This window comes from Balaenoptera ricei, chromosome X (assembly GCF_028023285.1).
Source record: "Balaenoptera ricei isolate mBalRic1 chromosome X, mBalRic1.hap2, whole genome shotgun sequence".
Lineage (NCBI taxonomy): Eukaryota > Metazoa > Chordata > Mammalia > Artiodactyla > Balaenopteridae > Balaenoptera > Balaenoptera ricei.
Genome location: NC_082660.1, coordinates 119,395,906 through 119,540,084, shown reverse-complemented (window position 1 = coordinate 119,540,084; position 144,179 = coordinate 119,395,906). Strand labels below are relative to the sequence as shown.

The 144,179-nt window shown below is 39.7% G+C and overlaps 2 protein-coding genes, 1 long non-coding RNA gene and 1 other non-coding gene across 11 annotated transcripts; 1 reads left to right on the top strand and 3 right to left on the bottom strand.

Moving 5' to 3' along the window:
- The first annotated feature begins 11,700 nt into the window (after positions 1-11,700).
- LOC132356941 (uncharacterized) lies at positions 11,701-13,346 on the top strand. The gene is made up of 2 exons (XR_009500147.1): positions 11,701-12,005; positions 12,748-13,346. It is a non-coding gene; the product is annotated as an uncharacterized LOC132356941 (long non-coding RNA).
- A 24,701-nt stretch (positions 13,347-38,047) lies between these two features.
- HPRT1 (hypoxanthine phosphoribosyltransferase 1) lies at positions 38,048-71,200 on the bottom strand. The gene is made up of 9 exons (XM_059911988.1): positions 71,015-71,200; positions 60,374-60,480; positions 58,774-58,957; positions 48,360-48,425; positions 45,022-45,039; positions 42,861-42,943; positions 39,480-39,526; positions 39,255-39,331; positions 38,048-38,738 (listed from the first exon to the last, which is right to left on the bottom strand). Exons 1-9 carry the CDS (start codon positions 71,039-71,041, stop codon positions 38,691-38,693), a joined length of 657 nt encoding a protein of 218 aa, XP_059767971.1. The 5' UTR covers positions 71,042-71,200; the 3' UTR covers positions 38,048-38,690.
- Positions 71,201-89,151: 17,951 nt separating this feature from the next.
- Positions 89,152-141,013, bottom strand: PHF6 (PHD finger protein 6). 8 transcript variants are annotated; one of them, XM_059911364.1, is made up of 12 exons: positions 140,854-141,013; positions 136,723-136,906; positions 136,385-136,486; positions 124,365-124,498; positions 124,047-124,090; positions 105,026-105,195; positions 104,712-104,855; positions 103,240-103,344; positions 102,370-102,477; positions 100,613-100,746; positions 92,518-92,647; positions 89,152-89,685 (listed from the first exon to the last, which is right to left on the bottom strand). In XM_059911364.1, the coding sequence occupies exons 2-11, from the start codon at positions 136,858-136,860 to the stop codon at positions 92,518-92,520; spliced, it is 1,209 nt and encodes a 402-aa protein (XP_059767347.1). In that variant the 5' UTR covers positions 136,861-136,906; positions 140,854-141,013; the 3' UTR covers positions 89,152-89,685. The 8 variants fall into 8 exon arrangements, with proteins under 8 accessions (XP_059767347.1, XP_059767345.1, XP_059767346.1 ...); XM_059911362.1 differs by lacking the exon at positions 89,152-89,685 and adding an exon at positions 89,693-92,188; XM_059911363.1 differs by lacking the exon at positions 89,152-89,685 and adding an exon at positions 89,693-91,507.
- LOC132358086 (U6 spliceosomal RNA) lies at positions 123,804-123,910 on the bottom strand. Its single transcript, XR_009500439.1, has one exon. It is a non-coding gene; the product is annotated as a U6 spliceosomal RNA (small nuclear RNA).
- Positions 141,014-144,179: the final 3,166 nt, after the last annotated feature.

The following is a 144,179-nucleotide window of genomic DNA, read 5'->3' as shown; positions in this document are numbered from 1 at the left end:
TTACCATTCCCCCCTTTGAAGGCACTTATATTCTACAGTTACCAGGAGGAATATTTAAATGACTCAAGTTATTTTCAATGTTATTTTAACTTTGTCACACACACCCTATTATATAAACACCATGCTAATGTAAATTATTCACCTTTTAAAGTTACTTCAAAATTTTTGACTTTTAGCCAAATACCTATTTCTTTCTATCAAGAATTCTTTTGAGTTGTAAGTCTACAACTTAAATACACACACATCTTTAAAAGTTTATTTTCCAAGTGATGCCCATAGGATATTTATTCTGTTTTCTAAAGTGCATTTACATGACAACTTACTGAAAGAACGCCAGTGTGAGGAGAGGAGAGACAAGTCCTAAAGCCGTAGTGAGACTGGTTTCTTTGGGGTTAGAGAAACCCCAGTCCTCCCCACTACCAAGGGTAGGTCAAGTTGGAACATATTGACCCAAAAGTAAGCCTCAGTGTCATTCTACACCAACTCCCTGTAATAATTTATAGTTTGCAATCAAACTAAAATAATCTCTTCAAAAATCTGGCTTTTATGATCCAAACTACAAATTAATGCTCGTGTTCATTTCATATTTCATCTGCTTAATTTCTGCCCCACTAAGGTACATAGAGAAATCACACTCTTCTGACTATATTCAGAGGCACCTAAGCTCTAAATATGTTGGGATATTTGGGTTACAGCAACTACAGCGAATATTTAAGTTGCCCAAGTTGCTTTCAATGTCGTTTTAACTTCTTGAAAATATTTAATGACAATTTTTTTAAACTGCCCATGAAAAATAACATTCTCCAGTTTGAAGCTCTGCCACCACCCCAAAACGGTTACCCTCAGTCCAGAAGATGTGTATTTCCATTCCTCTGTTCCATCAAATCAGCGCATGATGTTAAATTTCTGGATTCTTTCCATGAACTTTTTGCCTGATATTTACCGGTACTTTAAAACATATTTGTTATGAGTAATGTCACAGGAAATTGATTATCCTTAAAGGCCAGTCAAGTCCGAGTCAGGGGGATATTTTCTGCCTACTTCCATGCCCCCCATAATCTATTTGTCCTAGAGTGGATGGACCTTATTTGTCCAGCTCAATCTCCAACTAAGTCCCCAATAGACAGCCTCTGTCTAGCTGAGTCTATCTCCTTTTAACTCTTCTCTATCTCCAGGTCTCTGAACACACTGCTTCCCCCATTCCATCCAAATTTCACCTTCCCTTCAAGGACCAGCTTGAAACTTAAAAGTATAAAATGATGGTGGTAGTTTTTCAGAGGAAGGTTTCTAGTACTGAGCAGCTAATTTAAAAGTAAATTAATTCCATATCATTAAAGGGGATGCATTTCAAATGTCAATCCCAGACCAACTTGTTAAGCCACCATGTTGGCTTTGGGTTAGACAACCCTGGGCACCAAGGGCACCAAAGGGCACCTAAGCCAACTGATGAGGATATTGGCCATAAGCTTCACCACCAACACAACTTGACATTCTCCTCACTCCCTCCATTTCCTCCTTTCCCTTCTCAGGTATGCATTTATTCGACAAATATGTATTGGACACCCACTGTTACAAGTAATTGTGCGAAGCACTGAGAAGATATCCATAGACGGGCATGTCCCTACCCTCTAGGAGCTTACTGTCTGCTAGGAAGAGACTCAGAATGGCCAGCTTTATTAATGTGCTGTGGCAGGGCAGGCCAGAGGCAGTTAACTCCAACCTGAGGTCATCTCAGAAGGCTTCAGGGAGGAGACGGCATTTGGACTGGGCCTTGAGGGGTGAGGAAATGAGAAGAACAAACATCTCCTGCGTGGAAGCATGAAGAAGAAGGTGTGGCTGGAGGAGCGGATCGGAGCCGGGTTGGAGAGGGTTACACTTTTCATTGTGTGATGTTACACTTTTCATCGTGTGATTTTTGTGCCAAGGATTAATATGATAAGAACTGTGTTTTTAGAGCAGAACTTAGGGGACCACAGCAAGAGGGGCCAAACTCAGCTGGGAGATGAGGGGGAGCCTGAGAAGGTTACCTTGGTGACCTAGTGGTGGCAAATTAAGAGTTTGAATTAGAAGATGGATAGTAGGAATGGGGGGAAGGACTTGGTTTTCTTTTTCTTCTTTCACCTTCTTTCTTTCTCTCTTTTGTCCTTGCCCACCCTCTCTGTCTCCCTCCTGTTTCCTTGCCTGAGGCCTAGGCATTCCCTGGGGACACCGAGCTAAGGAAGCTGCTGAGCCCTGGGTTTTGGGCAAATGCTAAAATGGAAAACTGGGTCCAGATCTCCAGCTCCGTTTCCTGCCAAAGGATGGGGGTCACCCTGGTCATTAACTACTGCAGAATCCCACCTGATTTCAAACCCCAAAATTATTTTAAGAGACAGGAGGTAAAAGAAACGACATCTTCTACGAGTCCTAGAAACTCTACCTGTTAAATCTTATTTTTTAAAATGCAAACAGTTATGTTATGGAGACAAGAAGGAGAGCAGCAAGTGAGTTATGGATATTTTGGTGTTAACAGCTTTAATGTTAACGCTTCAATTATACATATTGACTTTCCCTCCTTTCCTTTTTCAACAAAGCACTTCATGGCTTGGAAAACACATCTTGGTTTTAAACAAAGATAGCACCCCTTAGCAACCTTCAGTTTCCTGTTCCCTCCTCCTGTCTCTACCCAGCAAGATATTATTTGCCCCCAGGAGCGTTTTCCCTTTGCGTAGCAAGATCCTAAAAGTGATGTCATTCTGAGCTGGCAGAGTTCTGTGCTTTTTACAGCACCTCCTTGGTGCTGGCCACTTTGGGGCTTTTTTTTTTTTTTAATTTTTTGATATAAAAGGAGCAACCAACTGTCCAAATGCACTTCAGCCTCCCTGAATACAGTTACATTTGATGTGTTGACATTATTCTATACTGGGTTTTTGTTTTTATTTCTTCTTTCTTCTGTATAATTAGGTAATAAGGCTCAAGGAAAGTGCTAGAAGTGTAAGGTTAGAAATTGATGATCATAATGGTTATGGTGAAAGCAAGTGACCAAATCTCGTACACAGGAGATGGGCTTTCCGTCCCCATGCCCCTGTCATTACACTGTGCTGTCAGTTCACACTGGTGCAAAGGAGAGTCATGCTCACTTATAGGATGAGAACCGTGTAGGGCCAGCACGGTGTAGAGACTGAAGTCACCCTATGCCCCTTCATTGTGGCCTTCCTATGTGCAACGATCCAATCATTTCTGTCATCTGAGAGATTCTTTGATTTCATGGGCAAAAATCCAGGAACAATTAAGACAATAATAGTGCACACCCAACAAGAAAAACATGCCGTGTTTAAAGAAGAAATCCCAACAGCATTGAAGGCAGTGATTCTGTGTCTTTGAAAGGAGACTTGGAAATCAAAAGCAACAGCCATCAAGGACTTACTAAGCTCCTCTTTGGCAGAAAGGAAAAATTTACTAATTCATTCTACTTTTTCCTGGTGAGATCATGGGGGTGGGAGAAGTTAAGATTTGACGTTTTTTCCCAAAGTTCTAAGTTTTGCAAAGAACTATTTTTATCGTAACTAATTTCATAAAGTAAAATAAAAATTACCAAAGGGCACTACCTTTTTTGTTTAATCGGACAGTAGGGCAAGTATTAGTCTATTATTACTGCTCACTACTAGCCTTTGCTTGAACCCTGAAAAAAAAAAAAAAGCTTTTACAAATAACACAGTAGAAGCTGCATAACACAATTCCAGTTGTTTTCTTTCTGTTAAATCTGTAACTCTATCCTGATTTTATCTCTCTGAAGACTTCTGGATATTTACAACGTAAGGAAAGTCTTGTTTCCCTAACTCTAGGCCTTTGTGAAAAACATAATCATAAAAGACGTTTCTAGTTAAAATGAAAATGCTAAGTTCTAGAAATTTTGTTTACAATGTAAAAAAGAATTTTCAATTCAACTCCTTTTCCTAGTATCTAGTTCCAAAGATTTATTCGCAATTGCTTTTCAGAAAACACTTTCCAAAAATTATTCCAAATACAGTACCTCGTTATGGGTAACTTCCTTGCTGAATATCTCCAGTCTAGGGCTAATTTATTTTTCTCAGCTGCGCCTTCAGAGCCTTCAAAGCTTTTGCTACACTCTCCTCCCACGTCTGACTATAATTATTTCTTATCAAGGTAATTTCTGAATGTTTCATGGAGGAAAAAAATATGTGCTATTTTCCTGAAAATACCCGCTTTGAAACAGAACTTCAGAAATGACAAAAACAGTGAATGGTGTCCACTTCATTTGGGGTTCCCCGGTTGCCCAGGGAGACGTTAGCTCCCTGGCACCAGGGCTGGTGGGCTGTGGCCCGGTTCTAATGCCAGGCTGAGTTTCTAAGCTCTTCTTAGGGCAATTGCTGTTTTGTCAGGTTGGGAAGGGCCTACTAAAAGGAGAAGCCATTTGCAGAATCAGGGTTTGCTTCAGAAGTCCTAAGAAAACCTAAGGAAATCCTTGAGACATCATATTTGAAAAATATTTGAAGACTGTTCACTTGAGTAAATACTTAGCCTGCCCGTCCTCACTTTCTGCGGCCTGTAGCCATATTACTCACCCTCAAAGCATTCATCAATATTCAACTGGCTCTCTAATTCGCTGATGTAGCAAAAAGAGTTTAATAAAGGAAGCTGTTGCATTTTTTTTTCTTTAGAGGACGTGCCACAGACTCGACTTTTATCTTATAGTACTGGAATCTTCTGCCCTTCTGCTAATCCAGGGAGGGAAATGCACGCTTGCGCGCAGCTAGATCAACCCAAGCAAATTTACCCACGAAGCCGAGCTTTAAAAGCCCAGAAAAGTCTTTCACCCCAAGGACACTGGAGCTTTATAAATGATCTATCTGAGGATTTAGAAGCTTGTTCCGTCACGTCTGACAGCCTGACAAACTTTCAGCCCTGTCCACGAAGCGTTTTGAAGACTTTCAGAGGGAAATTGTCATTTAGAAATAACTTTTTACCGCCCACGGAAGCCGTACAAGTCACTGCAGCCTTAAAACCTTTCCTGAAAATCAAATCTTGGTCTGTAAAATCTTTCTGGTTAATTTTTTAAAACATTTTTGCACACCCTGGAAGACTCTACTCTCCCTCCCCCCACCTCTAAAAAAAAGAAAGAAAGAAAGAAGAAAAAAGAAAGGAAGAAAGAAAGAGAGAAGGAAAGAAAGAAAAGAAAGAAAGAACAGAAAGAAAGAGAAAACAGCCACAGAGGCCAGCGACAGGCCGCGCAGCACTTGCAGCGCCTTGGGTCTGCGAGATCGCCCTTGCAAAGAAATTAAGAGTTTCCATCAGCGCTCCAGAAACATCACAGTGAAATGCATGCGAGAGTTAAGTAGCTCAAGAAACTCGAGCGCCGAGCACGGCGGAATCCATGGTTTTCTTTTTGTATACTGATTTCGTGTGTGTGTGTTGCTATTTTCTTTCGGCACCTGATTTTTTTTTTTTCCAGTGCCGCGCGCGATTCCCCACCACCCCGCGCGCAGGGCGCAGGGGACAGGCCGCGACAGCCTCGGCCTCCCTCGGGGAGCTCGGGGAACCCGGGCGGCGGCGGCAACGTCAGGCGCGCGGCTCCGCTTCCCGCGGCCCGTTGGTTTCCTCACCCGTCAGCGGCGCGGGCGGCCCTGCAGCGCTGAGCCGAGCTATTCGGAGTCGGACCCGGGGTGGCTGAGAGCCGCCCGCGGAGCCCCCTGCCCCGGCCGGCGCGCTCGGCAGCTCCTCCGCCTCGCCGTGCGCCTGGCAGCCCACCTGCCCCGAGACCCCCGGGGCCTCTTCGGGCCTGCGTCCCGTGCCCGGGGCTCTGGCCGCTGCCGGCCCGCACTACCCATTGCCCTTCCCGTCCAGAACCCGTTCGGTCTGAGCCCTGCGTGCTCGCAGATTTGTCCCACCCGGGACAGGGAGAGAGAAAGAAGTCGCGCTCATTTTCTTAGACAGCGTTCAGGCGCTGTTTTTTTAAGGGGGGGGGGGTTTCTCACAAAATTTTTATTATGAAATTTTGCCAATAGACAGGAAAGTTGAAAGAACAGCACAACGAACGTCCGTTTACCCCCCACCTGGATGTAACAACACACTGCAACACTGCAACACTTGCTTCCTCTCTCTGGCACAGTGTGTGCCTGTGTTAGCTGTATCATTTGAAAACTGCAGACGCGGTGACATTTCACCTCGCCACTCCAGCCTGCATCTTCTGAGAATAAGGGCATCCTCCTACTTACCTTCAATACCATTCTCACACCTAAGAAAATGAACTCTCCGTCCCTAACAGCCTGTAGCATTCCCAGTAAGGGCTCGTTTCCCTCCTGTTGCCCCGGTCAGTCTTAAAATCAGTTTCCCTTCTTGGACTGGGACGTGTGCAGACAGTTGTTCCCTCCCTCCGCGCTCTGTCCCCCCAGCGGACGGCCTGCACGTACGGGGCCTGCCCCGGGGCCTCTCTCCCTGAGGGCTTGGCAGGGTGGAGAGGGCAGGGGAGTCCCGACGAGGCTGGCCTCAAACGCGTGGGAAGAGCGCTAAGCTCCTGCGGTCCGAGGCCCCCCTTTTCCTCCCCCAACCAAATCAGGCACCCCCAGCAAGCACCGCGCCAGGGGCTTTGCGCAGCCCCCTTGCTCCCTCCGGGCAGCTCAGAGGGCACCGCGGGGGGACCGGTGGGCGCGGGGTGGCGTCCGTCCTACGCGTCTGGGTGCGCTCTGCGCTACCCTGTGCCCGTGGCTTTGCCATTTCCCATTTTCTCTTTTTTTCTCCCTGAACCCCCGCTCTTCGGCTCTGTACCGGCTATACTGGGCGCCCTGTGCCCTTTTTGGCCCTTCCCGGCTGCGGGCCAAGGTCGTGGCGTCGAGCGCCTGCACCCCCTCAACCCCCACCGCTCCCCGCTCCCCCGCTCCCCCTTTCCCTCCCCCTTTCCGCCCCCGGGCCGGGAGCGGCGCGGGGAAGGGGGGGCGTGGGCACCACGTGGCCACGCCCCCGGAGCCGGCTTTTTCTAGAGCAGCTGCAGGAGGCTCTCCGCCGGCCGCCCAGCTCGCCTCCCCGGGTGCGCACGGCTCCGGACCCAGGCTCCGCTCCGCCTCCGCCACGCCGCTCCCCGAGCTTCGGCTGCAGCCAGCGCGGGAGCGCGCCCTCCGTGCCGCCACCCCGATCCCCGGCTCCCGGCTCCCGGCTCCCGGCTCTCCGCGCCCGGCTCTCGGTCCCTGTGGCTCGGTGCCCGGCCCCTCACGCCCCGCGCCCTCGCCGTCCCCCAAGCCCTTGCTCTGCTCCCCGCCCGGGCCCCGCTCTCTCGCTGTCTGTCTCACCCCTCCGCACCCGCACATTCCCCCCTCTGTCTTTTGCTTGCTTGCTCGTTCGCTAGCTCTCAGACGCGGCGAAGCAGCTTCGCAGGAAAATCCCAGAAACCTTTGCAAAAAGCTGACAATGAAATTTAAGAAGTTCTTCGATTTCGGCGCCATTTTCGAGTGGATCGAGAGGTGACATGCGATTTTTTTAAAAAGGGACTTGTTGGCTGGCGTTTCTACCTATAATAACGTTGGTTACGAAAGACTGAAAAAAAATCTGGTGACAATGCTGGAAAAGTTCTGTATCGCTTTGGGGTTGTGAAGCACGTTTGGGGGCCGGGGTGCGGGCGAACAGACACATGAGTGCGGCCGGGAGAATTCTTAGGAAACGGGCTGAAAAAAGCTAACATGGAGGGGCGGGAAGAGAAAATCGAGTAAGGGGCAGTGACCGCCTGTCAGCCTCGCCAGGGTCGGGATCGACTGGTTTTGACAGACTGTAAATGGACTTTTCGTGGCTCTTAATTTGCAAGCAGTAAAATATGTCTTGGAAATAAATGTGTGATTAATTTTGCATTGTCTTTTCCCAGTTAAAACTTTCAAGGTTATTTAGTTTTCCCTGTAGGAAACTTGACATTGGGAAAGTTGGCACGAATGCGCCAAGGGAAGGTACATCGTGTCTGTGGTGGGGGGAAGAAGGCATCTGCAAAATTAAGACAAAACGTTGTAAAATATGAACAGAGGAAGAGGCGTATTCTTTGGCTCTTAAATGATCTGGCCAAACACAGTTCAGTTCGGAAGGAGGGGTGTGGGGCTATGGGCAACTCAAAAGTATCGATTCTTTGTCTATTGTATCAGCAACTGACTCTCTTCTGGAGTGACAAGACGCCTCTTTGTAATCTCTTTTCGTAAGTAAATTTCAATCTAAGGGGAAATCCATAAACTAGGGGAGCAAGGTGGCTTTTTAGGAATGTAAATCGTTGTACTGTCACTGGGAGAAAAAAAAGGGGTTAAGTGAAAGGTACAAGTGAATTGATTCCAGTGAGTTTGCAGAGCAATCTGGAAGGGACCTTCGCCTTTGACACCGTTGCTATTTCGAATGAACTTTTGTTTTTCTAAGTAGTCAATAAGGAAATGTTGAATTAGTGATGACTTTAACATCTGATGTGATGGTTCACATATTTGTGTGGAACATAAATATTTAATTGGGAGAAGGTTGTGGAGTTTTAAAGTATAACTGTACGTTTGCTAAACATGTTTTTGTTTTTGTTTTTTTCTTTTTAAGGGCAACCAAGGACGTTTATCTCCATTAATACCAAAAGTCAAAGTTGTTTGTGAATAGCATAGCCAAAACAAGATGAAATTTAGAGACACTTAAATGTATGTGCCAACTTAGGGAGCGGGGTTATTATTAATAAATTAGTTTACGGTGACACAAGTAGTGCATTTGGTAACACTGGATCTCAGTCTGGTGTTATGAATTTTGTACTTAGTCTCATTTTATTAACTAATAAACAGGACACAGCGTCCATTATACTGGTTTTGAAAAACCGATGTAACTTTTAAATGAACCGAACACTTAGCAGACGTGGATACTTTGAGTGTCTATTACTTGTATTGAAACGTATTTTAACCTTCAAAACCATTAGAGTTTTGTACTGGTTTTGTTGTTTTAACTTTTAGGTTTGTGATTGAGGGTTACAGGGTAGTAGTTTCTTCTATGCTTAATTGACTGTTTCCTTTAAACAGTATGGGGGAGGATGCATGTAACTTATTACTAATGTGTGTCCATTTTAAAAAGGAAAAAGTGGTATCTAATGAGTTAATCATTAAGGAGTATGCACAGTGCCGGCCATTTCAGGACGTGAAAGAGTTTCTGTGGAACTGCTTGAGACAAGAAGGAGTGATTTGACATCAAGTATTGAAACTTTTTGATTTATGTTTTGATAGGTGACATTGAAAGGTATAAAATATTTATAAATACGTTTGAGTAATCAGTTTCATATGTAAACATCCAGATATTTCATCTCGGGACAGTTATCTCTCATTCTTTAATACCTTTAAAAAGAACTCAAAGCAGGGTGTTTGCTGTAATAATGAAACACTGGCGAGTTAAAGAGGACGTCTGATGCTTCTGTGGATGGATCTATATTTCCCAGCTATCATATATGTTAAAATTAGCTGAAGCTGCCAGAGACATTTTGGTGATCTTCTTTAAGTCAATAAATGAAAAGTTATTTTTTTAGTGGGGACACTGAGTGAGACATTTATAATATACATCAGGAAGAAGTTTCACTAAGACTTTGAAGCTGGCAAGAGTGAGCCAGATGTTGCCAAACTGCCTCAGTTTATTTTCTTACTATTCTTACCTTCAGAGGTAAGATTCTTTCCCACCCTAATTCCTCTGTCTCAGCCCTTGACTTTTCACCGCTACACTTTTCCAAGATTCATCCTCTGGGGGGAAAAAAATTGAGAGTCACGTTTTTCACTACACCTGCCGATCCTGGAAATCAAATGGCGAAGTTCTAAAAAGTACGTCGACTTGGACTGACATTTTGCTTTATTCCTCGCCGTTGGACGGGGCGGGACCAGGCTTCCTTTCAGTCACCTTGTCTTTCTCCATCTGCAGGTACCCCAGAGCGATCCCCCTTCGTTGACTCCGAGGGGATGCAGCAGCAATTCATGTTTTGAAGTGCTTTAAACGGTTCAAAACGTGAGGCGCTGCTATACCCCCTCGCGAGGAAGTGGGAAGGTGGGGTTCTGCTGGACGTGCGTTCCCGCGGGGCACCTGCTCCCCAGGCCAGCTCTGGAGCAGGTAGGTGGGCGGGGGCTTGCGTCTCTCTTCCTCTTCCCTCTGCCCCCTTTCCCCGCCCACGAGGCCCCGCCAGAGTCCGGGGAGGGCGCAACTGCATGCCAGGGGCTGGGGGTGGTCGGGGCCGTGCGCAGGCTATGCGAGCCGAGGAGGGACGCGGCGCCCCGCACTCAGCCGTGCCCTAGCAGCGGGAACAGTACTGCAGTGGGCGATCGGTGCTCTGGAGTATTGTTTCTGCTGCCCGGGCAAGGCTGGGACTCCTGCACGGGCCCACCCACTAGGTAAGTCCTAGTCCAGCGCCCGCCGTGTCCGCCCCAGCAGCGAGACCCGGGAGAGGCGCGTTTTTCCTCCGTCCAACCTTTGCCCGCCTTTGAATGTGTAAATAGGTGTGAAAAAGATACTGCATTTTAGCACTCCTTTCCCTGCCCGGATAAAATTTAAACGATCGGAAAAAAATTCCTCGTGATTAGCTAAAATACCACCCACAGGACAAAAAAACGAAGAAAGACTACCTTCAAGACCCAACAACTAAATGTGGGGGGGGGGCGGTTATTGGAAAAGGAGTAGGGGGGACGCCGGAAGGTGACCCGCTGCAAGCAGTCCCCAGGCCGCTCTGCGGCTCCTGGTAAATGGCTCGCGTCCTGCATGTGGAAAGGACGTTGGAGTCCAGAAAAGATGAACGTTTCTGGCCCCTTCTCGACACCCTCTCCACCCTTCTTCCTGTCTGTGTTGCGGGGAGCTTCTGTCGAGATCGGGCGAGGCCCGGGGCCTGGTCCGCCGGTGAATCCCAGGCGGCGTGGAAGGGCGCTGACCTGCCCGATCTGAGGCCTGCAGGGAGCGCGGGGACCCGAGGGGGTGGCTGTGGAATGAGGCTCTGCGTTTCAAGCTGCTGCTTGCCCTATCTCCCAAAATCTGGTCCCAGAATTCTACCCTGGACGCGCCGCCCCAAGGCCACCTTGGTCGCCCGGGGGCCTCCCATAAGGGATTGCCCCGCTGGCAGGGCACTAGCTTGACAGCTCCTGAGAAAATGGCAGCACCTGAGCTGTCGACTCAGGGGCTCTTCGTGCCCCCCAGGACTCTGGACGCTATTGCTAATGACCTCGACAGCCACCTCCATCCCTCCCTGGGGGCCCCGAGTCTACACTAGGAGCTTGACAGCGGGCCTGGAAAAGAGAGGGCTCACTCTGGCTGAGGCCGCACTTCGCCTGTAAAAATCACTTTAGGATTTTGGTTTGATCCGGCGCACGGGCAGGTCAAGGACTATTGGCAAAGACAGAGGGAGGTGTGGAAACTTTCCCACGCTTTCCGTCATCCTGAAGGAAACCAAGCACACGAAAACCCCTCTTGTCTGGACGGGCTGCCGGGAACTGGTCTTCCCGGGGGCCGGGAGTGGGGCCCCCGGAGGAGGTCGGCTTTGGGGAGCCCGGGGTTCCAGGCAGCCCGGAGCCGGGGCTCAGGCTCCCGCCGCCCCCACGCGCACTCTCCCAGACTCCCTTGCGCCACGGCGGACGCGGGCGGGTCGGGGCCCTTCCGGCCGCCGCCGACCCTCGGGTTCCCGGGGCGCCGCCACCCGGCTGCCTGGGGCCAGGCCGGCTCCGCGCGGCCGCCGCCGCCGCCGCCGCCGCCCCGCCCCACCCCGGCCGCGATCCCCGGACCGGGAAGCCCGAGAGTTGGCTCCCGGCCGGCCCAGGGCCCCGCAGGCCCGCAATCCCGAGGCCTGAACGGCGAACAGGTTCCCGCACCCGCCTGGCTTAGTGCTTCGGGTTGGGGAGGCACCTCGAGGCTGCCCCCCTGCCTCTCACCAGCTCCCTTTTCTCCCTTTCTCCCCCCTCGGGACGGGTCCCCTCGAGCCAGAAGGAAGCCCGGCAGCAGCCGGCGCCCACCCTCCGGGAGGACCACGCCCGCGCCCGCCGGCTCCCTCCAGCGGGACGCAGGTGAGAGACCGCGAGGGGCGGAGGGCGGGAGCCGCGATCCTGATTGGGGGCGTTGCCTTCCAGATGCGCTGTGGCACTTTGCCCCGGGCCCCCAAGAGGCATCGAGATTGAGGGCGTCCACGGGGCCCTCAGACTGCGTGGTGCCCTTTTTCTGACTTAAAGCAGTCATCTTTCACCATTATTCACACGGTCGAAGTTGCAGTTTGCCTAGATTTTCCTCCAAGGAGAGAAATGTGAATAAAGCAATATTTTAGCCAAACATTTCCGTGTCAATTAAGAAGATGGCAATTCGTTCCAGACTATAAATTCTCTGTAACAACTCTCTAAGGTATTCGTTCAAATTGTTTTTCAGCATTGCTAAATGTGCATCATAATGTGTGGGAGACTTGTGTAAGATGAATCCATTTATAGTCGACCGATCAATTGATCCGATGTTACCACCTTCAAGGAGGCACCTTTCCATTGTTTCCTCATCTTTTCCCAGCACATGTTATTTGTTAGGAAGCTGCGTGCACACGGCATTGTATTAAGTTTATTAGACAGGCGTGGCCCATAAACTAGGAAACGTTTAGTCAAGCTCTAAATTTAAAATTCCACATTTCTGTAAGTTGTGGGACAAGATACATAGGTTACTTTTATAAGCTAGAATTGAACATAGTTTAAAAATATTTTAAGCACAGGGATATTTTTTGAAGGCATCCAGCATTTCCAGTTAGCAGTACTGACTTTTTTTTTTTCCCAGCAAAGGAACACTACATGAACACTCTCGGCCCGGATCTGGACACAGAAGACTCCTGTTTCAAGAAAATACAGTCATCTCTCAAATCCTGTAATTTATATGCATTCTAAACTCACTAGGTATTGAAAACCACCCAAGTGTCCCACAACATGGGGTAAAATATAATCAATCACTCAGTGTAATACTATACATCCTTTAAAAATGTTATTGGAAAGTGTTTTATGATCAGTAAGTCAAAATAACTCTCTCCCACCGTTTCTTTCTCCTGCTGCTCCCTGATACCCACGCTTCTTTGTTCCATTTGGCACTTAAACTTGTTTTTCCTGCCAAATGAGTCAGTCATGATGGGAACGTCAATTGATTTGAACAGATGTGTGTCAATGTTACTTGGGAAACTAGATGCCAATAACCAGGGCCACAAAAAAAGGCAGTGGTTGCAACTCTGTAAAAATTTACGCGTGCATACAGACAATGACTAAAGTGGAACCCCAAACAGGAAAACAGTTGGATACACTCCAGTGCTTGGAGATTGAATGATTGTGTGCTGCTTTTGATTTTCACTAATACGAGTAACTGTCCAATTAAAAAAGACCTACTAAGGACTCTGCAGTGCAAATTATTTTGCTGATTGTTTTAAAAACACCATACCTATCAAATCATCAAGGCAGATGGGGCAGCAGGGGACTGGGTTTGTTCCCCCAATCCGGGACCATTAGGCTCAGGGCAACACTTGGAGAAAAAGTCATCCTACACGGGTGGGAGTTAACTTCTAGGCAGCTTTCCTGAGGGACGGCACAAGATGAAAATAGAAATAGGTCCAAAAAGCATTTTTTGGAAGATCAATGAAAGTTTATTAATAGGAATTAAAGACTAGAGTCGGGGCTATATCCAAGTTGGCATAAATTTTTAGAGATCTATTTTCCCATCAGCCTACAGTGTAACTTATCCTCATAACCCTAAAACTTGATACATGCCTTTGTATTTAGAATAATTACATTACTCTTAAAGGAAAAACTATCTATGCACCAATTATAGCAAATGTGTATCTCCCTGCCACTCTACACCCCAGTCATTCTACCCATTAGTTACTGCTCAATAAATGAACAAAGATCTGTCAGCGCTTTCATAATATCTTACCTATCTGCAGCCTTTACCTCCCTCCCCCGCTCCAGGAGTGATCTCTTTGGCAAGTTCAAAAAGACGTAGACCCCTGTGGGGTTTGTAAATTGAGCCATTAGGGAGGAGCCCTGAGAAGACTTCCATTTCCGGCGTTGCTTGGCTTTGGAGCACTCTCCTTACACCAGTGAGCTCTAGAATCTGAGCAGCGGGTGGGAGTTTGGGCGGTGGCCCTGGCTTGGCCGCTGCTGTTAGTCTGGGAGCTGAGAACAGAGCAGTGTCCTGTAGTCTTGAAGACTTTGAAGCGTGATTCTCCCAAAGCAGCTCCCTCACCTGTCCCCTAACCCCACCCTGACCTGCTCTCCAGACTCGACTGTTGCCCCAAGACCAGACTTTTTAAAGTCCCGGCCACAAAACCCGCAATAGTCAGAAACATAATAATCCCAACATCTTGCCTTTTTTTCAGACGTGCGTTTACATGCTTTGCCAAATGCTTTCATATTTTCTTTTTGCAACAACCCTGAGAGATAAATAGGATAAGACGTCAACAAAGCAATTGCCAACAAGAAAACGGGCGTCTGGAGGTTGCGGATTTGTCCGAGGCTAGTCTGGGGCCTCTTCCTCCAGACCTCGTGCTGTGCCGCTTCTGTCATTACCTGTTAATCGGAACCGAGCACACAGTAGTGACTAGAGCAGGAAATGGAGTTGAATTTTGTTTGGTTAGAAAAATTAGAGGTGAAACTCATTAGTCATATGATGAGCTTTTGCCTACACCCTGGACACTTCCTGGGTGAGGCCCAAGACTGGCCCCAGGATGACTAAATAGTGACAGTAAATAACGCAGCTGTATACACGTAGGTGTGCACAAACCAAGAAAAGTGTTATTTAAAATCATTTAAAATCTCTGACCCGTATCTGATACTTTCTAAAGATTCAACCAAATTAGTCTTAAGGAAACAGATGGACTGTCCAACCATAGGGGTTAACTTAATTTAGTCACTCACTCAATGGAAACTTTTTCATCAGCCATTACAAATAATAATTTTAAAGACTACGTCGAAACCTGGAAAATGCTTATGATACCATGTTTTACAAACCAGGGACATAAAATCATGTGGACACCACAGTTGACAAGCGGGTCTATATAGGAGCAGAAACTGGAAAGAACTTCAAAGCAAACGTACTTGTTGCTTAAGGTGGTGGGATTCGAGCTGAAGTTCTTTCTCTGCTTTTACAATGTGTTTTTCGTTATGCCATATTTTTTGTTACGTTGTCAAACATAATTCTCTGAAAAGTCTTTAGGGGTCACGGGCGATGCAGCAATTTTGGGTCAAGGATGCACAGACCTCAGACGTCTCGGGGATCATCATGTCACGAGATACCACTGTGCACTTGTGACAGATTGATAACTGAAAGGTCTGGGAGCCGCTCATCTTCACAGCAATACAACTGGTAAGTATGACAAGACCCATCGATGAAAAGATCGAAAAGTGGGCCCTAAGCAAGGAAGAAAGAGGTTGCTGTCGTGGAAGGAGGGGGACGAGTTGTACTTTAATAGTTTAATGAGGGGGGTCAGACTTTGTGTCTTTAACTGTTATTTTAAGTTCTTTGTAATGAATTGAAATTCATTTAAGGCATAAGATTTTATATGCATGCTAGAATGTTAAAGAATTTATGCTCAAGCACACAACTGGAAAAACATGAACCATAAGCACTGAGTCGATATCAGTGGTCAAAAAAAGGCATAACAACTCCATGAACAAAAAGTCACAAAAAAAGAATACATTAAAGATGCTCATTTCAGTATTTTTGGGTTTTTTTGGCCACGCCACACAGCCTGTGGGATCTTAGTTCCCCGACCAGGGATCGAACCTGTGCCCCCTGCATTGGAAGTGTGGAGTCTTAACCACTCGACCACCAGAGAAGTCACTCATTTGACTATTTTTAAGGGTAGAAATTAGAAACATCCTGATGACCAATAACAAAGATCGGGTAAATAAAATATGGTGTCTCTAATATGTGACAAGAGAATATGCTCCGGCTGAAGCATTTAGCGATAAAAGAAATGAGCAGATTTTTTTGCACTGTTCCCATCCATGCAATCTGAGTATACAGGGAGCATTCTGCATGCAGTTTTGTTTCAATATACAGATAAAAGGCTGAGAGGAAATATGTCAAAACCTTAACAGTGGTTATCTCTGAGTTGTGGTATAAAAAGTGATCAAAGAAAGATGCTAAACTATTTTTGCGATGTGTTCCTAATATGTAATCTAAATGTATTGGGAACATTTTGCATTCATAGTTTTGTATCAATAATATGGAAAGAAGCTAGGAGGACGGATACCAAAAGTCTATCAAAGAAAGATGCTAAACTATTTTTGCGATGTGTTCCTAATATGCAGTATAAATATATTGGGAGCATTTTGCATGCATGGTTTTGTATCAATATACAGATAAAAAAGGCTGGTGGGAATAAACCAGAACTTGTATAATGGTTATCTGTGGGTTATGACATCATAAAGTGATAACAGTAAGATACAAAATTATTTTTGCAATATGTTCCTGAATATGTAATATAAGTGTATTGGGAACATTTTGCATCCATAGTTTTGTATCAATATTTAGAGAAAAGGCTAGGAAGAAATATAGCAAAATTTAATAGTAGTTATTTTGGGGTTCTAGTATTATAGATGATATCTGTCTTTCTCTTTATACTTTTATGTATTTTCCAAGTAATACTTGTATAAACAACAAGATGCATTACTTTTATAGCGATAATAAAACTTATTTTATGTTTTTAAAGAGTTTGTACTTATTTTTTTAAAAAAAGCATGGTCCCCTGACCCGGGGATGGGGAAAGTCTAACTATTTGGGTAGCAACGGGCCTAGAATACATTTTCCAACCTGTCTGGGCAAAACCTACACAGCTTTGGTTGGCTCCGTGGTGCAAATGTATGTTATCATTTACTCTTGGCAAAGGAAAGAGAAAGTATAATTTAAAAATATAACCATGACAGAGGAATAATAGTACTATTGCTAAACAGACTGCTATCTCCTGTCTAATCAAAGTAACACTTCAAGAAGTATAGAAAGTTGAAACAGGCTGCTTTTCCTCCAGGAGCAATTGAGGTCGCGGGACTTGGATTGCCGCCCAGGGCTTCAAGACACGTTGGCCAGTTTGGGACATGCCTGAGTCAGGAAAACACCTTACAGAAAGTCTAATTCCACTTAGCTAACTTTTTGCAGATGCAGATAAACCCCCTGCATTTCCCACAACTCTGCTACACTCCATAGCAACGCTGGTGGTGGAAAACACACGCGCCACTCGGATTTAAGCTTTCCCTGTTCCCTTAAGAGAGACAGAGGCATTTGGAGACACACTAGGCCATTGCACTGATTTGAACAGAGACACTACCTCAGAAGAGGACGAGGGTTCCCCCCCCCCCACCGATCCTTTTAGAAGCACTCTGGGGAAGCTGTTTTCCCCCCAAAGAATCATTCACACCCTGTAGAAAGTCCATATTATTAAACATAACTTTTGAAATATATCCGTCATGTTCCTTAAAGCAGAAGCTGCAGTTGTGAGGCAAAAATAGACTTTGAGAACGTTCTTCCAGTTTCCTGGTGCCATGCCCCTTTTCTGCTTAAGGACAAATAATCATACAACCAAACGTGTCCTTTTGCAAAAATGGGCGTGCGCCTCTTTAATCTTTCATACGCATTTTCCTCTGCCGCATTCTAGCAATCTGAGCACGTTTTCGGGGTGCCTAGCTCTGGGCTACTTACTTGTGGGGAGAGGAGAGGACGGGAGAGAAGCAGGAGAAGGTGATGCTGGTCCACAACACCCCTGAACACACCAATCCTGTCCTCTGTCTGCTACTGGGTACAGAGCTGGGGCTTTGACCTTCTTCTGAGCCAGGGCAGACCATACAGAAAATCTGCTTTGCTCAGCTGAATTATCCAGCATCTTCCTTTCGCCTAGGCTAGAGCAAGAGCATGGAACAGGGGGAGGGTGTGGGAGGGCGCCCTTCCTCAATGGAAGCCTTGCTGTCCAGCTGAGGGGGCGGGGAGGCGGAGAAGGCGAGAGACAGAGAGACAACCCTTAACCTAAGCACCGACCATAAACTCATTTCATTTACCGGAGAAAAACAGCTCCAGCCCAAGAGGGGCTGGGGGGCAGGGCAGGGGCTGCCGCAGAAGGAGCTGGGAGCTTCCCTTTGCTAACAGGGTCAGTGCAATCCCTCATTTTACAGAAGAGGAAACCGAGTTGCTGAGAGAGAGGAAATAACTTGTAGAGAGGTCGCGCAGAGAATTGGTGGCGACGTTAGAACTTGAACCTTGATCTTCAGGGCTCTTTCCACTGTAATACACCGCATCTAAAGGACAGAGAGAGCGAACCAGGAAGCCGCTAGAAAGGATATGGGGCTTGATGAGCACCTGTGAAGGTGGACGGGGCCAGAAGAGGCAGAGAGGCAGGCGAGGACATTCTAGGTGGGGGACAATGGCCTGGTACAGGCAGGGATGGATGTGCTGTGGCAATACGGGGGTCAGGAGGTAGGTCTGGAGGAAATTGCTGAGGTCAAGTATAGCTTCTCAACGTGGGCTCTGCAGACCCTAGAGGAGATAAAACAGTGTCCCACAGAATACATATGGCACAACTTCCTAGAGGACAAATTTGATTCAATAGTGGGTCATTTAAAGCACTGTTTTTCTAAGACAAGCACAGAGTCAAAAAGATAAAACTGAGATCTCAAAGTCATTTCAAGTTTGTTGCAGGCCCCTGTGGGCTGCCCCATGACTCCCACCCCAGTCTCATTCGGAGGGAGGATTTATGCACTCGTCTCTAGACAGTTGGCTGTTTGTTTTTCCTACCCATACGAGGGTCCTCGACTTCTGATAACAGCTGCCCTGCTCTTCCCTTTGGTGGTTGCTGCTCCGCAGCCAGTCACATGATTATGGAAGAGCTGCCCATCACAGGAAATTGCTAGAGCCTCATGTCAGGCACATGGCCCAGGTCAGGCCAATCCCATAGTATCCCATGCCCCTTTCCACATGGATTACGCTCGAAAAAGCTCATGTGACCCAAGCCTAACCAATGAGAATACTTCTCTGATTTGGGGGCTGGGGGTTTAATCCTGAAATAGAGAGTCTCTCTTGCAGTTTCTAAGCTTGGGGCTGTATGTGGCTATGCCCTCACCCACCCTGGTCTTCCATGTCCATCACCGGGAGGAAGTCCATCTTCAGCAGGAGAGAATGAGAACAGCATGCACATAGAAACACTTAGAAACACAGGAGGAAGGGGGTGGGCAGTGGGAGGGGAGGGAGGAAAATGACCTAACTTAAGTTCCTGATTCAAGGTCCGGAGCACGTATGGTCTGTTGCTTTTTTGTTAAGCAGGTTTCATTTGATTCATTCAACAAATACTTACTGAGAACCTTCTAGGTGCCAGGCACCATCCTAGGGTCTGGACATAGAGTGTTAAACAATGCTCTCGTGGAGTTTACATTCTAGATTGAGTTGTGCTTCTGTCACTTGCAACTGAAACAGTGCTGCCTGCCAGATCGTGGAAGAATGTACACGCTAAGGATAAGGACCAGAGAGAGAGAGAATCTATACTATAAACAAGGGAGTCTGAAATTTCTTGAGCAGAGAACTCACGTGATCTTTCACAGAAGTCTAAATTTGAGGCAGGCCAGGTTGGAAGTGGTGACTATGAAAAGGCTGGAATGGCTGGGACTTCAATCTGCTCCATTTTTGAAATACTCTCATGAAAAGGATGTCACGGTTCCTGGGATGAAACACAACTTAGAAGGAAAATAAAGTGCTTCTGGGAAGTGCTCCAGGCCCAGCTCTTCTGGCGCTCCCACCGCTCCCCACCCCCATTGGTTGTGTGCTTCAGCCTTCCCTGGGCCGCTCCATTTTCCATTTACGTGGGGTACAGATGCCACTGACTGGAACATGGTAGCTGAAGGGAAGGCCCATAGGAGCTCCCGTCTAGGCTGCCCTCTCCCTGCCCCAACGCACCCACTTAAGACCCATCCCAAGTGCTTCCTTCTCCAGAAGACTCCCTTGACTGCACCCACCCATGTAGAACCTCCTTTGAGCTTCAGCCACTCTCATGTCCAGGCACTTTGCTCATAGCAGAGGTGGCTTTTTTTCAGGTGAGACTCCTGCAATTCAGTAGGAAGCTGCATGAAGACCAGAACCAGACTCGCCTTCACCACCTCCCCTATGGAGACTAAACCTGTGCCCGATGCTGCAGAGGGGGTGTTCCACCCCAGTTGGTTGATGGGGCTGATTGTAGAGATGGCTCAGGGGTACAATGAGCAGAAGTCCTTCTCCTGGGACAGCCCTGGTTTCGGCCTATTTTATTGCCATAATTATCAGCAGCGTCCTCTCACTTTCAAAAGTATCTCGTGATAAAACACATTGTCACCTACTCATCTGGAGAGTAGTGAAGGGGATACTATCACAGCCAAGTTGAAAGAGCTCCTGATATAAGACAAAAATATTTATAAAATCAAAACCGCATTATATTGCAAATCTGTGCTCTGTCACTTGGAACTGAACACGCTCCTTGCAGAGCTCTGGAGAGTCTTGCCTGCTTGGCTGCATCTGGTTCCCACACTCGCTTAAACACATGAAGCATTAAAGCCATAGTTCAGCCTGTCACAAGATTCAGGTATTGCCTCCATTTATTTCATGCCATGGTATGTAAAATAGCACTGTTACGCCCCACAAAGACTGGAAAGGCTCCCGAGCTCAGTCCAGAACCAGAAAGAGTTCAAAGGCAATCATGAACACACGGGAAGTCCAGCAGATGGGGCAAACTGCTGCTTGATGATTCTTTTCAGCTCTTAGCTTGTGAAAGTCTGCCTCCCAGGGGCAGCCAGAAGAGAAAAAACCAGCCTCATCCCATCACCCTCCCATCTTCCTCTCTACCTCTGTCTCCCCAGAGTTACGGCATCATCCTGCCACTGCTCCAGTTGGGAAGTTCCATCTGCTTACCATACTCACGGTCTTCAGAGCGGAGTGCCTACGGGACAAGCATTTCTCCCTTTGGTGGATAAAAGAGGGCTACAAATTCCTTTTTTTCTTTTGAAACGTTTTATTTTATATTGGAGTATATTTGATTAACAGTGTTGTGTTAGTTTCCAACAAGGGCCACAAATTCTTTGACATTACTCCCACTGGGATATGGGGTCTACGTGCTCTCCCCTCACATCTGGGCTGGCCTCAGTGCCTTGCTGCACAGTGTGGCAGAAGTGGCCTTGCAGCGTCCACCTGGGTCTCTCGGAGCCTTGTACTTCCACGTACAAGTCCAGCTGCTCTGAGGATGTGGTGCTGGAGAAACCATGTGAAGAGATGCCGTGGACTCCAATAAGGAGAGAAAGAGATGCCCAGGCAGCCCCTAACTGTTCCAGCCCCCAGCGGTTTGGATCATTCCAGCTGAGTCCCTGGATATCACAAGTCATCCCTGCCAAATTGCAGATTCCTGAGCAAAATCAATGATTGTTGTTGTCTTAAGACACTACATTTTGGGGTGGTTTGTTATGTAGCAATCCATAAGCAGGGTACTCCCTCTTGCCAGTATTGATTTATCACTTCTTGGAGCATAAGTCTGATGCGCTATTAAGCTCTAGGACCAAAAGTGAGGATGGGGAAGGACCAAGGGGTGAAGGGAACCCTGTACTTCTGCACTCCTAGTTCTGTAATGTGAGAGCAAGACTGGGGGTAGGTGAGAGAATTGTTAGACAGTAAAGGGGATTTTTTAAAATTTAGTATTACGTGATTATTTTTAGTTTCCTTTTGTTTATGGCAAGTGGAAATGGTTTTGTGTTTACCATAGTGAAATCAAATTATACTTAAAAAAATAAATGTATGTCACACCCATTAGGATGACTACTGTGGAAAAAAAACCAGAAAATAACAAGTGTTGGCAAGGACATGGAGAAATTGGAACACTTGTGCATTTCTTGTAAAATGGTATAGCAGCTGTAGAAAACCACATGGCAGTTCCTCAAAAAATTATACATAAAGTTACCATGTGATCCGGCAAACCCATTTCTGCATATATACACAAAAGAATTGAAAGCAGAGATTCAAATAGATATGTATACACCAGTCAGTGTTCATAGCAGCATTATTCACAATAGCCAAAAGGTGGAAATAACCCAAATATCCATCTACAGATGCATGGATAAAGAAAATGTGATATATCCATACAATGGAATATCATTCAGCCTTAAAAAGGAAGGAATTTCTGATACATGCCACAACATGGATGAACCTTGAAGACATTATGCTAAGTGAAATACGCCAGACACAAAAGGGCAAATATTGTATGATTCCATTTATATGAGTTATATGCTTTTATGAGTAGTCAGACTCACAGAGACATTAATTCTGGTAGCTAGCTGCATTCTTCAAGGACCCGGCAGCAGAATGATCCACCGCTGAGTCATCCCAGTTTTATTGCCAGGGGCCCAGCAGCGGGGGAGCCCCTCTGGCTCAGCAGCTCCCCAGAGGGTGCTTCCAGCCCTCCAGTAAGAGACCAGACTCTTAGAGGTCAGAAGAGTTAACCACAGGGCATAGGTACTGCTGGGACATCCTGCAGGCATGCAGGGCTTCCCACCTTCCCCAAGGACGGGGAGCGCACGCACACTCTCGGGCAACGACTCTGGAGGACCACCCCTCCCTGCGGCCTCGGGGGTGGACCCGTGCGCGCTACCCGGACCTGGGTTGGGGTCGGAGTCTGGGGGAGAAAGGTCAGGCCTCCCGGCTCCACCCAGGGCCAACCACCTCGACCCAAGGCTGACCAGCTACCGCCCAAGGGTCTTTAAACCTCCGCTCCGGATGCGCTTAGGTACTTGGACGGGGGACGCGCGACTGGAGAGCCGGGGAGCGGAAAGGTCTGTCCGCGACCACCCTCGGGACACTAACCTCGGCGCGGCGCTGCCAACCTGTGAGCGCGCATCCATGTGGAGGGGCAACCTGGCACATGTGGGGCGTCTTGGCCCAAGTGGGTTGAGGAAGGCATCGATCTGGGGGTGGGGGTGAATTCTAGAAGATCTGCTGTTGCTAACACTTGACACAGCTGAGGATGCGAGCTATTCGCCAAAGCAAAATGGAAAGGATTAACTGAAAGTCTAAATGAACGAGAACTCCACCACCTTCGCCCCAACCTCCCTTCCCCACTGAGCTTCCAGAATCCTGGCAACCTGGCTTATGACCCCAGGTAGGAGGTGGGATTTTACTCTATGTAGTAGACACCTCTGGTGCCTCTTGTCCCTTCTGCTTAGGCCACCTCTGATTTCACCTGCACAAGTGCACCATTTTGTACAAGATCAGACTGACCTCATGCTGGTAGCGGCTGACCTTCAGGGAGCATTAGGTCTCTTTTTGCTTTCAGTTTCAAGGCCTTCTCTGATGCTGTATGTGCTATGGTCTGAATGTTTGTGTCTCCACCCCAGAAAATGTATATGTTGAAACCTAACCCTTAAGGTGATGGTATTAGGAGGTGGGGCCTGATTAGGTCAGGGTGGGAGGTGATTAGGTCCTGAGGGTGGAGCCGTCCTCAGGAATGGGAGTAGTGCCCTCATGAAAGAGGCTGGAGAAAGATCCCTTGCCCCCTCTGCCAGCAGAGGACATAGTGAAAAGAGGCCAATCTACGAATCGGGAGGCGGGCACCATGATCCTGCACTTCCCAGCCCCCAGACTGTGAGCGATGCATGTCCCTTGTTGATAAGCCCCTCAGTCTGTTGAAGAGCAGGAGAAATGATCTGGTATCCTGAAAAGCTGTAGCCTAGGAGTAAGGATGACTTGGAAATAAACCAGCTCTCACACGCATTGCAGCCTGCCTTCCATTCATCCGAGTAACCCGTCCCCACAAACCACACACCTTGAAATTGGATTAAGTGTATTCCAGATAGCTAGCAGTCCCAGGCACCTGGGGAAAACAAATCTTCTTTAAAGGAATATAACGATATCCTAGGCTTCAAATTATATCTTTAATTTGAAATCTAATGCCCAACACATAATCAAACACATAAAGATTTAAGACACTATGAGCAAGAACCAGTAGAAATGACAGCCAATAGAAAGCAGAAGAACTCCCAATACCAGAATTTTCAAGCTTGATTGTAAAACAGTGATGCATATTTTGTTCAAAGGGAAAACGCCAAGCGTCACAATTGTGGTAGGAAACTGAAAACCATAAAACAAGTCAGAGCAGATTTTAAAAGAAGAAGAAGAAGGAGAAGGAGAAGAAGCTAAGCAAAAAAAAAAAATGTCATGATCATTAGGATAAAAAAATACTATGCACTTATGACTGTGTTTGGATACGTCCTAGTTTTCCCTAATTTCCACATTTTTTTAAATGAATTTTTATTGTAGTATAGTTGCTTTACAATGTTGTGTTAGTTTCGGCTGTACAGCAAAGTGAATCAGTTATACGTATACATATATCCCCTCTTTTTGGATTTCCTTCCCACTTATGTCACACAGTGCATTAAGTAGAGTTCCCTGTGCTATATAGCAGGGGTCCCTAACCCTGGGGCCGAGGACTGGCAGGAACGTGTCCTGTTAGAAACCAGGCCGCACAGCAGGAGGTGAGCGGCCCAGCAGGAGGTGGGCGGCAGCGGGGGTGGGGGTGGGGGGAGCGAGCGAAGCTTCATCTGTATTTGCAGCTGCTTCCCATCGCTCGCATTACCACCTGAGCTCCACCTCCCGTCAGCATTATGGTGAGTTGTATAATTATTTCATTATATATTGCAATGTAATAATAATAGAAATAAAGTGCACAATAAATGTAATGTGCTTGCAGGGAGATCAGCTCGGTGCTTGGTGACCACCTAGAGGGGTGGGATAGGGAGGGTGGGAGGCAGACGCAAGAGGGAGGGGATACGGGGATATATGTATACGTATAGCTGATTCACTTTGCTGTACAGCAGAAACTAACACAACATTGTAAAGCAATTATACTCCAATGAAGATGTTAAAAAAATGTAATGTTCTTGAATCAGCCTGAAACCATTCCCCCCGCCCACCCTTCCCCCACCCCCCCGCCCCGGTTCATGGAAAAATTGTCTTCCACAAAACCGGTCCCTGGTGCCAAAAAGGTTGGGGACCACTGCTATACGGTATGTTCTCATTAGTTATCTATTTTATACATAGTATCAATAGTGTATATGTGTCAATCCCAGTCTCCCAATTCCTCCCACCCCACCCCCCCAATTTCCACATTTTAAAAAATCAGCATTAAAAACTATAGGAGCACAGATTGAGGTTTTCTTCTTGATGTAATCAGAATGATTGAAAAATAATTGAAAAGAGGAAAAAAGTCAGAGCATTAGCTTCATTTAAAAATTATTTTCTTCTTCCTCTATTTTAGCTACAATAAAAATAGTTTCATTTTTCCTAATTATATACATTCAGATATACACATAAAAGTTCAAAAACCAAACAAACAACCTGACTTAAAAATGGGCAAAGGGCTTGAATAGACATTTCTCCAAAGAAGATATACAAATAGCTAATAAGCAGATGAAAAGATGCTCAACATCACTAATCATTAGGGAAACGCAAATGAAAACCACAATGCGATGCTACGTCATACCCATGAGGATGGCCATTATCAAGAAAACAGACAATAATAAGTGTTGGCGAGGATGTGGAAAGATTGGAACCCTTGTGCATTGTTGGTGGGAATGTAAAATGGTGGAGTTACTGTGTAAAGCAGTATGGCAATTCTTCAAAAAAGTTAACAGAATATCTAGTAAACAGCAATTCCACTTCTGAATATATACCCAAAAGAATTGAAAGCAAACACAAACAGATATTTGTATACCCATGTTCATAGCAGCCTTATTCACAATAGCCAAAAGGTAAAAGCAAACCCAAGTGTACTAATTTGCTAGGGCTGCCATAACAAAATACTACAGACTGGGTAACCTAAATAACAGAAATTAATTTTCTCAGTTTTGGAGGCTGGAAGTCTAAGATCAAGCTGCCAACAGGGTTGGTTTCTCCTGAGACCTCTCTCCTTGGCTTATAGATGGCTGCCTTCTTGCTGTGTCCTCACATAGCCTTTTTGCATTCTTGGTATCTTGGACTAGGGCCCCATCCTTATGACTTCATTAACTTCATTACCCCTTCCAAGTCCTATCTCAAATACAGTCACATTAGGGATTATGAATTTTGGGGGGACACAGTTCAGTCCATGACACCAAATGTCCATCAGTGGATAAATGGATAAACAAAAGGTTATATATACATGCAATGGAATATTATTCAGCCTTAAAAAGGAAATTCTGACACATGCTACATGGATGAACCTTGCAGGCATTATGCTAACAGAAATAAGCCAATCACAAAAGGACAAATACTGTACGATTCCACTTATATGAACTATCTAGAGGAGTCAAATTCATAGAGACAGAAAGTAAAATGCTGGCTGCCAGGGGCTGGGGGGAGGAGAGACTGGGGAATTATTGTTTAATGGGTACAGAGTTTCAGTTCTGGAAGATGAAAAAGTTCTGGAGATGGATGTTAATGGTTGCACAACAATGTGAATGTGCTTCATGCCACTGAATTCTACACTTAAAAATGGTTAACACGGTACATTTTAGGTTGTGTATATATTACCACAATAAAAAAAAAAGTGCAAGAACTTCCCTGAGATAATAATCATTAAAACTTGGGGAACTCATCTTTTCATGCATCTTTCTCTACACTTATGTATATACATATTATGTGTTTTTTGTCCTTGTAGAAATCCTATTATTTAAGTTCAAAATATTATTATCGTAAGAGATTTCAAATGTAAAGTATAGAGAATCATAATGCAGCTGCCCATGTGCCCACCACTCAGTTTTAATAAATTTTAGTATTTTCCCATTCTTTCTTGAGACCTTTTATAAAATTCTTTTATCATGTAATATTCAGTACCTACAATATTATGTGTGTAATGTGCATATAAAATTAAAATGCACACTTGAGAACCCACTACAATACCCAATCTCAGAACTAGGCCCTGTGGATACCTTTGAATCCACCTGTGTCCATCCCCATGTCATCCCCCCATCCCCCTGCCTCTTCCTACCTGCGTCTCCCCCCACCACCCACCCCCAAGAAACACTATCCTGACTTTTGTATTTATTATTCCCTGCTTAAATAGCTTGTCACATATGTATACAGCTCTATTCTGGCCACCTCTTGCTGCCTGAAAAACTATCTCAGAATTCAGTGACTTAAAGCAGCAAGCATTTAATTGTATCTCATGATTCTATGGGTCAGGAATTCAGGCAGGGTTCAGCTAGGAGATTCTTTATTTCACAGAGCGGATGGGCTGGGCTGGAAGGTCCACATGGGCTCCGCATAAATTTGGAGGCTTGGCGGGGATGGATGGGTAAAAGGCTGGGTTCAGCTGGGACTGTTTACTGGAGCCTAGCCTCCTGAATGACTGACTCTGGGTAGTCAGACTTCTCCTAGGGTAGCTCAGGACTTTCAGTGTTCCAAGCAAGCCAAACAAAGCTATAAGACTTCTTATGTAAGTCAGAAAGAGAAAAACAAATACAGTATGCTAACACATATATATGGAATCTAAGGGGAAAAAAATGGTTCTGAAGAACCTAGTGGTAAGACGGGAATAAAGACACAGACCAACTAGAGAATGGACTTGAGGATATGGGGAGGGGGAAGGGTAAGCTGTGACAAAGTGAGAGAGTGGCATGGACATATATAGACTACCAAACGTAAAATAGATAGCTAGTGGGAAGCAGCCGCATAGCACAGGGAGATCAGCTCGGTGCTTTGTGATCACCTAGAGGGCTGGGATAGGGACGGTGGGAGGGAGGGAGATGCAAGAGGAAAGAGATATGGGAACATATGTATATGTATAACTGATTCACTTTGTTATAAAGCAGAAACTAACACACCATTGTAAAGCAATTATACTCCAATAAAGATGTTAAAAAAAAAAAGACTTCTTATGACTTTTTGTAGAAGTCTGGAATGTCACTTCTGCTGTAGTCTACTGCTCAAGCAAGTCTCCAAGGCCAGCCCAGATTCAAGGGGAGGGGAATTTTCTCTGCCTCTTAATGGGAGGACTAGAAAAGAATTTTTGGCCATCTTTATTTTATCACAATAGCCCCTAAACAGTATGTTTTTAGTATTTTTAATGCCAGATGGTGGCAGGGACCCTGTACATGTGGAGCATTCCACAGCAAATGTCACCTTCTCAATTAGGCTTATCCTGATATCTTGTTTTACCTCCTTTCTTTTTTTTTTTGCCTTGATTTATTTTATTTATTTATTTTTTATACAGCAGGTTCTTATTAGTTATCTATTTTATACATATTAGTGTATATATGTCAATCCCAATCTCCCTTTTATTATGGAAAATTTCAAACGTATAAAAAGGTACGGTAGGATCATGAACTCCACACAGACCGATCACCCAGCTTCAGTGATTATGCGCTCATGGCCAATCTTGCTGCCATACCCCACCTATTTCCCCCGACTCCAATCAAGCCATTTCCATCCCTGAATAATTGAATATGTATTTCTAAAAGACAGGACTCTTTTTTAAACACATAACCACAATATATTATTCCATATTTTAAAAACCACAATTCCTTGATATCAATGTATATTCAAATCTGTTCAAATTTCCAATTGTCTCATAAGTATCGTAAACGTGTGTGTATTTTAAAGTTTGTTTACTTGAATTGGGATCCAAATAAGGTCCATACATCACTATTGATTGATATATATATATATATTTTTTTAACAGTCTTTTTCTTTTTTCTTGGCTGCGCTGCACGGCTTGTGGGATCTTAGTTCCCCGACCAGGGATTGAACCCGAGCCCTTGGCAGTGAAAGCACCGAGTCCTAACCACTTGACCACCAGGGAATTCCCTGGTTGATATTTCTTTTTTTTTTTTTAATAAATTTATTTATTTAATTTATTTATTTTTGGCTGCATTGGGTCTTCGTTGCTGCGCGCGGGCTTTCTCTAGTTGCGGCGAACAGGGGCTACTCTTCGTTGCAGTGCGTGGGCTTCTCACTGCAGTGGCTTCTCTTGTTGCGGAGCACAGGCTCTAGGCTCTCTAGTTGTGGTGTGCGGGCTCTGTAGTTGTGGCACACGGGCTTAGTTGCTCTGCGGCATGTGGGATCTTCCCGGACCAATGATCGAACCCGTGTCCCCTGCGTTGGCAGGCGGATTCTTAACCACTGCGCCACCAGGGAAGTCTCCCTGATTAATATTTCTTTAAGTCTCTTTATCTATAGATTTCTCCTTCATGTCTTTTTTCTTTGCAACGTATTTGTTAAAGAAACCAGGTTGTTTATCCTGTAGACAAACAACTGATAGCATCTTAGACTGAATGAAACACAGGAATATTTTTGGCTTATCAAACCTAGAAACTTTTCCACGTTCTCCAATTTTTCACTTAACAAGCACAATACTCCACTTTCTTGGCACTTGAGACCATAGAGGTTTTGGTTGCCTCCCCAGCACCAATTTCAGACTTCTTCCTGTTTCATTGAATCTTGATCTTGTTCAACATATTCCAAGGGAAATGAACTGTAATCTTAGCTCTAAAAGTGGGCTTGATTGGGCAAAAGGCAATCCCACCCCCAATTTCCAGTTACTGGTTAAGAAATGGGACATTTGAGCCCATTCTGGCTAGTGAGACTTGAGAGATTTTTCACCACTTTTAAGAGAGTTGCACAGAAAGCCTTTCTTGAGGAAGCCTGCACTCAGATGACTGTTGGCAGCCCCTCTCCTGACCACAAGAAGGCCCGGACTTAGGATGAAGCTGGCACTACGGACAGCAGAGTAGACCAATGGAAACCCCATGGGTTCTTGGCATCCTAGTGGAGCAGTGGATCAAACTGGTCAGGCCTGAGCTACCTCTGGACTTCCCAGTTACGTAGCCAATAAACTTTATTGTTTAAGCCAGTTTGATCTAGGCAATATGACTGGAAGCCTAGAACATGCTAACTGATACAAAAGCCATTAAGATGACTCCAATCTGGCTTCCTCTCTGCTGCAACCAAAATAGACTACTCACCATTTCCCACACTCCCCTGCAATTTTTTTCCCTATGCCTCTGCCCAAGTAGACGTTTTGGCTGAAACCTTTTCCCCCAGCCTTCTTTCCGCTATATCTACCTGTCCAAACCTTTCCCATTCTCCCAAGTCCCATTTCAAATATCGCTTCTCCCTGAAGCTTCCCCCAGAATGCCCTCCTGCCTCCCCCTCCCCGTTCTGAGTTTCTTCTTTGAATTTCCTCGCATCAGGTGTGCCCCCTCTTCTAGCACTGAATGAAGACTTGCCTTGCATTAGAATTGCTTGTACACTTGATCCCTCTCCCCTACTAGACTTTAAGCCCCTCAAGGGCGGGGACAATTTGCATTCATCTCTATCCCCAAAGCACCTAGCACAGAGCCTGAGACACAGGAAGGCCCCATAATAATCTACACTCTACACTAAGTCCCCTACATACGAACCTTCAAGTTGCAAACTTTCAAAGATGCGGACATGCATTCGCATGTCCAATCACGTAAGTTAGTTCACGTGTCTGGTGTACATTGTCACATACGTGTATCCTTTACAAGTGGTTGTGCTTTTGTGTACTTTACTGTACTGTACTGTATAGAGTACAATAGTACAGTGTCTTTATTTCAAGCCCAGGATGTCTGGAGCAAGCATAAAAGCAGCGGTGATGTAGCTGGTACTGCCAAGAGGCGCCAGCTGTTGTACTGAACTACTGTACTTTTCAAGGTACTGTAAGATTTAAAATGTTTTTTAAATTTTTTGTTTGTTTTTTATGTATTATTTGTATGAAAAGCATTATAAACCTATTACAGTACAGTACCATATAGCCGATTGTGTTAGTTGGGTACCTAGGCTAACTTTGTTGGACTTATGAACAAATTGGACTTACGAACACGCTCTCGGAACAGAACTTATTCGTCTGTAGGGGACTTACTGTAGTGAGTTGAACAGCAACAATGCCGAATGTGGTTGCTCCTTTAACCTATGTGACCCCAGACAGTTGTTCTCTATGAAGGCTTAGTGACCTTTTAAAGAAATTATGTCTCCAAATTCACAAGTAACATATGTAAACACATTTTGAAAAAGGGGAGGGCAGATTCAACTGAAGGCAGCATCTTCCCCTAAGTTCCAACCAAAGGCCAGGTGGCCCCTTGTGGACCTTGTTTAACCACACCTGACCAACTAGAGCAAGGGTTGCAATCATTAACAGAATGTCTTCAGAAAGGTGACTTCGGAAGTGCTGAGCTTCAGGAAGACCCACACTGAGGAGGGACCAGACAATTTTAAGAAAGGGGTGGTTTGGAGACCTCCCTGGTGATCCAGTGGTTAAGACTCCATGCTTCCAATGCAGGGGGTGCAGGTTCGATCCCTGGTCAGGGAGATAAGATCCCACAAGCCGTGTGGCATGGCCAAAAAGAAAGAAATAAAAATTTTAAAAAAGAAAGAAAGAAAGAAAGGGGTGGTTTGAACACCAGCCCTGGTGTCAGACAGATCCCTCTTTCAGTACTGATTATGTTCCACATATGTCACCTTGGACAAGTTCCTTCCACTCTCTGGGGGCTCAGCTCCCTCATCTAAGAAAATGGGGGGAATAAGAGTGCCTACTACCTCAGCGGGTTGTTGTGAACAGGAATGAAGCAATGCGTGCAAAGTGCCTACATGCAGTAAGCGCTCGGTAAACATGTAACTGCCATTAACAACAAGCAGGATGACCCTCACAGGGTGGGAGGGAAAAGCAGTGGAAAGTAGGGGTAACGGGGACAGGACAGCAGGAACGAGGAGGGAACAACCTCTCTCTGAGCAGACTTTTTTGTATAGCCCTGACTCTCATTATGTTTCGCCATAATAAGTAATTATAACTAGGATATGGGAGCCAGGGGCCTACATGAAATATAAACACTAACAAATGAATCAAATTGCTCTACAGGTGAATAACACAAAGTCATTTTGGAAAACAGCATTTTGATTGGATACTGTAAGGCTTACGACAAAGATCTGTCCACAAATACTGGACTCTAGTTAATAAATCTGTTACAGACATATGTAACTACTTTATGATACTAGGGTCGAACAAACTAGTGAATCAAGCCACATTCTCACTGTCAAAGAAAAAAAGTTTACGAATAAGGAAAAGGGGAAGGCTAGGGTGATTCCTGTGGTGGGGATGAGAATGGAGACAATAGCTTTATGAAAATAAACATACCGATGTCTCCACTCTCATCCATACCACAGAATTCATTCTAGCCCAGATACAGAAGTAGATATAGATGTGTGTGTACATGGGTTAGTATGCATGCTTATATTTCCTAGCTCTGTCCACTGGGAGGACCTAGAAGCAAGGACACCCCAACAGTCATAAGCACACCTGGCACTCAGATCTTTGTTTCTAACGCCATTGTCCAATAAAGGAATCAGGGCTCCTTGAAGTAATGGCTGATTCCAGACCGCGGCAGGGAAAACCCAAGGTGAACCCCGTAATGTCCTATGGTGCCAGGAAATAGGAAAGTGCTTGAAAAGGGGTGGGGCTAATGGGAAGGTGCATGGCAAATGTTCTGGGGGAAACATGTGCAATATAAATGAACCTGTGATTTATGTTCAAAGCTCTCAAATACTGTCATAATGAAAGAAAAAAAAATGTTAGGAAAAGAAGTTCTACTGAAAAGCTACCAAGTTTGAAAGTCACTTCAGTCATGAATCATAATGGGGAAGCTCGTTATGAAGTACACTCACGCTGTATAAAGAGAAAACTTGAAACTTAATTTGACAGTTTTTATCGGTAATGCTTGAAGTTACAAATAATAATGAAAAAACAATTAAAAAATCATTACTCTTTCAAGTGAAGTATCTATAAAATTCACATTTCAAAATGGCAAAGAGCACACACAACCCTTCATGCCAGAAAGTTATTCTGTCTGAAGCTGCCCACAGGATCATAAAATAAGCCAGCAGAAAAACTTGAAGATCACATTAGAGGAACTCTGTAATCATCTTTGAAAATGCTTCCCAGTGCCAGAGGAAGTCAGTTTACATTCTTAAAGATCAGTTATGATCTCAAAAAAGCTCTTTAATGTACAAGTCATTTGGAATTATTACCTTCAATGAGCTTAATATTTTCCTCTATGCTCTCGGTGTATTAGTTTCCACATAAGAGGTAGGCGCCAAGGTTAAGTGCCAAAGAACTAAGAGCCAGGTTCTGGAATAAGATTGCCTAGGTTCGAATTCCTCATCTGCCACTTCTTGCTGTGTGATCCTGGGCAAATTATGCAACCTCTCCGGGCTTGCATTTCTTCATATGTAAAATTGGGATGATTAAAACAACCCACTCCACCTCATAGGGGTTATCATAAGGATTCAGAAGTGCTTAGTATGGTTCCATTGCATATGGTGATAATTCAATTAATGATTAATAATAAATAGGGTTTTGGGGTTTTTTGTTTGTTTGTTTTGCTCAACCTGAGAATAAGTCTTGCTTCCCATTCTAGGTAATTCAGATATAATTTTTAAATATTTTATTTGCTTTTTAACGTTCTATCATTTATTCAACAAATACTTATCGAGCACTGTAATTTGCCAGGCATTCTTGTAGGTGTCTGGGATATAGCAGTGAACAAGACTGTCCCAGTCCTGTCCTCATGGAGCTGATGGTCTACTAGGGGGAGACAGCTGATAAGTAGAGAAATAAAGGTGCTTGTCAGGGAACAGCTCTGCCATGCACGTCCCCACATAGGCCATGAGGACAAGGTCAACTGCAGTCTGACCCAAGTCTCAGACGAACGCCCTGTGACCCTCCCAGGAACATGGTAAACAGCCATGTGAGGAGCCGTCGGGAGGCCACTGGTCACCCACCTCCCGATCTTGTGGGGGCTGCCATGAGGCAGTTTCTGGTCCGCCTCCTTGGTTTGCAAAAGGCGTGGGGCTTCCAACCTTGCCGCCCCACTGAGGGTACAGCTGCGGGCTATACAGTCACTTAGTTGGAGTACGGAGCCGACTCCTCCAAGACAGAGCAATCCACCACTTGTGTCATCTGTCTTCCCTGTTTTGGTATCATCCTGTGGGACTGGGGATGCAACAAGTGGACAAAATGCTGATCTTGCCTATGCTGCTAAGTAATAAACTCTCTGCATCAGCCTTGGGCTTTGTTTCCTCTGCACCTGAATCGATGGCAGAGTTGCGAGTCCAACCTAGCAGCTGTGGCAGTAGTTGCCATTTAGGAACTGCCTGACCACTTGACAGAGCTAAGGACAACAAGGAAACTATAACAGAGGTAATGTAATGGAGAGTGACTTTGAGGCTATTAGGGAGACCAGGGAAGTGTTCACCAAGGTGATACGTGAGCCAGACCGGCTGATCTGGGGGAACCGAGTGATAGGCGGAAGGAACACCACGTGTGAAGTGAACTGAGACAGGAGGCAGAGGATAAATGAAGTTAGACCAGCAGGCAGAGGCTAGTTTACACATGGGCTTGCAGGCCTGAGGACAGCTTGAGTTTTCAAGTGTTACGGAGGCAAGTGATATACAGTTGACCCTTGAACAACACGGGGGTCAGGGGAGTAGTCAAAAATCTGTGTAGAACTTGTTAGTTCCAAGTGCGCAGATTCAACCCACGGCAGAGCATGTAGCGCCGTGGGTATTTATTGTAATATTCAATACATCTGTGTATAAGTGGCCCGCGCAGGTCAACATCATGTTATTCAAGGGCCAACTGTAATCTGATTTATATTTTTTTTAAAGATCATCATGCAGAGAAAGAAAATAAAAACAAAACACACACACAAGAATGAAAAAAAGATGACCCAAACTGCAGTGCAGGGTCTGAGCGAGAGGGGCGAGCACGGAAGTAGGGCGCAGCGGCGTCCGAGCGCTCTGGCGAAGGGTGCTTGTCATGCAGCGAGGTGGGGAAGAGTAGATTATCCACCCTTGTAGGAGTTTGGCTTTTACTCGGAAACTGGGAGCCACAAGAGGGATTTGAGCCCAAGAGTGACTCAACCTAATATTTTAATTAGGATCACTTAGGCTGCTGCGTTGAGAGACTGTGTGTGTGTCGGTCAGGGGGAAGGGGGACAAGAATGGAAGCTGCTATGGCCATAATCCAGGGAAGAAATGATGACCCATCTGTCCACGGCAGCCTTCCCTCCACGAATTTGACAACTGAACCTGAGACTGTCTCCTCTGTGAAATGTGCTTACAATAGATAAAAATAATGTATATAAAGCACTGTAGCACAGCATCTGACACATATTAAACCTATTAAATAGTAGGTATTATACTGGCTTTGCCAGTTTTATTCCTAAATCCTCTGCACCCACTTTCAGAACAGCTCTTAGAGGTTCTTGTGCCTTTAAAAACGCAAATAAAACCTTATCACTATCTACTTAAAAACACTGAAGTGCCTTCCGTCTGTGGAATGCAGAAAATCCACCCTCCTGGTCACCGCCTACCAGGTAGGTGGTCCATGGTCTGGCCCTGGCCTTCCTCTCCAGTCTCAGGGCCTGCCCCTCTCCTTGCTCGCAGACACTCTGGCCTTCCTTCTCTCCCTCCAACACCTCAGATGGCTTGTCACCATCTCAGTGCCTTTTGCATTTGCTGTTCCTACCATGAGAACTTTCTACTCCAATGCTTCATGCGGCTGGTTTCTCTCCCATTCAATCGCAGTTCAACCATGACCTTCCCTGGCCGCCTTATCTAACATATGGCACCCACCCCTCATCCCCCAGTCCCCGGCACATTGCTGTTTTAGGTCCTTTACAACCTGCCACTATTGGAAATTATTTTGTTTACTGCCCCTTTCCCCAACTAGAATGAAATCTTCACGAAACCAGGAACCTTGCCCATCTTCCCCAGCACCTAGCACAGAGCGGATGCTCAGTGTATTTCTAGGATCTCAAATGCAGGGAAGGACATTAATTGATTAACTTTCCAAGCTAAAGAATTAAGGCAGTAGCCCAGGTTATCTATAAACCTTTTATACATGGAATTAAAATGGGGACCTAACTATATTTACAGGTATAATACATACAATATTCTAAGCATTCACAAAATGGGAACATATGAAGGGTTTGACACATGAATTTTCCAGGTTGCTAAGGTTTGCTTCTTCTTTAAGCACCAACATTCCCCTGGATGGTAATACTCCTAAAACAGGGTCCATGTTGCCCTAGCTCCTAAAATCAAGCAAATGAAATTTCATTTTCCTTTCCTTATGAACATCCCTATTGTAAGGGGTTGTAATGAAAGAGCAGCCCTGAGGGATTACTGGAGTGTGACGTTTATGACCATTTGCGCCAATCCTCAATGACTACACGGCCCCAGAAGGCTACAGCTTTTTTCTTTTGAATACTTTTCCTCTACCTTGACAGACTGCTATCCTACAAATTACTGCTATTCCTGTCAGTATCTCCCCTCCCCTCCCTTATAAACGGACTATATCTGATCTGTTGAAAATTGGTTAAAGAAATAAAATTGTTAGAACTGTATGCCCCAAAAGCAGGTTAAGTCAAGTCTGTCTGCACAATATTCTTAAAAGTGTGTGAGCTTCAGCAGGCCTTTCCTTCCTGGCTGTTACCTGGGTTTCTTGCTGGGTCTGTCAACCAGCTAAAACAGAACCACAAACTAAAGAGTCTGCACAAGTCAGAAGGGGAAACAGTTCAGCTTCTTCATGATATTGTACCAACAATCAGACCGATCTTGGTTTAATCCCTGACACTTACTAGCCATGCACCTATCTTCTCGAAACATTCATTTTTCTCAGCAGCGACTTATGTTTATGGAGCACTTGCTAAGCCCCAGGCCGCTGTCGTGTTGCACCCGTACTTTCCCATATAATGAATCCTTACAGGAAGCCTGTGAAGGAGACAGCATTATCCCCATGAATCAGTTGAGAAAACAGGTTCCAAAGTTAAGTAACTCAATGTCACATAGCTAATAAGCAATGGTCAGGACAGTCTAACCCAGAACTCTTAGCTATTCATTCATTCAACAGCCACCATCTGAGCTGCTACTATCTTTGAGGCACTAGGTATACACCTCAGTGAACAAGACAGATAGAAATTCCTGCCCTCCTTTATTTTATACATAGTAGTTTGAACCTCTTAATCTCCTCCCCTTATCATGCCCCTCCTCCCTTCCCTCTATACTACAATGAAATGAAGAAATTCTTGCCCTCCTTATATGGAGCGTACATTCTAGAGGACATGAGAGGAAGAGACAAACAGTGAGCAACAAATACAAATGTAAATTATACTGCATGTTATTAGATTATACCACTCAAAATTGCCAACTGCCAACTATATTGACCTACAAAAATGGTAATTTCATACGGTTCGACCTAAGAGAAGGTGGCAAGTGCAACTGAAAAGAGGAGGGTGAGGAGGGTCCGCAGTCGGAGGCAGGGCGCAGTGGTGAGTAGGGCGGCCCCGGAGAGCCCAGTGAGGTGGCGTGCTGAGGACACTACACGCACACGGGGTAACGCCCACCTCGGCCTCAGAGGTCACGAAGATCAAATGAGATAACAAAAGTGAAAACTTTTTGTAAACTAGGAAGTTCTAGGACTATAACAAATTATTATTTAGTATCATTTAAAGTTCCCTGTTCTGCTGCTGGGAATTACAGCAAACTTTTTAAGGCATAAATATAGCTGGATGGCCTGCAAGGTTACTAGTTCATACCTTACCTGGAGCAGAGAAGCAAGGAAGAGTTTTGGCTTAAAACTTTTCTTCCTGCTCCCAGAAAACAAAAGGTTTTGTTGTTGTTCTTTAGTCGATAGAGTATTCTCTACCCAAAGAAGGTAACAGTGTATGTATGAAAAACTGCTGAACTGCAAGTGAGGTTGCGATCGAAGCAATTTAACAGAATTCCAAGAGAGAGCCATGTTATTTTAGCATCGGAAAATGTAACAAACTATATACCACGTGTCTAAAATCTGAGGTCTCTGAAGTAGGTAAGAATCTCACTAGCTCCACCAACCCATTCTACCAGATAATCATTATTTGCTGTGCTTGGTAAAGATTACAATTAAACTAGCTACTAAAATTTAACAGACAAGGAGAAGGTAACCAACAGAAAACTACACTAGGTTAATTTGTAGAGAAATAACAGGTATGCATAGTTTCTTTTAAAGAGACAGCCTTTATTTTAAGGATTTTTACATTGAAGACTTCAAAAAGTGGTAGGTTTTTAGAACTTATTTACCTGTATTTAAAAGGAACTGTTGACAAAGATTCGCCAGAAATAATCTGAACAAGCGGGAAAATACAGTTAATACTACTGAAACCTACTAAAATAACTCCAGGACATATGGTTTATCCAACATAACGATACCTCTAAATGCTGTCACTGATATGAAACTGACTGCTTCTTTTCTAAACACACAGTGGTATAACTAACAATATTCAATCACTTCTGTTCTTTCCTGAATATATAAAAATTAAAATACCAATTAGAAAACTAATATATTCTCCTCTTTCAATGTTTCTTACAGATACAATTTCAATATTTTCATTCAATAGTGGTGTGGTTTAAGAGATTTTTCATTCACAAGTCAAACAACAATCCACCCAAAGGGAACTGATAGTCTATAGGCTCATAGTGCAAATAAAGAGTTCGGGAATGCAGCAACTGACCTTTCTAAAATACAAAACGGATAAAATTCTTAGAAGATACATGCAATAAGCTCTACTAAGCAGCTGGCCACAGAACTAGAACATCTGATAATTTTCCTGGTGACTTCAATGGGACTCCAGATGTTTCCAAACTCAACTTGAACTCTCATCTTAGGCTTTGTATTTTGCTTTTCCAGTTTCGCTAATGACACAAACATGCTATAAAATAAAAATCCAGAGATTCACATTAGAAAAGTATACTGTGAAGTGAAAGGCGAGAACAGTACTTGGCATGTCTTCTATGAACAGTATTCTGCTGCAGGGGTTTTTACAAAACAAACGGCCTTCCTCATCTTCCTCACCCGCGTTCACAAACGCGTTCTTGGCACTCCTGCTTCCAGAGGAGGTGGTGGGTATTTGAAGGAGAGTGAATTAAAAGACTTAAACTAGTTCATTTCTCGCTTACTTATGAGCACATCTATCATCTGAAATAATAATGGGACAGTTACTGTATATTAAACCTGTTCAACTGTTTAGCCAGCAAGAAGTGTTACCCTAGCCTGGCCAAGTTCCAGCTTTAAGGACGTCTGTACTTGACTACAGCTTTATGTGACTAATGGGAACCATCAGTCTGTTCAAATTATGAGGTGCTGGAAAGAGAAAACAATTCTTCCCTTTTATAAATTTTTATATGGGTTCTGAAAAATGAGAATGAGGAAAAGAAGCATTACTTACATTCAAATCCCTGAAGTATTCATTATAGTCAAGGGCATATCCTACAACAAACTTGTCTGGAATTTCAAATCCAACAACTAAAAAGAATCACATCATTTAGATACAGAAAACATCACTTCCAAATCTAATACGTGCAAACATTCTCTAAAGTGACTCTAAGCCATTTCATATAAAACTTGTTGGGTTAAAGCTGGTTAAATGATTGACAAAAAGTATTTCACTTACAGTCTGGTCTATATCCAACACTTCGCGGGGTCCTTTTCACCAGCAAGCTGTTAATTATAAGATGTGACATGTGACACACGGAGACACTGCAGGGCATTACAAAAGAGAACATTCACGTTCTGCAGCACGGTTTCATGTGCAGTTTACAATACTATGTATGGTCAGTCTTAACAAACCCAAAGAAACACTATGAAATGGAGAGAGCTAAATCACAGGGCTCCCTGGGCAGGGGTAGCAATGAGTTCACACTACAGATGAGGCCCTTGACTGATCTTCACCTGGAACACGATGGACTGTTCTGAGAGCTGCCCCCTGACTACCCACACGCCCATCAAAGGGCAGCTACTTGGGGAGGATGAACAGGTGGGGAATGCCAACGAGCAAAGATGACAAGTAAAGGCTTTCAGTCCAAAATCCCTGGAAAACAATCCCTAAGCCACAAATGGTGTGGGAGAGGTGAGCATCACCTTTCAAGACTTTTAGTAAATAGCTTACAAAGAGGAATATTAGCCTAAAGAAGAACTAGCACGCTAAAGGAGCTAGTATTTGTTTTTGAGAGCAGAAGCTGCAGGTAGGATGCGTCAACTCTAACGAAAGCTAATTTCATAATCCAAGTGCTGCCTGCTGAAATTTTTCAGCCATTAAAAAACCTGTAATGGTGCTCTGAAAGCCTTTACAAATGATAAGGGCAGTCCCAATAAAACTTAAGATTTCATAACTTCCTAGATAAGTATATTAAAAGGGCTGGAAAGGACCTAAAGTGATTCTCAACCTTAGCTGCACATTGGAATCACGTGGGAACCTTAAAAAATATATAACAAAACTCAGATACCCAGGCCATACCCCTCACTAATTACATCAGAATCGCTGGGGATGGGACACAGATGTAGGTGATGTTTTGTTTTTTAAACTCTCAGATGATACCAGTGTGCAGCCCGAGTTGAGAGCACTGGCCTAAGCCTTAGCCCCCAAGGGCCCGTAGTCCAGGCAAGTCCCTTGAGATTCTCCTTCCAGTAATTAGAGGACACACTTGGACTCGGGTTCCATTTAGAAAGAAAATAACAAACCAATCACAGCAAAACCCCCTCCATCTACCTGAACTCATTCAGGAAAAATCCAAAAACGGTATCATTAAACTCAGTGCAAGCTGTACTAAGAGTTCAGGGGAACTCGGCACCTCATATTCCTATAGATCTCAATGAATTATTTTAAAATAATTGCAGATTCATAGGAAGTAGCCAAAAAAAAAGCACAGGGAGTGCCCATGCGCCCTCTCTCCGGTTTCCTCCAGTGAACATGTCACATAACTGTAGTAGATTACCACAACCAGGACATGGACGTTGGTGGACCGACCTTATCCGAATTTCATCAGCTTTCTGTGCTCATGTTTATGTGTGTAATTCTACGCAATCGTATCACACGTGTGGATTCGTGTAACCACCACCACAATCAGGATACAGAACTTTCCATCACGCACGGCTTTCTCTTGCTACCTCTTTATTTATAGCCACAGCCACCCACCACCCCCTAACCCCTGGCAACCACTAATCTGTTCTCCACTTCTATCATTCTGTCACTTTAAGAAGGTTGTATAAATGGGATCATACAGTATTTACCCTTTTGAGGTTGGCTTTTATTGGCACCGTTCCTTTGAGGCTCCTCCAGGTCGTGTGCATCAGCAGTTTGTTCCTTTTTAGTGCTGAGTAGGATTCCATGGTAGGGTGGACCACAGTTTGTTTAACCAGTCACCTACCAAAGGACATTTTGGCTCTTTCCAGTTTGGGGCTATTGCAAATGAAGCTGCCATGAACATTCACACACGGGTTTTTGCGCGGATGTAAGTTCTCATTTCTCTGGGAGAAATGCCCGGAGTGCAGCTGCTGGAGTTGTATGGCAGTTACAGGTTTAGTTTCGTAAGAAACTGCCAAACTGTTTTCCAAAGTGGCTGCAGCATTTGACATGCCTGTCAGTTAATGGTTTTTAATTTTTAATTTAACTTTTAAGTTAAAAAGCTTTCTAGTCATTCTTAACCCTGCTTTGTACTTAATCTTTTTAGGTATAAAGCACAGATACACATACACTACATAAATAGCTACACAATATATCTGTGATATTAAATTTAATGGCAAGGAAGAGATTAGGAAAAGAAGGTTGAGAAACAACCCACTTGGGCCACAGCCCCATCACTAATGACCCTCCACACCTCCAGCTACAGGAAATATCTCTCTCATGAGGCAGTCTATCTCAGTTTCACAGCATATTCCAGGAAAGAGGCACACAAGAATATCTGGAGGAGTATATGCCACAGTAGGTTGACATTTAAAACCCTGAAAGCATGTAGAGAAATAAGCAAGTGCACTGATTGGTCTGCAGGAAACTGCTTAGTGCCCTAGAATGCATCATTTCTACACTCTCATCATGCCTGTCCCAAATCCATTTAAAGTAAAACCTCACTGATGATACACTGGCACCAGCTATCAGAAAAGCCCCAAAGGACAAACTGCTGACACACGACTCAGTAGAAGGCTTACTCTGATTCAAAGATGCTTGACAAATACTTTGATCCTTTAAAAGGGGTTTATAAAAACCAGTTAATCGTTTAGGAAAAAAAAGTTAGATCACTATCTGACCCCTACATAAAAATTGCAGATTGGTCAAAAATTTTAAAAAAAAGAAAAAAAAAACCCAAAACACCCAGGGACGTCACCTGACAAAAAAAATAGTAAGGCATGAACTCTGAGCCAGGTTGCCTGGGTTCAAATTTTACCTCTATAGTGATCCAGCTCTGTGCCTCTGGATAATTCCCTATGCCTTGGTATCCCCATCTGTGAAGTGGGAATAATAGTCTACCTCTGAGATGTTGGGGAGTGAAACTATAATTAGGGATAAACACAAGTAGAACTAATAAGTCAAACAGCATAGGTAGGACCAGGAAGTGAGGTTGGCTTAGAAGAAAGGAAGCAGGCATTGTACATTTTCAATGTGGCTACAAAACAAGATGCAGCACACGGGACCACTACATCACTCAATTCCAGGAGCTCAGGATCTCCAGGGCCCACTCCTTCCTACCACCTCCTAACCCGTCTTTGGGATCCTTGGTCTCAGTTTTGCAAAGAGGCCCCAAACCCTCTGCCATGCTACCCAGGACAAGTTTGATATCATTATTAGATTGGTGAAAAACTAAATATTAATAACATTGGGCAATAAGGCGACTGCACTGAAAGGCTTTAACACATGACAAATTATTTACAAAGGACACTTACTGAGTCTTATTTGAGATTATATTACTTTTTGAAGATAAGAAAATTTACCCTTACAAAGAAGCAATTAATCTTTTTACAAATGAAGAAAGTATCCTATGTCAAAATGTTATATACATACCTTGCAACCTTGACCATCTTTGGATTATGCTGCTTGACCAAGGAAAGCAAGGTTTGCATGGTTTTGCCAGTGTCAATTATATCCTTTAAAAAAAGAAAAGACATTTAAATGGTAAATAAAACCATCGTACCTTTAAATTCAGTCATTATATAAACACAAAAAAACAAAATCCCATATATAACTGGAATAATGCCATTTTTTTTTTTCGGTGCAGTGATTCTCACCACAATTCATACTGAGATATTCTGGAATCTGTAAGTCATCTGGCTCTCAGCAAGCAGTACGAATGCCAGTCCTCAGGGCTGGATTTTATAGGCACCAAGAGATCAATGACAGCTAATTTAAATATATATATGCAAGTATGTACACACATATTTTATTAGAGAGTTGTGGTGCTGCCCTTCATTATAAAAGATATTAGATTTTTTTTATAAACTCAAGATCAGGATGCTCCAACTCTCGGATGCAGGTGGTTGAGAGACCACACCAAGAAACACTGCTTTATACCATCTTAAAAGTATCCAAAGTATTAAAGTTTTACCATGTAGAATTACTTTACATGAAAGTGAATCTTAGCTATTTAGTCAAAAGTAGGACATTATTCAAAACAAACCTATCTCTAATTGGGAAAACATTTCTTAAACCATAACCCTAATGCTCTTCAATGAAAATATTCTCTACAGATGGTATAAAGCAGCGTTCACAAAGTGGGGCTGTAAGTCATCAGAAACATCAGGGCTGGGGATTTGTGAAAAATGCAGATTTCTGGGCTGTGGTAGACAGAATTCTGATGGCCCCCAGGACTCCTGCCCCCTGGTGTACACACTCAGAATAATCCCCCACTCCCTGAGTGTGAGTGGGACTTGCGAAATGATGGGGTTGTCAGTAGGTTGTGTTACACAAGACAGCTGTAGCAGCCTGGAGAGAGATTCTGCTGGTTTTGAAGAAGTCAGCTGTCAATGAGAGGGCCATGTGCTAGGACATGAGGACAGCCTAGCAAGAAAACGCGGCCCTCAGTCCTGCAACCACAGGAACTCAGTTCTGCCAACAACCTGAATGAATTTGGAAGAGTACTATAAGTCACAGGTGAGATAGGAACCCCAGCCTTGATTCAGCCTGATGAGACCTGGGGCAGAGGACCCAGCTACCCTGTATTCGAGTTCTGACCCCTGAAAACTGAGATAATCAGCGTGTGTTGTTTTAAGCTGCTCAGTCTGTGGTAATTTGTTAGGCGGCAATACCCCAGACAAAATGAAGCAATCTGAAGTGGAATTAGTGAATCTGCATTTTAAAAAAAGCAACCAGTTCCCAGGGATACTCATGTACACAAACCCTGTGAAAAGAGTGTTATTCGTTTATTTTTTAATCTATAAGCTAAAGTTTCTAAAAACCTTGGTAACAACAAAAAATGAATCCGGGGTTACTGTTGCTCTTAAGCCTTACACCATCTTACATAAAAGAGTAAGAACTCATTCTATTGGTGGGAATATAAAGTACTTTGATGAGTAATTTGGCAACAGTAGTAAAACTGAAAATGTACAAATTCTAAAACCCAGTCATTCCACTTCTAAGTGCCTGTATCCAGAGGGAACTCACACACGTGCACACAGGACAACGCAAAAGGATGCTCTTAGCAGCCCTGTTGTAGTAAGAAAAATTGGAAGCAAACTCCCTATTTGTAGGGCAATAAATAGGTTGATTTGTACATTGAAATGCTATGAAGGATTTTAAGGTGAACTAACTCTGTATGTTTCAACATGAATAACCTCAAAACCAATTTTGAGTGAGAATAACAAGCTGCAAGAGAGAATATATACAGTGTAGCACTAGATAAATTATCAAAAAATATATTTTGTATATGGTTATATACATGCAATAGAAGCATAAAAAGCATGGATGGGAATGATATGTGTAACTTTAAAAGGAACAAAAAAATTTCAAGCCAAAAAGAGAGGGGTAAGAAATATATCAAAATGTTTCCACTATCCAGTAAAAGTAAATTACTAAATATTTCTTAGAAAAAAAACAATCTCACTCCCTTATAACACAAGCCCACCATTAAAACTGATGAAAAGGAATTTCTTTCCCTGGGTTACCTTTAGGACTGTGCATACCAAGTTAGAAAATCATAAACACTATATTAAAAGTATGTAAAACTTACTTCAACAATCAAGACATTCTGGAAGAAAAAGAGAAATGAAAATCAGTACAATGAATCAGACAGTGTTTCCAATTATAATTCAAGTCACATCATAACAAACTCTAAGGATTTATCCAAATTCTTGCTTTAAGCTACTTTACTATATCGAACCCTGATTTAAACAAATGGGCCATCTGTTGGGATTTGGAACTCTTTAATATAAAATTTTCACTGCAATGGAATTTTTAAAAATAAAATTTGACCCATATGTTCATTTTTTAAGAGTTTTCATTACTTAAACAGAGGTCTAATCTTGGGCAAGTCACGAAATTTCTCTGGGCCTCAGTTTCCCATGTGGAAAATGAGGGACTTCAACTAATACGTGTATTCCAACTCTAACATTCAAAACTATAATTTGTACAATAACTCCAAAATCATGCATTTAACTTATCATATGGAATCCAATTCAAAATGCATTTTCTCAGTAGGCTGAAATTGATCTGCATTTTCTGGATGTGTTCATATTCTTGGACTAAACTAAAAGATACCAGTGCTTCCTCCCACCATAAACCCTTAACCCAATTTCTACGTCTCAGAATTTTATAGCTGTTAGAACCCTTAGAGAAAATACTGTCTAACAATTACCTCCGAGGTAGAGAAGAGTCCTATATCTATTCTTGGGAATGAGGTAGCATTTCACATACTGGTTACAAGAAGATTCGTGTTATATTGCTTATTTGTAGTTCTCATTTCTCTATCACATACCTACAAGCATCAGAATTTTAATGTTCTATATACTCTTCTAAGTCAGTGGTTATCAAGGTAGGGCACACAAGATCCACTGGGTTGAAAGAAAGAAATATTAGAACTTTTTTTAAACCTCACCTTATGTAATCTATAATTTTATAACTGCATGCATTTTATAATATACATTATATTACTACCATAGTTCATATGCAATTTACTCCTTTCCTCATATCACAACTAATTTCTCTCTTTTCAAAAGATATTGTAACCTAAATCTTTAGGAAAACTGAATATACAGTTGATGCTTGAACAACAAGGGGACTAGGGACACTGACCCTTCACACAGTTGAAAATCCACATATAACTTTACAGTCGGCCCTCCATATCCACAGTTTCTCCGTATTCACAGATTCAACCAGCCACAGATCGTGTAGTAGTGTAGTAAGGATTTATTGAAAAAAATTTGCATATAAGTGGACCCACATAGCTCAAACCCATGTTGTTCAAGGGCCAACTGTAATCAATTAATGGACCAATAATTGTTTCACCACCTACCATGTGGTTCTTTCTCAGCATTTTCTCTAGCCCAGCTAGCACATCTGAAGGACAACATTTTCCCATCAGTAACTTTGGCTCACTGATGCAGCAATTTGCACCATGGGATGGAATTACAGTTTGAAAAGAGCATTGAATTATGAGACAGAGAAACTGGATTCTAGGCTTGCCTCTAATACTAAGTAGCTGCAAAACCTTGTCTAAATCATAATCAAAGACTTTTAGTACTATGAGGCTGAGAGATTAAATATTTGCCACACAAAATTGCAGTACCCAGAGTATGATGTCATTACTGTTTAAAAAATAAAAGAATGAGAATTGCTACCGCTACTGAGAGCTTATTTTACATCAAATAGCTACATCCTTACTTAATAAATGAAAAAAATGAGGCTCAGAGGTCAAATGACTTGCCTAAAGCCATAAAAATAGTCAAGTGGTAGAGGATAGACTTGAAGAGGGGTTTTCAGGGTCCAAAGCCCATATTCTCAACCATAAGTGGAAAAAGGGGGAAAACTATTCATATATATATGTATCTGCACACACACGGTATCCGCCAGAGATAAACTGAAATAGAAAGTCTAAATAACCCATAATCTTACCACCAAGAAACAACTTCACCCAACTTCTGCGTCTTGTTTTTTTCCCACAATAAATGTGCTTACTGTGACTATCATGAAAAGAAAGTTATTTTAGAAGCAGAGACCTTTTAAGATCACAGAGCTATGTAGTGGGACAGAGCCATTAGGTGGGAAAGGCAAGGTCAAATGGAATCACAGAAAGCTTTGAAGGCTAGGTCCCTTCCAGCACTAAAAACTGATTATAGGAGTAAGGGCTTCAAATGACTTCTAAATATGGACAAAGCACGCTGAAAGGGAAGGAGGATAGGTCTGGCAGGAAGGGAAAAGAGTCAACAGATTATAATTTCTCCTTTGAAGTTTTCAAAAGATGTTGAGGAAGACAACATTAGTTTGGCATGACCCTGATATGGGACCACAGAATTTGACACAAGTGTTGCATGTTAAAGTTGCCTTACAGATAACTCAGTGAAGTAAGCTATAAACATTAAAATCTAAAAACCAGAGGAAGGAAAGAGCTTTGGAGCCAGATAGACCTGGATTTATATTCAAGCTCTACCACTTAACTGGCAGTGTGACTTTGGACAAGTCCTTCAACCTTGCTGAGTCTTAGTCTCCTGATCTGTAAAATGGGGATGATAATATCTACCTCACGAGGAGTCTTGTGAAGCTTTTATGAGATTATGCCTTTATATTTGGCACTGTGTTTATAAGCAAAAAAGTAACTGGCAGCTGAAAAAAAATAGCATTCCATCATTTATCACTGGTTACTCAAAAATCATTTCAGTGTATCTGAAGAATAATATTGTAAATATTCAAGTATTTTAATAGCTCTATTATCTCAGCAAAATGTCTATGCTGGAAGAATTTTGATGTATTTTAAACTCTTTTTTGGGATTCCTTAAAATAACAGTATGTTTGAACATACTAAGTGTTCTAACTACCAGAAACTGTTTTAAGAGCTCTACATGCATTATATCACTCAATCCCCTTAACTCACTGAGATGACTGCCAGTAGCATCATATGGGAGACGAGAGGTTAAATAACCTGTCCAAGGTCACATAGCTAGGAGGTACTGAGCCAGGCTTTGAATCAAAGCTCTCCAGCTCTAGAACCCATACTTTCAGTCACTACATTATACTGTTTCTCTATCTTTTAAGAAACTATGTGCTGTCTATTTTTAAAAAGAAGACTGTCCTTTCCCCCATATATTCTTTTGAAGGATCCCAAATTAGATCCCCACAGAAGCATACCAGCAGTACTTGGCAACACAGACTTGATGTTTAATGTTGGATTTTGCTGCCTCTTTGCTATATGACCTAGAGAAAGATACCTAACTTAGGTTGTTTCCAAGGGTTAAATAACCCTTGTTTGAGTGCATAAATAACTATCTAAACTGCCTCTTGGTGATGGATTGAAAGCACAGTGTTACTAATTGACTCGGTATGGAATGTTCTTTTCTTCCCCTTCAAGATACATACCTTTCCAGTTAAAGTTGAGAGATCATCTCCACCAATTACTTTTATGTCACCTGTTGACTGGTCATTCTAGTTAAAAAAAAAAAGATAAATATATATGTATATCTTTCCATGTATACACACACATTTCAAATTATCAAATGGGAACTAGAAGATTTAAGAAGTTAGCTATCTAACGTCATAGCATTATGATTTTCTAAATGATACAAACTGTAAGAATTATGTTTCTAGAAATGAATGACTAGGTAACTTTCAACTAGAGATTAGTAAAAATTAAGAAGTTCTAATTGGCCATTACTGATTTGATGCTTCGAAGAGTCCTAAAAATGGGGTACACCCATTTTCCAGTGGGCAGTGTTACAGAGGCTGCCCATCTTCAGTCTCAGTAATTTCTGAACCACGAAAGAGGTTATTAGCATGACAGGTGTCTGGTTCTGGCCCTCGACCATTCCCATGAGTCAATCAAGTTGTAGGGTCTCATCTATATCACACTCGACTCCAAAGATATTTCCCTCAAAAGTCTAGCTCAGGCCCAGGTCATCTTCAGCACAGTCTGGGAAATCAGGTCTGATCAGTAGTCCTTTAAAGCATACCTCTTAGGCTCCCAGTTTTATGCTATCACAGAATCTAGTAGAAACCCTTAAAAGAGTTTCAAAAGGGAATGCTCCACACCCACTGTAGTTGGTGGTGATAATGATCATAATTTGGCTGTGCTGGATTCAAGACAGAAAACTGGAGTGAAAGAGCAGGTGAATGAAACAGCTTAGACTTGCCCTACCAGAGAGCAAACCATACCAAAGCTGTGGCAATTACAATGGTGCTGTACCAGCACAATAATAGACAAAGAGATCAAGGAACAGAATAGAGCCCAGAAACAGACCCAGAAATATATGAGGATTTAGTATATGATAAAGATGGTATTTCAAGTCAGTAAGAAAAAGATGAATTATTCAATAAATGGTGTTTCATCAACTAGTAATCCATTTGGGAAAAAAATAAAGTATGATCCCTACCTCACAGCATACACAAAAATAAATTCCAGATGGATTAAAATCTAAACGTAAAAAATAAAGCCATAAGCAGACCAGAAGAAAACGTAGAATATTTTCACATTCTCAGAAAGGTAAAAACTTAGGCATGACACGAACCCAAACTGAAAGAAAAGATCTGTAACGAGTATTTCTATTATACACTGGGCTCCAACAATAAGAATCCAATAGAGAAATGGAGAATGAACACGAACAGGTAATTCACAGAAAAGAATGTCATAACATATAAAATGATATCTGAGAAACAAATACTCAAACAACATGATTCTCCTGTTCACCCATTCACACTGGCAAAACTTAAGCCTGATGATATATATTTTGGCAAGAGTGACAGGAAACAAGCACTCTTGTTGTTGGTGAGAGTATAAATCAGTACACTGTCCTTTGAAAAAGATATAGCCATACCTATTAAAATTGTAAACACGCATGCCATTTGCCCCAGCAATCCCACTTCCAGGAATCAAAGCTACAAAAACACAAGTGTGCAAAGGTACATACAAGGATGTTCATTGTATCAACTGTTATAAAAAACAAAAATTGGAGACAACCAGCATGTCTATTAACAGGGAACTGTTTAAATTAAGTTCATCCACACAATGTAATACTGTGGAGCTATTAAAAAGAATCTGATAATCTATACACACTGACATGAACAATGGTAACTAAAAACACCAAGTTACAGAGCAATGTGTTGCCTACGAAACCATTTCTGTTCAGCATTTTTAAAAAGCTTATAACCGCAATTACCTCTGAGTAGTGAGAAGGGATAAGAAGACTTTCTACTTTTATATACAGGCATTCCTCAGATATTTCGGGTTTGGTTGCAGATCATCATGATAAAGTGAGTGTCACAATACAGCAAGTCACACGAATTTTTTGGTTTCCCAGTGGACATAAAAGTTATGTTTGCACTGTCCTGTAGTCTATTAAGTGTGCAATAGCATTATGTCTAAAAACACAATGTACAATACCTTAATTTAAAAATACTTTATTGCTAAAAAATGCTATTGTTTATATGTGTAATCTAAAAAAATGGTACAAACGAACCTACTTACAAAACAGAAACAGAGTTACAGATGTAGAAAACAAACATGGTTACCAGGGGGAAAGGGGCGGGGATAAATTGGGAGATTGGGATTGACATACACACACTATATATAAAATAGATAACTAATAAGGACCTACTGTGTGGCACAAAGAACTCTACTCAATATTCTGTAATGGCCTATATGGGAAAAGAATCTAAAAAAGAGTGGATATATGTATATGTATGACTGATTCTCTTTGTTGTACAGCAAAAACTAACGCAACATTGTAAATCAACTATACTCCAATAAAAATTAATTGAAAAATAAAATCAAATAGTGACATCAAATACTGTGGAGGATGCAGAGAAAGTGGATCACTTATACTTTGTTTATGTGAATGTAGAATGGTACAGCCACTCTGGAAAACACTTCAGCAGTTTCTTTAAAAATAAAACATGAAACTATGGTAAAACCCCACCCCACCCCAAATAAATAAATAAATAGATAAAAAATAAAAATGCTAACCATCATGTGAGCCTTCAGCGAGTCTTAATCTTTTTGTAATGGTAACATCAAAGATCACTAATCACAGATCACCATAACAAATATAATAATAATGAAAAAGTTTGACCTATTGCGAGAATTACCAAAATGTGACACAGAGACACAAAGAGAGCAAGTGCTGCTGGAAAAATGGCATCAATAGACTTGCTTGACACAAAACTGCCACAAACCTTCAATTTATAAAAAATGCAGTATCTGCAAAGCACAATAAAGTGAAGTGCAACAGGGACTCCCCTGGTGGTCCAGTGGTTAAGAATCCATCTTGCAATGCAGAGGACACCAGTTCGATCCCTGGTTGGGGAGCTAAGATCCCACATGCCGCAGGGCAACTAAGCCCGTGTGCCACAACTACAGAGCCCATGCACTGCGAAAGATCCTGCATGCCACAACTAAGACCCAACACAGCCAAAAAATAAATATTAAAAAAAAATTATTTAAAAAAAAGTGAAGCGCAATAAAACGAGGTGTGCCTGTACTTCTATTTTTGTCATACACTTCTATATATGTGTCCGTATTTTATGGAGTGTTATTTTTGAAAAACACAAATGGGCCAACAGTATACAGTGTTGCAAACTAAACGTAAGATACATAAGTATGACTACCAATATCAAAAAACTCTTGCATATTACTTCTCATCTTAAGGAAATTTCGGACACCTCTTATTCTAACTAACTTAAAACCTAGAGTTTCAAAGACAGAGAACTAATAGCAAAAAAAAACAAAAACAAAAAACTGCATGAAACCTGAAGCTTTCAATGAGAGCGAATCACAGTAGTAAACGATTTACACAGTAAAGCAAGTTAAATAGCGACATCTTCTGTATAAATTTGGTATTACAGTCGACTTCAATTGACCCTTTTCTACAGAGAAAAGGAGTAAAGATCTGAGAACTGAAAAGTATGGAAAAAACCCTGCGCTCCAAAGGCGATGGTGACAGGGTAGGAGACAAGAGAACTCCAAGCACGCAAGACACTGCTGCTGCACTAGATCTAAATCTCCATATTTCTGTTCGCCCCAAGGGTTTTAGCTTCGAGGCTCCTTTTTCTGGAAACACAGCCACCTTTTAAACGAAGGGTAATACAGAAGATTCATTTAAGAAAAATGTTACAGTCCACTGTGCTAGAATACAGGTATAAGTGCCCAAATTGCATACAAATGGCACCCATGAATCAATTACCCCACCAGAGGATTTTCCCTTGCTCCCTCCCTTCCTGTCTATGACAAGCTTCCCACTGTATCCCTGCTGCATTTCATTACTGAGTGACTCTTATGTGCTTCATCTTTAAGGAGATGATGGGACTGGCATGGCAGAGCCCAATCTGTCCTTAACTCAGAATGTCACTGTCAACTACATAAAATCCCCAGAGAAGCTCTTTGGGTCTACCAAATACATACCCTCAGTGTCCGTGTTTCCATTTTATCTACCTTTTCTCGAGTCTACGTGAAAAAAAGAGAAGGGAAATAGGAAGGAACTTTCTTATTTGTCTATCCCTAAAAATTTTGCAAACCTCCAGGTAGCAACAAGAACTGAAGCTTGGTATAGGAAAAGAAGAGAGAAAGCTGTGTGAAAACACGTGAATGAGTGGGCTGCAAAAGAACGGCTTGGAACAAACAGGTTGAGACCATAAGAGAATGCAGAGAGGTTAATCACGGAAACCGGGCTCCCAAGGGGGTGAGACTAGGAGTATCACTGAGGTAGGAAGTCCAGCCTGAGCACTTAGTGGCTTAGCAATATGTGGCTTCCTTTTTGCAGTGAACTTCAGATCATTCCTTAGGACCCTAGAATGGAGTTATGGGGAAACAACTGTTCCTTCTACATCCAGCTAGGTCCCAAGTCCACCACACTCAATCATATTTTCTCTTCACATCATAATTTCAACCATCCTCTGTGTCCTTTAACTGTTTTCCTGTACCCTGATCAAATATCAACAAAAGTGAGAATATTAGAATCATAAACGTTTAGAGGTAGACTGCAACTCAGATGAAAAACGGCAGATATCCAATTTTCTAAAAATATATGCAGAACATAATAAGTCTGGAAGGATATACGCCCAGGTAATAAGTCAATTTATTTACCTGTTATTTTAAACTTAAAACGTTGCTTTAAAGGAAAAAGAAGCTATTATCAGTTTTAAAAATGATGCTGATGAAGCAGGGCCCTTATAGATCATCTAATCCTGCACTATCCAATATAATAACCACTAACCACATTATTTAAAATTAAATAAAACTAAAAATTCAGGGACTTCCCTGGGGGTCCAGTGGTTACGAATCCGCGCTTCCACTGCAGAGGGCATGGGTTCAATCCCTGGTCGGGAAACTAAGATTCAACATGCCACGCAGTGTGGCAAAAAAAAAAAAAAAAAAAAAAAACAAAACCAGATCCTCTGTTGCACGAGATATATTTCACAGCCTCACAGTCACATGTGGCTAGTGGCTCTGTACTAGACAACACAGACACAGAACATTTCCATCATCACAGAAAGTTCTGTTGGTCAGCATTGCTCTAAACACATCAAAGATCTCATTTAGTACAACAGGGTACCAGAAAAGATTGAAATGTTAGTGCTGATATTTAATATCTGGTATTTTCAAGTACACTGTTTTCAAACCTTCAGAAGTTATTGCATCCTGTCTTCTTGCTTTTCATTCCATGTCTGGTTTGGGACTAGGATCTGATAAACATGTTCAAAAGAATCACTCTTCATGGCCTAAAAGACAGTACCTTGCATACAACAGGTAGTAATATGTTTGCTGAGTGAATTAATCAATTTCCTTAATTTTTAAAACTTTATTTATTTATGTATGTATGTATGTATGTATGTATGTATGTATGTATGGCTGTGTTGGGTCTTCGTTGCTGCACGCGGGCTTTCTCTAGTTGCGGCGAGCGGGGGCTACTCTTCGTTGCAGTGCATGGGCCTCTCATTGCAGTGGCTTCTCTTGTTGCGGAGCACGGGCTCTAGGCGTGCGGGCTTCAGTAGTTGTGGCACGCAGGCTTAGTAGTTGTGGCTCACGGGCTCTAGAGTGCAGGCTCAGTAGTTGTGGCCCATGGGCTTAGCTGCTCCACGGCATGTGGGATCTTTCCAGACCAGGGCTCGAACCCGTGCCTCCTGAATTGGCAGGCGGATCCTTAACCACTGCGCTGCCAGGGAAGTCCCTCCTTAATTTTTTTAAAAAATAGAAGTTGTGGGGCTTCCCTGGTGGCGCAGTGGTTGAGAGTCTGCCTGCCAATGCAGGGGACACGGGTTCGAGCCCTGGTCTGGGAAGATCCCACATGCCGCAGAGCAGCTAGGCCCGTGAGCCACGACTACTGAGCCTGCGCGTCTGGAGCCCGTGCTCCGCAACAAGAGAGGCCGCGACAGTGAGAGGCCCGCACACCGCGATGAAGAGTGGACCCCGTTCGCTGGAACTGGAGAAAGCCCTCGCACAGAAACGAAGTCCCAACACACCCAAAAATAAATAAATAAATTAATTAAAAGGAAAGGAGGGGGGAAATTGATAAATGAAGATTAGTGTTACTATACGTATACAAATACATATTATATACATGTATCAAAAAAAAAATAGACGTTGTGGTTTCATGGGGCCAAACCTGACCACTACCTTCATGTTTTACTAATCAGGGTGCTTACATAAAACCTAAGTTGTCCAACAAGGACTACATCGCAGTGAAAATCCACAGGCAAGAGTTAGAAAGTATACTTTTGACCCTAGTTCTGTTAGCGTTTCCTTATACCATGGACAGTACACATCCCCATTCCTGCCAATTTAAACTGAACAAATTCTTTTCTCCATCCACGTCTATGGTCTTAGTTCAATAAGCAGGAGAAAGGCATAAATCACTTCACTTTCTTTATATATATATATAAATAGATAGATTTACAGAAGATAAGCTTTAGACTATCTAGTGTCAACATCAAAGTGGTACGTTTACATTTAACTTCAACTGTTCTGGAGAAAAAAGCATACCTTAAAGCAATTGACTAAATACATACAGAGAAAAGTGTCAGACCAAAAGCTACTGACCTCTTCTTAGAAGAGACACTTTAAGAAACTACTCCAATATTTTCTGCATTTTTCTTCAACAAGCTCACTCAAAAAGTCAGCTTCTTACAAATAACAAATTGCTATCAAGTAATTTGTACCTTTGATATACTAAACAGATAGCCTAATCAAACTACTAATCAAGTGACTTCCAAGATTAAGACTGAAACTTATAGCTTTATGAACCTTGACCCTAACTGAGGAAAAATCCCGTAACTGGCAAAATGAATTGTTTGCATGCAAAACTTCTGAAGAAATAATAGGAAGCCCATATTAGAGGATCCAAGTCAGTTAAAAGTTTTCCCAAATAAGACTCTCAGTTCTGCACAGAATTAAAGGCTTGTGTTCAAATTGAAGACCTGTATGATCCTGGGCAAGTCACTTAATCCCTCTGCCCCTCATTGTTCTCAAATGTACATGGAGATAATAATTCATAACTCAGAAGTTTTCTGCAAGATTTAAAATCCTAAGAAGAGGGACTTCCCTGGTGGCGCAGTGGTTAAGACTCTGCACTCCTAATGCAGGGGGCCTGGGTTCGATCCCTGGCCCGGGAACTAGATCCCACATGCATGCCACAACTAAGGAGCCCACCTGCTGCAACTAAAACCCGACACAACCAAATAAATAAATAAATAAATATTTTAAAAATAATAATAATGAAAAATAAATAAAATAAAATTCTAAGAAGAATTTCATTTTAACGTAAGCCATTTAGTCTGGACACACCATAAATCAGGTTAATTTCTCCTTTGCTTAGGGTCCACAAAAAATATTCCCACAAAAAATTTACTTGTCGGACAACTTTCCCTCTCAAGACTTCCTCATTTTTTTTTTAATTAAACTATTTTAGTAAAAAAAAAAAAATTTCACTGCAAAATTGAACTCACAACAGAGAAAATACATTTGCACACTTATCAACTGTTTCTTTTTTTAATATCACAGAGCCTTAGGGATAGAAAAGTCATTGAATATATAGTACTACATTTTATTGTTCTAAGATGTACATTCACATTTTAATACCCCTGAAACTGACATATTACAATCGACAGCAACTTACAACAATAACTGACAGCGTCTTCTTTCTTAGCAGTACAAAAAATACTGGTAAATCTTAAAATCAGTGCTATCTAAGATTTAATGAAACATGGTATTTGGAATCCCCAGGCAATTTGTCAACTAGGCACTAAGCAAATAAAATTCTGCCTAGCTACTCTAAGAGTATGTAAACTATAATGTGAGTGTGTATACACAGAGAGAAAATTCTTCAAAATATTAGAAATAAAAGTGGTAGTGGAATTTAGGGTGACTTAATTCCTTTATAATTTTCCGTGGTTGTATGTTCTTTATAATAAACATGTATTTTTTAATCGGAAAAATACAATTTTCATTCTGAAGAAAAACTAGATGGAGTGTGTTAATATTATTATGACTATATATTCTGGGAACATTTAATAGTTCATGGAGCATTTCTATAGGATAAGTACAGATCAGTTAATGTTTAATTCACTGTTTCAAACTGGTCAAGATCAACATGTAAAACTGCATTAACATCAATGTTACTGATGCTGCAAACAATTTTAAATTCCCATTTTATGATTATATCAAATTAAATTGCCTGGTTTTTTTATAGGCACATGGGAATATCTTCCCATGTGGGAATATCTTCCACAACAAGCTGATGAATTATTAAATAGGGTAGAAATGTTACTTCAAATCAACAGAAAGTATATGGTTTTCCTAATTTGTATTGTTTAGTAGTAAATCTACACAGAATTTCACATAAAACAGAACAGATATTTTTTTCTCTACGTGAAAATTTACCTAAATGTTTGCTTTAATCATGTTGAAGGTTCCAACACTTTTTATCAGTTGAGGAGTTCAGCTTAACAATCCTCTAAGATCTGAAACTAATAGGAAAAAAACTAGGACTTCCCTGGCAGTCCAGTGGTTAAGACTCCACGCTTCCACTGCAGGGGGCACAGGTTTGAGCCCTGGTTGGGGAACTAAGATCCTGCATGCCACGCAGCGTGGCCAAAAACAAACAAACAAAAAAAATAAAAATAAAAAACAACTAATAGGAAAAAAACTAAAAGTAGAAAATGGAATTAAAATGTCAAAGTGTTTCTACCGCTTCAAAATTGCTCTATAACTATAAAATACTCTTAAAAAGAAAATATTAAACTCCTCTCAGTTTTTTAATGAGCTTTCTTTTCAAAGAAAGAACATTCTGCACAAGTCCCCAGAGCAATGAAGTGTAAGTCATAAAGTAACAAAATTGATTTTTATGTGCACATGTGGGGGGCAGGGGGGGCGGTGCTTAAGAAGACCAAACAGAGAAATCACACCCTGGACTGTAAGCCCATGTTTTGCCTCTAAGCAACAACATATTAAAGTCTGGGCAGCTATACTGCCTAGAATTAAATCTTAGTGTAAATCAGCAAAATAAATAACTTCTGTTGAGTAAAAATCCAAATTTTGTATTTAAGCAAGTCTTTAATTCAAGTGAGACTTTGACAAGTTAAAAGGAGCTTATGAGTATGAAGTAATGTCATGATATATGAGCACAAAGGGTTTTAACAGGATAGGGAAAATGTCTATGATAATACTTAAATGGCTGTCCAATCACCCACAGGACTGATGAAAATGGCAAGAAGGTCAAAGACTTGGGTCAAATAGATGATTAACAAAGAGAATGGAGGCTGAAAGTTAAATGTAGATAAGGGGTCTTATTCTCAATGAAAATGTAAACATAAGCCAAGTTTCTACAAAGATGCACTACAATACTGATTCATGAAAGAGCAAAGATCAGACATTCATTCTAATCCTTGAAGAAGCTAGGAAAAATCCTATTTTTAAGGAAAACAGTAACTCTCGGGAACTACAATGACAACACGCAACCAGAAAAAAAGCAACACTATGAAGTAATAAAAGTCAAACATTCACACGATCAAAGAAATTGTGGATGATGAAATTCATGTGTAAAGATGACATGGATTTTGGTTCACCCCACAAGTGTCAATATTCTGAAGCATTTGAGATTGTGTGACACAGACAGAGCGACTGTGACTCAAAAGTGGTCTTTTAAATGTGCTAATGCTCTTGCTCCATTCGCGCTTTCTAAGAGACAACCGTTGACCCACCTTATTACGCACACCTAACTCCAAATACGACTCCCCCGCAAGTCAATCTAGCTCCAGAGAGGACATCTGCCACCAGTAAGTACAGTCAAAAGAGTATATCCCCCAAGTCCCAAGAGCAATTCCGAAAATGGGTTTTTCAAAATCCAAAACAAAACAAAACTAAACTAAACCAAAGAACCTTTAAAATAAGTATAGGTGACTAGTTTGAAAAAGACAATATTCACTTGTATATACAGTACTAGGGAATATATCAGAAAATCTCACTCTAACCAAGTAAAATGAACATGTAAGTGTAGTTTGCAGAGCTTCAAAAACATACAGGAAAACCTACAGTTGCCATCGGTTTTTTTGTTTTGTTTTGTTTTTTATTTCAGCAAAACACAGTCCTTCACGTCAAATTAATGTTAATTTGAATTTTAGAATTCATATGGTTTTGTTTTTAGCTATTATGTAGATCAATTTTGGTTCTTTAGTTGTATAAAAGTTATAAGCAAATGGAATTTATATATAACCAGTTAAAGCTCATACATATAGGATACATATAATAAAAATGCCATGTTTATTTTAAACATGCATTAAATATACTTACACAGTAGCTCTTCAGTCTGATAAAATCTACAGTCATAGGTATAGATCTATCACTATTTCTGTTCAGTGCTTTGATGTAATCCAGCAGGTCAGCAAAGAATTTATAGCCCCCCTTGAGCACACAGAGGGCCACGATGTGATGGCCTCCCATCTCCTTCATCACATCTCGAGCCAGCCGTTCGGTCCTACAGAAATAAAATCAAGAATTTAATAGAAATTAAATTATATTATAAAAGGAACATTTAAACTTTACAACAAACATCCCTTAAGGATTAAACTTCCAGGGGAATTCCCTGGCAGTCCAGTGGTTAGGACTAGGCACTTTCACTGCTGCGGCCCTAGGTTCGATCCCTGGTCTGGGAAACTCAGATCCCGAAAGCTGCGAGGTGCAGCCAAGCATTAAAAAAAAAAAAAAAAAGATTAAACTTCGACAAAACACATCCTTTGCCCCCATGAAGTATAATATCCTTGCTCATAAAGCGAAGATAAAAATTTCAAAAACCTTCAAAATCCAAGTGTACTGTTACATCTATCATAAATTTTAAAAACGCAAATTAAAATAAGATACAATTTTCACCTATCAAACCAGCAAATTCCAATAATACAATATTAGAAGAGACTGTGAGGAAAGAGTACTCTCATATACCATTGGGAGTACAAATTAATATAAACTTTTTGGAGGATAATTTGGCAGTATCAAAACATTCAAGAAACACCTTCCCCTTGTCACAAAATTTCCCCGTGGATAAATTTGAGCAACTGCCCAAACATCTATAAAAGGATGTTCCCTTCTAGTATGATCTGCAAAAGCAAAATAATGGAGACATCTTGCATCTATCAATAAGGAACTGGTTAAATCAATTATGGTACAGCCAGAAAATGGAATGCCATGCAACCTTTAAAATATATGAGATAGTTCTGGATGTATTAATATGAAAAAATGCCCAATAAATTTTAGACCTATATGATAGTAATACCCATGTGTTAAAATATATAGTATATGTACATGGCCAATGTATAGGGAGGAAATGTGTACAGCAGGCTGAGAGAACTTTACTCTTCTTGTTTAAGCCTCTATAGTTAGAATATTTTAGAATTCTAGAATATAGCTATATTAGAATAGAGTTATAATACTGATATTATAATTTTAAAATAAAAAACAACAGCCAGACACACAAGGCAAGCATTTAAATAACAAGTAAAGTTTTTCACTGCAATTCATTTAACGGGAAATTTTCAAGCTAGACGTGCATAATCATCAAAATCTGACCTTGTCTTCCCGTGATTCAGCCCCAGTCCATTACCCTGTTCAGGGTTGAGAAATCAAAGACTTTGTGCCTAGAGTTCATTCTTCCAATCTCCCTTCAATATTTACTTTATTCTACTCCCTACAGATTCCCAGTATACCATGACTTATACTGGGTAATTAGTAAGCTCTCCCTTCCTCCCTTTTTTTGTCAAGAGGGCTTTTAAAACAGAAAGCATCTATTATGTGACAAGCTGGCCTAGTTCATGTTCAAACATCAACTACTTAAAACAGCTGCTGACACTTGAAATTAATATAAGAAAAAAACAAAATTTCAGTTTAAGATCGTACTAACCTGTCCATAATTAGTCCATGAGGAATAAACACCTTTTCCAAATCCTCAGCATAATGATTAGGTATACAAAATAAATCTAGGTCATAACCTGGTTCATCATCACTAATCTGAAAAAGAAATATGGCTGTTTCAATGAGAGCATTTCATGATACAAACACTTGATTGGATTTAGACGTTTAAAAACCTTAGCCTATCACAGAAATTTAGGTATGAGATATCAAGAACTTTCTGTAATTTCGTAGGTATGATAATGAACTGTAGTTATATAAGAAATCAACCACATGTTTTAGAGATGAATAGTTAAGATTATAGAAGTAGGGCTTCCCTGGTGGTGCAGTGGTTGAGAATCTGCCTGCCAATGCAGGGGACACGGGTTCGAGCCCTGGTCTGGGAAGATCCCACATGCCACGGAGCAACTAGGCCCGTGAGCCACAACTACTGAGCCTGTGCGTCTGGAGCCTGTGCTCCGCAACAAGAGAGGCCGCGATAGTGAGAGGCCCGCGCACCGCGATGAAGAGTGGCCCCCGCTTGCCGCAACTAGAGAAAGCCCTCGCACAGATACGAAGACCCAACACAGCCAAAAGAAAAAAATTAAAATTAATTAATTAATTAATTAATTTAAAAAAAAAGATTACAGAAGTAAAATGACATGATATGAAATTTTCTTTAGTTCAGCGGAGTAAAAGAAAAACTTTAAAGAGCTAAGACAAATGTGGCAAAATCTTGATAACATTATAAACGTGTGATGAGTATATGGGGATCCATTATATTATTCTCCCGACTTTTGCATATGTTTGAAAATTTAGTAAAAAATGTTTAATACAGTGTAGTCTAACAAGTTAAAATATCACAGTGAACAAGAAAAACTGCTGTTCCCCACCTCAAACCCAAAGAGTCTCTCTCATCTCACAGTAGGAAAAAAAAATCACCAAAAAAAGCCAAGTGATTCCTTAAAAATCCAAACTTCTACAAGTCTGAGATTGTTATAATCAACTCATGAGGTGCGTTCATAGTAGATACTCTAAGATTGTTTGAGTAGGACCACATACTGGTCGTCTTGGTATGTCCAGTCCCTGTAATGCAAAATGTTTAATAACACTGATGATGTGGTACCTGTGGTGGTAAAATGTACTATGATTACAGTTTTATAATTATATAATAGACCTATAAACACAGAAAAAATATAACAAAGTCATAAAAAACTTTTGCCTTGGGGAGGGGAGTTACAGCGATTTTATTTAGCTCTTTATACTATATATTCCAAATTTTCTTCAGTGAGTACATATTGCTTTTTAAAAATATCAAGTCTTTCTTATAAATTATTTGTGGTAGTATGTGTTTTTATACATATATGTGAAAAGTATGGGGAAATTTTACGATATATTAAAACCAAATCTATCGGATGAATGGATAAAGATGTGGCACATATATACAATGGAATATTACTCAGCCATAAAAAGAAATGAAATGGAGGTATTTGTAGTGAGGTGGATGGAGTTAGAGTCTGTCATACAGAGTAAAGTAAGTCAGAAAGAGAAAAACAAATACAGTATGCTAACATATATATATGGAATCTAAGGGGAAAAAAAAAGGTCATGAAGAACCTAGTGGCAAGACGGAAATAAAGACACAGACCTACTAGAGAATGGACTTGAGGATATGGGGAGGGGGAGGGGTAAGATGTGACAGGGTGAGAGAGTGGCATGGACATATATACACTACCAATTGTAAAATAGCTAGTGGGAAGCAGCCGCATAGCACAGGGAGATCAGCTCGGTGCTTTGTGACCGCCTGGAGGGGTGGGATGGGGAGGGTGGGGGGGGGGGAGACACAGGAGGGAGGAGATGTGGGAACGTATGTATATGTATGACTGATTCACTTTGTTATGAAGCAGAAACTGGCGCACCATTGTAAAGCAATTATACTCCAATAAAGATGTTTAAAAAAAAAAAACAAAAACTACAAACAAAAAAATTTTAATACAAAAAATTAAAAAAACAGGAGAGAGAGGGAGAGAGGAAGAAAGAAAGGGTGGGTATGGAAGAATATACCAAACAATAGTCAACTGTAAGAAGTGGGGACCTGCCACTTTCTATACTTCGACTTCTTTTTTTTTTCCCACTGCCAATTTCACTTTTTAAAAAAATTATAGTTGATTTATAATTCCCACTCAGCATTATATTTAAAGCTTATTCAAAGACACAAACCACAATTATAATACTCTGTCTCACATGACATTCAAGACTAAGTATCTTCCAAATCACATTCAAGAAGCTGATGACATGAACTTTGGCAGTTTGCAAGAAATATTGGTCAAACCATAATTAAATCTCACTGCATCAGTTAATATCTATTGAGTACCTCCTCCTTCAGTCAGCACTGTATTAGGTGCTTAAGGACAAGTAGCTTGGTTTTCAATAAATTTTTAAAATATATATTTAAGATACATTTATTATTCACAGAATTGATAATTATATTCTAAGAAATTTGAGGTTCACGTCATCTCTCTTTCAGTCCCAAGAGCTCTGAGTTTTCCAGACTTCAGTGGAATTTCAAGTACCGTCGTGTCAGACTGGGAGTAGCTGTGCACCGCTTCCGCTTGGAGCGCGTGGCCAGGAGTCCGGCAGCGATTCGGGCAGGTGGACTGGGACGTGCCCGCAGGCAAGCTCCAGCAGCACACAGGGCACAGGCACTTGCTCGGCACGAGGTGCGAAGTCAATATTGATTTGTTTTTTAAGTAACATGTATTACTTTCATATGCAGGAAAAAAATCCTATTTTGAGGGGCAAAAGATTATGCCAGGTCCTCTAAGGTGAAGTACTAATGTATCTGCTAAACATTGTCATCAGGCTTATTTTGAAGACATTTACTATAAAAAGAATGGGAGTATGGAGGTTCCTTAAAAGACTAAAAATAGAGCTACCATACGACCCAGCAATCCCACTACTGGGCATATACCCTGAGAAAACCATAATTCAAAAGAGTACCACAATGTTCATTGCAGCTCTATTTACAATAGCCAGGACATGGAAGCAACCTAAGTGTCCATCGACAGATGAATGGATAAAGAAGATGTGGCATATATATACAATGGAATATTAACCATAAAAAGAAACGAAATTGAATTATATTTGTAGTGAGGTGGATGGACCTAGAGTCTGTCATACAGAGTGAAGTAAGTCAGAAAGAGAAAAACAAATACCTTATGCTAACACATATATATGGAATCTAAAAAATAAAAAAATGGTTCTGAACCTAAGGGCAGGACAGGAATAAAGACACAGACGTAGAGAGTGGACCTGAGGACACGGGGAGGGGGAAGAGTAAGCTGGGACGAAGTGAGAGAGTGGCATGGACATATATACACGACCAAATGTAAAATAGATAGCTAGTGGCAAGCAGCCGCATAGCACAGGGAGATCAGCTGGTGCTTTGTGACCACCTAGAGGGGTGGGATAGGGAGAGTGGGAGGGAGAAGCAAGAGGGAGGAGATATGGGGATATATGTATATGTATGGCTGATTCACTTTGTTATAAAGCAGAAACTAACACACCACTGTAAAGCAATTATACTCCAATAAAGATGTTAAAAAAAAGAAAAAAAAGAAAAAAAAGAATGGGACTAGGACATTTGTGTCACCTACAAGAGTATTTCAAGCAAGCATTACTTTTATAATGCTTCATAACAAGCAAGCATTACTTTTCTAAATTTTATAAACTGAAATTTAGTTAAAAGTTCTGGGAAAAGAAGAGCTAGACCTTGCTAGATGCTACGAGAGGATAAACATTGATATCAGGCTCATCAGAACAGATCTGCTATTACCTGACAAGAATGAAACGTACCATTTCATAGTGCTTTAAAGTCAAGATCCGGAACGCCAAAATGGCTTCCCTGAGACTTACTCACCCCTTCCTCCCAGTTACTCACTGCTTCTGCCACAAGCATAAACCAGGACCCACCCAGGACTCTTTGAAACATGCAACACTTATAAAGCCTACTGGTTCTGTGAAAATGGCTCAGTGCCTGGCTATGGGTTTTGCAGGCAGCCTAAGAACTTCAAGAGTCTTGTCTGTCTCAATCAAAGCCAATGTGAATTCTGCCCAGAGTTCATCCCAAACATGCAGTTTAACACAGACAGACCAGCACGGATGTACCTCCCAAATAGGAATTCTCTCTCTGTCAACACGCCAAATTAATTTCCAATTCAGGGACTTCCCTAGCGGTCCAGTGGTTAGGACTCCGCGCTTTCACTGCTGAGGGCCCTGGTTGGGGAACTAAGATTCCACAAGCCGTGTGGCGTGGCAAATAAATGTTTTTTAATTAAAAAAATTTTTTTTCCAATTCAAAAGGTTTTATTTTCAATCGATACTATTAGATTTATATATCACATTCAGTGTAAAAGGGTTGATATGTTATTTCAAGATAAAAAAAAACATGTCAATATAACTCTTCCCAAAAGGCAAAAATAAGGATTCATAAAACCTGTATCACTTGAGGTACTTTAGGCATAAATTCACAACTTTGTTATAATTCACTATAAATACATGGGGTGTATTTATGGGGGTCCTAATTTAAGAAACGTATGATTTGGCCATGCAAAGATAATTGTCAGAACTGGGCAAGGACTACATGAGGGTTCATTATACTAATATGTGTACTTGTGTATGTTTCAAATAAAGTTAAACAGGAAGTCATTTATTTAAATGATAACAAGGCACCAACATCACTTTTTCTCAATTTTACATTAATGAAAACTCCAAGTTTCAAAAATTCATATTTAATGATCAAGTATGTATTAGAATAGTAATTTTTAAATGGTGAGGACCTTATTCAGAACCTGTAATTCTTATCACTAACACTCAAATATTTATTGAGTACCTACTATGTTGTACATACTAGAGAGGATTAGATAAGTTTGACACAACTACCCTCAAAGAGCTTACAGTGTAGTAGAAGATATGACATATACATGAATAACCATAAGACAGTGTGAAACTATTTTAAAAATACAGAAGAAGTATTATGGGAGTTTAGGAGGGTACTCAAACTCTCACTCAGAAGCCTTGCTTGCACCTAGACCACTGATAATAAGAAATAACAGAAGATATAATTCAATAGACAGGAATTTGTTTTAATCATCCCAAGCACCAAAGCTTCATATTAAACAGGCCTAATAATCTCAATTCTCTAGAAGAGCTAGACAGAAATATACTTGGTGGCCTTTAATCTTATCAGCCCTTATTTGTTCCATCTGATATTGGTTAATATCTGGTATTAATTAACCCCATCTAACATGGATTAGTTAACAATCCAGTGGGTACTTTGATAGGAAGGGATTGCAATATGTTTAATTACATAAAAATGCATTCAGCATCCACCTTGATTAAGGTACTATGCAATAGATTTTGTAGGGGGATACAAAGGTTATAAATTTAGAGCCTTCAAAGAGCATATAATCTAATGGAAAAGACATATACACATACAACTAACTATACAGTACATTAAAGCTTATAACCTGTACCAAATCTAACTTCACAAGCTCACAAATCTGTGATTATCAAAAGCGGTTATACACACTAAAGATAAACATGGAACCCAAGGTCAGCCAGCACCAATGACTCCCTCCTAAAGCAATATCAAGCTTAAAGTAGTCATTATATTCTGTTGCCTGGATATAAACTGAGTAAATTAGACTGGCATGCCTCTGATACTGAATTAGCACAGCCTTCTAAATCAACTAGGCAATAGCAATGCCCAACTTTATATATGAGTATAAATCACATCTGTTTTATTATTTGTGACTTGGTGTTGCATGTCTAAGCACGTGGTTATTACCAACACCTTCTAAAAGAGCTGCATTAGTCTGCCACAACAAAATACTGTAGACCGGGGGGCTTAAACAACAGTAATTTATTCCTCACAGTTCTGTAGTCTGGGAAGTCCAAAATCAAGGGGCCAGCAAAGTAGGTCTCATTCTGGCGCCTCTTCTCTTGGCTTGTAGGCAGCCATCTTCTCCTAGCTATCTGTGTGCTGAGCGCTGGGGCTGGGAACTCTCCGGTGTCTTTCTTAAAAGACCAGGGCCCCACCCTCATGACCATACCTAATCCTAATTACCTTCCAAAGGCCCCATCTCCAAACACCATCACATTGGGGGTTAGAGCTTCAACATATGAACTTAACATAAAATGGCTAAAGATCGCAAAGAAGGTCCTGGATGGCTTTGGGGAGGGCCCAATCCCAAAATATTTGGGGCAGAGCCCTGGAGGGGCTGGAAGTGGTAAACAAATGAAATGTGGTTTCTCTGCAGATCCACCTTTCCTACTCTGATTTCCAGTTTAGCCAGAAATGGCCAAAGGATAGGTTATTAATAGCTCTCACTTACTTACCATTTACCCAGACAGTTCCGAAATCTGACTGCATCTCCTCAGAGCTTTAAAACATAGCTCTCAAATTCTAACCTATCTGTAATATACTTGTTAATGGTAAAATCTACGAGGCACTTTTTTTTTTAATTTAATTAAATTAATTAATTAATTTATTTATTTTATGGCTGTGTTGGGTCTTCGTTTCTGCGCGAGGGCTTTCTCTAGTTGCGGCAAGCGGGGGCCACTCTTCATCGCGGTGCGCGGGCCTCTCATTATCGTGGCCTCTCCCGTTGCGGAGCACAGGCTCCAGACGCGCAGGCTCAGTAGTTGTGGCTCACGGGCCCAGTTGCTCCGCGGCATGTGGGATCCTCCCAGACCAGGGCTCGAACCCGTGTCCCCTGCATTGGCAGGCAGACTCTCAACCACTGCGCCACCAGGGAAGCCCCAAGGCACTTTTATTAATATGAAAGATTATTGAGAAATGTAACATTACTATATATCTTTTGTCTAGAACCAAAGTCAATCTTTTGCTATTGTAAATTACCAAAATAATTTTATTTTCCAGTAAAACTGAAGCCACAAATTCTTAATAATTATGTGTCACATCGATAATAATGGTTTTCATACATGAAAAATTTTGTGGTTTACACATGTCTAATTACAGAGATATACTATCTAAAATTACAGTAAGCAAGGAAATTAACTCGAGCTAAGACAACACATGCAACATCAACTCATCATCTGTGAGGAGGATTGCTTAAGCCCGTTTGTGGTCAAAAAATGACAATGTTCCTGGGTCCAAACAAGACTAAATGGAAGTGAGGAAGCGAGTCTTAAAATATGAATTAAAAGATGCACAGTAATAGATAAAATACATTTTATTTTATTCCTAGTAACCAACAATAATTCCAAGCTTCTAGAATGGGCAGAAATGGCTAGGTGGCAATATTTTTACCTTTTATATTCAGACACTTTAAAATTCTCAAAAAAACACCAAAGCAGATGTGTCATCCCCTTGGGATAATTTGTGATAACTCAGGATATCATAAGACCAAAATTATGAACTACTGATGCATTTATCCCTAAATGTGAAAAGAATTAAAAGGTTTACAAGAATCTAAGCGTTACAAGAATTAAAATCAGCATTCTATTCAACTCAGGGATAAATTATTACCTGCTTCTACGTAAGCGGGCCCATAACTACTATCTAACACTATCATCTTTCCTTTCCAGTGTGCACAGTGGAATGACAGGCATGTTAATTCTGGGCAAAACATAAATGCCTATCAATTATCAGAAGCACAGTGCTGAAGATAGTAGTTTCATAGCAATTTGAAGTGTTTGTTTGAATTCTTATTAGTAGCAAGATATTCTAAATGTTTGTTAGTAATTTGGTAGCCACTGGCAGGAAAATAACAATCCAGTCTCAGTATTAACGATGGTGGTTGACACTTTTATAGCATATAAATCTGACCAATGCACACAATATACAATTACAGATAGGAAGAAGAGCACACTAGCACATCTTTAGCATCTCTTCACAGGGGAAAAGAATGACATGGCCCAGTTACTGCCTAGTGAACTACAGAAATCTAAAAGAGAACTCTGAGACCCCTCTTCTCTGCTGATCTGGTTGGTCCTTTTGTCTTTTTCCTACCTCCTGCCTATGGACTTTCTGTGATACCTAGATACAAAAAATGGACAGAAAACAATTAAGATGAATCTACAGTATGCTTGTCACGTTAATCAATTTGTAGAATGAAACCCCCAAACTCAACTGCTCCATTTCTTGGTGGTCACCAAGAATAATTTTGGTCTACATTGTCAGTCTAAACCCTGATGATAACAATGATAGGGTTGTGGACCAAAACAATGCACTATTTTATCAATTCTGTGAAAATTATTAGCAGGGTAAGATTTAAGTCCAGTTAATAGGGGTTACATTTCTAGCACTACCATCCTGAAATTTAGAAGATATTTTATCCACATAATGTATATCTGATGTTTCACAATAACTTGCAAAAATTCAGAAGCTTGTTCTTTGTTCAAGTGTGTCCAAGTTTACCCTGGAAGTTTAGAGAGATAGTTACAAGTAGCATGGGTCATATCAGGCAGATCTGCGGGTCAATTTCATCTAAGTGATACTGGGCAAGTTATCAATAGTTCACCCATCTGTGCCTCCAAGGTCATACTAGTGTTTATCTCCCTCCCTCCTATTATGTATCTTTAGGGCAGTTATATTAGACAACGTTGCAAAATATTTACTTTAATGCCTAAAGCATAGTAGGTACTAAATAAATATCTACTACTGTCACTATGAACCTAAAAGTGGAGAGGTTAAGAGCAGACTCTGGGGCCAGATAGCTTAGATTCAAATCCTAGTATTGCTGGGTAATCTTGGGAAAGTTACTTAACCTCTCTGAGCCACATAAAATTTTTTTTTATAAATATCAAACCAGTTAATATGTGTAAAGGGCTTAGTAACCAGCACGCAGTAAGCACTATTTAAGTGTCCGTCACTGCTAACATGAAGACAATTTCTGGGAAGGAAATAAAAAAAGGAACAGGAATTTGCAAACCGAAAACACAATGAATATCTTGATGTTCAAACAAAACTAACAGCCAGTTCTAGCAAAAATAATTCACTGTATGCTGGTGCAGCCATTGGACCCCAAAGCTTAAAAGCATCTAACTTCCTCAGCAACTGAATAAAAACAGTTGAGTACCTACTATTAGCATAACATTTAAGTGTATGGGCCCTTGAGAGAGACCTAGGTTTGAGTCTGAGGTCCTCTTAATAACTGTGTGACACTGGGTATGTTATGTTAAGAGGTTAAGTTACTTAACCTCTCACTGAGGCTTCAAGGATTCCTCATCTGTAAAACAATAATCATACTTTTGTTAGAGGGTTGTTCTGAGGACTAAACAGGACTATGTAGGTAAACACATCGATAGATATTATTACTATTCCCAGTCAGGGACCACGCAAAGGTTGTTCATTCACAAAGACCGGCTATCCTTTCAATAACACCATGAGGTAGCTAGCACCTCAGTTATACATAAGACACTTAAATCCAGAAAGGTAGTTCCCCAAGGCCACACAGCTAGTAAATAACCCACGCAAGCAGGATCCCAGGCCAGACTCCATTAAGAGCACTGCTCTTTACCTTAAGTCACAATGCCTAATATGAACTAGAGCCCTTCCCTTTTTAGGGCTCAAGTGGTTAATTATTTAATTTATTCATCCAACAGACCATCACTGAGAATTTCTTGCATGCCAGGCACTGTACTACGCGCTGGGGTTACAGCGGTGATTCCTGCCCTTATAAAGTTTATGTTTTTGTGGGCGAGACAATCAACAGGTAATAAGGTACCTGCTAAAATAATAATAATAATAGTAATAATGCAGGCTAAGGCATTTAACTATTGAGAGAGGGTTGGCTATTTTAGCAAGCGTGATCAGAAAGGGAGGGTAAGGGGAGGGAGCAGCTTGGCTTGTTCCAGAAACAAGGAAAAGAACCAATGAGGTTGGAGACAGGATACCAAAGACGGATTATGGTGCCAATGTCCTTGAAGGTAAGGACCAGATTCGCATTTTTTGTCCCCTGCAGCATCAAAGAGCATAGGATCCGGATTCAAGCAGATCTGATTACGAGGCCTGGCTACCTCTGGGCCGTGGGAAAGCTACCTAATATCGGCTAACTACTTTCTACGTGTGTAAAAAGGTAGGCATGGTTACCGCTGCCAAGGCTGCCGTGAGGATGCGATGAGGCAATGCGCATTCCCACAAATAATCATTACAATGTTTGCAGAACTAGGTGAAAATACCAGTCCCCGCATGCCTCCCATGTGGCCGTTTCCGTGCTCCTGGGCCCTCTCACGGAGCTGCCCCGAGGACCTTACCCACACACCGCAGACCGACAGAGAAGAGCCCCTCCTAAGAAAGCTCCCACCCTCACCCCGCCAGATCATTCCCGAACTGGCCCACGGCCCCTCCCCATAGCACGCTCGCAAGCGGCACATGTCAACCAAAACGCCATTTCCACCCTCTCCTCCCACACGCAGCCCTCCTTCCCGGGGCTCATCAGAGGCGGCCACCCCGACCTCACCGTTCCATCCCCCCAGCCGCCCGGGTGTGACGCGCGGCCGAACCCAGGAGGCTGCGGCCGCCCCCCGCCCCCCGGCCCCGGGCCACGCCGGCCCGAGCCCGCACTGCGGCCCCGCGCCTCAGGGACCGGCCGCCGCCGCCACGGGCCTGGCGGGCCAAGCTGCTCACCACGACGCTGGGGCTGCGGGTCGCCATAACGGAGCCGGCTGGCGCGCGGGCTGAAGGCAGTCTGGGGAGGAGGAAGCCGGCGGCGGGGCCGAGCAGGAGGCGGAGGCGCGGCAGGAGGCGGCGCCGCGCGGGAAAGCAGAGTGGTCCGCCTGAGCGCTCTTCGCCGCCGCCGCCGCCGCCGCCAAGAGCCCAGGCGCAGCAGGCCCCGCCCCCGCTCCGCCCCGAGGCCCCGCCCAGAGCCGCCCGCGCGCTCCCCGCGCCCCCCCCGTGGGAGCCTGCGGGTTTCCACGCTCCCGAGGTGGCCGTGGGAATTTTCTTCCCGAAGAAGCGGAGACTCCCGCGCAGCCTCTCTTCCTCTTTCCCTCAGTCTCCCATCCAGACGGCTCCCAAATTCCCAGACCTGCCGCCGCCCTCCTTTCTTCCCAGTGGCCCTAAACTGGGCGCCGGCTCTTCAGGTTCCTTGGACTGCATTACGGCTTCCATTTTCCTGACTCGTGGCCGGATTCTAACAAAAATCTTTAACTGGATATAAGAGTTGAGACCTAGAGCCCTAGAGTCAGCCCGATAAGGGTACAAATCCGAGGGGAACCCTTAACTGTTCTGTGACCTTGTGCGAATCAGGCTCACTGAGCCTCTCTTTTTCGTCTCAGTAAAATGGGGATATTAACAAGGATCGTTGAGGATTAAAGATGATGTGTACGTATATGGTGTATGCATATGTATATATATATGGTACAGCACTTAGGACAGTGCACAGTCAGTAAATGGGAACTATCGCCTTTGCTGATCTATATTCTTTGCCACCACAATTCCCGATACGGAAATGGGGGAAAAAATCTTCCCCGACTCTCCAATAGGTCGGGTAAGCAAATAAGAGTTGTTCCATTCCTAACGTGCTCATCTGTGTAGCTCCAGCACCCACCACAGTGCCCAGCACAAAGTTGGTGGCCTCCATTAAGACCACTGAGGGAAGTGTGATGGTAGGAGATTTGTGAAACGGGGCAAGTCATTGAACTCGGAGCTTCAGTCTCTTTCTCTAAAAAATAGTGCTATGAACTTTTTTTTTTACATATCTTTTGGTGAACAAGAGTGCATTTCCATTGGGTATATAGGCTTTGAAGTTCATATTAGCACATTTTTATTACTTATTCTTTTAACAATCATTGTTTCACTGGGAAGTTAATTCAGAGAACTTTCGGTTATACATTTGGCCCCTGACACAAACGGACTCAGCCACCCACACTGGTTTCTAAATTAGATACCAACACTTCAGAACCCTTCCAGCTTGCTTCTGGCTTGCAGTTTCTTCCTCCAGCCCCTATGGTGCCACATACTCCTGTATTTTAACAGAGATTTGAAATAAACGGTGAAAGCCCTGTGACTTTAAAGACAAAGAAACAGTCATTATTTCAACCCTGTCATTCTAGGTGACAACTTGGAGCTTTTACTTGTGTTTAAAATTTAAAACAGCCAACAGAATGCAGTCTACAAGACGTAATCCTTTTGTTTGGTAAGTGAAAATCTGGTTAATATATGAAATATTTTACTGAATTTGGACAATGTATTTAAAATTGAAATGTATTCTTTTAAATTTTTAATTGTTTTAAAACTAAAGACGAAATCAAGAAAATAATGTTTTTTACTAATTATTACAGAAAATAATTTTGTCAGATAGACAAAATAATTTTCTCGTATAATTTTGTCATTCTGGGTGTCAAATATGCTACGTATGCCACCGATCTTTACTAGAATATCTGCATGCAGGAAGAAATAAGGAAAGCGTGGGTATAACCCAAGATTCCCCTGCCCCACTCCTGACTTTCCAGAAACAGTTTTGTAATCCACTTATGTGGACATAATGAGGAATTATTTCTGTACCACAACCAATTTCTGCTCCACACGTTTCTTCGCTTAGTAAAAACCTTGTTTTTACCATGGTGCTGTGGTCCACCAAAATCTGTATTTCTATGAAAAAAAAATTATCACTGCATAAATACTTATCCTAGGGCTTCCCTGGTGGTGTAGTGGTTAAGAATCCACCTGCCAATGCAGGGGACACGGATTCGAGCCCTGGTCCGGGAAGATCCCACATGCCACGGAGCAGCTAAGCCCGTGCACCACAACTACTGAGCCTGCGCTCTAGAGCCCGTGAGCCACAACTACTGAAGCCTGCATGCCACAACTACTGAAGCCTGTGCACCTAGAGCCTGTGCTCCACAACGAGAAGCCACCGCAATGAGAAGCCCGCGCACCACAACGAAGAGTAGCCCCTGCTCCCCACAACTAGAGAAGGCCCGTGCGCAGCAATGAAGACCCAATGCAGCCAAAAATAAAAATAAATAAATAAATTTATTTAAAAAATACTTATCCTAAATGTTGAATTTTCAAGCTGAATTTACAATAGCTTTCTCAATGTCAGATGTTTCGCCTTCATCAGAATAAATTCCCATTAGCTTTACTTTGATTCCATGAATTGGATGACAAATTGAACCATTACTGGAATTAACCAATGTGATGGTTAATTTTTATGTTTCAACTTGGCTTGGCCATGGTGCCCAGATATTTGGTCAAACATTATTCTGTTTGTTTCTGTGAAGGTGTTTTTTTGGATGAGATTAACATTTAAATCAGTGGACTCCGAGTAAAGCAGATTATGTTCCCTAATGTGGGTAGGCCTCATCCAATCATTTGAAGGCCTGAATAGAACAAAGGCTGACCTCCCCTGCAGGCAAGAAGGAATTCTGCCAGCCTTTGGACTGGAACTGCACCTCTTCCCTGTGTCCAGCCTGTTGGCCTTCTCCATCAGATTTTGGACTTGCCAGGTCTCCACAACCGTGTGAGCCAATTCCTTAAAATCTCTCTCTCTCTCCCCACACACACACACACACACATCCTGTTAGTTCTGTTTCTCTGGAGAACCCTGACTAATATAACTGATTTTCGATTTGAATCATCTCACGATATCAATATAAAACTGACATCATTTAACTGTGAGGTTCTCCTGCAAGTAGAGCTACTTATTAAAAGGTATTGTTTCATTTTTCATCATGTACAAGGAAACCTGAAATCAAAACTGAGTAAATGAATTTTGAAGAAGTTATTTGATCTAAAAAAAGTCATTCACGAGCAATATGAAGATACCCTCTCTGCAGCTGCATCTTGTTAAATCACCTTTGCTGCACAGCCTTCTTAAAATAACTGCAAACCTTTGAGGTAGATGATGATGCTGTCTCTGTAGACATGTCTTCTGGTTTTCACGTGGTCAGTGACATCACTGAGCCCCACCTGCGTGTGGCTAATAACTATCAAAAATGTTTTGTTCATGTTACACATTCATGATCAATTTTCTTGAATAACAAATTTGGTATTTTTTATCAGTTATGCACTTTAGTTTTTTGAACCCATGCTGAAACGGTGGACTGCAAATTTTAAAAAAAATAAGGGTTGTAGATTTGCAACATATAATGAATGACATAACCATTGTACCAAGAGCATTCAGATTACTTGCTGTATTATGTTCTATGGCAGGACATATTTCTGCCTCTATTTCCTGAATATATTTTACATACACGTAAATATGTAATTCCCTGTGTCCACCGGCCTACTGACTGGTGGCCTAGCAGCTTCTTTTATCTTGCACGGGCACACCCAGCTGGCACACCCAGTGTCCAGCAAGGGGCACAGTGGTGAATACTGCCCCCCCCCAATCCCTACCCAGGACAAGAATGAGTCGGTTGTCTTTAACTCCCAGTGTCAGTGCCCTTGCTTTGTTATCAGTGAACACCCAGCACACTGTCCTTGAGAGGGAGGGAGCTGTTAGTTACATTGTATTTGGAAAAACTTAGGAAAAGGGAGAAGAGTTATCACTGGTTGTTGTTTAGGTTTAACTCTCTGTTAAAGTGAGAATTTGGTTCTCTGTACATGCATCTTACAAGCTAGTAGACGAGACCAAGGCAGAAGCTGGAATTAAAAAGTGGTGATGCAACAGACCCATCCTGGCTTATTTCAATTCAACTATTAATACACTTCGTGGGAAAATGAAAACTCTGGGACAAATGCTAAACTGGACAAGATGCCGGGATAACACATAAACTGGGAATGTTCTGGGCAAACTGGAATGTATAGTCCCCCTACAATGGTATAGGGCCGGCTGGGTGATGCTTTCCAATGCTGCTGATGGCAGCTCTGCAACTGAAGTCCCCCAATCTCTGAGAGTTTTCTTCCTCTCCAGTTCACTTTGGCCACCTGCCTAACGTTAAGCGTGCTTCAGATTCACGGGAGACCTCCAATTCCACGGTCTATCACCCTGTTCTTGGCTTCCCTTACATCCCTGACTTCCCAGTTCAGTTTGCATCCCACATGAACCACTCTCTCACCACTGCCAGAAGTCCTTTGTACCCTTCTAATTCTGCTCTGCCACAATGGCAAAGCCACACCCTGGCTCAACCCACAGCCTGTTTTGTCTACCAGTTAGGCTGTGGAGGGCTGTAGGAGAAAACCCTGCAACCATGGGGATTGGTTCCTCTACAGATTCATGGTCTCAAACCTCAACTGGGCCCTAAACACCCCTCCACAATCCTTTACAAGTGCTTGGTCAGCTCCCCATCTTGTTCCCCTCAGTAATGCTCTGAACATTCATCCCCATTCAACCCCATCAAATTCACTCTAGAATGAAGACTCAACCCATTAACTTATGAAGAGAGGGAAGGAATCAGGCCTGAATCACATCAGTTCCTTCCACCCACATCTACACTGCTTCTTCCCCTTTATCCTCCAGGCCCAGAGGTGATGAGTCTCTCCATATTTGCTCTACTTTCTCACTTCCCATCTCCTCTCAACAAACTTTCATTGTCCTCTGTCTTCTGCACCCACCATTGGACTGAAACAGCTTTGACAAAGAACACCATTGACTGCTATCTTGCCAAATCCAATGGACACTATCTTTGGCCTTGTATAACTGTCCTTTACATTGCATTTGATACTATTTATCACTTTGTTCTTGAATGTCTCTGCCATCTCTTTGGCTTCTGGAACACCACCTTCCTGATTCTCCTGCTGCCCTATTTCTTCTTGCTTTCTCTCTCAAAGTTTCCAGTATACCCTTCCCGTGTTAACATCCAATACAACCACACCCAGTACAATGATCAAAATCAGGAAACTCACATTGCTACAACAGTGTTAACTAATCTAGAACCCTTATTTAAATTTCACCAATTGTCTCATTAATATCCCTTTCCTGGACCAGGGCTGAATCCAGGAATGCATGTTGCATATCCTTAAGTCTCCTTCATTCTGGAACAGTTCCTCAGTCTTTGTGATCTTGACTTTTTTTTTTTTAATTGGAGTATAGTTGCTTTACAATGTTGTGTTAGTTTCTACTGTACAGCAAAGTGAATCAGCTATGTGTATACATATATCCCCTCTTTTTTGGATTTCCTTCCCATTTAGGTCACCGCAGACCACTGAGTAGAGTTTCCTGTGCTATACAGTAGATTCTCATTAGTTATGTATTTTATACATAGTATCAATAGTGTATATACGATCTTGACAATTTTGAAGGGCACTGGCGAGTTATTATTCTGTACAATTTCCCTCAATTTGGGTTTGTCCAATGGTACGACCTCATTAAATTTCAGGCATTCCATTTTGGGTCAGAGATACAACAGTTGTGATGGTGTGTCCTTCACAGTGCTTCGTATTTGGAGGCACATGCTACCAATCTGTCCCATTACTGATGTTCATTTGCATCACTCAGTTAAGGCAGTGTCTGCCAGGTTTCTTCACTATAAAGATACTATTTTCCCCTTTGTAACTAATAAAGGTTATGAGGAATGATACTGAGACTATGTAAATATTGTTCCTCATCAAACTTTCACCAATTTTAGCATCCACTGATGATTCTTGCCTGAAGTAATTATTACTGGGGTGTTTGTCAAATGTTGATTTTCCTATTAACATCATTCCTTCTTAGTTTATTAGCTGAAATGCTATTATAATGGAGAGCGTTCCCTTCTCCCCAGTCATTATTTATTAAATTATTTATATCATCATGGACTCACGGGTTCCAATTTTATCTTATAGGTAATGATCCATTAATAGCATTACTTTGTTGCCCAAATTGCCCAAGATCTGGCTGTTGGGAGTCCCTCTATGTTGGCTCCTGTGTCTTGATATTTCCCCACCATTCTTTGACCACTTTTTTTTTTTTTTTTTGCCGCGCCATGCGGCATGCGGGATCCTTAGTTCCCCCAACCAGGGGATCAAACCCGTGTCCCCTGCATTGGGAGCATGGAGTCTTAACCACTGGACTGCCAGGGAAGTCCTGGGCACTTTCTTAATTTCTGGCACCGCATGATATTCTAGGCTCATCTTGTACTTTCCCTGCCCTAGCCTTGGAATCAGCCATTTCCCCCAAAAGCCCTGGTTCCTTTCATTGGAGAGTGGCATTAGAAACCAAGCTCTGGGCACTAGGTTATAATTTAAGTCATGATGATAAAAACCAAGAGTCTTATAATAAGCTTTTAAAGAGTAATTTATATTTATTTATTTGTTTGTTTGTTTGTTTTGGCCGTGCCACGCGGCTCACAGGGTCTTAGTTCCCCGACCAGGGATTGAACCCAGGCCCTCGTCAGTGAGAGCGTGGAGTCCTAACCACTGGACCACCAGGGAAGTCCCAAGAGTAATTATATTTTAACAACTAAGGTTTAAAATGTAATGCCATCTATCAGTATTTAGTATGTGTATGTATACTTAAATTTGTATATTTAAATATTGAAATATGTACATTTTGAGGTATGTTAAATTCTTTTTTGAAAAGAGAACCTTATATAAAATAGAATTAGTAGCTCACAAAAATAAAAAGGACTACCCATTGAGTATACAGTTTGTTCTCAAGGTGAGGCAATAAAAGAATTACTTTAAAAAGAAAATATTTATTTATTTGGCTGCACCAGGTCTTAGTTGTAGCATGTGGGATCTAGTTCCCTGACCAGGGATCGAACCCAGGCCCCCTGCATTGGGAGCGTGGAGTCTTAACCACTGGACCACCAGGGAAGTCCCAAGAATTACTTTCTAAATGAAGGCAGAGTTGTTGCCTCACCCAACATAAATGTGTACTCTTAAAAGGCCTACCTTCATGCTTATGTGCTGCATTTGAGTGTTTCTGCTATCGACAATTGTAGAAAAATCAGCAAATAAGACAGAAAGAATAATAAAGGGTTCCTTACTTCTAGAGAAGTTAAAATCCCTAAGGTTATGTTACCTGCTATTGTGGTTTTCAGAAAGCACTGTTGCTCCGGTTATTAATACAGCTAAGGCTGTGGCTTCTTGGGGTTCTCAGGTATCTGTATGCTGACATGACATCTCTTTCTAATGCTGCTCTTTTCCAGGACCGGGTCCAAAATTCAGAATACTCAAATGGACAGGGTATTGTACACCAAACCATCTTTAGCACCCTCCTAGGTGGCTGCTAGCACCAAAGGCTTACTCCCTCATCTCCTGACCCGTGGTATCAGGATGGAGGGGTGTGTGTTAGAAATAATTAGGTATAATAGATATGCTTCATATATTTTTAATGAGCTCAACAGTAAACTGTCTTATATAGTTCAGGCTTCCAACACAGGGAAAGTTGTAAGTCAAAGACAGAAGCTCAGGTTACTTTAGGTTAATTTTGTATAGGCCAAATACTACTATAGGAAATTGTGTACCTTTTCAAGCTGGGTAGTAACAAGGTGACAGATAACAAACTGACTTCTGAAGAAGATTTTGTGGCTGAGTTTAAAATAGCTCTGTTGTTTGAAAGTGATTATATAGCACACACTGTACTGGGACAGATTTTAAAACCCTGAAGAGTTATCAAGGCCTTCTCTGTTCATAATGTTTTTGCCTCAGGGTTATCATACACTAAGTTAATAAAAAGTTACAAGTAGGTCCATTCACTTGTGTACTATTCTCTAATAAGGCATTCCAGTTTCCTCCATTCTGATACTGTTGGTTACTCTAAAAAATGAAACAGAACCATTCCATCTTTCAGCACTTGGTTTCTGCTCTCCCTTCACGCTTACTTAAAGGGCCCTGCTATAAATTCGATAGAGCTGTGCCATCTGATAGAGCAGCCACTAACCACATGTGGCTATTTAAATCTAAGTTTAAATGAATTAAAATTAAATAAAGTAAATAATTTGGTTCCTCAGTCCTACTTAGCCACATTTCAAATGTTCAACAGCCAGACACAGAACGTTTCTACCACTGTAGAAAGTTCTGTAGGACAGCTCTGGGCTAGAGTGAGTCTCCTGGAAGGAATGATAAAGAACAGTCTCAGAGCCTCGGGAGGAAGGAAGCAGGCTTCTCAGTGTAAGCTGATACTGCTACCAGGTGCATAAAACTGACAGACTGTTCCAGTGCACCTAAGACTCAGGATTCCCAGGACTATTTTGGTGCAGGGGCATTTGACTTCACAAAAGTAGACGACTACTCCAAGTGGAAATCCAAACAGGACTGAGTAAAACTGATGAGAAATCTAGTTGCGGTTGTCTTAGAATCTTATCAGAATTGCTTTTAATGCTCTATTTTCCGACAGGCATAGACAAAGGCCCCATTCTTTCTTTTTTGCTCCACTTCCAACCCTCAGTTTAGCAGGCTGTGTCAATGCCCTTGGAATGAACACATTTGCTTAAAAATTCACTATCAGTGGACTTGCAACTGAAACTTATATTTCTAAAAGAAAAGCATAACTCTTTCCCTGACTGATAACGTTATTTCAATTCTCTGATTTGTGGAGGGGGCGCTCTTAAAGAAAAACTCACAAGGGAGGAATCGATGCAGGAGAGGGAGAGAGGTGAGCAAGGACACAGAGCCCTGGACTGACCTGCTGCAGTAGTCCTGCCTTCAGGCCCGGGGGACAAGGATTTTGTATCCTAGTATCATTGACTACCTGGGAAGAGGGGGAGTGTAGCCTCCCAGGCTCCCACCAGGCAAGGGCAAGAAACCATAGGTCCCAGGTAAGGTGCACTCGAAGCTAATGTGGGATGGGGGCACAGCTGGTAAAGGGACCTGGCCAGGGCACCAACAGCAACTACCACATCTGGAGGAAAGAGTATAAACTGTATTTGGATCAGGTGGCCTAGAGAGGACCCCTCTCCTTTCCCATTCAGGAATCAGGGAATTGGGAATCAGGGTGATTCCCAACCTTTTCTACTGAAGTACACCCAAAATAGAGGAAATTGGTCTTTTGAGCTGTTTTCACCCTTCAGCTGGTCCACAGGCTATGCGAAATAGCTACCAGTGGAAATGACATATCATGGGATTTTCTTTGGAAACACCTTCCTAATACAGGAAACTAGTTTAAAGGAATAGTATCAGCATGGATAAAAAATAATGCTAATAATGACTTTGTTACTACATAATTAAGACTATGCCAAATTTCCACCATTTATTAGAAATTTAAAAAGCAATTGACTAGGCAACAAATTCATTGTTGCCTAATCGATTGCTTTTTTAAATAACTCATTTTCACTGGCAGCTATTTCATAATAATTTGCTTAGCTGAATCCAGGTAAAATTCTGCAATTTACATGAATATATAAAAATGTTTCTACTCAACTTTGTGTGTGGACTTTTAAAGGCATGCTATCCGACAAATGGTTGTAATAATTATTTAGCAATTGTATTTTATCTGTATTATTTTGATCGTATATCCTAATATTCTTAAGTGTGTTTGGAGAGTTTAAATTAGCATTAAACTAGATTAATAAGCATCTGATTTTATACAGTCTACCAGAATTGCCTGTAATATATACCTGTATAACATATAATATAGAGATAATTATATATAAAGTGAACTATGACCTTTAAGATGATTTCAAACAAAACCTCAAGAACTTCTGTTTGCTTCTCCCTCCTCAAATCTGTGGAAATTTAGATAAGAATAACAAACACTTAGCACTTACCACTGGAGAAATTTAAACACTGGAGGGGTTCAATAATAGTACTGTGATTGTTATTTCTTAAAAGTCTTTGTTTTTTAGAGAAATATATATATTTCTGTGGGAGAGGAATAGGTAGGGGTATATATGAAACAAGATTGGAAATCAGTTAATAATTGTTGAAACTGGCTAATGTGTTCACAGTAAAAGCCTTCTGCAGGGCATTTAGTAATATGAATTAATGGACTTTTAAAAATGTGCACAGAACTTTGACTTGGGAATTTGTTTAGAAATTTATCTTAAGGAGATAATCAGACAAAGGCAGAAAGCTATATGTTTAAGAATGTTCATCTCAGCATTATTTTTAAATACTTGTTACTTTGTATCCTATAAGAAAAAAAGAAATACTACTTCAACAAAATGAAAAAGGAATCTAAGATAGATGAAGAAATGAGATACAAAGCACAACAGTTGCAGCTGAAGGGTGAAAACAGCTCAAAAGACCAATTTCCTCTATTTTGGGTGTACTTCAGTAGAAAAGGTTGGGAATCACCCTGATTCCCAATTCCCTGATTCCTGAATGGGAAAGGAGAGGGGTCCTCTCTAGGCCACCTGATCCAAATACAGTTTATACTCTTTCCTCCAGATGTGGTTCCCTAGTGAAATATCCTGATGGCTCACCAAGGCTTACTACTATTTCCTTCTTCAGGCTTCCTTAACAAGAGCTGCTGTTTCTGCTGGTGTGTTTAACTTAAAAAAAAAATTCAAAATTACAGATAAGTCACAAGAATAATACAAAGAACTCCTGTATATCCTTCACCAAGATTTACCAACTTGTGACATTTTACCCTATTTGCTTTATGTCTTTTTATACATACACATAGGTACACACACACACACACACAATTTTTTTGAACCAGTTAAAATGCAGACATGACACACCTTTACTCCTAAGCATTTCAGTATGTATTTTCTAAGAACAAGGATATTCTCTTATATAACAACAACGATCACAATCAGGAAATTAACATTGATACAGTATCATCTAATATTCAGTCCATATTTACATTTAGTTAAAAGTCCCCAAAATGTCCTTCATAGCACGAATTCTTTTTCTGAACCAGGATCCAACTCAAGATCGCACGTTACTTTTAGTTGTCATGTCTCTTTGGTCACATTTAATTTGGAACAGCTCCTCTGCCTTTGTTTTTCAAGACGTTGAATTTTTTTGAAGAGTGTGGGCCAGCTGTTCTGTAGAACATTCTTCAATCTGGAGTTCTCTGTTGTTTCTTCATGATTAGATCAGCACTGTTTGCACTAGCAAAATAATGGCCACAAAAAAACCTGCAAACAACTTAACTGTCTGATGATAGGGAAATGGTTAAATAAGCTGTGATCCAGCCACAAAATGTACTATTATGCAACCAGTAAGAATGATAGAGTGTATTTACTGACCTGTGAAGAAATTTCCCATTTTTAAATGAAAAAAGCAGAATACAACTCAGTAGGTATAATATGAGCCCATTTTATAAAATTACATATATGCATAGAAACATTGAAGATTTTACAAAAAATATAATGGTGACCTATGGTCCACAAGATTATGAGGGATTAAACATTTTTTTTTTAGTTATCTGTATTTTCTAATTTAGGCATGATGAGCATCAGGTGAATAGTGAAAGTTTTTTTTTTTAAACTTTAAAAAGTAATGGGATAGCTTCACTTTTATATCTGAAGGATCACTGTGTGGAAAGGGAATAGCTATTACTTTTCTGTACTGTTATCTACCATGAACCAGCTGATTTCACTTAAAATCACTTTATCTTATTTGCTCTGTAAGACAACCCAGTGGTTTAAGGGATATATGTATATACATAAATAACAGGGATACTATTTTGACAGATGGGGTGGGGCTGAGGCTGAGAGAAGGGGAGGGTACCTTGCTCAGAGTTACCACTTACTAGTGGTAAAACTAGGACTCAAACCCAGGTCTTCAGACCATAAAGCTCTTAATTTATCCACCTCCCTCTGCTCCTGTGTGGCCCCTTTTCAGGTGTCTGCTGCCTGATTCTATCTGCATAACAGGCTTAGAATTTTCACAGTTCCCCAGCTTTTGTCTCACCATTGTACCTCTGGTGATTTTCATAGGTTTTATAAGTAGGCAAATACCTTAACTTTGATTTTTTCTACTAAACAAGAATTATATATGTGTATCTATGAACATAAATGCATTTTGCTTTCTGATGTGCTTCAAGCTTTGAGTTGCCTTTACCACGTGGCATTTTTCACACGCAAGTTGGCTAATCAACTTCATTACCTCTTGATACCCATGGCCTCAACATCTTCCTTCTCTCAACTTTCCCTTCTACCCTTTTACCTCCCAGGTGCCTACAGTTCACCCCACGCTGTATGTGTAGGTCCTTTGCCAAGGAAAGACCAGATTGTGATTTTGCATAGGTACCTATTAAATCTCCGCTAGTGGGGAGGGGCTAGGTAGACAGTCCATGTACAGTCCCAGCCACTGGAAGGCCTTTTCAATCTTGCTCCTGTCATCTTATGAGTTACTCTTATCTTTGGGTCATCTGCAAAAGCAGACTGGCAGAGAACCATGTGATGGTGCTTGGACTGTCAGGGACATTAAACAGAGTCAAGAAGTCAAGTAAGGTAAGAACTCAAAAGCGCCCGCTGGCTTTAGCAACAGTCACTGGTGAACTTTGCTTGAGTGGTTTTAGTGTAGTTGAGAGAAATGGAGATGTGTAGACAGAAGCGAGTACAGTGAGCTAAGGAATGGATAATAAAGATATGGAAGTGGAGACATCAAGTGGGGACTTGACTTTCAAGAAAATTATATGAGAAGAGGAGAGAAATAGGGTAAAACTAGAAGGGAGCACAGGGATGGAGATCTTCAGTCTGGGTTCCCTCCTTTAATCCTCACAGGTCTATGCATGGAGTAGTATTTTCACCTGCATTTAAAAGATGAGATAATGGAGGTACAGAGAGAGTCAGCAACCTAGTCAAGGTTACACGGGATCTGAGCCAAGGCCACCAAAATGTAGAGTCCATATGTAAGTAAAAAGGATTGCAGACTGATATGGAGAATTTGAGACTAAACACCAAAATTGTGGTGGCATCGGTCTGCATTGTGATGTCCTCTAGCAGGTCATCTTCCCCAGATGTAAGACTGGGGTGAACTCTAGGCAGAGGGGAGGCAAAAAGGTGGAAGAGAATTACAAGAAGTGGGAAGTTGAGGCCAGTGGTGTCAAAGGGTAATGGAGGTGATTAAACATCTTATCCAAACTGAGTAGTTAAGGAAGCAAGACCAAAAACTGCCCAATAAAGAAAACCAAGGAACTAAGAGTCTGGTGAGCACGGGCACAGAGTGGAAGAAGTTAGGAGTCTTGGCAAAAAGTTAAAAAGAAAAACATACAAACAAAACCCAGCAGAATCCAAACTAGTTTACCAGCAGTAAGAATAGAGAGGATGGATCCAAAAGACAGAATGACAGATTCTAAGGAAGTAGATGTGGAAATCAAAGTAGATGAACTGTAGCACTATCAGGACAACTTGGTTTGAGACTCATGCTTGAGTAGCCAGCAGATTGAGTAAAAGTGTCCAGGAGAATAGCACAGAGGCTCATCTGAGACTCAGCACGGAGCTTCCGCGGGTGGAGCAGACTGTGGCTAGGGACTGGAGGTCATCGGCACAACACACACAGGTGACAGCTGGAGCAGCAGACTGTGGTGACAAGCGAGAACAGCACAAGAGGGCAAAGACCAGGACACCAGGGAACACTTAGATCAGGGTAGGGAAAAGAGTCAGGAAAGGAGTGGTCTCAAAGGGGTGGTATAGATCATGGAAATTAAGGTAAGAGAGTTTCCAGGAGGGCATCAAAGGAAAAAAAGAATAAAGATATGAATGTTCTAAATGTTTTGTGTCAATCTTTCTAGGAAGTGGCCTACAAATAGTTGGCTGCATTTCCGAGTTTCATGGAATGGAGTGACCTCAGTTATTAAATGCAGTAAAGGCTACCTAAATCTCCTACCTTGCCTCTTTCCCAGGGAGAAAGAAAACCTGTCAAGCCTTTTTCCTAAGCGACATACGTTTTCTTTAACCCCTCTTCCTGTACCCCCACCCCCAGCATACTGGATAGCTGCCCTAGGCTGTTTGGGCACATGGGATGAGCTGAAGTGCTTAAGAACAGCTCTTCTAAGGGAGGTCCGGAAAGACTGTTGTATTTGAGGATAATGCCAAAATTCCAGCTCTCTGATCTTCAAACTTTCAGACACTGCTTATCTTTTGTGCTTGCTCTCTAACCAAGAACATATGAGACCAGGGTCCAAAGAATTATTGTTTCCTGGTAATACTAAATCAATACTAAATATAGAACATAAGCCTATTGGGCTTAAGGATCAGGAACATTTGAAACTAAGCCTTTGTGTTAAGTTGTCTGGCTAACCTCTGAAGTGAAAGTAACACCAGTCTCCATGATTGCTGCAGTTCAAAGTTACAGAAAGAACTCTCTAGTGTAGTCATCCTGTTTTGTCGCCCCTCCTTAAAGACTTAATTATTTTATAAGCATATGAAAAAAAAAAGGAGGAGGAAGGAAACATGACCAAAGGTCAGGTTATTGGTAAAATATTTAAAAATTATTTTTGTGATATTATACATCTGACTTAAATCTTTTTAAGTAAAATAGTTGTTTGGCTAATGTCATAAATACCCAGTTAGCACAAAATGTGATTTTGAGAATTAGAAAAAAACTAACGGCATCATATGGCATCAATTCATCCTGACTACATTCAATTTATTCTTTATTTAGGAACTTTCTTGATAACCAAATATTCATGTTATTTTTACTCTTATTTCTTACTTTATTTTCAGACATGCAGGTAACTAACTGTTGCTTGAAATTCTTAAATGAAAAAAACGATTTTCTAGCAAATAAGCTAAAAGCATGATATGAATATCAAGTCAATTTTTCTAGTTAGTCTTCGATTTTATTCATACAAGGACAAAACAACTAGTTGAAAAGGTCAAGTGATTCTATCTTATTTTTACATAATTGACCAGTTGTTAGAGTCATGATTTGGGGAGTAGGAACCATCAAGACAGATAAAGGTCATAGGAATTCTTCAACCAAACAGTACACAACCCCTTCAAGTACACTAAACTGAGCCATATTCGACCCTGGACACAAAGAGAAGCAGATCCATCTGGCAACAATGAACAGCTACGAGCAAGCTGTTACTTTTCAGAAAGCAGAAGGAAGAAAAATGATTCACCAATTACTACTGTTAATAATACATACAAAACAAAACCTTTTGACTTAATCTTTTCACAAATGAAATATAGTGTCCAGTTTCCCAAAGATAATTCATATTCCACTTTGAGATATAGTCTATCTGGTCTTTACAACAAAATCAAAACCCCATAGAATTTTCTGTACAGCATGTATGATTTTATTTTATTTTTTAAAAAAGGTACCACACCTCTTTTCATTAAAAAGCACTTCTTTGGAGTAGCAGAGCAAGGAAGCTTAATCCCTACAGGTGGACTTTTAAATTGGTACAAATTTTCTGGATGGCAATTTTTATCAAAACTCTAAATGTACATACCCTTAACTTAGCAGTTCCACTTCTGGAAATTTAGCCTAAGAAATTACTTGCTTAAGAACATGAAGATGCACGTGAGACTGGACAGAACCATACTCTACAATGCCATGGAGCTGCTAAACAGCATGTGAGAAATCTAGTTGTGCTGGCACCTTGTAATGTTGTTCAAGTGAAAAAGACAAGGTGCAGAACTGTAGGTACAGCATGAGCCTATTTATGCTAAAAAAAAAAAAAAAAAGCATCTAAGTTGTATCTGTACACAAGCATTCGGCAGAATACACATCAAATACTGGGGAGTAGGCTTGTGGAAAAGGGGGGATTTTCACATTTTGCTTGATATATCTTATATTTTAATTTTGTACAATGACTACGTATGTTTTTAATTGAGGTAAAGTTCACATAACATAAAATTCACCTTTTTTTTTTTGGCCGCGCGGTGTGGCATGCAGTGGAAGCGCGGAACCTTAACCACTGGACCACCAGGGAATTCCCTAAAATTCACGCTTTTAAAGCATATAATTTATGGTTTTTAGTATAGTCACAAAGTTATATAACCATCACCACTATCTAATTTTCATCACCCCCAAAAGAAATTCCATGCCAGTTACTCTCATCCTCCCCTCCCCCCAGCTCCTGGCACCCACTAATCTGTATTCTGTCTCTTATGAATCTGCCTCTCCTGGACATTTCATATAAATGGAAACCTACAATATGTGACACTTTGTGCTGCCTTCTTAGCCCCTTCTTAGCTAGCTTCATCCATGTTGTAGCATGTATCAGTACTTCATTTCTTTTTATGGGTATATATATGACTTTTATAAATAAAAAAATCTGGGGTGGTGGTGGTGGGATGAATTGGGAGATTGGGATTGACATGTATACACTAATATGTATAAAATAGATAACTAATGAGAACCTGCTGTATAAAAAATAAAATAAAATTCAAAAAAAATCTGTAAATAGCTGTGATTTTAAAGCTACTCAAACAGAAAAACCTTACCCTTTTGTACAAATGACTTTATAGAAAATCAACAGTCTAAATCCAATGTCCACATTAAAGTACAGTTTATTTCTATCTCCCTGCTCCTAACACTCCCTTGAATATCTACTCTCTAGGTCCCATTTAAAAGGTTGCCCCTTCATTCACACAGCAGATCTAGTTAGCTCTTTGCCCAGCTGTACCTTCCCTATCTCCCCACCGCTACCCTCACCCCCAACATAAAAACACATTTATAGCCTATAGAGGTATAGGCAAAGGTAGAATTTGGATGTTTATGGATCTGCTATCTTTTGACAAGGACCCAGGTCTGGTTGACTAACTTCAGTACACTGACCCCACGGACAACATGTCTGCTACAGTTTAACAAGGTAAAATACTGTCATTAACTTTCATGGTAACTGGTATTTTATAGCTTTCATCTTCTGAATAAAAATCAAGAATGCATTTTTGCCTTGTCCTTAATGTCCCAGTTACCTCATTATCTGAACAAGGCAAAATTATGTAACACTGGTTGATACATAAAGCAGCACTGTCTCAGGGACTGGGTTTTCCCCTTAAAAACATGGACTGGCCATTTGCTGGCCATAGAATTTTCATAGGAAATTCTAGCACGTTTATGCTTTGGAATGACCTCAGCAACTGCTGATGACTGCAGCTGAAAAAAGAAAACAAACAAAAAAACACCCCAACCCCAAACCCCAGCTGTCAACGTTTCAATTAGGTAAAGAAAACCACATAATTCTCTTTATATTTTTAGGGGGTAATTAAAATGAAACTAAGTAATGGATTTTCAACACACACACACACACACACACACACACACACACATACACACACTCGCCAAGCATGTGTGTAGCAGTTGCAATAAAGCACACTCTCCTATAGTTCCAGCATTAATCAGAACCTCTTACTTGATTTCTTTTTCCTTTTGAGTAGGAATGCAGGAACCCAGGTTAGGAATTGTATGTATGGAATGAGCAAATTCTACCAATTAAAACTTTGATTTCTGCCCTGGATAGGACGACCTCAATGCATGAGCACTACTGCTAGAAGTAAGCTGTCCAGAGTAAAGGGAGTACATTTAAATCTTTAAGGTGGAATCCCTTTATGACAAGGGTATTAATCCTGCACCCTTATTAGCAAGCAGATAAATTGTACTAGGAGTTTTGGTTTATTTTTAAAATCACCTTCTAACTAGGTTCCAGAGGACCCGATTTAAGTTGTAGGTATCTTTATCATGGAATGATAAAAGAACCAAGACGTAATGCAGTTCTATCATACTTTTGCAAGATTGCTGATTCTCTCCCTGATAAAGCCTTATGTGCGAAACTTTGAACTAAACTCAAATTCACATTTTTCTCTCTCATACTTGTTTAACGACAAATTTATTAAACAAACTAGGTATTTCACCTTGAAATAAAAGCAAGACTAAAAGGAACACAGTACTACTGCTGTTACAAATAAGCTTCATCATACCCTTGCACAAAAAAGACATAAATACAAACATGAAAGTCATAATTCATTTATTGAATGAATAGTATATGCAAGAATACCAATAAAAGGAAACTAATACTACAAACTACAATTCTGAAAATAAAGCCAATATAACAGGAACAAAATATACATAACATGAGAGGAATGTTTGATTTTGACCCATAATGCATTCCTTATCTTTACAATTAATCTAAATGTCTGTTAGAACAAAACTGTATACCTTGGTCTAACTTTAGTGCTTTTTAAAAAAGCAACAACATTCTAGAACACTTTTCTTTTGCTTTGAGATATTTGAGTCACACATTTGTTCAAGTACATAGATTCTGATTCAACAGTAGATCTACATATCTTGTTATTCTCTTAATATCTTGAGTAGCATGTACTCCTGAGCAAGTACTATCTGAAATTCTAAAATTCATGATCCTTGAAATAAAATGTATTTCAGTTGTGGGTATTTAATAAACTGAGATGAAAGTAAAACTCACCCCTCCCATCCCCCCTCCCCCCAGGAACAAAGAGCTCTTATTAAAGTATAGAAACTCAAGTCTATCTTTCTACTCTAAAGAACATTTCTTACTAACATTTCTGGTAAGGCAATAAATGCTCCAGAATAATCTTCAATATACGCTTGCAAAGATTACACTGTTTAATATCGATAACGAAAACAAAAAAAAGGGAAAAAAGAAAAAAGGAGAAAAGAAAAGACGCTTCAAAATTTCAAGCTAAAATACGCATAAAAGACAGTATTTTTTGAAATGATGTAAATGTTATATACTTATCAAATAATGTCATGCTTATTAAAACTACAGTTAAGGACTTAGGAGATGAACAGTAAATACACTGCTGAGGTCCATTTTTCTAAATAGTCATACCACGATGTAATTACTACCCAGAACATGATGATGCTACTCGGGAACATAAGTACTGTACAATTTTTACATTGTAAGGCACTTTTACTCAGCATGTGACGAAAACATGATAGAGAATCAAAATATTGGAGGTTTACAACCAAAGGTGATTTTTCATGTGACTTCAATTTACATTTCAATTTTTAATGAAAGACTATTTAGCCAATCACACCACAGTGAGAAAAATAGGTAGCCAGCCACTTATCTAGCCAACCAAATGGTAAAGTGCTATTCTGGTTGCTAGTGGCAGAGAAAGGGTTGAAGAAACCCACACAGTTTATTACATAACAAATTCATTAACTGACAGCTATTGTATTTGAAGTCCATTACATGATTATTGACTGGCCATTATTACCCCCGGCACCTTCCATTTTTCCTAAAAACATCATTACAGTAGTTGTCCAAAAATGAAGGTGCTCTATTATTCCATGGGTAAGTCTATGGCACACAATGTAAAAATGATCTAGACACAGTGATTCAAAGATTTAACATAATGGGTTTCAAGCTGCTGTAAGGAAATAAAGTACAGATCCTTTGGGAAAAGTCACATAGCTTGGTAAACAAACATCTAGATCTGTCGTTGCACTTCAAGTCATGGTGAATTTTGAAAATTCATCACATACACACACAAAATCCAATGGTATATTTAGAGCAAAAGGAGAAAAACATATAGGGCAATCCACTACTAAAGCTAGTTTCCTTCTAAAAATAATAAAAGATGGTTAAAATAAAGCAATCATCGAGTCCCTTGATTTAAGTAAATGTGTGAATACACACTTGACAAATGTGACTTTAAGGGACTAGCAGTTAAAAAAAATCAGTCATTAAGCACAGTGTAATTTTCCACCTGTTACATTTTTAAAATGCTTTTCCATAAGCTGAAGAATATCTCAATGTACAGTCAAGTTAACATGTTATTTCTTGTTGGCTAATTTGCTTTAATGTGGTAGGTTAACTAATAATTCAGAAATCAGAATCCCTACCCTTGATATTGAGGTGCTATGGTAATATTCGGCAGAACACAACTAAAATTTTTTGGTTTTGCCATAAAGAAATATATAAATGTGCTTCAGCAGGTAAGTGGAAGAAAATATCACTAGCTAGAAATGCCAGTGTGAAAATCCTTTCTAAAAAGCTGGGTTCTTAGGCTTTGAGGAACAATTCTGATGATCAATAAAACAACACTGAACCCTACCAGAAGAAAAATAGGGCACAGAAGCCTATTTTATAGATAAGCAAAGCAATGAATGAAAACATTAAAAATATTAAATAAAGTTTCTAAAATAGTGGTCACAAAATTAAAAATAAATACTGTTTTATGCAAAGACTGTTTTTTTTTTTTTTTTTTACTTCTACAGCACATGAGATCTCCTTACGTACTTTGGGCCAATATATGAAGTGTTCCACAACAACACGGCACTTGAGAGGAACGGGTTTCAGACACGGTGGCTGAAGTCCTTAGTAAGTGGTAACGCTTTAAAGGTTAAAGAGGCTTAATTTGCTGTTGCCAAATGTTAGTTTAAACTTGAAAGGATCCAATCATTTTGCTAGAAGCTCTTTGTATGACATGAAAAGAGAAGAGGGTTACTGTCAAGAGAATTTTGCCATAAGCACTGGAGCTCAGAGCTTATAATCACCGGTTGCCTGAGTCCATGCTGGTCAGTGAGAACAACTTTAACAGGAACCAAATGAAAAGCTTTAGCACACTTCTTGGAAGAGATTTTTAGCATGTGCTGTCGAAGCCAAGAGAAAAAGAAGGTTCTCTTCATTTCTAGCCTCCATTACTTGAGTGTGGAAAAAAAATTCACAAATTCCCATGTGCTGCCACCAGAGGCGTGTTTGCACTGTAAAGTGAAATTTGCTTATGCTTTCCCTTGAGTATGAATCCACTAAACAAACTTAGACACTCTAAACAGTAGAACTTTGTTCAGTCCAGAAATATAGCTTACTTCATTTCAATGTCTGCTTTAACTGTTGACACTATACACAGGGTTAATAGTGTTTCAATTGCTTCCCAGAAACTGCAAACTACAGCTACGTAATATCAACATGTCAAACTCTGCCATCTAGTGAAGGCTCATAAAACAAACATGATGTTTTTAGGCAGTTCAATGAAGGATCTAAGAGTTGGGCAGTAAAAAGTTACAAACCCTTTTTGATTTTAGAAAACAGTGAAAAAAGAATAGTAGTTATGGATGTCTTATTCATTCCCAGTTTTCTAACTCTGTCCCATGAACCTGTTTAAAAGATGATAAAAAAATGTAAAATATGATGCTTGAGGGGAACACAATAATATAATGTTATTGAGGAGCAAGAATATCTTATTGGTTTGACATTACAACTACATTTATTGATAAAGTGGATAGCTTGTGTTTACTGTTACAAAATCAGCTAGTTAAAAGAAAAAAAACTATGCAAGCCTACACATCCTCAGCATTCTAGTAACATGCTTAACTAAACATAATAGCATTAAAAAAAATCATACTGCACATTATTACCTCAATACGTATTTATCAGTGTGTATACTGTATCCTGACAACAGAGCCAATATAATTAACTTTCATACCTAGTTTCCATTAAGTTGCTGCTGAGTTAGTTGTTGCTGATCAATTTCTACTTTTCCCCGGCTTTTACTCTCTCGTTCCTCATCTTCTTCATCTCTCTCATCATTTCCACTATGATTTTTACAATATAGTCTACAATGATGAAAGATAAAAATCTCAAAATGTTTTGTCATTGTTGATGAGAATATATTTATGTCATTAGTGGATGAGGTCCATGCCCATTTAAAATCTGGGTTTCCTCATCCACACTAAAAAAACACCCCACAATTAGCTATAGGTCCATTTCTGTCTAAAAGATAGAAAGGAAAGCACTCTATTAATGAAATAATAAAAGTTCATCTGAAATAAAACCACATATGTCCAAATATAAGGCAATTCCTCACTTTGCCCAATGAGACTAAAAAAAGTTTTTGGCTAACATGAAAATATCAACTTTTAGGTATATATATGAAATAATGAAATTCTATAATGTTTCATATACATAATTTCAAAGCACATTTTAGGAAATAATATAAATTGTATATATGCTGCTGCTTTCTGCTCACATTTCATGAAACAATTTTACTCAAACTCCTCAAGTACCTTTCCATCGTTAGTGTCCTGGCCTTTACTAGAACACCTTTATGAGTCACCTAACAGTTTTCCAGGTATTGCATTTAGCTATGTTTCTCATGATGTAGACTGGCTCCTTCAATTTCTTTTTTCTCCCATGACACTGACTTTCTGGGAAGAGTCAGACCATATGCCTCGTCAACTACACCACATTCTGGATTTATCTAACTGTGGTAATGTTTTCATTTTGTTTTTTTTTAAGAGTCTTTTTTACACTTTTTTTTTTCATTTTTTGGCCGCTCTGCACGGCTTGTGCACGGCTTGCACGGCTTGTGGGATCTTAGTTCACTGACCAGGGACTGAACCCAGGCCACGGCAGTGAAAGTGCCGAGATCTAACCACTGGACCGCCAGGGAAGTCCCTGCGGTAATGTTTTATTTGGTTTTCTCTCACCCTTTATTTCCTGTAAACTAGAAACAAGGTCTAAGGGCTTGGTTAAGTTTAGGTTCAACTTTCCTTTGTTAGTCCAGGATACTTTGTAGGTAATCCTGCATACCTCAGGATGCATGCAATTTCAGAATGTCCTGCTATGAGTGGGCTGTTTTCACTTGCTTAAGGTGGTAGAAATGGCCAGATTTCTCTATCCTAAGGGTAAGTATTCCCTCTTTGAAATTAACAAACCATCTCTGGAGGGATACTTTGACATCATGCTGTTCCGACAACCTTTTACTTGGGTATATACACTATATACTTGAAATTCATTGTTTTTAATGAAAATAGCAATGCAGGAGATTTTGAACAAAGGTTTAGGCCACTTTACTGTATACACAACAATATATTTTTTATAGTTAACCACCCCTACAATAATCAAAGAAGGGTGGGAGCTGATCTGAGCTCAGTTTTAGGTCAATTATACACAAGATGACAAGATGGAACAATGCTTAAAAAATGTTCAGTGGATGCCCTCTTGTGGTCAGCAACGGATAAAAGATGATCACATAGGAATTCATCTGCCACAAATGATGTAAGACTAGGTTTAACATGAAAAGTTTCTGACAAGTGAGTAGAATAAACGGCAGGGGTGGGGCTGGGGGGGGGCAGCAATAACAACTGACTTCTGACCTAGTTTTGCTCATCATTTTTTATTCTTAAAACATTTTCAAAGAACTATGGAGAATTTCTACTCTTCAAACACTGCATGTTAGGAATCAGTTTTTAAATCATGAGCTCAAGTATCAAATATCACTTCTATATAGTGCACCTATGAAGTATCTTCCCCCAAATATAACCTGGATCTAATTAAGCCTTTGAGCCAACTTATAAATTACAGGATATACAGAGGGGTAGAGAAATAAGGTAAATGACATCAGGAAAAAGCAAATTGGTAAATCTAGAATATGGGACTTTTACAGGACAACTTATCAGGGTTCTTTAACAGGTAGGAGGAAAAGGCAAGGGTGGAGTGGGGACTGCTCTATATTGAGAGAGACTTAAGAGACATCCATTAAATGCAATGTAAGGACCTTGCATGTATTGAGGTTTGAACAAATCAAGTCTAAAAAGACATCTTCAAGACAATTGGGGAAATGCGAAAGTGAACCGGGTATAAGATGATACTAAGAACTTACTGTTAATTTTATAAGATGTGATGATAGCATAGTGATATTAAAGTATGTAAGGATAAAATGACAGGAGATCTGGGATTCTGCTTTAACATACCTCAGAAAGAAAAAAAATGTAGATGAAACAACCGTGGCAATAAGTTGGTACCTGCTGAGACTGGGGTTGTTATACTCTTCTATTTTTGTGGACTTTTAGAAATTTTTATAACAGAGTTTTATCTAAAAGGATGAGCCCTTTCTTGTTAGAACAAATTTTAATCTTTTTATGGGATTATTTTTCACTCAAGGACTATTTCCCATAGGCCTATTATGTGTCTTTCACCTGTCTGGACACCAAAGCCGCAGGTGCTGACCAGTCAAACAAGATCTCTGCTGGCACAGAACTTACTGTTTTATGGTAAAACAGAAATACAATAAAGACAATAAAACAGGATAAACAGATCACTATATAATCTTCCCTCGCCTTTTTAATATGAATATATTCAGGATCCAGAAAGGGCTGGTAAAGAAAGAAAGCAAGTCACATGTAGGAGGGAAGGAAGCCACTTCATTCAGAAATATTCCTCCTTGCATTTCCTCCCATTTGTCCATTCTTCTCTCCCCAAACTGCCTGCTTACGGACTCATTTGAACTCCATGGTCTCTATGAAAAAATCTGGAATCCACTTCTAAGCAGATTTAAGAAACAAATTTCAATGTGAAAAAGTAAAAAGAGCATTTCAAATCATCATGGATCCCAGTCCAAATACTTTTGTTTAGAGATGATCACTGCAACATGGTTTTCTAACAGCTAAATAATAAAAGCCATCTAAATGTCTAAAAAGGGAACTGATTAAACAAACTAATACACCCATAACACTGGAATACTATGCAACCATTAAAATGGTGATGTACAACTGTTTAACATCACAGAAAAAAAATGCCTCTACTAAAGATATAGTAAGTGGAAAACAGGTTATAAAAGAGTATATATAAGAAAGTTTTGTTTTTATAAATATACACATATACACAATCACACAAATGTCTAGAAGAAAATATTCCAAAAGATGTAAAGTTATTATCTCTGGTGGTAGAATTAAAGTTGACATTTAGTTTTATTTTTCTTATCTACATTTTCCATCTTTTTCTGAAATGAAAACGGATAACTATTGTGAAAAGAATATATAAATAAAGTCAAAATTTAAACACAATAATTCTCCACATATCTGATTCTAAATATTTTAAGTGGGCCTGTTATTTTAAAATATTATTGGCTACTTTTAAAATAATGGATTGCTCATGAACCATATAAAGGAGAATATAAAATTGCCTCTTCTCCACCCCTATGCAACGAATGAGAGATGACAACTATTAAGTTTGCTGACTATGCTCCTAGAAAATTTTCTATGTATAAAAAAATACACATATCTTGTACATGTGTGTACACATGTACTTTTTATATGCTAAAATAGAATTATGCAACTTTTTCCCCTGACTCAATCATTGAAATACCTCTCCACAACTCTACACATGGGTCTACTTTATTCTTTAATTTCTGCATAGTATTCCACTAGATGCATGTATGTACTAAAATTTATTTACTAAGTCTCCTGATAGAATTCTGATTTGATTATTTTCTTTCTTTCCTTCTTTCTTTCTCTCTCCCCTTCCTTCCTTCCTTCCTCCCTTCCTTTCTTTCTCCCTCCCTCCCTCCCTGCCTTCCTTCCTTTCTTTCTCTCTTTCTCCCTCCCTCCCTCCCTCTCTCTCTCTTTCTTTCTTTGCTATTGTGGGTGAAAAGTTAAAAATCTTTTCCCATTCCACATGAGAATTTCACCTTTGGTTAACTCTTTAGCTCTCTTCCTCTAGCAACTTAACAAAAATTAGTGTGTCAACTATTTTACTAAGCTATGTTACCCCCCAGTTGGTAGACTGTATCTGGACTGGGAAAAATATGCATATTCTGATAAGAAGTCTTACCTTTGGTCCTCTTTCAGTGTGATGTAACCTGAAAATTATGTATGCCTATATGACTGTATTGTTAAGAGGTACTGACTCCAATGGGGTATGAGGCTTTTCCCCAATGTGGATCATATCTTATTGGACCTGAGCTGTACTGCTACAATGACTGCTGCAAGGACTCTCAGAGAAGACGAATATTTGATGCCACCCTGCTGGCAAGCTGTAGTTCCTGTCTATATCCTTCCTGAGTAGACTGATGCCATCTGGGGTAATCTTGTCAGTTTGAAGTATAGTTGAGTCTAAGAAGATGCCCTAGTGGGTGCTGCCACTATCACTAACGATAATGCGATGACACTTCTTGCACATATATCTCTGCACTGTTGTCTGCTCAATCCCTACAAGCAGACTAGTAGCAAAAGATATACATTATTTTAAGGTTTCCTTCTCCAATAATAAATTGCTCTCCTAAAAAGTTGTACCAATTTATTATATTCAACCTTAACATGGAATAAGAATGCCTGTGTCTCAAAAACCTAGCTAACAGTAGATAGTCTAAATCCTATTCATCTTTGCCAAAATTGGTAAGATCTTGTTTTAATTTGCATTTGCTTCATTACTAATAAGGTTGAACAGTTTTTCATGTGCTTATAACCCATGGCTATTTCTTCTATAAACTGCCTGTTCACATCCTTTACCCATTTTTTAAACTGGGTTGTGTTTTTCTTAATGATTTGGAGTTCTCTTTAGGTAGTCTAATTTTAATGTAGTCAAATAAAAGTTCTGAGTTCCCTATCATGCTTAGAAAGGCCACCTATACTCAAGATTGTTTTCTTTTCTTTTTCTTTGTTTTTAAATTTTTATTGGAGTATAGTTGACTTACAATGTTGTGTTAGTTTCAGGTGTACAGCAAAGTGAATCAGCTATACATACACACACGTATATCCAATCTTTTTTGGATTCTTTTCCCATATAGGTTATTAGAGAATACTGAGTAGAGTTCCCTGGGTCAAGACTGTTTTCTAAATGGAGAGCCAACTGTATAGATATCAGGTACTGAATTAATCCATTCTGTCTCCGCATATATAAAATGCTACCATAATTATTTATAAGATTCCAACAAAGGCACGGATCTATCGTCTGTGATCTTTAACACTGGGCCAGTATCACACTGTTTTAATTACTATATGATTGGCTTTGATATCTAACAGGGGATTTCTCCTCTCAATTGCATTAAAAATTTTCTTGGCTTCATGTGATAGACTAGTTGGCTACCCCAATATCTATCCCTCCCCACCCTCCGTAGTACTAAACCATATTTTGTTTGGGTAGCAATGTGTCCACTAAGAGTATATTTCCCAGCCTCCTTTGGACATGTGACTAAATTCTGGCAAATGAGATGCTGAGCAGAAGCATGTATGGAACTTCCAGGAAGGCTGATTAAAGCCTGACTCAGCTGGAGCAACAGCTACTTTGTCCTTCCATCTTCCTTTGCCCCTGCTTCCTCCTGCTTCCTATGGAAGGAAGCCCAAGGAGGAGACAGCAGAAAGACGCCAATGGGGGCCAATGATAACACTGAAAAGCTGCCTACCACATCTGCACTGCTTTCCTCCGGACGTCTTTTAGGGGAGAAACAAACTTCTATCTTGTTTAAGCTTCTATTTCTTTTCCTGTTATGTAAGGTAACAATCATTACTAATAGACAATAATACCACATTTACTTTTTTAGATAAAAATGTCAAAAAGTTGGATTTCATTAAAATTGTATTAAGTATATAGATTAATTTGGGGGAGAATAGGTATCTTTCAAAGTTGAGTCTATCAAGGAACATAATATATTTCATCATTCACTGGGGTCCTATGTAAAATGCTATTTTTTAAAAAAGGTTCACCATTGGTGTATGTGTATGCACGTGTGTGTGCGTGTGCGTGTGTGTGTGTGTGTGTGGTGGGATAGACATCTTTCCTTTACATTTTCTAAGTAGTTATTACTGGAATTGTTTTTAAAAATTCATCTCATATTCAGCAGCCTTACTGAGCTCTTATAAATTTTAATAAATTCAGAGTTGATTTCTTTGGATTTTCTTGGTAGACAGTAATATCAATAATATTGACAATTTTATTTTTCTCCTTCACAACATATACATTTTCCTTCCTTTTCTCGTTGCACAGGCTTAACCCTCCAGAAAAAGAGTGAAAGTAACGTTGGCAGTTGGCACCCTTGTCTTGTTCCTGATCTGAATGAAAGTGTATTGATATAGTGGTTCTCAATTAGAGATGAACCTGAGAATCACCTGCAGAGTCATCAAAATACATGGTCTGGGCCTCAACCCACTGAATTTAAATCTGAGGGTAGGGCCTAGGCATGAACATTTCTAAAGAGGGCCCTATCCACCTCCAGGCGATTCTGAGGCTCAGCTCTGGCTAAGAACCATGGTCCATTTACTTTAACACTAAATAGCTGTTTGCCATTTCTGTCTCACTTAACACTCTATTAAGACTCCTAGCTTACCACCAAGAGCACTCTTGCTACCTTACTTTAAAATTCAGAAATGGATGTTGAATGGTATCAAATGTCTTTTCACTATCCACTAGGAAAGCACTAGGATTTTTCTTTATTAATTGTAACAGGTCTCATTTATATATTTCCTAATTTTGAATAATGTTTAAATTGTTAGACTACAGCCCTGGATTTGATTTTCTAATATTTTATTTCATATTTTGGTACATATATTTATAAGAGTTAAGACTGGTCTCTAGTTTTAAAATTTTTGTTGTTAAATGCTGTCTTTGTTAGGTTTGGTGTCACAGCTATGCACGTGCTACAGAACGAACCAAGAAGTTTTCCATTTTTTGCTATGTGCTGGACATCTTTAAATAACATTGGAATTATCTGTTCCTTCAAGGCTTGATAGAACTCACTTGAAAAACATGTGCCTTTATTATTAAGCAAAGTTTGGCCAATTTTATAATACAGCATTAGCACCTCATGCAATCACCCAAATGACTTGGTGAGTGCTTACACAAACTGCTTTGTCCATGGAATAGTAGACCCTGAGTCACCACCGGTTTATTGCACGCTGGGAACGTGAGAGCAAGGAAGTGCTTTACAACTTGCAAAGGCAAACCAAATAAATATTCAGGGATCTCTACCAACTTATTCTCCATTCTATTAAACAAAGGGAACCATTGTAGATTCACATTGATAACACTAGCCCAACGCAGCACTGGTAAGTGGAGGGCCATAAAAAAGAGGGTAACGTAATCCCAAATCTCCAAACTTTACTCTTTCATCAGTCTTCCAAGTGTATCTTTCAACTTCTGCCTTCACAACTACATCCTATTCTAAGTTACCCACAATTCTCACCTGGACCCTCAGCAGTAGCCTCCTACCACCCACCCCCTCATTTGCACCCTTGTTTCTCTCCCATCTTAGGGCCTTGCACACGCTGTTCTCTCTGCCTAGAACGCCTTCCCAATGCCCACATTCATTTCGCCCTTCATTTCTCTGCTCAAGCACTATTTCCTTGAGGAAATTCCTAAACACTGCCCCACTACAGACTAGTAGGTTAGCTCCTCCTTGTTACATGCTCTCACAGCGCTTTGTAACAGATCTTTTATAGCACTTACGAAGTTTATGATTGTATATTTATGTGACCATTTAATTGATATATCTCTCTCCCACTAAACTGTAAGCTTTCATGAGGACACTGTCTCTGTCTGTTTTGATCACTATTGTATGCCCAGCTCCTAGCACAACGCCAGGCACATAGGAAGCATAAAAATACTGATTGAATGAATGCTAATCCAGGGATGTGTAGGCAGAGGAAAATGTCAATTGCAGTACTCATTTCTTATACAGAGTCCTTAGTATTCTACACTTGGCTAAACACCACCTAAGAAGAGTGAGCAAGTAAACTAATGTCATCTATTTAAGGGCAGTTACTTACTGACAAGTTTAGGAAAATGAACAATTGTTGTTCTCTTACTTGTAAATTCCTCGTGACATATTTTCAATGTATTTAGCTTTGTCTTGTACTCCACAGTGGTAATGGTAAGTCTTAACACAGGCTTTTATTTCACATCCAATAGTAGCACCGGGCTGACTGCAAAGTGTACATTTCTGTTTAAGGGAAGAGAAAGAATAATCATAAGCAGTATTTCAAAGTTTATGCAATCTTACTTCTTCTATTTTAGCTATTTCAGCCAAACAGTCCACGTTACAAAGAAAACAGCCAGTTTTTCTATTGAAAAAGAGTGCACTGAACTTATTGTATAGCATATATATTAAATAACGCTGCAATTTAAATCATACTTTGATAGACTTTGTAATATGTAGTCACCCCTGATGTTTCCATTATTTAACTCTACTAACCATCAGAGAGCTGACATCGAAACATAAAGGGAACACTCCTTAATACTGCCAAACACACACACACAAATATATTCTATATTTTAGAGGTTGGCTTCTTTTCCTCCCTGAGATCAGTTCCTTTCCTGTTATGACTGGGGGGAAGAATGAGAAGATAGGAAAGCAATGCCCCTCAGAGAGGGATTGCTACCAAGTAGGCAAAAGGGCACAAACAGACTAAAGGGGCTGACATCTTTTTAAGACTTAAGGTGATTGTTGGCAGAAGGGTTTGAGAGTCAAAGAAGTTTGAGAAATGCTAGTTTTCAACAGATTACTTGATTGCAGAACTTCTGACAGCCTTCCTCCGGGAAGGAGGGTATAGTAAACAGTTCCCAAGTTTATTGAACTCCAGATGCCCTTTTAACTTTGGAGCAGTGGGAGAGCATCCCGATGGACTGATTTCCTTTGGAGCACACTTGGGGAAATGCTAGGTTAGTGCTGACACTAAGATTCAACAGTGCAGAGGTAAATAAGTTGATCAAGAGAATGTGAATTGTTATCCTAGTCACCTATTTGACTTCAGCTGTATGACACAACATTGCGCTACATACGATGAAGTGATTTTTTCCCCTTTATTTTTTTTTAGTACTCCACATTCTGTTTTAAAGGAGTTTCATTTTTAGAAGAGTAATCAAAGTATCAAAAAACTGAACTGGATTTAAATGGAACAAATGACATCAATAATCTTTATACCTTCAAAAATGCAGTTCCACAAAAAAAAAGTCATTTCTAATGGATTCAGACAAAGATCAACAATGCCTGAAACCACTAGATGAAAGATCGAAGGGGAGCTTCACAACGGAGGGATCAACTCACCACCTGAATCCAAGGTCAGACATTATGACTCGTCTGATGTGATAAAAATATGGATGATATAGTCCCACCTGTGAAGTGTTCTTACCCCCCAAAATGTTGAAAATGAATCTAATCAAGCCTTTACATCTAACTTCCACTTTAAAAGAAAATCTGGCGGATCGGGGGACAAGTTAAATAGCATTGTGAAAAAGCAAACAGACAAATAAAACATGTGGGATATTCTACAGGACAATTAATTTGTTTTCTTCAACAAGTCAATGGCATACAACAAAACAAAAACAGAAACAACAAAGACAGGGAGGAGGGAGTGCCCTAGATTACTTAAGGGAAATATAACAACCAAATGTAATATGTGAACCTCCTCTGATTCACACAAACCAACTTAAAAAAGATAGTTTTGAGACAATTGGGGAAATACGAACTAGGTATTAAATAACACTGAAGACTCATTGTTAATTTATAAGGTGTAATGACATTGTGGTTAGGTAAGAAAATGTCCAACTTTTAAGAGATACATACTGAAATATGTAGAGGTGAAATGATATGAAGTCTCAGCTCTGCTTTAAAATACTTCAAGCAACAAGAATAAAAGGCATAGATGAAACGAGTGCCGCAAATTCTTGATAACTGATGAGTCAAGGTGATGGATAGACGTGTGTTACTAGTCTTTCTAATTTTGATGTTTGAAAATTTTCACAATAAAAAAATTTTTAAATAAAGTCATTTCTAGAGACAACTGCTGTCTTAAAGAAAAGATTCTGCATTCCAATGACATTTTATAATATTCACAAACTGTAAAGGAGTAAGTCATCAAATAAAGATGCCATTATTTCTTAAAGCTATTTATTAGTAATTCAGTATGTTTAAAAACATGAGACTTAGGCACATTTTATAAAGGAAACTTTAAAGCTATGATAAACATATTAAGAGACATAACTATGTATGTGAACTTTAACAGAAGGCTCTGAAAAAATCTCCTTTTATTTAAAAAAAAAAGAACGAAATAACAGCATGGGGAGATTCTCAATGTTCTATTGGGGTCATGGAATTTTTCTTTAAGCGAGCTTAAACAATTTAACATTTTAAACTTAATAAGGTGTGTCATGTTCACATCTTCATTTATTTTACTAAAAGACTCTCAAATACCCTGAAGTATAAATCTCAGTATAATTGTCTTAGGTAATGAAGTTACATAGAAAGAGGAATAACTTTCAGTAACATCAGCATCCTTTATTATATTACCAATAAGTCAAATATATACTTCACTTTAACATATGAACTACTTTATATTAAATTTTTTGATGACTGGATAAATTTGAGATGTGTTCTAAATTTAAAGCACAAAGTCAGAAGAGTAATGTTGCAAAGCATAAACATAAAAGCACAGACCATTCTTTTTCCTCGCTTAATCTCCTGAAGTACAGTTTTAATATCAAAATCTCCAAATTCTGCTCTTGATGTTGTTGTGAGCTGGACTGTGCCAGAAGAAAATAACTAGAAAAGAAAAATGCAGGAACATTTAATATTCAGAATCCTTGTGAGAAAAAGATTAAACAACATAAGAACAAATATGTTACATTATTTTAATATCCTGAGAAAGATGACTTTTCCTTAATAATCAAGTACTGACTCAAATATTTTTTAATCTATTCACGTCTGATTAAAATATAACCCAAAATAAGGACAATGGAATAAAACTAAGGTTGCCAGTGTGGAGCCAAGATTAAATGCTTCATTTAACAAGGAGAGTTCAGCAGTGTCACCCTGTCATCTCAACTATTTTACATTTCCACAGTTTCAAAAATAGTTTAAAATGACAAATTTCCATCATAGATGCAGATGAGAATCACCTAGAGATTTTTTTTTTCAAACTAGACATGTTTGGGATCTACTCCAAGGGTACATATTATGGAAAAAGCTCCCCAGGTAAATTTGATATGCATCTCTGGTTAAGAACCTCTGATATGAATAATATAATTTAAAAAAATTTTTTTTTTTTGGCCATGCCATGTGGCTTGTGGGATCTTAGTTCCCCGACCAGGGATTGAACCCGGGCCCTCGGCAGTGAGAGCATGGACTCCTAACCACTGGACCACCAGGGAATTCCTTAAATAATATAATCTTTTAAAACCTAATCATAAATGGGATGAGTAATTCAATACAATCTAGTTCAAAAATGTTTACATATGCTATATGTCAGACCTGGATCTAAGGATGCAAAGATAAGATATAGTTCTTACCCTCAAGGAATTTAAGAGTCTATTGGGGAAAGAGGCTCATAAATGAATAACTGCAATATAGTATATGAAGTACAATAAGAAAGACTTTTACGAGGTTATAGTGGAGGCCAAACATAGCTTCCAAGACAAGTTTATAAAGCTGAAATTTTTACAGTTATGAAATCATTAATTATGGATTATCTGGAACATAGTAACTATAATTAGGATTACTTTAAATCGCACTAAATCATAAAGGCTGTATTTTTTAAAATCTAGAGTTTATGAAGATTTGGGATTATAGAACTTCCAGTGATAAAATAAATAAGTCATGGGGATATAATGTACAGCATAGGAAATAGAGTCAATAATATTGTAATAACTTTGTATGGTGACAGATGGTAAGTAGTCTTATCGTGGTGATCATTTTGTAATGTATAAAAATATCGAATCACTATGTTGTATACCTGAAACTAGTATAATATTGTAAGTCAATTATACTTTTAAAAAAAGATTTGAGATTATAGGACACACTATTCATAATTCTAAAACACTAATGCTGGGGAGGAAAGTTCTATATTTGGTTACTAGCTAAATGCTTTCCAAAACTTGGGTTTAAAAGCACATAAAAAGAACCATACTTACCATGCACTTATAATGTGCAGCTGCCTTCTTGGCATTAAATATATGCAGTTTTCCTCTTGCTTCATTTTCTTCTTCCCCTACATGACAAAATCCACATTTAGGCCTGGTGTCACTAGGGCTGCTTCTGTGTGGAGACCTATCTCTCTGCAAATGTAAAAGAAAATGAAAAACTTGAAAAAAAAATCCATGAAAATATGCTATCAGTACCTCAAGCTTAGTTAACACTTCAAATGATTAACTTTACCTATCAACACAGTTCAGATGAAATATTCATGGTGCAACAAAAAGTAAGAATCCAACATTTTTCTACTTACATAGGAACTACTCTCCATTTCATCTGTTCCATGGGAGGATGTGGACCTGGTATCTTCTGACAGTCCTTTAAAATTAGTTTTTCGCGGCCTTCCTTTGCGACTTTTCTTTTTACTTTTAGGTGATGAGGGCTCCAGTTCGTGTTCGTTAAAACTTTCTTCTAGATCAGCTGCTTAAAAATGAACAAAAGCTTTACACGGACCAATCTTAAAATAAGCATTAGTTCATGGGTCCTTAGAACATATGTTTCTCCTTAGAATAAAATCACCTCAAGATATGGGGAGAAATGATCTGTGGTATGTTTGATACAGTGGCCTAACATTTCATATAAATGCAACAAAAATCAAGTACAAAGAGATAGTTTTACTATAATCACTGTAAAATTAATTATTTCCATCAAAGTTATAATTCTATGAAAATGAGTTTTGTGATCTTAACTATGCACATAATTCAATAAGCATTTCCAAACTCTAATAAGGGAATTTTTTAGAATTAGATCTTGTATAATTTTTTTTTTTTACCATAGGTTTCAAAGAGGTTTACCTCACACTGTTGGTGAAATCAGAACAATTACCCAGAAAATAAACTTGCTATAACTTGGAAAGCTAAATGAAAATAAAGTAGGTGTATCTGTGCTGTCCAATATAGTAGCCACTGGCAACATGTGGCTTTTTAAAATTTAAGTCATTTATAATTAAATAAAATTAAACCTTCAGTTTCTCAGTCGCACTGACCACATTTCACGTGTTTATTAGTCACATGTGGCAAGCTGAGTCTCTACTGGACATCACAGATATAGAATGTTTCTATCATTACAGACAAGTTCTATTGGATAGCACTGCTCTAGATAGCTCTTTAAACTATCATGAAAATCAAAAGATCAAATTCAACAAGGAAGATATCTACAAATGAACTAACCAACTGATCAAGTAATTAAACAAATATTAAGTATAAAAGGAATTTCTAACATAAGTGGTAGAAAAGCTATGGTGCAGGTTGTCTGTGTATACGTTAATGGATTAAACAAAATTTATGTAGAAGTTTTAGAACTGTGCTTCCCAGTAATTTGAAAAGTATTTCTACCATTAATAGAGGTGCTTCATTTGGTTATTCACTAAAAATATTTATTGAGGGCCTACTGTATATAAGACAATGTACCTAGTGTTCCAAAAGGTATAAAAACCAAATATTCACTTGTCTTAGTGTCAAACTATAGAAGGTTTTAGGCATAGCTCTAATACCTACATTGTTTTTTCTTTTACCATAAATTATCGACTATAATTCCACAGACTAATTTCTCCATGAGAAAGCATATCAACTCCTCTTCTCAGATGCTGATCTTTCCTAATAAATACTTTAAAGGGTTTTTTTAAGCAATAAAGCACATTCATTATGATAAGGAAAGGGTAATTTAATCAGTATACTTGAATATATAAACTCCAGGAACTGAGAGCATTAGACCGCTTGCAAAACAGTTAATAAAAATTTATATCAATGTAACTTCACCTAACTGTGGTAGGATTTAAGGGAAGAAGCGGGGCGGGGGGAAGGTAAAAGTGGATAGTGTTTTATAGGCAATAAGACAAATTCATGTGAATAACTCTCCCTGTGAAGACAGACAAGTCAATTAAAGATATATTCTGATCTTAACACTATAGCAAATTTCACATCAGAACATGCCACCTACTTTAAACATTCAATCTGACAATTTTTAAGACACAGAATTTCATTAAAGCTATTAGAATTACTTGCATGTGCCAAAAATTAAAATGAAAAATCATAACCAAATGTTCCAATCATCCTGATATATACTACAGCATATACGTGATATACATAATATTCTGTTATTTACAATGAAAACAATCACTAACACTATAATAACACTACATTGTTAAACACCTATAAAGAGATTACTTAACTGATTCCATTATCAGGCCAACATGGCTAGTTTTCCAGATGGCGTATTTGTCTATCCTAAATATGGAATCGTTCAGTATAAAATTTTAGGGGACTTTAACAGCAATAGTAAAAAAAAAAAATCACAAAAGATTGACAGATTTAACTATATTAGACTTTTAAACTTCTGAAAGTAAAAAAAAAGTGATAAAATTAGAAGGCAAACAAACTGGAAGAATATCTGCTGTACTTATGACAAAGGATTAGTATCTTTATGATCTGATAAGCTCATAAAAGACTAAGACCCCAACAGAAAAATGGGTGAAGCATATGATCAAATAATTCGTAGAACATAAGTAGTTAAATATACTTTTACGGACTTCCCTGGTGGCGCAGTGGTTAAGAATCCCCCTGCCAATGCAGGGGACACGGGTTCAATCCCTGGTCCAGGAAGATCCCACATGCCGTGGAGCAACTAAGCCCGTGCGCCATAACTACTGAGCCTGCGCCCTAGAGCCTGTGAGCCACAACTATGGAGCCCACGCGCTGCAACTACTAAAGCCCACGCGTCCAGAGCCCATGCTCCGCAACAAGAGAAGCCACCGCAATGAGAAGCCTGCGCACCGCAATGAAGAGTAGCCCCCGCTCGCCGCGACTAGAGAAAGCCCGTGCACAGCAACAAAGACCCAACAGAGCCAAAGTAAATAAACTTTAAAATAAATATATAAATACACTTTTAGAAAATTTGACGTCTCTAAGTCAAAGAAGTGTAAATTAAGTGATACATCATTTTCACCTATCAAAATAGCAGTCTTTAAATAGTTGTAAAAAACTACAATAAACCCAACAAAAAATGTGTTAGAAATACAAATATAAAAGAAGCCCCACAAAAATGTTGAGATAAGCCATGCTTCTGGATGAATAGGATCAACATTAGAATGGTATCAGTTCTTGCTAACCTAATTTAATGAAATGCTGATAAAACAGAATTGAAAGTTGATTCCACAGTTTTCTGGAAGAGTAAATGTATAATACACAAGACTATCTTTTTAAAAAAAGATATCAAACTATACCATAAAGCAACAGTAGTTAAAACACTGGCATAGGAATAGACACATGTCAGCAGAAGAGAAAGCCAGGTTGAAAAGAGACCCACATGCATATGGGAAATCAGAGTATGATAATGGTAGCATTTCAAATGAGTGGCGGAGAGACATAATGGCACAACTGCGTACCCATTTTCTAAAAATTCAGATTCCTTTTCTCATACCATATGAAAAAATTAGAGACGGATCCAAAAAATCTAATAAAATAACAAACCAGAAATGTAACAGAAGAAAATGGAAGAGAATTTTTCTTATAATCTTGGTGTTAGGACACCTAAGAAGCCATTTAGTGGCAGGGAATTAATATCTATATTTTACAGACAGCACTTCACATCAATTTTAAAAAGACGAACCTTGAAAGAAAAACGTTCAAAGGATAGGACTGACAATTCACAGAAGAAATATAAATGACTGAAAAAACATGGGCAGAAGCACAACCTTACTAATGATAAGAGAAATGGAAATTAAGTGAGATAATCAGATTCGTAAAAATTATAAGACTGATAATATCCAGCACAGTTGTAGGGAACTGGACACTCTCATACACTGTTGGTACATGTGACAGTACTTATTCCCAATGTTTAATGCACAGAGTCTCTCCTGGCATCCCCATTTCTAGGACTTAATCCTATAGAATCACTTGCATAAGTACATAAGCACATACGTATAAGGAAGATCAATGCAGTTTTATTTGTATGTGAAAAAAATAGATATAACTGATTTTTATTAAGATAAATCCTTAAATAAACTATGGTTCTATTTACTCTATGGGATGTAACACAACTGTTAAAAAGAATGAGGTTGATCTGTATGCACAGACAGAGGAGGGTGTCTGATACATCACGGAATGAAAAAAACAAGTTGCGGGCTTCCCTGGTGGCGCAGTGGTTGGGAGTCCGCCTGCCAATGCAGGGGACGCGGGTTCGAGCCCTGGTCTGGGAGGATCCCACATGCCGCGGAGCAACTAGGCCCGTGAGCCACAACTACTGAGCCTGCGCGTCTGGAGCCTGTGCTCCGCAGCGGGAGGGGCCGCGGCGGTGAGAGGCCAGCGCACCGCGGTGGGGAGTGGCCCCCACTTGCTGCAATTGGAAAGGGCCCTCGCACAGAAACAAGGACCCAACGCAGCCAAAAATAAATAAATAAATTTATTTTTTAAAAAAAGTTGCATAACATTATCTCTGTATACTATAACGCCATTGTATTACAAATAGTGCGCATATGCATACATATGTAAGATTGTACGTATGTAAGAAAGGTTCTAGGAAGATATACGAACTGTTAGTAGTAGGAACTCTACTACTACTGAGAGTGGGATTTTGGGGTGAATAGAGGGCTTTCTGAATTACTTTAATTTTAATAGTACTTTTGTACTATTTTAATTTTTTTAACAATGGGCTATGTACTACGTTTGTATTTAAAAGAATTTATAACATCCAATGTGGTGAAAGGAGGGGGTAAAGTCAGCCACTGCTGACAGGAACATTATCTAGTACAATCTTTCTAGAAAGTAATATGGCAATGCGTATTGAGAACCTTAAAAAGATTAAACCCTTTGACCCACTGATTTTATCTTTGGGAATTCATCCTAGAAAATATTTGAAAATTATTTGCACATGAAAATGTGAGTATGAAGCTAGTCACAGCACCTTTGTTTAAATTTTTCATGGTTACTTATTGTTTATTTTTCCAATTCAAAACTGTGAAAATGTTTTAACATTCTCAAAAGTTATTTTTAGTAATAATTATAAAAGAACTATCTGCATAAAAGTAGGGAAAACCTTCCTTTCCACCTTCCAATTCCATCAGCTCTGCACTCCCAGCTGGTGCCCTAGCTTCCTTGCTTCCCTTTCTGCATACTCACTCCCTCCCTCTCAAGGTATCGTTAACGCTTCTTTTCTCAATCTCAAGGGTAGAGAGCCTGGTTTTGAATCCTGGATCTGTCACAGACTGTGTCCTTGGACCTGAGACTTACCTCAGAGGGTTCTTGAATTAAATGAGTTAGTTCCTGTAAAGTACTTAATCTAGAACAGGGCCTGGCACATAAGACACTCTCAATAAATGTCAGCTATTATTTTCTATGCATATGCAAATCTGTTTTAAAAGAATATACAAACAAATGGCATTCTAAGCATACTATTCTGCATCTTGCCCTTTTCCATTTAATATGCAAATGCAAATACCCAAAATATAAGAGCTAACATTTGAGCTTTTTGAGTTTTGACTATACCAGATGTGCTATGCAGTTTACATGCATTATCTCATTCGACCTCAAAACAGCCCCATGAGGATGTATCAGTCACCATCCCCATCCCCCATTTTATAGATAAGTAAATTCATAAAAGTTAAATAATTTTGCCTAAGATCACAAAGCTAGGGAGTAGCAGAGCTGGGACAAACACATGTCAGTGAGTCACTATATGCTTTGGAAGTAGTAATACCCACTATCATGGAAATAAACATCTTCATATGCTCCTGCAAGTTAGAAAAAGGGTAGCTATACATATGCTTATGTATGCATTGCTCTGGAAGGACACAAAAGAAACTGACAGTAGATGTTGCTTTTAGCAAAAAACTCTGGAAACTGAGATACAAGGACAAGGATGAGGGGAAAGCTTGCTTACAGTCTACACTCTTTTGTACTGCTGATTTTTGTACAATGTTCATATACCTATTCAAACAAAAGAATATGGGAGAAAATAAAACCTTACCCTTGTATTCACAACTACAATTTCTAAAAATCCAGACTTCATAAGGTAGGTAGCAAAATAAGGTTGTCATCCTTTCCTGTGCCACCAAGTGTTCCCCACCTTTATGAGTACAGATGTCCATGTCACCTTAGAATGGCCAGGCCCTTCTCTGTTACCCTTCTGATCGCCCCTATGCGACAGGGGGGTGACCAACTTACCAGGAGACCAACTCTCCCCTCCTCCTAGTATTGTATAAGCCCTATCTGTCCCTTTACCAATTCTCTTCTCCCTCCTAATCAATGTTTTCCTCATCTTATATCTTCCTGGTTTAAGCCCCATTTCCTTCCTTCTCCTAAATTCTCACATCACTTAACAGTATGAAGTAGAAAGGACCCCTGGACAGAAAGTCTGAAGTCTGCCACTTTCTAGGCCTTAACTTAGTGAAGTTACTTAACACTCACAAGTCTCCTGGTATATCAAATGGGACTAATAAGAACACCTTCCTGAAAAGGCTGCTGTAAGAAAATGTTTGAGAAAAGCGCTTTGTAGACTATGAAATTCTATTCAATTGTTATTACTCTTGTCATACCTTGTGTAGACTGTAAGCTCTTTGTCCACAAGGGGCTTCTTTTCTAAACTCCCCAATGTGCCCACACCCAGCAGGCACTCAATAAACATTTGTCGGAATTTTTTTTTTAAGAAAAAGGCCAAGCATTAAAGTTGGGGTAAGCATTACCACATCTGTTTTGAATCTTTAGGGCAGCTACAAAAGCAAGACTGGAAGTCATCTGCCCTGCCGTCTCCAATGGGAACGTGGTGAGCATTTGCTCTGCATGCCCCTGGTCACAAGCAAACTCTGCTTTTCCAGTAAAGTTATCAGATAAATGATTTCTTTTAGGCATATGCATATACATATGCCTATATAAACATGTAACATACGTAAAATATATTATTCTTAATTAAGTGTGCTAAAATGAAATATGATAGCTGGGATTTAGTTTAAAATAATCCAGGTGGAGGAAGTGGGTAAGGGTATAGATGAAACAAGACTGGCCAGGAGCTGATGGTTGCTAAAGCTGGGTGATGGGGCTTTTTTTTTTTTTTTTAATGCTCTCCTCATGTCCCTACATTTTTAAAAAATTTTTTAACTTAATTTTATTTTTTATACAGCAGGTCCTTATTAGTCAACAATTTTATACACATCAGTGTATATATGTCAATCCCAATCGCCCAGTTCATCACAGCACCACCCCCACACCCCCTGCCGCTTTCCCACCTTGGTGTCCATACGTTTCTTCTCTACATCTGTGTCTCAATTTCTGCCCTGCAAACCGGTTCATCTGTACCATTTTTCTAGGTTCCACATATATGCGTTAATATACGATATTTGTTTTTCTCTTTCTAACTTACTTCACTCTGTATGACTGTCTCTAGATCCATCCACGTCTCAACAAATGACCCAATTTCGTTCCTTTTTATGGCTGAGTAATATTCCATTGTATATATGTACCACATCTTCTTTATCCATTCGTCTGTTGATGGGCATTTAGGTTGCTTCCATGACCTGGCTATTTTAAATACTGCTGCAATGAACATTCGGGTGCATGTGTCTTTTTGAATTATGGTTTTCTCTGGGTATATGCCCAGTAGTGGGATTGCTGGATCATATGGTAATTCTATTTTTAGTTTTTTAAGGAACCTCCATACTGTTCTCCATAGTGGGGAACACTATGTATCAATTCACATTCAATTTACATCAATTTACATTCCCACCAACAGTGCAAGAGGGTTCCCTTTTCTCCACACCCTCTCCAGCATTTGTTGTTTGTAGATTTTCTAATGATGCCCATTCTAACTGGTGTGAGGTGATACCTCATTGTACTTTTGATTTGCATTTCTCTAATAATTAGTGATGTTGAACAGCTTTTCATGTGCTTCTTGGCCATCTGTGTGTCCTCTTTGGAGAAATGTCTATTTAGGTCTTCTGCCCATTTTTGGATTGGGTTGTTTGTTTTTTTAACATTGAGCTGCATGAGCTGTTTATATATTTTGGAGATTAATCCTTTGTCCGTTGATTGATTTGCAAATATTTTTTCCCATTCTGAGGGTTGTCTTTTCGTCTTGGTTATGGTTTCCTTTGCTGTGCAAAAGCTTTGCAGTTTCATTAGGTCCCTTTTGTTTTTATTTCCATTACTCTAGGAGGTGGGTCAAAAAAGATCTTGCTGTGATTTATGTCAAAGAGTGTTCTTCCTATGTTTTCCTCTAAGAGTTTTATAGTGTCTGGTCTTACATTTAGGTCTCTAATCCATTTTGAGGTTAATTTTGTGTATGGTGTTAAGGAGTGTTCTAATTTCATTCTTTTACATGTAGCTGTCCAGTTTTCCCAGCACCACTTATTGAAGAGACTGTCTTTTCTCCATTGTATATCCTTGCCTCCTTTGTCATAGATTAGTTGACCATAGGTGCGTGGGTTTATCTCTGGGCTTTCTATCTTGTTCCATTGATCTGTGTTTCTGTTTTTGTGCCAGTACCATATTGTCTTGATTACTGTAGCTTTGTAGTATAGTCTGAAGTCAGGGAGTCTGATTCCTCCAGCTCCGTTTTTTTCCCTCAAGACTGCTTTGGTTATTCAGGGTCTTTTGTGTCTCCATACAAATTTTAAGACTTTTTGTTCTAGTTCCGTAAAAAATGCCATTGGTAATTTGATAGGGATTGCACTGAATCTGTAGATTGCTTTGGGTAGTATAGTCATTTTCACAATGTTGATTCTTCCAATCCAAGAACATGGTATATCTCTCCATCTGTTGGTATCATCTTTAATTTCTTTCATCAGTGTCTTATAGTTTTCTGCATACAGGTCTTTTGTCTCCCTAGGTAGGTTTATTCCAAGGTATTTTATTCCTTTTGTTGCAGTGGTAAATGGGAGTGTTTCCTTAATTTCTCTTTCAGATTTTTCATCCTTAGTGTATAGGAATGCAAGAGATTTCTGTGCATTAATCCTATGCCCTGCAACTTTACCAAATTCACTAATTAGCTCTAGTAGTTTTCTAGTGGCACCTTTAGGATTCTCTATGTATAGTATCATGTCATCTGCAAACAGTGACAGTTTTACTTCTTCTTTTCCAATCTGGATTCCTTTTATTTCTTTTTCTTCTCTGATTGCCGTGGCTAGGACTTCCAAAACCATGTTGAATAACAGTGGTGAGAGTGGACATCCCTGTCTTGTTCCTCATCTTAGAGGAAATGGTTTCAGTTTTTCACCATTGAGAATGATGTTTGCTGTGGGTTTGTCGTATATGGCCTTTATTATGTTGAGGTAGGTTCCCTCTATGCCCACTTTCTGGAGAGTTTTTATCATAAATGGGTGTTGAATTTTGTCAAAAGCTTTTTCTGCATCTATTGAGATGATCATATGGTTTTTCTGCTTCAATTTGTTAATATGGTGTATCACGTTGATTGATCTGCGTATACTGAAGAATCCTTGCGTCCCTGGGATAAATCCCACTTGATCATGGTGTATGATCCTTTTAATGTGTTGTTGGATTCTGTTTGCTAGTATTTTGTTGAGGATTTTTGCATCTATATTCATCAGTGATATTGGTCTGTAATTTTCTTTTTTTGTAGTATCTTTGTCTGGTTTTGGTATCAGGGTGATGGTGGCCTCATAGAATGAGTTTGGGAGTGCTCCTTCCTCTGCAACTTTTTGGAAGAGTTTGAGAAGGATGGGGGTTAGCTCTTCTCTAAATGTTTGATAGAATTCACCTGTGAAGCCATCTGGTCCTGGACTTTTGTTTGTTGGAAGATTTTTAATCACAGTTTCAATTTCATTACTTGCGACTGGTCTGTTCATATTTTCTATTTCTTCCTGGTTCAGTCTTGGCAGGTTATACCTTTCTAAGAATTTGTCCATTTCTTCCAAGTTGTCCATTTTATTGGCATAGAGTTGCCTGTAGTAGTCTCTTAGGATGCTTTATATTTCTGCGGTGTCTGTTGTAACTTCTCCATTTTCATTTTTAATTCTACTGATTTGAGTCCTCTCCCTCTTTTCCTTGATGAGTCTGGCTAATGGTTTATCAATTTTGTTTATCTTCTCAAAGAACCAGCTTTTAGTTTTACTGATCTTTTTTGTTTGTTTTGTTTTTTGTTGTTTTTTTAAATTTTTATTTATTTATTTTTGGCTGTGTTGTGTCTTCATTTCTGTGCGAGGGCTTTCTCTAGTTGCGGCAAGTGGGGGCCACTCTTCATTGCGGTGCGCGGGCCTCTCAATATCGCGGCCTCTCTTGTTGCGGAGCACAGGCTCCAGACGCGCAGGCTCAGTAATTGTGGCTCATGGGCCTAGATGCTCCGTGGCACATGGGATCTTCCCAAACCAGGGCTTGAACCCGTGTCCCCTGCATTGGCAGGCAGATTCTCAACCACTGCGCCACCAGGGAAGCCCAGTTTTATTGATCTTTGCTATTGTTTTGTTTCTATTTCATTTATTTCTGCTCTGATCTTTATGGTTTCTTTCCTTCTACTAACTTTGGGTTTTGTTTGTTCTTCTTTCTCTAGTTCCTTTAGGTGTAAGGTTAGATTGTTTATTTGAGATTTTTCTTGTTTCTTGAGGTAGGTTTGTATAGCTATAAACTTCCCTCTTAGAACTGCTTTTGCTGCATCCCATAGGTTTTGGATCATCGTGTTTTCATTGTCATTTGTCTCCAGGTATTTTCTGATTTCCTCTTTGATTTATTCAGTGACCTCTTGGTTATTTAGTAACGTATTGTTTAGCCTCCATGTGTTTGTGTTTTTTACGTTTTTTCCCCTGTAATTCATTTCTAATCTCATAGCGTTGTGGTCAGAAAAGATGCTTGATATGATTTCAATTTTCTTAAATTTACTGAGGCTTGATTTGTGACCCAAGATGTGATCTACCCTGGAGAATGTTCTGTGCGCACTTGAGAAGAAAGTGTAATCTGTTTTTGGATGGAATGTCCTATAAATATCAATTAAATCTATCTGGTCTATTGTGTCATTTAAAGCTTGTGTTTCCTTATTAATTTTCTGTTTGGATGATCTGTCCATTGGTGTAAGTGAGGTGTTGAAGTCCCCCACTATTATTGTGTTACTGTCGATTTCCTCTTTTATAGCTGTTAGCAGTTGCCTTATGTATTGAGGTGCTCCTATGTTGGGTGCATATATGTTTATAATTGTTATATCTTCTTCTTGGATTGATCCCTTGATCATTATGTAGTGTCCTTCCTTGTCTCTTGTAACGTTCTTTATTTTATTTTTTTTTTTCTTTTTTAAAATTAATTAATTAATTAATTAATGGCTGTGTTGGGTCTTCGTTTCTGTGCGAGGGCTTTCTCTAGCTGTGGCAAGCGGGGGCCACTCTTCATCGCGGTGCGCAGGCCTCTCACCATCGTGGCCTCTCTTGTTGCGGAGCACAGGCTCCAGACGCGCAGGCTCAGTAATTGTGGCTCACGGGCCCAGTTGCTCCGCGGCATGTGGGATCTTCCCAGACCAGGGCTCGAACCCATGTCCCCTGCATCGGCAGGCAGATTCTCAACCACTGCGCCACCAGGGAAGCCCCGTTCTTTATTTTAAAGTCTATTTTATCTGATGTGAGTATTGCTACTCTAGCTTTCTTTTGATTTCCATTTGCATGGAATATCTTTTTCCATCCCCTCACTTTCAGTCTGTATGTGTCCCTAGATCTGAACTGGGTCTCTTGTAGACAGCGTATAGATGGGTCTTGTTTTTGTATCCATTCAGCGAGCCTGTGTCTTTTGGTTGGAGCATTTAATCCATTCACGTTTAAGGTAATTATCGATATGTATGTTCCTATGACCATTTTCTTAATTGTTTTGGGTCTGTTTTTGTAGGTCCTTTTCTTCTCTTGTGTTTCTCACTTAGAGAAGTTCCTTTAGCATTCGTTGTAGAGCTGGTTTGGTGGTGGTGAATTCTCTTAGCTTTTGCTTGTCTGTAAAGCTTTTGATTTCTCCATCAAATCTGAATGAGGTCCTTGCCGGGTAGCGTAATCTTGGCTGTAGGTTCTTCCCTTTCATCACTTTAAGTATATCATGCCACTCCCTTCTAGCTTGTAGAGTTTCTGCTGAAAGATCAGCTGTTAACCTTATGGGAGTTCCCTTGTATGTTATTTGTCGTTTTCCCCTTGCTGCTTTCAATAATTTTTCTTTGTCTTTAATTTTTGTCAATTTGATTACTATGTGTCTCGGTGTGTTTCTCCTTGGGTTTATCCTGTATGGGACTCTCTCCACTTCCTGGACTTGGGTGGCTATTTCCTTTCCCATGTTAGGGAAGTTTTCGACTATAATCTCTTCAAATATTTTCTCAGGTCCTTTCTCTCTCTCTTCTCCTTCTGGGACCCCTATAATGTGAATGTTGTTGTGTTTAATGTTGTCCCAGAGGTCTCTTAGGCTGTTTTCATTTCTTTTCATTCTTTATTCTGTTCCACAGCAGTGAATTCCACCATTCTGTCTTCCAGGTCACTTATTCGTTCTTCTGCCTCAGTTATTCTGCTACTGACTCCTTCTAGTGTAGTTTTCATTTCAGTTATTGTATTGTTCATCTCTGTTTGTTTGTTCTTTAATTCTTCTGGGTCTTTGTTAAACATTTCTTGCACCTTCTCGATCTTTGCCTCCATTCTTTTTCTGAGGTCCTGGATCATCTTCACTATCATTATTCTGAATTCTTTTTCTGGAAGGTTGCCTATCTCCACTTCATTTAGTTGTTTTTCTGGGGTCTTATCTTGTTCCTTCATCTGGTACATAGCCCTCTGCGTTTTCATCTTGTCTATCTTTCTGTGAATTGGGGCTTTTTTTCAAACATACTTTTGCGTATGTTTCAAACTTCCTATAATGAAAGGTTGTAAAGTGCGCTAAAACAATGATGAGTGTAAATAGTGCCTAGCACAGCACTTTGCACATGGGTAGTCAACAAATCTGGTGAATCAAAGAGAGAATATGGAGTCAATTGTAGCAAAGAGCACAGTATGAATACATTACTAAAATTTTCCAAGTTAAATCACACAGTTTAAATTCTATTATCTTCCAAGGAAGAGCACATGAAAAGATGAGTGGTAAGAGAGGTAGGTAGAGTTTTCAAGGAATAATGGTTACAACCATAATGATACAGAATGTAGTATTTACTGAGCAACTTACTATGTGCCAGGCACATTTCTAAGAGCTTCACATGCATCATTTCATTTAATTCTTACAATAATCCTACAAGGTGGGGTTTTTTTAATCCCCATTTTACAGATGCAGTATTAAGGTTCTAAGAGATACTAAATAACTTGCCCAAGATCACGTGACTAGTAAGTGGCAGAGCTAAGATTCAAATATACATCTGAATTCAAAGCCCATATTCAACCAGTGTACAAAACTGCCTGTCCAGTACCTAATAAATGTATTCAATGCACCTAAACTTAAAACGTTTTTTAACACTTTGATCCCACATTAAAATCTCCCTAAACTTCCATTTAATAAAAGTAATGAAGATTGGAAACTGCAACATAATCTAGAGAAAAAGAACAATGGAAAGAAAAAATTAAGGGACTATTAAACCAGGCAAAGGCTTGAATCTACATAAATGACAACACACTTTCAACACACTTCCAATATAATTATTTCCTGAAACATAAACTGAGTTATATGATTTGAGAAGCACCTCTAATAAAGCTCCCAAACTGTCCATTAGGGGCTCCACCAAGTCCCTGATTTGTTTACACTGTCTCAGAACACCTGGGATTTTATGGTCACTGTAATTGTGGCACTTATCACTAATTTCAGACTTATAAAAATGTGTAAAAAAAATTCCTATATACCCTTCACCCAAATGTTAATATCTTACCACATATGCTTTATCATTCATTCTCTCTATCCATACACCTTTTTCTGAAAGGTTAAAGAGTAGATGCAAACATGATGCCCCTTTATCTCTAAGTACTTCCATGTATCACCACTGTATTTTAATCAGTTAGTCACATATCTGCCGCTAAATTGTGTAACTCACCCCAGAGTGAAACCCTGTTTTATTAATTCATCTTTCTCTACTGACACCCGGCACAAGAGAAGCTACAGGACAAGAAGTGTCACCCAAAAACAAGTGACACGCTAAATACGGTTCTTAGTTTCAAGCCAAAGAAAATGAAGAAGTTACAAACATTTCTTGAATACCCATCCCATGCAAAACATTCTATATTGGGTAATTTAAGAAATATAATAAACCACAAGTTTGGCTCCTTACAATTAAGAATTTAAACTGAGCTGAGGTTATGTTTGTGATGATGACTTACATTCTACACATTCTTACTGTGAATATCTAGCACCCAGCATCTACTCTAGATACTGTTTTCTATCTCTTCACAGATTACTTTGCTCCATATAAATTATTAAATGCAAAGACCTTAATACCTTGGGCTTCCCTGGTGGCACAGTGGTTAAGAACCCGCCTGCCAATGCAGGGGACACGGGTTCGAGCCCTGGTCCGGGAAGATCCCACATGCTGCAGAGCAACTAAGCCCGTGTGCCACAACTGCTGAGCCTGTGCTCTGGAGCCCGCGAGCCACAACTACTGAGCCCGCATGCCACAATTACTGAAGCCCGCATACCTAGAGCCTGTGCTTCGCAACAAGAGAAGCCACCGCAATGAGAAGCCAGCGCACTGCAATGAAGAGTAGCCCCCGCTCGCCACAACTGGAGAAAGCCCGCGTGCAGCACCGAAGACCCAACGCAGCCAAAAATGAAATAAATAAAAATTAAAAAAAAAAAGACCTTAATACCCTTAATAAAAATGATTTTAAAAGAACCACCATTCATTTGTAATCACAGTTCCTTATAAGTAGTCATATGTTTAGTGATGACAAATTATCATATTAAAGTACTTCTACAAAATACAGACTGGTATCTGTTACAAGCTAAAGCTATTTGCTATTGCCAACATTTGACATTTTTGAAATATTGCTTTAAAAAAAGATAAAAGGGCTTCCCTGGTGGCGCAGTGGTTAAGAATCCGCCTGCCAATGCAGGGGACACGGGTTCGAGCCCTGGTCCGGGAAGATCCCACATGCTGCAGAGCAACTAAGCCCGTGAGCCACAACTACTGAGCCTGTGCTCTAGAGCCTGCGAGCCACAACTACTGAAGCCCGTGCGCCTAGGGCCCGTGCTATGCAACAAAAGAAGCCACTGTCATGAGAAGCCGGCACACCGTAACGAAGAATAGCCCCCGCTCACCGCAACTAGAGAAATCCCGCACGCAGCAACGAAGACCCAACGCAGCCAAAAATAAATAAATAAAATAAATTAAGTTATTAAAAAAAAAAAAGTAAAGGATATACCTATTATCTAAACACAGGCCAACGGGGGGGAAACATAAGATGTAAGATTTAATTCTGGCTACTCCTGTCCATTTCTAACATATAGGAGGGCACTACACCATTTTAAGCACTCAATCACCACATGTGGCTAGTGGCTACCATATTGGGCAGTGCAAATATAGAACATTTCCATCATCGCAGAAAGTTCTGCTAGACAGCATTGTTGAGCCATTAATTCTCCATTCCCTTGTAAAAAGCTCTGCACCTTTGAGGTCCATGTCATTCAACTAAACTACTGCTTCCCAAATTTAATATGCATACAAACCACCTGGGATCTTGTTTAAATTCCTATTAAGTAGGTCAGGGGTGGGGCTTCAGATCAGGCATTTCTAACAAACTCCCAGATGACGTCCATTCTGCTGGTCCACAGACTATGCTACCTTCTTCCTCTCCTCCTTGCTAATAATTGCCAACTCCCAATCATTCCACTCACACATCACTTTCTTTAGCACACGGCTCACAGCCCTTTTCTCCACCCCTGACCCCTGCCATCATGCTGGGTGATTTCACTATCCACATGGACAATCCAAGCAACACCTAGCCATTCAGTTCCTTAATCTTCACTGATGTCCTCCATCGACCACCTAATCCCTATAATCATACCCAGATACCTCATATAATCACCTAAAAGGATTCTACCTCTGAAATCACTATATCATACTTTGGGACCACAGATGATTGCTTTCCCAAGTACTTCCATTTTCATTGTTCTTCAATCTTACCAGGACCTCCAGTCTATTAATTCCTTTCAGTTTCTTTACTCTCGCAAATATTCTAAACTCCCTTATCCCTTTACTCCTTTGTTGAACCCACTTGGAAAAATTCCGATTCTGAATGAACCAACTAGATACCTTCTCTATTCTACACCCAGGATCCTGTACTGCTGTAGGAAATGTCACACAACCTGACAGATGGCATGACTTTACAAATTCATGGTTACCAACCTCAACTGGTCCAATTCAGTCCGGAAACTTTACATTTCTCTAGGCAAACTTCCTCCCCTGGTCTTCACAACTATTCTTTCAAAACAACTTCTCTCTCCTTCAACTTCCAACCCTCACCCCTCTCCCTACATTCTCCCTCACAGAGACAACAGACCTGATAGGAACCACTTACCCTCTTCCTTCTCTCCTATTACAGTGGAAAGGTCCTCCTTATCACAGGGCAATCGTTCCACTTGTGCACTGAATCCTCCTTCTTGTACCTTCAATCTCTTCTTGTCCATTGGATCCTTTCTTGTAAGCATTAACAACTAATCCCCCCCCACCAAAAAAAAGGCCAACGAAGTGAAAGAAACCAATCTGAAAAGGCTACATACTGTATGATTCCAACTGTATGACATTTTGGAAAAGGCAAAAGTATGGAGATGGTAAAGAGATTCTCAAATTTAATATTTCAAAGCACAGTTCATGTTATATCAAGCTAACATGACAGACTGAATTACATAGTATTTATCATTTTAAGTATTAGCAAAGTAGGTACTGAGCCACAAATGGCAAAAACGATCAAGAAATCGCCAAAGGTATCAATTCCTCTTTGCTCTATAGTGCCGTACAATTCTCAAAGACAGTCCCTGAAATACAACCCTATAAACCCCCACCATAAATTACAATCATAAAGTAGAATATATGTTCCCCATTAGAATAATGAAATAATTGGAAGTTCTGTTTCTGACAAAGCACTCAATATCTAATAAATTCAAGCTAGATGAATGTGATAAAAGTCAAAATTCAATAAATAGAAACTCTGTCATACTTTTAAACTGTAATATTATGCTTTCAAGTTCTACAAGATGAGTATAAACATACTACATGTGTCAATAATACAGGGAACCCAAATGTGCTACCAAACTATACACTGAACCCAAAATTCAAATCAATCGTATCACAAATTTGAATTGTAGTATTCCTGCCAGTTATATTAAAAGAAAAGTCCTCTTGGGACTTCCCTGGCAGTCCAGTGGTTAAGATTTCACCTTCCAATGCAGGGGGTGCGGGTTCGATCCCTGGTCGGGGAGCTAAGATCCCACATGCCTCGGGGCCAAAAAACCAAAACAGAAAACAGAAGCAATATTGTAAAAAATTCCATAAAGACTTTAAAAATGGTCCACATGAAAAAAATCTTAAAAAAAAAAAGGAAAGTCCTCCTGAAAAGTATGAATTTAGATCTTCCTCATTAAAAAGTTTCTCAAAGCAAAAAGGTGGTCAAAATTATTGTTTTATGTAGTCTGCACTGACTTATCTCTACCACTAGATGGTACTATCAGCTTCAGAAACTGAGGGAATAAAAGGGGAGATGACTATATTAATCATTGTTGCCACCCTCAAATATCCTGCCCCAGTATGCTGACACACTTGTATTCGTCAGATTATTAAGTCTCAATCCTTGCCTTACCATGTATGCTCACTACAATTGTGAAGAGAATCAAATAAATCCGCTGTTAAAACCTGAAGCAATGAAAGGTGGGAAAGCTTACTCTTAACCTTTCACGAAAGGTTTTTCAATTCAATTACAGAATTAAGTGAGGAAAAAACTGTAGGAAAACATTATAAAGTTTATCAGTTGCACTTTATCACCTCAAAAACATTCTGTTCTTATTATTTGTCCAATATGTTTACCTTAATGACAAGTTTTTGCTAAACACTGAATTTTTAACCAGCACTTCTGAAGTATTTAGACTAATCTGGTCCTGAAGGGGAAACAATACTATTTTGTATTATAAAACCAAGATCTAAGAGATCAAAAAGGGCCACAAATTTTAATATGCTAACACTGATAACTAGGTAAGTCTTTATAAAAGCAACAACTTCCTAAAACAACAGGCTCAAACCATTCTTAATTCTAAGCAACACGTTCTCAGAAGCTAACAAAAACTTTAAAGATCTCTAATCTAAATGGAAGGATAGAACTATCTCAGATTAAATCTAAGCCTTTTTATATTGCTAGTAAAAGTATCAAAACCATCTGTTTGAAAAGGTTTGAAACAAGTCAGAATTCAATTTGAGAACTTTCCCGTACCTTTTAAAGACCACCTACAGCTTGGCTAACTATACATAAACATGACTATCCTGGTTTTGCATAAATTTAAGTGGAAATAAACCATAAAACAATTTTAAAACTTTGTATTTTAAAATTGATTACCTCTTATGAACATGTCTGTATTAAGAAAAAAAAGTACTACAATGTGAATAAAAATTTAACAGAAAGCCTGTTTATCACAAAATGCACTAGTATCCCCAGTTCACGTTTTCTTTATCTGACAGTAGCAAGGTTTCTAATTATTACCTTTACAATCTACTAATATACTTACCTGAACACAGAAATCCGTAACCACTAGCATCATTTCTCCCTAAAGATAAATACATTCTCAACATACTCTTCATAAGAATTTTGAGGTAAAAGTTTTCTTAAAAATTCAGATCTTTTTCACTATGTACATTAGTTTATCTGAATGCTTCTCTCTCTCTTTTTTCCCCCTCATTATGGTTGATTCATAACTTGAATAATTTTTATAGTGCTTAAACTTAAAAGCGAACAGAAAGTGTTCTCTATACTTAACTATCTTAGTTATAAATCTTAATAATAGGAATAAAAAGAGAATTAATTTACAGATATAATAAAACTGCTCTCAAAAGGCTTTGAATCTCTGTAGGGACTGGGTTAAGCATTCTTTTTTTTTTTAATTGAAGTATAGATGATTTACAGTGTTGTGAAAAATATGGAACGCTTCACGAATTTGCGTGTCATCCTTGCACAGGGGCCATGCTAATCTTCTCTGTATCGTTCCAATATTAGTATACGTGCTACTGAAGAAAGCACCCGAATGCTTTTCTTAATTCTTCAAAATGTATTCAACATTGAGATACGCCTTGTGGTAAAAGTTAATATAGTATATAATTCACTCATATTTTACTCAAATTTCCTCTTGAAATTGAAAAGTGGCTGAATAACGTACCTTCAGAGTTATGTGCAGTTTTCTTGTGTTTTCGGCAATAAACCCTACAAAAAATGAAGAAATTAAAAATTACCAAGTAAACAAACTAAATTCATTTTTCAAATTAAGAATGAGCAGTACACTTCACCCCATTCACAAGCTGGATTCCACAAACCTTATCATTAAACTTTCTATGCCATTTCTCTAAGCATTAAATTCCCTACCAAAAACACCCTTTACGATGATGATGAAATGCTTTGAAATGGGAAAAAATTTTTACAAAGGCCTAAAGAAAGTATGACTGTTTAAAAAAACCTAAAAGAGAAGTTAAATCATTACATGTAAATTCCTTGTGAAGGTTTCTCTCGTATCTGAGCTTTATCATGCAATGCACAGTGGTAGTGGTATGTCCTGTGACATGTTTTCACATCACAACCAATTGTAGCTCCAGGACAATGGCACAAAGAACACATCTACAGGAAAACAATAAAATAATATTATTAGTGTGTGATTTTGCTATGGCTATGAAATCAGGTTAGAGGCATATCAAATCTCTGTCAAGGAAAACAAATTGGTTATTGAAAAGATCTGTAACTAATAATGCTACTTTTCTTGTTTTCTCACCTAGAAATAATTCAAATCAAATTCTACTGGGAGTATTTTTTCCCATGTTAAACAATGACAAAATTAATGGACTATTATTAATATCTATTGGTTCATTGTGGTTAAGAGAAAATCTGAAATGTTGCAAATCAGGAATGTAAGCTGTAGACCTTTTCACGATCCAGATCTTCCTGGAAATGAGTAACTGGAGAAAATGGCTCATTCCAGAAAAAAATTTCCTTCACATTTCCGCTTATCAATGAGAATTTGTAGAAAAAAACTCACATACTATTTGGGAACCTGGTAAAATCAATTTCAAGTGAGGGAGGGAGAGAAGATAAAAGAATCAGGTAGATTTTCAAATACCCCGAGCCCTAAAAATATTCTGTGATGTCAAATTGATTGTGAAAACATGCTCATCTATTTTAATTTAATCTGTTACTTACCTCTCACATTATGAATTCACGGAAATAGATAAAACAGATCCTTTCAACATATTTTAATATACCTTACCTTCTGACTTTACTGGATAATTCGTACTGTTTAACTAGCTCATGTCTAAGTTTAGAAAAAAATTCTTTAAGAAAAGTACATAACAATGACTGTTAGTGGTTTTGATTAACATACCATAGTATACTGTACTGAGCGGACTTTTAATCAGGCTGTCTCCTAAGCTATAAATGCCGTGCAAAAATAAATTCACAGTAAGGTAAATCTTAAAATCTGTTCATTTGTTTCTTGGTTGCTAGATGCCTCATTTGGAACTGTTCTCATTCCTCTTGATTAATTTTAACATAAAAAACATCCTTATTTTTGGATTACTTGCCCCCTAAGCAATTTTAGTATACCAAGAGGCTAATGTAAATTCTAATAAAATGCCTTACATTTCTCTAAGCAAGTCAAACACTCAACCTCTCATTCAAGCTATCGTTTAAAAAAGACTCCTATGTAAGTCAGAAACAAACATTCTCAATACAGGTACTTCCCAGAAAACATGATGGCCAGTCCCCATTATTAATGCGAAAGAAATACGCCACTTCCTTAAATAAATACAGAAACTTCAAAGCAATACTGTAAAAAGAAACACCGTGCCAAATTATCAAGCAGGGAAAGTTGTTAAATACTTTTGGGTGGCTTATAAATTCTTGAGGAGGTGGAGCATTTGCACTACAACTTATTTATTAGGTTCTATTATTTTAGTAAATTATACTTCTAATCAAAAAAATCATAGACTTATAGAAACTGTGGAAAACACGAAAGAGCACAACGAAAATTAAAAGATCACTCATACTCACCAAGTGTAGACACCATTACAGTGTTGCTATGCGTACGTGAAAGTATTTTTCTATGTAATTCTGTACATACTGTCACTTGGTTTTTAACTTAATAAATTTAACATTACCACTACTTCATTAAGAACTGTATACTGCAAGTAGCTCATTTCGAAATTACATCAAAAATGTGTTTGCATAGGTACATTCTGAAAAAAATTATTGAGTTCAATGAGCAAGCAAAAATAAAAGGAGAGGTACTGTTAAAAATCCTGTAGAGGCTCAGCACTGGCAAACACAGTGAGATGGGCACTCTCAGATGCTGCTGGAAATTGGTATACTCTCTGGACAGCAACTTGCCTTATTTATCTTAGAACTTATTAAAAGTCTATACTCTCTGATCCAGTAATTTTCCTTGAATTAATCTAGTCTACAAAATAAATCATACTTAAACGATTTATATGCAATCATGTTCACTGCAGAGTTGGAATAGCCCAAAATGTAAAACCACCTGTGGAAAACCACTGAAAAATGTTTAAATAAATTACAGTACAACCATATGTAGGAATGTTCTTTACTCTTTTCAAAAACATTTTAATGGCATGGGAAAAGGTTTATGTATAACATTAAGTAAAAAAATAAAGCAGGATACAAAGTTAGGTATGCTAATTATGTTTACAACATATATTCTTTGAAAATAGGTGAAAGTAAACATAGCAAAATGCTGAGTGACTATCTCTGTGTGATTGGTTTTCTTCTTCATCATTTCCTATATTTTCTGATTTTTCGACAATGGGGAAATTACAAAAAATTATTTTAAAACCATTGGAAATACTCTAGCAAATGATTTCAATACCCATCTCTCAGTTTACTGAGAATAAGAAGGAAACCAAATGCCCAAAATATATCAAAATGTGTTTTGGCTGGTTATAAATTCAAATCTGCCCAAAGTATAACCAGTTAACTACAGCAACTCAGGTTACTCTGTTATTGAAGATTTTAATATCATATGGCATATTTTTTTCTCATTCACGTTTCTAATACCTGCAGACTTGACATAATTATCTTAAAGTACATCTAAAAATATTTTAAAAGTCTGATTTGGAAAGGTGAAATTGAGGAGAACAATCCAATTGAAGGGACACAGAATGAGCAGAGAGAATCAAGAAGAGATAAAAAGAAAATTAAAGAAGTTGAGAAACTAGATAGGTGGCTAGTATGCTTTTCTTTAAAAAACAAAATATTATGGAAAGTAAAACAAAGAGGACTTCTATCGGAAAAAAAAGTAGAATAATAGGAAAACGGGCCCCCCCCCCCCCGACACAGCAAGGCACCAGTTGGTTGGACCTGAGTGATGTTACCCTGTATCCCTCTTCACACAAAACATTTACTTGCCCTCCAGTCTGTCACAGGCTGCTCTCCATGTGGGCAAATCAAAGTTAATCTGACAGGAACACATTTCTCAAGGACAATGGTGGACTTCTTCCTCCCTGAAAAAAGGTCCGTCCCACATATCAAATATTCCGTTGAAGGCCAACTTCCTGTCTTCAATACAGGTATAAATGTCAATTCTCAGCTTATCCTGCCTATACCCTGATTTCAAGTTCTTTAAATAGAGGTGAAAATTTCTTTGTTGTTAATGATTTTTCTTTTACTTTTATTCCTCTATTCAGTTTGCTACCTAGTAGACCTAATAAATTTCAATAATCAATTACTTTTTCCAAAATGGGGAGATTAGAAAAAGAGACTCTTATAGATGTTTGCATATCATACTATCTTTTTAAAAAATGTTAATAAAAATTATATATATTTAGGATGTACACCATGTTTTAATATACATATACATAGTGAAATGATTACTAGAGTTGAGCTAATTAACATATCCATCTCTTCATATAATTACCATTTTTTTAGTGCATGTGGTACAAGCACCAGAAATCCACTCTCAACAAATTTCCAGGATACCATAGGGTATTATTAACTACGGTCATCATGCTGTACAGGAGATCTCTAGACTTATTTATCCTACATAACTGCAACTTTGTACCTTTTGACAAACATCTCCCATTTCCCCCACCCCTCCTGCCCCTGGTAACCAGGGTTCTACTGTCTGTGAAGCTTTACTATGTTAAGATTAAGTTGTGCCACACAAGCAGAGTCTCAAGGAGCTGATCCACAGACGAAAGAGGAACTAAGTCACGCATGAGAGGAGACAAACGGAACTGAAAGGACTATGACTTAGCTAAAGTCCCGCAGAAGACAGAGGCTGGGGCATACCTGCTCCTCAGTCAACTGAAATAGGCCAGGACTGAAATTCACTTTGCAAAAGGAAGAAGTCTTAAGTAATAAAAGGAAAAATACTGCTTTCTTAGTAGCTATGGGGGAAGCTCAGGGAAAACTCAACTAGGACCACAGACAGAGACAAGGCAAAACAAATGAGATTGCCAACTTCTAGGACAGGCAGAAAGAGAAGGCTCTTGGGGAAAAGATCTCAGTCTTAGCTTGCTCAGCTTAACTGCTGTATATCTACTATGCATGTCAGTAACTGACCACCAGTGCACAGATATAAATTCTCACAGCCAAGTACTTACTACTCTCAAGATACCTGCTGCAAGAAAACTGCTACAAATATACAGAGAATGAAAGAGGTTTCCAAAAAAAAAAGTCTGTAGGAAAAAAAAACAAAAGCAAAACAAAGAAAAATCAGAGGGACTTCCCTGGTGGTCCAGTGGTTAAGACTTCGCCTTCCAATGCAGGGGGTGCGGATTCCATCCCTGGTTGGGGAGCTAAGATCCCACATGCCTTGGGGCCAAAAAACCAAAACATAAAACAGAAGCAATATTGTAGCAAATTCAATAAAGACTTTAAAATTGGTCCACGTCAAAAACATCTTTTTAAAAAAAGCACTTGGAGTTGGGAATAGGGTACCTAGCATATTTTCACAGGAGAAACGAGACAAAAATAAAGTGAGAGTAGTTCACCTTACACTGGTGTTTGTTATTCTGTGTTATTTTTAATAACAGAAAACACTACCTCCAGTTAAAACTAGAATGGAGGACAGTGCGGTTGCGGCAAGTTTTCAGAGCTGCCTAAAAAATGCTCCTAACTCCAGGTTCATTACTTTATATAGAGTAATACCTCACATATCCAACACAGTCAGAAAACAGAGTAATCTCTGAATTATCTGGCTAGCAGATGCTGTCCACTTGCTTTGTTAAAAACTCCTAAAAAAAAATTACCACTGCCCGGAAAGGTGGAACATGAACTCATAACTGTTTCTGGTTTATCCTATAGCTACAATTAAAAATATATATATATATATATACAGCATTTTGAAGAAGGTCTCAAAAAAACCACAAACTTAATAAAATATTCTTAATAAGGGTTATATAATAAAATAATTAGGTCTAAGTAGAAAGCTAGAAAGCAAAAATGAAATCTGAAAGCTGTCAAAGTCACTGAAAAGTGACTTGATAGATTAGGACCTTAAATTCCAAGTGCTTCTAAAAAACAGGGCTACTGAAAAGCACTTGTTTTTTACTAAAGTAACAGATAAATCTAAGCAGTTACCGAATAAATAATTTCAGAAGTCTTTTGGAAATCAGAGGGCAAGTAAGCCTATCAAGCTCTGACTTAACCTAGTCTCCTGACCTAGCTCTCAATATCACATACTCCAACTCCATCCAACTTTATGAATCATCATTATGAGGAATATAAGATTATCTTATGGAAGCTTTTGAAGTTTGTTTTATTCATCTGAAAGATTCAGAGTTTTTCTGAGCTCAGATCTTTATGTTTAAGCTCTTCTAAGATGTAGGTCTTTCAGGCTGAGGGTACCCTCAAGTGCCACGCTGCTTACTTTACTTAATCTGTGAAGAACACCAACTACAATCCATGTTCAAATAAGTACCAAGACATCCCCCCAAAACCAGACATAGATTATTTTATACTACTGGTTTGGGTTCTCTTCCATTAGCACAAATAAGTGAGAAGTGATTATATAATGACATAAATTTACAGTATTCTCAATTACAAAGAAGTATCAATATTCAATGAAGGCAAAGGAAAAAAATTTGTGAATTTTTAAAAAATTAATTTATTCAGTAATAGTCAAAGACCTGATTTTCTCCATCATTAGATCTGAAGTTTCTCTTTGGCCTCACATTCATTCTCCTTAATCACCTCCAAAGTAAAACAAAGTTCATTTTATATAAATGACAGGTAAAATATCTGCGCACATTTAAATTAATCTGCATGCCATAATCTGAGCTTTCAAAAACATTCACATTTATACGAATACATTCATGACGCATGTACACTTAGTTACACAGATGACAATGAGGCCAGTGAACAAATCTTCAGGAAAAAATTTACCTGTTTTTCCCCCAAAATACTGTAAGGCAAGGATCCTGCAAGCCCAATTCGGCCCATCACCCTGTTTTCATAAATAAAGTTTTACTGGCACACAGACATGTTCACTTCTTTGTGTATTGTCTGTGACCGCAACTGAAACAATATGGCTAGCAAAGCCTTAAATATTTATTATCTGATCCTTTACACAAAGCGTGCCGACCCCTGTCCTAAGGCAATGGTCCGTAACGGAGAGTGTTCATCAAAACTCACTTGGGAATCTTTTTCAAAAAATACCTATCTGCAACCCAGCCACACCCCTTTCTGATTTAATAGTTGGTTAAGTACCACTGCTCTAAGGATTTGGTAGCACCATTAATTACCTGGCATCTTCTGCATCTTTGTATGTAGTAAGCAATGGTTGCATTCTATACACTTTGGGTGCTCCATTTTACCCTTACTGAATGCCAAATAAGCCACACACACTCTACTTTAAATAGCACTGGCATTTAATATTCATTTAATACTTGTCAAAAGTACTTCCTCCTCCTTGAAACTCTTCCCCCTTTGAGTTCTACAGCATCATTTTCCCAGTGGAACACACTTCAAATGTCACTTTCTATGAAGTCTTTTGACTTCTCAGGTAAAATTAATTATGGTCCTCTCTCCCAGCTCCCCTGTGGCATTCTTTACATACTTCTAAGGCTAAAGTACATTTATTCATGATTGCATACAAAGTGTCTAGCATTGTGCTTGGTACAAAGTAGGCACCCAATTAAGTGTCTGATAAATGGACAGATGATTTCTAGACTCTAGATGGAGGCCTTGATGAATACAATGCCTGAGGAAAACAATAAAAATTTAACACCCTACTGGTAGAGTGAAGGTTGAAGAAACATGAAAACACCCTTGTTTGAGGCATACACAGCTCTCCACCATCCTGAACAAATAACCAACCTGATTTTTCCCTCTAGATTTCTCTCCTTCCTCTTCAAACCGCTAGAGCTGCAAACAACACTAAAACACTGATTAACCAAAACACAGGAATTTTATGCTTATACTATTACTTCCGTAGTCAATTTACACCTAGCCCATTACTTAAGAACTGAAGGTAAATGATTCAGAAAGAGAATCGGGTTTCAGGGTAGGGAGATGATGAATACTGGTTGAGTTTAAGATGCCTGCAGGACATCTATGTACAGCAGACAAATATGCTGCCATTATTACACTTTATTCTTCACAATGACTACTATGTATCACCTGTCTCCTGAAAAATCCTGCTTTGCCCCTCCTAAGTTGAAATTCCTGTCTAATGTTTGAAGACCCTGTAATCATCCCACCTTTCTCAATTCTAATCCATTACTGCCAGTCTCAATGACCCATTCAGTTATAGTTAACCTATTTCATGGACTCATCCATTTTTTTTTAAACTTACCATCTCTAGGAAGTAGTCTTAACCACCTAAATTGGCAAGACCCTTCCTGCACAGAATAAAAAGGTGTATCTATAAATTGCCATATATGCAGATTCATGGCATGCCCAATATCTAGATCATGAACTCTCAAAATCAGACACCCTGTTTCTCTGGGGTGCCAAGCACTCTACTGGTACTGAGTAAATAAACTAAACACTATGTAAAATTTGTCTTTTTTATTTTCAGAGGCTACAAAAAGTATCTTGAGGGTAACAGAGACTTGGAATATTCTTACATAGTATGTATGTAGGATTTTTGTCCTAAAAACAATGCTATAACAGAATATATTAATAGGAGTCTGATTATGTCCTAAATTCAGTACTACTTCCATCTTTATTAGAAAACTTCTAAGCTCTAATCATTACATTTTTTAAAATGTGATTTTTGGTTAGGTAGCTTAAAAGGCAGTCTAGTATAACCTAGAGATTAAGAGTTCTGGCTTTGGAGTTAACTGGCCCTGGATTCAAATTCCAGCTCTGCCACTTACGAGCTATATGACCATAGTCAGGTTACTTCTCTGAGCCTCAGTTTCCTAATCTGTAAAGTGAGAATGAATACCTTCCTATCTCACAATATGACTGTAAGGATTAAAAAGGTTCATGTATTTAAAGTACTTAGCCCAGTTCCTAGCACATATTAAGTGTTCAATAAATGTTAGCTATTTCTGCTACTGAAAAAAGCAGGAAAAATGTTACAAGGATTTCTTAAGACATGTGAGTAAAATTTAGTTTGAAAAAGGGAAAGTTTAGGAATGACCTGAGGATAGTCATCAAGTATATGAAGGACTTTTCATTTTTAATATAGGAAAAACCAAATATTTCCTTTAATGGAAAGAGGCAGACCTAGAATAAATGACTAACTTAAGTGAGATACTTGAGTTATACAGAAGGATGAATTTCGCAACTGTGAAGAGTGTCATATAATACTGGTCCTGTTTCAGGTTGCTTGGGTAGAATCACAATTTCTTGATATATTTAAAATAAGATAGACAAAAAAATCTATGTTACATGGCTTTTAGGTAATCTTGCCTAAGGGGAAGGAAAGTGAACTAAATGGCCTCTCAACTCCTTCTGTTCCTAGAGTCTGTGATATATGTGACATAGGTACCAATTTGAACAGTAACTATCTGATGTGGATACTCTTTTTCTTTTCTTTTCCTTTTTTTTTGGTGGGATCTTAGTTCCCTGACCAGGGATCGAACCCCGGCCCTAGCAGTGAAAGTGCCGAGTCCTAACCACTGGACTGCCAGGGAATTCCCCCGATGTAGATACTCTTAATGATCTCACCACCTAGCTTCATCCAGCAAGAGTATGTTCTTCAAATATACTCAACTGTCTCCTAAAACAAAATGAAAACAGCAACGACAACTCATAATCTTACTTGGAAATTTGCATTTCTTGGCTAGATGGCTGGAGAATAAGAGTAGATGGTACAGATGTGGTGTCTCCACATATGGATTCAAGAGGAACTAGAAACCATTCTGGAAAAAAAAATCTGTCTCAATTGCAAAAACAGAGTCTCAAATTATAAAAACCTTAGTAGGCTGGCAAATGTCTCCTGGTCCATCTTGGTGCTTAAAGGTGAGGTAAAAGAGATGAATATGGTCGTGCAGAATGGCTTTCCTCCCCGATCCTTGTGGCTGACATGAAGATCTTGGAAAATGGCCTATGGCAGCAGGAACACACTTGCCATCCGTACCTCCTGCTCTACTGTGACTTCCCATCCTCTCAAGACTCTGACCCATCTGGCCGCCTATATACTTTCACCTCAAACCCCAGACTCTTCTCTTTATACTTTTCTTTGGGGCAAGTGAGAACCTCTGGAGCCAGCACGAGATACAAACTGGAACCTGTCTTAAAAGCACCCATGGACCAGCACTCCTGTTTTTCATTATTTTCAACGGGAATTCATGACCCACTTTTCACCTAAAATCTAGATGAACAGCAGCCAGGGCAGACTCACAGGATAAAATGCCTTAAAAAGTCAATTAGGGAAACTGATTATCTAGTTTACATGTAGCTTACCTACTTACAGGAAACTCTTCACTTTTTTTCTCGCTTTCTATTTGATTTATGGCCCTTTTATTGCTTAGACAAATCTACACAGGGAAAAGAAAATAAGAAAACCAAAATCTGGAATTTTGGTTACTTGATAGTACTTCATGTAAAGATGATGTAATGGAAGGGACAAAACTAAAGGTTAAAATATATATATTTTATATATATATAATATATAATATTATATATAATATATAAATTATTTAAATTCTGACATTTTAAGAGAAGGAAAGGGAGCAAAATTATATACCTGGCTCAAAAGTTCTCTCCTTCTGCCACTATTCCTCAATGCTGGATGCCCACAGCCTCAAAATGGCTACAAAACACCTTTCCTAAGGGAACCCCCTGGCGGTCCGCTGGCTAAAACTCCATGCTTTCACTGCCAAGGGCGCAGGTTCAATCCCTGGTCGGGGAACTAAGATCCCACAAGTCGTGTGGCACGGCCAAAAAAGAAAAGAAAAAAGAAAAAACCCACACCTTTCTTAAGGTAACTCTTTATATCTCTTATAGCACTCTTTAGTTATGCAACATCACTGTTTAGTAAGCAGTGATACAGCATTATCCGTTTACTGTTGGTGACTTGTTCTAAGTTATATAATGTGTCAGTGGCAGTTATTAAAAAAACAGGCCTCATGAATTCCCAGCCCAGCATCCTTTTCATTAGCCTACAACAATATTAGCAGATCTTATCATTACTTACGAACAATAACTACAACAGGGGCTACCATTTATCAAGTCGTAACCATGTACCAGGTACCATGCTAAATCCTGTATAGTCTCTTTTTTGATTCTCACAATATCCCTGGAAGGCAAGTACTACCATTATCTCCTTTTGTCAGGTGAAGAAAACATGGTGTAGAGAAGTAAATCAACTTGCCCAGGGTCACCCAGCTAGTTAGTTACTAAAGCTTGTGGTCTTAACCTCCAATACTGTTCTACTCCCTAGATCAAGAATAAAGCTTAGTTATTTATAACTCACTACACTTGGGCAAAAAAATTAACTCCCTACACCATACCATTAAAAATTAATCAAAACAATTTATAATAGTGAAATCTGTACAAAGTTCTGATGCTTTCTGCACAAACAGGTACAAATAAATTAAATCTCCATTGAATTTAGCAATACTGCCAGATGTATGCTGCCGCTTCATGTAAAACTAGGCACTGCATTTGTTAATAACACAGTAACGTCAGGGACCAAAACTGCTCCTGTTCTGACTAGAGCAGCCATGTCAAATAACAAAAATGCTAACAAGTCAGGATGTAGATGCATTTTCCAGGAATATTCATAATGCCAAGGAATAAATAATGGGGTGATAAGGGTTACAGTACAACTAGCTTCAAGTAAATAGTATTCTTTCTTTGTACACAAAGTTGTTTTTAAGGACTAGGAAATAAAAACATAACTGCTCTGGTTCTCAAAACTCAGCAAGCCACAGTAACATGAAGAAATCTAAAACCACCAAATTAAAAAAAAACGCATTTTTTAAAAAATGCAGCATTCTATTGCTATCTATAGTTTTGGGGGTGGGGAAGATAAACATTTTCACAGTTAAGGTCTCACTACAACAAAAACTGTCTGACCTCTGAATTCCCATTTGCGCCAATACTGATTCTAGGGTTTGAGACTATTTATCCTTAAAACAAATCTCAAATGTTATCTTTGAACTTCATATTGCTTTTCCTTTTTTTTTTCACTAATACTAGAAAACTGACTACTTTTCAAAATAGATTATTCCTGACATCAAAATGATAGCCCCCCCGTTCCCATTAGATTCTTTAGGAAATATGAGATTACTTAGTGCCTAAGAACATAGATATATGTTCTGCCAAACCCATCTTTAAAATAATGAAACACTTGATAGTGGAGCTACTGAAGGTACATTTACAGATGTAATTTCAATAAAGAGCTCAGAGGAGAAAAATAACCAAATGAGAAGACACTGTCTCAATGTAAACCATAATGTATTAAATAGCAACAGAGACGACACTACCTCTCCAACAGAGCAATACAGTATCTTGCCAAACTGGTTACTTGGTAGTGAAGACAACTGCAGGAACATTACGCTTAGCACAGCTTCAGAAAAACTGTAAGATTCAACAAAAGTTATCCAAAGTCAGAAATGCTGTGTTGTATAGCTGAACCACGGTAAAATACGTTGTGCAGCAACTACTAACATTTTTCTGTTGAAAGGGTTCTGTCATCTTCATTTGTAATGATCACAATTACTTTATTAATGGAAAATGAAAACATTTCAGAATTTTAATTATCAAAATATATGTGAATGAAGACTTTAACACATGAAACATTAAAATTAAGCAAACTGCTTGTTTTGTAAGTCAACATGGCCTCCAAGAAGATTTTAATTCTTTTTGAAAAGAAAAAAAATGGATAATATACATATTGATTCACTCCTTTTTTGTTGATTGGCAAATAAGTTAAACCTAGCCTTGCAATTTGCCGATTTGGGGGAAAAAAAAATAAGACTGCAATTTTAAAAAATTACACTCAGTTAATAACACGATACACTCTAAAATAAGCAATTTTCTCCTTAATGAGCTTAAAGTAAGTTTTATTCTCAAGAGGCAGAAATACCAACTTACCAGCTTCGTGCCTCTTTTAATTTCCTTTTGGACATCTTCAATAGAAAATCCACCAAGACTTTCGTTATCAGAGTGTGATGATACCAAAGCAGATGAAAAGAGCTATAAATTACATTTAAAAAAAATTAAGGTTCATATATAAAGAAATTACAGTGAAACAGTGAATAAGATGTTAAATTTAAAAGGAAATATTCAAGTAAAAATGGCATAGCATTAGTGAGAAACCACTTCTTAGAAGTTTAACTGGTTTTGTTGTTTTGTTTTGTTTAGTAATCAGGAATATTCATTATTAAGATTCTCATGGTTTCAGGTCTCTTGGTTGCTGCGGGCATACTTACCATGCACTTATGGTGTGCTGCCACCTTCTGGTTTTCAGATATTAGTAACTGTCCACATTCCTTGTCTCTATTTGACTTACAAAAGCCACATTTGCGCTGTCTTGTAGGCCCTTTTTTCTGTTCAACTGAGCTTGACATGATTTTTAAATTGCCTTTAGAATGCCACTTTATGTCTCAAGAAATGCTACAGAGAATAAGAAGGGCAACAAAATGGTTAATTTTGTTTTAAAAATCAGTTTACACCGTAATATAAATTGCTTAATATTTGACCTAGGTCTTAATATATGCATTTAAAAATAGCTATTTAGTATAGACAAATTAATATTCAAACCTCTGTAATTTTAAAAAATGTACAGCGTATGCATAAAGATAAGTTAATGAAGTACTGAGAAAAATCAAACTGCTCTCAAATTAAGGGACATGTGAAATAATTAGAACTATTTCTGCATGGATAAATAAAACACGAACAGTGTATGATATTAAAATAGTCATCTGCTGACATAATTAATGAAAAACATTTTTCATGTATAGCTACCTAGGTGCCCCTTCAAGGAGACAAAGAATTATACATCTAAAAGCAGAGCAAAAACTAATAAGAGAACTACACAATATCCAGGGTGAACAGAATTCTATAACTGCACAACTCCTTAAAGTTCACATACTGATAATCCAACAAATGAGAAATGAATTTACATAACCATGACTTTGGAACACTTATTTTTAAAAGTTGAATTATTTTCAAGTTAAAAAAAAAATCATGTATACATCTTTATTAGTTTTTGCTATTGTATTCCTTTTGCAAGTAAGGAAAACTTTAAGCCTTACACCAGTCTATTCAAAAACGCAGACTTTAGGAACCAATCATTTATAAAAACAACTGTATTATCTGACTCTGAGATTTACTCCAAAAGTCTGCTTATTAAATTAAAGTTACAAACTGACAGTCGTGTTCTAAATGTAGTAACTTTCATACTTTAATTAGTAATACTGTATAAAGAAAGGGAAACTTTTCTGAATGAGCCTAAATTTAGTCAAATTATAATTATAGGTAGTATAGTCAAACAAAAAAAGGGAAGAAAAGCTCTAACATGGAAGGTTTCTGATTTAGATCATCAATCTCAACATGGATTCTTCAGAAGACTATAAACAAATGTAAAATCAGTTATTTGAATTGTGTAGGTTTCCCAAATCAACATAACTAAGCAGTTCAGGACCCAGGTTACCACAACACACATTACAGTCAATAAAATCTCAAATTTTTGTCTTAAAATTTACTAAATTCTTTCCATTCCTCCATATATTTGAACATTTTCAAAATATGTTGAAAAAATGGACTCACTAACACTACATCGTTTCTTTCTGAGAAGCACTTGTTCACCAACAAGAACAGGAGCAGTTGGAAGCCAGCAAGGTGGTAGATGCAAACCATTCAGTGCTTTACAATATAACAATGCAAATACTTAAAACTGAACACGAAGTCACAAAGAAACAGGTCTTCTCATCAATTTATTTCTAGGTTTTTCTCTTTAATGAAACTTCAAAGGCCCTGACAGTCTCTGCACCGATGGGTTTAACAAACTCTTAATGCTATCTACAATTTTAAATACTTCACTCTTCCAAATGGCATCGGATACTTTACAACAGTACTGTATTCATAGCACTGGCTATAAACCGTGAAACTGATTGAAAACAGGCAGCAAATACTTTTAGGATTAAAGAAAAAAAAAAAAGAACATAACAGAGAAACAAAAGAAACAAAAGGGGAAGTGTGTTTGCATTTGCTCAGGCAAATATGTGTTCAGTTGCTTTATCAAGAATGTAGCTGCCAACATCTTTAGAATTAAATATGCAAAACATCAAAATTCATAAATAGCACCAGAATTTGCTACTTGAGTTCTAAATTAGCTTTCTTTACTACTGTGCAATGAACAGTAAGCACTCTGAAAGCACTGTAATGTATTCAGCATTTCTCCTGGTCATCCTTGGCCAGCTGAAAGGATGGCACATTATGAATCCAATCTATACAGACGTCTTAATGTGTAATTTCTGTACAACCTTAGCATAAGCTATAAAAACAGCTTAAGACAAAGTAAATTCCTAGATTAGAACATCACTTTTTATTCTTAAAATTAATTCTGAAAATGGTGTCCCCAAAATTCTACCCATATTGAATCCTGCCTCTTTCCATTTATAAACAGGTAAATTTCTCATCCTAATTTTGAGAACCTACTTTTCTAGGTATCAAAGACCCCAAAATCTAAAAGAGAAAAAAAGGTACACTTTATTTTGCATTCAAAAATACTCTAGTGTATTTTTTCTGTAATCAGTTTAAATATAATTTGTAAAGTGAACAGAAACGCACACAAAAGTGCACCAAACCAATTAAAAACTTTCCCTAACGTGCAATGAGTAAATGGATTTTTCCACTAAAATTCAAATAATGCATCTGTGCATATCTTGCTAATTTTTTTTTACAGCCTCCGTGTAAAACATGAAGTGGAGAACATCATGGAAACAATGACTCCTAGTAAAAGTGTCTTTATCATAAAAATGCAGATTTTTGTCTAATGCTGTCACATTTGTGGTCTCTACTTGAGGAGAATAAGGGCATTCCAAGGACCAATATTAAGGGGTTCATAATGATCCATACAGTATATGGCATTTTAATTTTAGTCTAAAAGGTTTTTCAGGGCATGCAGAGATCAAACTTTGATGCTTTCACCCAACAATGAAACCTTTTCTTTCAAAGAAACATAGCATTATGGATAATGTTATAAAGCAGAAATAAAGAGGCAAAGATAACAGCGTGAGAAACATAATTTAAATGTCCGAAAAAATATAAAAACCCGATTAGTTTAGGCTGAAGCAATCAGTGCATTTCAGATTTTCCAAGATGCTTTAAAGCACCAAGGTGGAAATAACCTGAAACATCAAGGAGAGCATTCAAGAACCAACTCGAGAGCTCATTCAGTGTCTGATATCTGAAAGACCATTTTCACAGAAAAACAAAACAAAACAAAAACTGCAGTTCCGGAAGATCAAACAATTCCACACGCAAGGAAGTTGAAATATACAGATCAAAATATATAAACATCATCCAAGAAGCAGTATTTCTGTCAGGAAAGTTACACTGGAGAGAAAGAAACGAATAAGAGATGAACCGGAAGGGCACCTGAATTTGGTTGCACGATATTATTACATGCTTCGCACTGCTTTTTGCGGTTATTCAAAAGGAAACTAAAGGAATTTTCCAGTTGTTTCAAACCCAAGGGTAGAGAAAGAATTTGAACTGTGTGAATAAGACCTGATATTACGTAGTAAGCCGATAAAAAGAAAAGGTTTTTCAAAATTAAAGGATTTTTCAACTTCCACGCAGAATATCGAAACGAAGAAATTTCAAAAGAATGCCGTGCTGCTCGTCCATATAATAAGGGATGGTACACATAACGTACCGGAGCCTCTCCGTTATTTATTCCTCAATACACACTAGACTCCAAGATCTCCCTCTAATCAAGCGCTAGATAAACTCTCAAAACTATCTTCCAATAAAACACTTTAGCAGGTTCCTTTCGGTCGTAAAGTCAGGGTCCCCTAATTGTCCTTTTCCAATCCTCCTGGATCCAGGAAAATATCACCCTACCACTTTCTTTAACCCTCCTCCCACCAAGAGTTCGCCCTCTAATAGTCTTCGTTTCCTATCTCAGTTTCACCCCTAATTCCCCCCACCCCGGAGTTTTTCCTCATTCCGTAAGGCTACCCTTCTTGCCATCCTAACAATTCTTCCTCTCACTCTTCCCAAACTGGGAGTCTCCCTCCTTCCCAAATATGTCCTAAGCGATGGCAAAGACTAAAAATTCCCGGTATTTTGTCCTCCTCAAATGTTGCGCCCCCTCCCCCGAAGTCTAGGCTTAAGCCTAACCTCTCCCTTGGCTCCTCCGAAGCACTTTTCTCAGCAGCCTCTCTGCCAAGCGCCTTCAATGAGCGGCGCTTCTGGGGTCCCTGACAATAAAGCGAGACCACCAAGAGTCCCCCTTAACAACGGGCAGGGGCGGCGGCCTGGCCACCGCCATCCTCCTTGTCTTCTCCCGCCGGGCAGAGAATGGGGGGCCCCAGGGTACCGTGGGGACTCACCGGCGGGGCCCAGAGGCGAACGGCAGGGGAGAAGCGCCAATGAGGGGAAAGAGAAAGAACTCGGTCTTGGTTCTCCGGCAGCGCCTGGGAGCGGGGTTCTGTCGCCGGAGGTTGTTTCCTTTCATTCGAGAAGAGACGGGCTCGCTGAGCGCCCTTACGTCGCCCCCCTCGCACGCAACGACTCACATAGCGTTAATACGTCTCGAGCGCGCCGCGGGTCCTGATTGGCTGCAGCGAGGAGGCAGCTGAAGCCGCAGAGCCACGACGCATGTGCAGAAGCCACCCCCGGTACGGATCGGGGCGGCAGGCTCCGCCTCCTGCTCGCGCGCGTACCTTCTATTCTCCGGTCCGCCGCTCCGCCAAGTGTTTGGGGGCAGGATCCGAGGAGATAGAGAAAGAGATTCAAAGATATCGCTGTGGGTTGGGCGGAGAAGGGGCTGGGTTGGGACTAGAAACCGTTGGCCAGGGGCCCCGGGTAACCAGTTTTCAACAGTGATTCAAGTGGGTAGGCCTTATCCCTTGCACTTGTTCACCGAGGCCTTTTCATATCCATTATTTCATTGTACTCTCGTGGCATCCCTTTGAGGTCCCCCGTTCTCTCGTTTTACTGCCAGGGAAGACTGAGAAGCTCCTAGTGGAGTCAGTCTGCCTGGATTTCAATCTTTGGGCGAATCATTTTTCATCTCCGTGCCTTAAATTTGTGTCTTTAAAATGGGGATAAAAATAGTATCTCACGGGTTTATTGTGAGGAAGAAATGAGATAATGCCAGTAAACCGTGTATTAGCGTCCCTGGCGTATAACAGGCCCTGTATAAATTCTGAGATTTTTCATAATCAGAAAAGATAAGTGATTTTCTTCATATTTCACACAGGTAAACCCGACACCTAAACTGAGTGCTTTCCTCTGATGTATGAAGCCAGACTGCGTGGGTTTGAATCTCAGCTCCCCCACTTCTAGCTCTATGACCTTGAGCACGTTGCCTTACCTCTGTCCCTCAGTTTCAACACATCCAAAATGGAGATCACAGTGGTGTCCAGCTCATAGGATTGTTAAGAGAAATGAATTAATATATGTAAATCACATAGAATAACGCTTGGGCACATAGTATGCCCTATGTAAGGGTCAGCTTTTGTTATTTTCTACTGGGCTCACAGACTGCTAGCCAGTGGTTAAAAAGAAAAGAAAAAGGGTCCTAACAAACCAATGAAATTTTAAAGATGCCCTTCAAGTAGCTATTTTTCCTGTAAAAAAAAGGGGGGGGGGGGAAGCAGTGGGTTTCCATTGTTTTGATCCACTGCTGTTTCTATGCTGCTTCATCATTCTTTTTATTTTTCACTGCAATGACAACATTAAATTGTAATCCTCAAGGGAACAGTAACCATGTTTGATGTCACCTTGTATCCCATACGAACAGGTACCTAATAAGGGTGGACAAAGCAGGACCCTTAGCCCTTTCACCCAGGCCCTGTACCCTTGAAAGGGAGTGGCTGGAAATTTACATAAGAAGATCCAGAATGTGTATTCCAAATATTCACAGTGTGTTTGAAAACAGGTCCTCCCCCAACGCCCAGCATCATTTTCCACCAACTTTACACACTTACTGATGTCAGGATGAGACTGATGATTGTGTAATTGACAAAATTTAGTGCCTGTGCAGTATGTCATCTTTTTAGATTTCTTCACAAATCCCCATATTTTACTCTCTTTTATTCATTCTCTCATCCATGCATTCCTTCTAACAAAATTTGATTGAATAAACATCTGCACAGCTGCTAAGTTCCAAACACAAGAGAGACAGACATAGATCAACTCAATCCCTGACCTTGAGCTCATGGTCTAAAAAGGGAGACAGACAAGCAAACAAACACAGTATGATGTGATAAATGCTATATTAGGTGTGTGCCTGGTACAGACATCCTCTACTATGTACAAAGCACTATGCTAAGGTACAATGCAACAGTGAATAAGACACAGCCTTTGCCCTCAACTATTTACAGTCTAACAAGGAAAAGACAAATAGCTACTATAGGGACTGGACTGCAGCAAGTGCGTTTGCGATGGAGAGGAAGTGCAGGGAGAGTTCAGGAGAGGAAGAGATCAGTGACTCCAGTTAGTTTCAGGTCCCAGGTCTGGTAGCCAGTTCCAGTTAGCATGACTGGTAGATGCAGCCTGTTATTTCAAGGGCTACAGAAAGGAGTCAGATTGTGATAACCTGCTCTTAACAATGCCTGAGAATAGAGCATTGGATCTCTTAATCTCTTATTGATTCACCAGCACACTCCCACCAACACTCTTCCTTTTCCTTTCACTTTTTGCTTCAGGCCCTAGATCCTGCTTTTTTTTGTACCTCACTCTCAGCAAAGTCTTTAACTTCCTGACTTATTTAGAGTAGGGCCATCTGAGCTAAGCTACTTTATCTTGTACACCCATCCTCTCTGGCTTCCTTCAAGATTCAGAGAGAGAATTGTCCTTTCTGCTTTTTTTTTTTTTTTTTTTTTTTTTTTTTAATTTATTTATTTATTATTTTTGACTGTGTTGGGTCTTCGTTTCTGTGCGAGGGCTTTCTCTAGTTGTGGCAAGTGGGGGCCACTCGTCATCGCGGTGCGCGGGCCTCTCACTATCGCCGCCTCTCTTGTTGCGGAGCACAGGCTCCAGACGCACAGGCTCAGTAATTGTGGCTCACAGGCCCAGTTGCTCCGTGGCATGTGGGATCTTCCCAGACCAGGGCTCGAACCTGTGTCCCCTGCATTGGCAGGCAGATTCTCAACCACTGCGCCACCAGGGAAGCCCCGTCCTTTCTGCTTTTTAAAGCTAAAGCTGTGGCTTTAATCACATCTTTTCTGTACTCTGGAGGAACTGATTCCCTACTTATTTTCTGCTCCAGCAGCATCAATTGCCCTGCTCTCATTTACCTTCAGTGCTAGACTCTACCTTCACTGCCAGACTGTGTTCTTTCCCTCCAATTGCTCTCCCATCACTCATTCGGCAGACATCTGCAGATATTTTCTGTATGCCAGGTATTATGCCAGACACTGGACATTTGAAAAGGAGTAAGACACAGCTCCTGCCTTCAAGGAATTCTCAGTCTAACGAGAAAGAAAAACAGGTATTTCTAATGAGAAAGAAAAACAGAATTTCAGTGCAATAGGTGAAACGCTACAATAGAATTACGTACGGCAAAGTTTGGTGGACTCTGTCCAGTGGAGCAGGAAATACATCCCTGGGGAGGAAATGTTTTGAGTTGGGTCTTAAAAGACAGGTCCAGGTCCAGAAAAATCTGGATCCCATCTTCACAACTTTTCTCCGTCTTCATTCTTGACGTCTC

Excerpts from the sequence above, each read along its gene's own strand:
- HPRT1 (XM_059911988.1), bottom strand. The coding sequence starts at position 71,041 with ATGGCGACCCGCAGCCCCAGCGTCGTG. Across the intron at positions 39,332-39,479 it reads TGTTGGATATAGACCAGACT|TTGTTGGATTTGAAATTCCA; the intron begins GTAAGTGAAATA and ends GATTCTTTTTAG. Across the intron at positions 38,739-39,254 it reads AATACTTCAGGGATTTGAAT|CATGTTTGTGTCATTAGCGA; the intron begins GTAAGTAATGCT and ends TTTATTTTATAG.
- PHF6 (XM_059911364.1), bottom strand. The coding sequence starts at position 136,860 with ATGTCAAGCTCAGTTGAACAGAAAAAAGGGCCTACAAGACAGCGCAAA. Across the intron at positions 103,345-104,711 it reads CTGCACATTATAAGTGCATG|TTATTTTCTTCTGGCACAGT; the intron begins GTAAGTATGGTT and ends TTTCTTTTCTAG. Across the intron at positions 100,747-102,369 it reads TTTCACCTCTACATATTTCA|AAATGTACACTTTGCAGTCA; the intron begins GTATGTATCTCT and ends TCCCTTAAACAG.